Raw genomic sequence first — 129,300 nt, forward strand, 5'->3', positions numbered from 1 at the left:
TGCTTCCACAACTCTGATGAAGCTCACAACAGCTCTCTGAAGCTCCCAAACTTCCTTTGTGGGGTTGTCCCTACCACCTAGCTACACCCTGGCCCCCTCCTCTCTGGCCCCCGAGTGGGGCCTGAAGGGCTTTTGTCACATTACACACAGCCATGGCTGTGTCTCCTCCTGACACCTGCTTTAGAACCCCCTCAGGGTTTCTGGGGAGGAGTCCTCTCCAGCTTGGTGACAGGCCCTGGACACAGATCTGGGTCAGATTCCCAGTTCAGCCACATGCTGGGGAGCACTTCATCTCCCTAGGCCTTCATTTCCTCATCTGCAAAATATGATTAATGAAACACCTTCCTCGTAAAGAGGCTGTCACAATTAATGAAGATCATGCTGTACAGAAGCTAGCAGAGAGCCTGGTACACAGTAAGTGCACATTGAATGATTTATCATCATCATTACATCAGGAGTGCAGCTCTGGGGACACACTCTCTTAGTCCATGTCCCAGCTCTGCCTTAGCCAAGTTAGGTAACCTCCCTGTACCTCAGTTTCCATATCTGCAAAATGGGCGTAATAATAATACCTGCCTCATGGGAATTAAATGAGTTAAGATATAGGAAGTGTTTAGAAGAGAGCCTGGAACAAAGGAGGAGCACAATCAATGCCAGCTGCTATGACTCTATTATTCTGACGTTAAGAAGCAATTGGTGTGAAGGAAGCTCAACTCCCCTCCCCTGTCCTCATTCCACCATTCCTAGGTCTGGGACGCAGGTCTCCCAGTGCCACCTTTATCTGGGACTTGGGGCTGCAGCCTGGTGAGCTCACTCCCTGCTCTGGGTTTATCTTTCAGCCTGGCTGCAGGGCTCTGAGAGAGTCCAGGGGTTTCTCCCCGCAGGCAGCTCTGCCCTTTGGTTAATCATTAAACTGCCCTTTTCCCTCAGCCCAGTCCCAGCCATTGTTTCCTTTCCTGAAAGAAAGTCAATGTCCCTGAGTTGAGGTGGCCCAGAGATCCCCTGGTCCAGCCTCCTCATGTTACAGATGGGAAACTGAGGCTCAAGAGGGAAAGCCACACACCAAGTGGATGTTCAGGCTGGAACTTGAACCCAGGTCTCTGGCTCCCAGTCCAGTGCCCTTTCCCTGCATCAAGTTGTCTCTGAGAGCCTGGCCATAACTTGTGCCCAATGCTACTGATGGGCACATGGAGGCCCAGAGATATGAGGGGACTGGCCTGAAGTCCCACAGCCCATGGCCTGGGTGAGGTAGGGGGCCAAGATTGAAATCCAGGCCTAGGGAGCATCAGAATCTCAGTAGCTCTATGTTCTGTCCACCAGGGCCAGCAAGGACATGGGCAGGCCAGGCTTCAGCCTCATCACAGTGCTCCAGAAGGAAGAGCCTGGACAGACCAGGGATCAGCCCCCCTTTTTATAGTCCCAGAGAGTAGAGTCACTTACCCAAGGTCACAGTGAGTCAATGACTCTGGAACCAGTGCACCTGCATCTTACTCTGCTCTCATTATCTTTTTTTTTTTTTTTTTTTTGCGGTACGCCGGCCTCTCACTGTTGTGGCCTCTCCCGTTGCGGAGCACAGGCTCCGGACGCGCAGGCTCAGCGGCCATGACTCACGGGCCCAGCCGCTCTGTGGCATGTGGGATCTTCCCGGACCGGGGCACGAACTCGTGTCCCCTGCATCGGCAGACGGACTCTCAACCACTGCGCCACCAGGGAAGCCCCCATTATCTATTTTTAATGTCCTTTCACTAAGGATCTCAAAGTCCCTACCAGCTTGGATCCAGCTAAAGGGACATTCTCTGAGCATCTCTGTAGACAAACGGTGCAGCTCAATTTCCCAGTGTCCACGTCTCTACTTTCCTGGTTGCCATGAACACCTGCTCTGTGCAAGGCACTATCCTGGGTACCTTACAAATGTTATCCTTTATCTTCTTAACAGCCCATGGCACATAGTTTATTGTTCTTATTTTATAGATGAGGAAGAAGGCTCAAAGGGCATAGGTGACTCCAGGTCACACAATTGTGTTTGGGCCTGGTTGGGGGCAGACTGTCCCGCTCGCCACCCCTCGCATGCCCCGTACAGGTTTCCAGCACTGAGAAACAGGAGGAATGAAGACATGTTTTTCAGGTCTCCTTCCCTGGAAACCAGCTGGGGTGGGTCCCCGCAAGGCTGACATTTATGTCCTGTCTTTAATCACATTAGCTGACATGTTCTAAACAAGGTCTGCAGATGACTTTTTAACAAGGGCCCAGCTGTCTCTCCCGAGGAAACCTGTGCCTGTGGGGAGAGCTGCCCCGAGGGGTGCAAACTCAGGAACCGGAGCCTGCAGACAGCCCACACTGCGGTGCCGCCCACATGCCCGCTGCAAACCCAGGCTGGGGGGAGAAAGGGAAGTTTGTCCCAAGGTGGGCACTGGACTTTTTCGTGTGCAAATCTTGTTCGCCTCTCCGAACCCTACAACAAGCAATAGTCTAATTTTTCAGATGAAGATGCCAACGTTTGTTGAGGATCTACTGTGTGTCAGGTGTGGAATGTGGTTCTTTATAAAAACCACTCTTGATTGTGTGCCTACTACAGACCAGTTAGGTGCTTTACACGCACTAGCTCACTTAGCGTTCATGCCAATATTAGCCAATACAGCTCCATCTTACAGCCGAGGAAACAAAAGCTCAGGGTTGAGCTGACTTCCTTTCCCAAGGTCACCCAGCTAGAATGTGGCAAAGCTGGATTTGAACCAGGTGGGGCTCTTATGAGAAGCTAATGAGAGAATGTGCACAAAGCATCGGGCAAGGTGCCTGATGCACAGTAGGTGCTCCGTGTACTGTATTTTGCTTCTTCTGCTCTCTTTCTGCCGACGGCTTGTTTACATTCTCCCTGCTCCCCTGGATGCTGTAAGGGCTTATAGGGACAAATACGTGACAAGAGGCACAGATGAGAAGAATCTGCAAAAGACAACATGAAAATGAGGTAGGGGAGGCAGGAAGATCTGGAACAGAAGTGAGGAAGGAGGCTTCCAAGAAAATATGTTCCATCAGATGTGCCCACTCGCTGCTGGTGCGTCTCTTTGGAGACGCTAGGGGCTCAGTGTTCTTTGCAGCATTGGGGAATAAGCCCCGGTCTCCTTGCCTGCAAATGGGGGTGACAATGCCCACATCAGGGAGGGGGCAGGGGGGATTGTCATGAGGATTAAATGGGTTAACGTCTGTATGACATTCATGATCTCAGTTAAGTTTCTCCTGCTTGCCTGTCTTTGTTTCCCCTGGAAATGTCAAGTCTTCCCAAGGAAATTGTCCCAAGGGCCTACGAAACACTACTGCATTCCCTCTCATTCTGGGCAGGACATGATTTTGGCATTCCTTCCATCTTGCCTTTCTTCCTTCCATTCAACAACTATTTATTGGGCCTATATTATGTATATCTGTCTCCAGACCTTGTACTCTCTGGAGTAAGAAATATTCATCAATCAATTAGTTAACTAACACACATATGCTTTCATTCATTCATTTGATAAACACGAATCTTCTGGGCTCTCTGAGCTGTGACATGTCTGTTTCTGGCCTCTTTTGTTTCCTTCTGGGTCCTGGCTATGGTCTGTATAGGTGAGGATGCTGGAAAATCGAGGTGTGTTGGGGGACTTGGCCACTGTGTCCTCCCTGGTCAGTGACCCGGTAACAACTCTTCTCCCTTTTCCTATGGGTGTCACAAGCCCTCCTAAGGTTCCTAATCCATAGGCTTGGGGCGGGCCTGAGAATCTCTGTCACAAATGGGTCTAATGCAGCTGATCTAGTTCAAGCCCCTCCTTCTGTGGGGAAGTCTGAGGCTCAGAGAGGGATAGCAACTTGTCTGACGTCACATACTAAGTCAGATTCCGAGGCCAGCCTGGAACTGGGAGCTCTTGGCTTCCCATCCAGGGCGCTTCCTGCTCTGCCAGGTCCCCTCACTGTGGGTGTCCCTCCCTGGGTGGGCCCTGCTGGATTTCTCCAACAACACCCTTTTCTCTTACATCTGGCCAACAGGGTTGTCTATGAGAATGCCTCCTGGCTACGTGCAAAAATAAACGCAGCTCGCAGCCTGCTCTGAAAGGAGGGTGTGTGTTTGTGTGCGTGTTGGGTAGTGGGGGGAAAGGCAGGGCACCTGGTGCCCGTTGTCAGCAGGAGACCAGAAAGGCAAGGGTGTGGGGGAGAAACAGGAGCCAGACCCGCAGTGCTCGGAGCAAGGGGTGCTCAGCATCGGGGAGATGGACCCTGCGCTCTCCATCCTTTCCTGTGTCTGCCTGCGTACTGGCTCACCGTCCCCATCAGAATATAATCACATGACCACAATGGCAGCAGTAACAGTAAGAGGTTCATCACTGAGTGCTTGCCAGATACCACCAGCTCCTGTGCTAACCGCTGCCTGTGGTTGAGAGAAATCCAGTTCATGGCAGATCAACAGACTGAACCAGGGCCCCTAACCCTGCCACTTAAAGTGTGGTCCCTGGTCCAGCAGCATCAACTTCCCCGGGGAGCTTGTTAGAAAAGCAAATTCTCAGGCCCCACCCCAGGCCTGCTGCATTAGAAAATGCATTTTACCAAGACCCTGGGTGGGTTTTGTGCACATTAGAGTTTGAGGAGCCCTGCACCATCACAGCACCCCAGTTCCAATGACAACTCACTATTGATAACTATAACTAATACTTGTGGAGAACTTTCTGCATGCCAGGGGCTCTGTCCATAGAATCCCACTTAACCCTCATCAGATTTCTGGCGTGTATATGATTACCACCCTCATATTACAGATGAGGAAACTGTAACTCAGAGAGGTTAAGTAATTAGCCTGAGAACACACAGCCTATAAGTGGCAGAGGTGGAAATTGAATACAGCCTCTCTGTCCTTCCGGTTCCTGAGCTCCCAGGCTTTCCTCCCTCACTGCGTTTCTCATTTTGTGTAGCTCCCAACAGACAAGAAATTTGTTTTCCCTTCTTCCCTCAACCCTGTGTAGCCCACTGACTCCTGTGAGCAGAGGCTGGGCTACTACTGGTCACCGCTTTCATGTCTGACAGCTTAGCCTTCTCACTGGGAGCAAAGGTCCACCTGTACTAGAATCACCAGGGGTGTTTGAGAAAAGTGCAGATTCCTGGGGCTTCCAGGTCCTACGGAATCAGAACCTCTGGGATGGGGCCTAGACACCAGCAAGTTTCCAGGGGATTTCGTTGCCCACCAGAATTGGAGACCCAGTGCCTCTGGTCACTCAGGGTAGGAATTGCAATGCCTAATTTACAGTCAAAGACAATGAAGCCCAGAGAGTTTTTCTGTCAATGTCCCAAGGTTGGAATCTGGCAGACTAGCCTAATGGAAGGAGAACTGGCTTGGGAATCAGGCAGTTCTGGGTTCAAGTTCCTGCTCTTTCCTTTCCAAGCCTGGAGCCATACCTGGGTCTAGAGCAGAATGGTAAATCCAGCCCACAGACTGTCTGCAGCTTGCTAGCTAAGAATGGTTTTTACATTTCTAAATGGTTGAAAAAAAATCAAAAGAAAAATATTTTGTGACTTGAAAATTATGTAAAATTCGAATTCCAGTGTGCTTAAAGATTGATTGGAACAGAGCCATGCTCATTTATTTATATATTGTCTGTGGCTGTCTTCATGCTACAGAGCAGTGTTGAGTGGTTGCAACAGAGCCTGTATGGCCACCAAACCTAAAATAATTCCTATCGGGCTCTTTACAGAAAAAGTTTGGCAGCCCCTGGTGTACAGCAGTGATTCTCAAACTTTAGCTGCATCAAAATCACCTGGAGGGCTTGTTTTAAAACACAGAATGTGGGGCCCCATCACCAGATTTTCTGATTCACCCAATCTGGGGTGGGGACAGAGAACCTGTATTTCTAACACGCTCCCAGGTGATGCTGATGCTGGAGCCACACTTTGAAGACCCTGATTTAGAGGAACTTGGGTCTTCAAAGCGGATGCTCAGCCCCACCCCAGAAGCTTGTAGCCCACCCAGGGAGTGGGATGGGCTTGGGGAGAAGGGAGGGAGGAGGCAGGAGCTCCAGGTCCCATCTCAGCTGCCCGTCCACCAGCTCCTCTTCCAGGCTGTCCTTCTCCTGGTGTCTGCTCCCCCCTGGTGGCAGCAAGCCTGGAGCTGGCCTGGCGTGTTCAGCCTTGACAGACAATCCTTTCACATTTCAAAGCCTTCAAAGTTTACACATCCTTTCCCCTAGGGAATCCACTTCGAGGAACTTAATCCAAGAGAAGAATCACCGATACATACCAGCGTGCGCACTGCATCGTTTGTTTGTAAGCAGGTAACATAGAAGACCAGGGCAGTCACTTGACGTGGTCGCACAGCTGGTAAAAAGTTCAGGCAGGATTTGATCTTAACTCTGTCTGACTCAAGAGGCAGTGCCCTCACCTGCCACACCACACAGCCCCTCAGGGGGCTCCTGCCTGCCGTGGGGAGCAGTGACTCCGAAGCCAAACTGCCTTGTGTTGAATGCTCATTGTATTACTTACTAGTTGTGTAACATCAGGCAAGCCACTTAACTGCTCTGTGCCTTGGTGTTCCCCTCTGTGAAAGGGGGACATGATTGTAAAGGTCACCAAGCATCAGGTACTCTGTGAGCTGTTACTATTATTACTTATCAAGCCCCCACCTTCCTTCTTTGCTTTCACCCTCCTTTCCTCTTCTTCTGTTTTTTGGGTTTTTGTTGGTTTGTTTGTTTTTTGGCTGCATGGCATGTGGGATCTTAGTTCCCTGACCAGGGATTGAACTGCTACCCCCAGCTTTGGAAGCGCGGAGTCTTAACAACTGGACGGCCAGGAAAGTCCCTCCTTTTCTCTTCTTAATTGACTCAAAGCTTGTGGGTCATTGGGAGGGGCACGCCCATCTGGATGGACTAGGGTGGAGGTGGAGAATCAAGGATAGGGCACTGGAGCCAGGAGGTGGCAGACAAGGTGGAGCCGCCCATGCTGCTCTGGGAACTGCCCAGCCAACCCTGCAGTCTGGGCAGAAGGGCACAGAGCTTAACACATGGATCCCTGGGTTACATAGGCCTGGATCTACATTCTTTTTTTTTTTTTTTCTTAAGATTTATTTATTTATTTTTGGCTGCATCGGGTCTTAGTTGCAGCACGCAGGATCTTCGTTGAGGCAGGCGGGATCTTTCCTTGCAGTGCGTGGGCTCATCATTGCGGCTCACGGGCTTCTCTCTATTTGGGGCGTGTGGGTTTTCTCTCTCTAGTTGTGGCGCACTGGCTCCAGGGCGTGTAGGCTCTGTAGTTGTGGCAGGTGGACTCCAGAGCGCGTGGGCCCTGTAGTTTTGCCACACACAGTCTCTCTAGTTGAGGCGCGTGAGCTCAGTAGTGTGGCATGCAGGCTTATTTTCCCCATGGCATGTGGGATCTTAGTTTCCTGACCAGGGATTGAACCCATGTCCCCTGCATTGGAAGGCGCCTGCATTGGAAGGCGGATTCTTTACCATTGGACCACTAGGGAAGTCCCTGGATCTAAATTCTGAATCTTCTGTGTGACATGGGCAAGTAACATCTCCTGCTTGAGCCTCAACATTCTTATCTATAGAATGGGAGCAATAAAATTAGAGCAGTGGTTCCTAAAGCGTGGTCCCTCAGGCAGCAGCACCAGCAGCATGTGGGGACTCTTAGGAAATGCAAATTCTTTTTTTTTTTTTGGCCACACCTTGTGGCATGTGGGATCTTAGTTCCCCGACCAGGGATCGAACCTGCGCCCTCGGCAGTGAAAGCACAGAGTCTTAACCACTGGACCACCAGGGAATTCCCAGGAAATGCAAATTCTAACAAGCCCTCGTGGTGATTGTGATGCCTGCTGAAGTTTGACAACCACAGGATGAGAAGATTTGCTCCTTAGGCTTGTTGTGACTACTACAGGAGAGAATACTCACTGGGCATTTAGGTCAATAATCATGAGCTGCTATTATTATAGGCCTGCTCCTTCTTGGCCTCAGCTGATTGGGCCAGGAGTATGCTTGCTCCAAGCTGGGCCAATCAGATCCCCTCTCCTGGGAACTGGGAATTGGAGACGTTAGTCTCTGTGTTATTTCCTTGAGGGGTAAGGGATGACTTGGTGGTCCAGGCTGTTGTTGGGGGCATCCATTTTTCTCCACTTGCCTTTAACAGTTAAGAGGGCCAATCTGCAGAGAGAGGCTCAGAGCCGGGAGGTCCCAGTGGGAGATGCAGCAGCCCTGGTCTGGCACCCATGTCCACTGAGACTGAGCTGTCCCGCCTGATCCTGGGTCCTATAGGTCCTCTGGCCTCTCCTGAAAAGTCCCTCCTTTTCTGGTAAATTATTTCTAGGAGGTTTCTTGGAAGTCTGGAAACTAAAAGGACTCTGGCATGTTGAGGGTTATGAGTCCGAGTCAAGGTGGGTGCATGAAGGTCAAGGGTCACAGGCCTGAGAAGACCAATTCCCTTCCTTCTCCTGCTCAACTGCTAGCCCAGCCAGGAGATCTGAGTTTCAACCCCATCCACTCTGAGAAGGGGCAAAGGGGAAAAGGCAGGTCCGGACAGTGATGGAATAGGCAAAATCCTGAGACCCACCTATGGTCACCTCCAGGCTCCCCCCATCATTCTTGGTCCTGGTTCCTGTGATGAAACCTCAACTGTCTCTCCAGAGAGCTGACAAGGTGAACCCTCCTCACAGGGTGGGAAAGAGCAATAACAAAGGTAAAGTGTTTAGATATGTTAATGTTTGTGTAAAGCAAGGTATGTTTGATTGCAGTGGGCGTGGCTAAACACGCAGTGAGTGCCCTGGATTTCTGGCAGATCTGGAAGCTGGGAGGGGAGGCACAAAAGGGGCACTGCTCAGAGTGCTGTCAGGGTAGGGGTCTGATGGAGGAAAGGCGGCAGGGTCAGGGTCTACGGGTCAGGAGTCAGAGGAGGGCAGGTCCTGCAGGAAAGCCAGCCGGCCTGAGGCAGCACTAGAGACGAGCTCTGATGTCTTGGCCATGGCCGGCTTTGCCTGGGTCCTTGCAGCGACTTGGGGTGCCCTGCACGTGCTCACCACCAGCAAGCAGATCTGCCCTTGGGGTGAAGTGTAGCCCTGTACGGACAGACCCAACGGTAGAGGCTCGGGAACGTGGACTCCTGAGGTCGGATGGGTTCAGGTGAGAGGCTGGGGGACTGCAGAGGGAATTCCAACAGGAGAGGGTGGCAAGGAGAGCTATGTCTATAGATTTAGCAAGAGCTTTGAGACAAACAGAAGCAGGCTCCAATCCTGGCTGTATACTTGCATCTGTGTGACCCTGGGCAAATCCCTTGCCCTCTCTGAGCCTCAGATTCTTATTTTTTAAATGAGGATAATAGTATGTGCCTCCCAGGGTTTGTGGTGGGGATTGAATGAGCTAATGCACACAAAACACTAAGTACACAGTAACTCAGTCATGGTGCAGTTGTTATTATTATAACAATTCTTACTAGACACAAAGACCAGGCAGACAGTTTGTACTGAAAGGGTTGAGTAGCAGAAAGAAGGCCCAGCCCCTGGTGAAAAGGCTCAGTCCAGGTCCCCTTTGAAGAGTCTGAGGTTGGGGGCAGGCCCGAAGCCCAGGAGATAGGGCAGAAGCTGCACCCAATGAACGGAATCCTGAGAAACAGGCTAGCCAAGCAGGAGGCTGGACTGGTGCTATAGCCCTATGTGATAGGCTGAAGTGCTTTAACTCCCTTCTACCTCTGGTCAGGATTGGTTGAGAGTCTTGGTGGGTGGGACTAGTAGGAGGGGCTGCAGAGAGCAGGTGCAGGGCTGGGAGGGGTTCAGAGATGAGCAGGGTAAGGGGCTCACAGCTTAGCTGGGGAGTCGGGGTGAGCATGAGTGAAACGCTAGATGCAGGCAGTGTGTGCTCAGACTTGAACTATTGAGAAATGGGGTTAGAGGAGGTTGGAGGGGTAAGAGCTATGAGGGCTGGCATAGTCTGCTTTTAGAGGGTGTGGCTTGAATGAGGTTTTCAAGGATGGTTAGATAAGCAGAGTGGAAGGGGAACAGTGAGAGTAAGGGCATCGGGTCAGGAAAGCATGTGTCTTGCCTAGAAGACAGAAAGCGCCCAGCTGGTCTGGAGTGGAGATATTCTTTGTCCAGGAGAGGACGGATTGAGACTGGAAGGTCAATCCATAGAGAGCCTTGAATGCCAGCTCGTGGGCAGGGACTATGTCCAGTTGGCAGTGGGGAGCCACTGAAGATTATTGAGCAGGGGAGTGACGTGTGTTCTAACTGGATGGCTGAGCTTGAGCCAGGCTGGGAAGTCATTGGGAGGGAGAGCATGTGGTGAGACTCAAAAGAGGAAGGGTCTTGATTCCAAGGTCACTTAAGACTGAAGAAGGGCTCCTTGATCCCTTGGGTGGAGGTTTGTGACGTTACACAGAGAATACCCCTTTAGGGGCCTAGATGCCTTGCCCTGAAAGAGGTCTCAGTTATCAGTGGGCACACCTGCCCTCCCAGCTCTTCTGTGGGGTCGAGAGCAATCCCTTCATCCCTCGGATCCTCAGTTTTCTCCTCTGTGAATTGGGCATGATTTAACCTATCTCCAAGGATGAGTGCGAGGATTAATGAGAGAAGGGGGAAAGGGTCTAGTCCAGTGTTTTGAGCATATAGGTGCTCAACAGATGGTGTTCCCTCCCCATCTCCCATTGTGTGTCTGGCACAGAACTGGACACAAAGTCTGGCCCTCCAGTCACCACCAATTAGATAGAGCTTCTGCTTTCAGAGCTCATTCATTCATTCATTGTTCAGTCATTCAAGCAGCATTCAAGCAACATTTCTGAGCACCTACCATGTGCCAGTCGCTGGGACACAGATTTGAATTAGACCACTGTCCCTTGGCCTTGAAAAGTTTATTTACTCATTCATTCAGCAACATCCATGGAGCCCTACTGCATGTTTTGGCCAGGTGGGGGCTGGTGTTGGGGGTAAAGAGAGCGTGGCTGGCAGGGGAGGGGGTGAATTGGACCCACAGGTCACATCTCTGCATCTGGGAAGAGCAGGAACCCGGTGAAAATGCTGTTGGCCCCCTCGATGCCTACCAGGGCGTTCTTGTCAGTGGCCTGCAGGAAGACGGTCTCCCCCAGCCCCAGCTTGAGCACGACGCTGCCCGTGGTGACCTGGAAGGTGTTGTAGGCATAGTCGCAGAAGGTGAGCACCTTCTGTGTCTGCTCCTGGCCCCGCATGAGGTTTACGCACAGGTTCCCTCGAGAGCTGGCGTGGTAGGTGAAGTAGTAGAGGCCGGGCACCCTGCACGTGAACTTGCCGTTTCGATATTCGTAGTTGATGTTGGTGATCATGTGGTCGAAGCGGATGACCTGGTTCTGCCTCAGGGGGCTGTTGATGGTGCGTGTGGCCGAGAAGGCGATTTTCTGCGTGGCTTTGTAGTCTCCTGATTCACCCTTGGGGCCACGGGCTCCGGGAGGCCCTGGGGCACCTTTGGGGCCAACGGGGCCCTTGGGGCCGACTTTTCCCGGAATCCCAGGAAACCCTGGGTCCCCCTTCTCTCCAAGCTCACCGTGGTCTCCAGCTAGCCCCGGCAGCCCTGGAAGGCAGAGACAAGAGATATGAGGGGGCCAGAGATCGTTGAGAACCCAGAAGGAGCTGGGCTGGGAGGCAGGGAGCCTGGCTGCGTAACCTCAGACAGGTCCCTGCTTTTCTCTGGGCCTCAGCTCCCCATCTGGGAACAAGAGGACGGGATGTCGGGGAGGGCCTCTGAGTCTCCTTCCAGCCCAGCTTTCCGAGTCTGAGATGTGCTTGACAGTAATGGGGACCGATGCCCGTGGGGTGGGGAGCGGCGTCTCCCTCAGGAAGGTGCTGGACCTACCCTCCTCACCAGCTCATACAGGTTTAAGCCTGGAGCAGGGATCAGGAATTCTGGGCACATGTGCTATCCCTCTCCACCCCCTCCCTGATGGCACATATCCCTCATCAATCACGCATTCTTTCTTGCTGAACCTGGAAGTGAGTATTAGACTCCTTCTCACTCCACCACTCCAAACAGCTACTCCTCCTTGGTTTGGCAGAACACAAGATAAAACCTTTTCCAGTAGAGTGGCAGAGTATAGTGGCTGTGAACATGGGCTCAGGGGACAGGCAGATGTGTTTCTCATGTCACATCTGCCATTATTAGTTGGGTCACCTTGACTGAGTCACATTCTCCAAGGCTCAGCTTCCTCATCTGTAAAATGGGCATGATGATATTTTGTGGGATTGTAAGATTATATGAAGAAAGCGGAAGGCTATGGTTAAATGAATGCATGAACTACATCTTACAGGAGGGTTTTATGGCAGGAAGTCTCATTTGAACCCTGTAACAACTCTGAAAAAGAATCATTATCCACATTTTACAGGTGAGGAAATAGCAATTCAGAGAGGCGAAACCACCTACCCTGGAAGTAAGAACCCAGGACTGTGTGACTGCAGTGGATTTAGTGGTAAGAGAGCCATGGTTTGGCCTCAGCCTCAACATTTACTGGGTTCCCTTGAGCAAGTCAGTAGCCTTTCGGACATCAGTTTTCCCATCTGTAAAATGGGAATCAGAATTCCTTCCTTGCAAATTTATTGTGGAGGGCTCAGGAAGCTGATGGATTTGCAAGTGTTCTGCAATCCCTAAGGTGGGCAACTGGGACTCGGGAGGTAGGAGATGGGGCCTTGGTCAGTGACACTAGTCTGTTCCCAAAGTCCACAGTACCTTTCTCTCCCTTTATCCCTGGAGTTCCTGGTTTGCCGTCGGAGCCCGGTGCCCCGGGGATGCCCGGGATGCCAGGGATGGCCGGGTGCCCAGTGCAGACACTCTGGGCCTGGGAGACGTGGAGCAGACTCAGGAGTATCAGCGACAGCAGCCCTGGGACGCTGCCCCATGGGGTCTTCATCATGGCCCTGTCTCAGCTGCTTCCTGGGGAGGGTTGGGGACAAGAAGATGCGGTAGGTTATGGCCATGGTTTGTTCATTCATTCCTTCACTTGTTCCTGTGTTCACTGAGTGCCTTATCCCCCGGACCCTGTTCTGGGTGCTGGAGATTCGCTGGTGAACAAGACAGATGTGGGCCCTGCCCTCATGGAGCTGACAGTCTGGGAGACGATAAACAGGTCAACATACAAGTCAATAGAACTAGTTATAGACTGTGGTGAGTGCCCTGGCTGAAATGAAAGGGTGCCTGGAGGGCTGGTTTTGTGAGGGAAGTCCTCCCACCAGGAAAGTCTATAGACTTTCCCACCAGGAACTTTTTTTTTTTTTTTTTTTTTGCGGTACGCAGTCCTCTCACTGCTGTGGCCTCTCCCGTTGCGGAGCACAGGCTCCAGGTGCGCAGGCTCAGCGGCCATGGCTCACGGGCCCAGCCTCTCCGTGGCACGTGGGATCTTCCCGGACCAGGGCACGAACCTGTGTCCCCTGCATTGGCAGGTGGACTCTCAACCACTGCGCCACCAGGGAAGCCCGAACCAGGAAAGTTTTTTTATACAAGGGAGGCATCTCTGAGAAGTGATGTTTAGGCCGAGACCTGAAGGTTCAGACAGAGCTGGGACAAGAATGTTCCAGGAGGAAAGGACAGGGAGGGCAAAGGGCCAGAGGCAGCACAGAGTCGGAAATGTTGAGGACCAGCAGGGAGGCCAGTGTAGCCAGAGGGGAGTCAGGGGTCGGAGGACCGGAGGTCAGGGTCTTGATAGCTGTGGTTTGGGATTTTATTCCAAGTGTTCTCAGTCATTAGAACTTCTGAATTCGGGCTGCCTATGCTGCTTCCACAGCGGGCCACGTTACATCCTCAGAGCAGCCCTTCATGGAAGAACCGATTTTTCTACACTGAAGAGGAGACTGAGGTTCAGGGAGGCCAGGTCACTTGCTCAGGGTAACACGGGAAGGACGGCAGCCAGGACTCAAACCCAGGCCTGTGTGGCGTGGAAGCCCGTGTCCCTGCCAGTGCACCAGGCCACCTCTTCTGGCAGAATATTCTCAGGGCCCTCCAAAGTCTGTGGGCCCCGGTGAGAGGACGGTGCTTGCCCCTTCCTAATCCGGGGAACGAGGAAGAATCCCTGGGCTGTCTTGAGCTGGTCAGCATGGCCAGTGCCCATGGCATCGATTCTCAGGACAGAAGGGACCTTAAAATTCATCTAGTCCAACCCTTAGGTTCTTCTTTTTTTCTTTTTTAAATCGAGGTGACATTCACATAACATAAGCGTAACCATTTTAAAGTGAACATTTCAGTGACATTTAGCACATTCACAATGTTGTACAACCGCCTCTTCTATCTAGTTCCAAACTATTTCCATCACTTCAATAACACCCAAATAACATTCTGTACTCATTAAGTAGTTACCCCCAAATCCTACTTCCCCCCTCTGTCCCTGACAACCACCAATCTGCTTTCTGACTCTATGGATTTACCTATTCTGAATATTTCATATAAGTGGAATTATATACACTGTGTGAACTTTTGTGTCTGGCTTATTTCATTTAGCATAATGTTTCTGAGGTTCATCTACATTGTAGCATGGATCAGTACTTCATTCCTTCTTATGGCTTAATAATATTCCATTGTATGGACATAATACAATTTGTTTATCCATTCATTATTGATGGGCATTTGGGAAGTTTCCACCTTTTGCCGACTGTGACTAGTGCTAATGTGAGCATTCACGTACAAGGATTTGTTTGAAACTTGTTTTCAATTCTTGAGTATATACTCAGGAGTGGAATTACTGGGTCTTATGGTAATTCTGTGTTTAACTTCTTGAGGGACCCTCAGCCTACTGCTAAGTCTCCTCAATAACATCTCTGCCGGGCTTCCCTGGTGGCGCAGTGGTTGAGAGTCCACCTGCCAATGCAGGGGACACGGGTTCGTGCCCTGGTCCGGGAAGATCCCACATGCCACGGAGCGGCTGGGCCTGTGAGCCATGGCCGGTGAGCCTGCACAGCTGGAGCCTGTGCTCCGCAACGGGAGAGGCCACAACAGTGAGAGGCCCGCGTACCACAAAAAAATAAAATAAAAAAAAAATAACATCTCTGCCAAGGCCCCTTCCATCCATGACTTGTACCATCTCAGTGATGGGAAGCTCATTACCTTCTGAGGCAGCCCATTCCACCTCTGCCCAGATCCAAATTCTCTCCATTTTTCCAGGCCCGGGTCACAGCATCTTTCCTCCAGGAAGCCTTCCCTCATAACCCCTCAGCCCACAAAGGCTGAGCAGTTTCCTGCTCTTAAAATAGGAGAGCATAGGGATCCTTGCTCATCTCCCAAGATAACCGTGGGGGTCCAGGTGAGGCCACGGCTGGGGAAGAATCATAGGGTTTTGGGCTCTAGTTCAGACCCATAGCTGGGGTTGTCTGATCCTCACAGCACTCCAGGGAAGTGGGTTGTGATTATTTTCCCACCTTGCTGATGAGAAACTGAGATGCGAACATTAGAAAACAACCCTCCCCAAATCACCCAGTGAGCTGGCTGATGGTGGGGCTGTGGCCAGACCCCTGCCCCCTCTGCCTCGTGAGGCCTGTGCTAGCCCAGAAAAACCTGCTGATGTGGGGCTCATGTGCTCAGAAAGTCAGCCTCAGCCCCCTTGGTCTGCTCCTAATCAGTTCATGGCTCAGACCAGGAGCTGAATTAGACCAGGGGCTGTACTGGGTACCAAGGAAAGGGGGGCTGCAAATATGGGTGTGACCAGGGCCACGAGTGACCGGCTTAGGCTCTGTCACGCTCCCAAGAGAGGGTGGCTCTGGGGATGATCCTGCTTATCTGGCTGGAGGTTTTACACAACGACAATTTGACACCCTGAATAATCAATGCATTGGGCACTTAGCAGGTGCCAGGCTCTGTGCCAAACACTTCACGGGCCACGTTCTCTCATTTAATTTGGTCCTTACAGCAGGCCCCTGGGAAAGCACCCCTGCTTTCTCATTTCACAGACGAAGAAACTGGGCAGTGGAGAGGGCGGGAACCTCGGTCAAGGTCACGCAGCCCCGATGTGGCTGAGATTCAAACCCGCTCCCCATTCAAACCCATCCAAATGCCACGGGGTATTACATTAAGTGGCCTCCCTACCTGGTGGTTAAAACATGGGCTTTGGGGCTTCCCTGGTGGCGCAGTGGTTGAGAGTCCGCCTGCCGATGCAGGGGACACGGGTTTGTGCCCCGGTCCAGGAAGATCCCACATGCCGTGGAGCGGTTAGGCCCGTGAGCCATGGCCGCTGAGCCTGTGCATCCAGAGCCTGTGCTCCGCAACGGGAGAGGCCACAACAGTGAGAGGCCAGCGTACCGCAAAAAAAACCCCCAAAAAACCAAAAAAACACGGGCTTTGGAGCCAGACAGCCTGACAGAAGGAGCTACAGCCTGGGTTGTACTTAGAGCAGTGCTGGTTGTGGGGCCGGTGCTTGGTGATGGCTTTTATCATTACTATTATTGCTGCTGTTGTTTGGCAGCAAACATTCACCAAGGGTGAGAGGCCTGGAGTGTCATAAGGAAAGGGACACTGCCAGGGTCCAACCAGGCCTGTGCTCCTTCTTAGCTATGGGCCTTAGGCAAGTTGCTTCTCTCTGACCACAGCTTCCCCTTCTGTAAAAGGGAGATAATACTAATCTCTACCTCACAGCGTTGGCGGGAGGACAGATGCGTTAGGGCTCACGGCAGCCCGATATGTTGGAAGTGCTTAGTGAATGAATATTAGCTAGTGTTTGATTATCAGTGTCATCCGAGAGTCCCCAGGCTTCAGGACACAACGGAGGATGCTTGGAAAAGTAAAAAAGAATCTGGTCCCTTTGGGAGATTGGGCTCAGGGAGAGGAGGTCTCTCAGGTGCAGGCAGCGCAGGGGTGGGGAGCCCTGGCACCCTGCCGGTGGGGAGCGGGGGGTTGAGGGGAGCAGGGTCCTGACCCACGATGAGACTTGGGCTTTTTCGGGGGAGCCGGAGGTGGGGGTGGGGAGTGGGGAGATCTGGGTTCTGGCCCACTTCAGGGGCCACGGAGTCTCAGACTTGGGCGAAGACGTAAAACTCATCCGGTGACCACCCCCTGCCTTTACCGCCTGTCACCGCCGTCAGCCTGGCTCCTCACACGTTCCCCATATCAGCCTCCCTTCCATCTCCTTCCAGCCCCAAGAGCCCCTTTCCCCCGGACTTGGAGTCAGGCCAACTTGACCTTGAACTCCGGCTCTGCTGCTGCCTCGATGCATGACTTCAGGCAAGCGCCTTAACCTCTCTCTGAGCCTCTGGCAAAGTTAATTTCAACCTGATGGGGCTGCCAGAGGATTACACGCGAGGGAACCTAGAAGGAGCCAGGTCCCTAGTGCAGTGCCCGACCCCACACCCTCCTTCACAAGCATTATTGAGTGGTGTCAGTACTAACAACTCATCACAACTCCGCCTGCAAGTCAAGTCATTTCCTTGAAAGAGTCAAGCTGAGCTTTCTCATCTGACTGCGAGGAAATAAGAGAAGGCGGGTGCTGGAGAAATGCTGGGCTGAGCAGAGGGGAACCTGAGTTCTAATTTCATCCCTGCCTCTGACATGTCTCGCACCAGGTAGTGTGCTAAGCTCTGGCTGAGCTGATATCCTTTAGGGCTCACAGCAGCCCTGAAAGTTTCTGATATCCCCAGAGAGGGTCCAGGCTGAGAGGGGTCATGTGACTTGGCCCAGATCACCAGCACCTGAGAGGCAGAAGCAGGGCTCAGCTCCAGTCTTGGTGACCCCAAAGCCTTTATCCTGGTGCCTCCCCATTACCTGGGGCCCCAGGTAGCAGCAGACTCCCAAGCTGACCCCCAGAGAGTTTGACTCCTGAGGTCTGAGATTGGGCCCAGGAATCCTCACTGTCAGACACTCCAGGTGGCTCTGAGGCAGGGGATGAAGGGCCTATACTTTGGGAATCACCACCCTCTGCCATATTGGTCATGCCCGCCAGTCCCCCCAGGCACCAAGCCCCATCCTCACCTGGGAACCTAGCGTCCTCTGATGCCGCTGGGCTGGGCAGCAGTGGGACAGGCAGCTGGGAGCCTCCTGTTCTCAGTCCAAAGCGGAAGTTCCATTCTCCAGCGAAAACAAGGGCCTTCCCCTGACGGTCCCCTCCCAGGGGCCCAGCAGGCCAGCCCCCTTCCCTGTCACCCCACTCTCACCCTGTTCTGCTGTCCTCAGGCAGTTTCAGGTCCCATTTCTGCAATCTGGAGGGGTTTACTGTAAATAGGATGGGTGGGTAGCCAGTTTGGTTTTGCCAGCTCAGCAGCTGTGGGGGAATCGGGCTGTTCCGGGAGAATGTCCACAACTGGGGGCTTGCCTGCCAAGGCCCCTGACCTCATGAATTTCTTCAGGAACAGGGGTGTTCCTCAATGAAATGGAAACATGGCCGCCCTGGTGCCCGAGGGCTGGATTTGGAGTCAGGAACCTTGATTCATATGCTGGCTCTGCCACTTACCAACTAAACATTCTCAGCCAAGGGAACCCAAGGGAGCCCCGATTTCCTCTGCCATATGGTGGGACCATAATTGCACTTGCTCTACAGATTGCACTGGGGGGCTCAGATGGGATAGTGGAGGAGAAAGAGGAAGGTAAACTGTAAAGTGCAGTGCACATGTTAACTGTTAATATCATACCATGTCCCAGGCCTCCCCTTTCTGGGCTCATCTCTTCTGCTTTCTTTCCCTTCTACACCCCGGCTCTTTTCCTGTTCTCAGAAAATAATCTAATAATGAAAAATGAATTTTAAATGTGGTCATTATTTACTTATATCCCTTCCTCTGCTTCCAGCAGACCTGTAGCTGATGACTGTGATAGACACAGGCAGGAGCCTGTTGCTTGTCGATCCTGGAATCACAGCAAGTTAGGGCAGGAGAGGGGCTTGCAGGTCACCCAGCCCATGCCGCTCATTTTATATATGGGGAAACCAAGGCCCAGAGGGGAGAGAGCATTGTTCAGCAAACATTTATCGTGAGCCTCTATGTACGCTGGCGATAGAGCCACAAGCAAATCAGCCCTGGGTCCTGCCCCATGGGGTGTCTCTTCTCCTGGGGGAGACTGGTATTAAACATCAAGTGACACAATGGTTTCATTGCTCCTGTGATGAATGTCACAAGAAGTAGCTGCTGGAGCCCACACCTCTCGCTAGTGGCAGATGCAGGACTTGGAGCCAGGCATCCCTGGCACCGGGATAGCAGCCCTCTTGCTGAGGCTGCGTCTAAAACAGCGTGATGCCCCTCTCAAGGATGGTTGCCCAGCAAGTCCCAGGAGCTGCCATAGGTCAGGAGGGCTCTCTTGACATCTGTGCTTAGAGAAAGAAAATCGTTGGGCTTGTGGATACTTCTTGGCAGAAATTAAGTGTTTACTGCCGAGGGTGATAAGGAAAGAAGAGACTCGTGATAAAACCCAAGGGTCTCTGGGTTCAGCCAACTATAGACCCTCCAATGATTTGGTGGCTGGTAAAAATGGGAAATGATGGGCTTGAATTCGGGGTAGAAACAAGATGAGCCTAAGAACAGGAAGCAACAGGGTGGGGGGGTCAGGACACGGGCTTTGGAATCAGCCCCTCCTAAGTTTGAATCCCAGGCCTACCTCTTTCTAGCTATGTGGCCTCAGGTGCGTTTATTGACCTCAGTTTCCCCGTATATGAGTCAGGGACATGGGCACCCCCTCCTGGGGTGATTTTGGGGCCAGTGTGGTAACCCCGCATGTCCAGGGCCCAGCTGAGTGCCCAGCCCTCAGTAGGCACCCAAGGTAAACCTGGGAGTAGTATGATTTCTCTGAAGAGAAGATAGAAATCTTGGAGCCTGGAGGCACAGGAGCCATGCCTGGATCAGGGGTCAGGAGCTAGGGAGACCCTTGGCCCCTGAGTGAGAGCCAGCTGGTCTCTGTACCCTTAAAACACTGGCTTGCATCCCTGATAGAGAGGGGACAATCCCTACAGAGGTTGGAAGAGAAGCCTAAGACCCTTCCACATCCTGTGGTCCGAAAGAGGCCCCCTGGTCCTTGGGGTGCCTCGTACTAGCTCCTGTCCCACCCTTGTTACCCCCCTTAAAAGCCCTCCCCCAGCTCCCCTCAGCCCAGCAGACAAGCTGGCATTTTCAGAGGCCTGTCTCTCCTGGCAAAGAGAGAACAACAAGGAAACAATTATGGAAAATAAAAATGGCACAAAAATGGTCGTTTCCGAAATACAGGTTTCTGATCTGACACCGTGGCCTATGTAAACGGTGCACTGATTTTTTTAAACAAAAGAGAAATGAGAAGAAAGATGTATCACTTGCAGCATTGCCGGGTGGACTGCTAAGTGGTTACTGGAGGTGAGCTGTGAGTGGAGCGGCCCCGTGATCCCCGCCTTGTCCCTGCCAGAGGCTCTCAGACTCTGTGGACCAGGCCGAGTTCCTAGGCCCTGGCCTCTGTTATTGCTGTGTGTGTGTGTGTGTGTGTGTGTGTCTTCATCCCTCCTTCCTTCTCATCTGACACTACTGACACCTACTATGTGCCTGGCCTGTATCAAAGCGGCCCCGCCCTCAAGGATGCTCACAGTCCAGTGAGGGATGCAGACCTGTAAGGAAATAAGTGCAGAAAAGCCAGGTGGTGGACCTCGTGCATTGACTTCACCTGGCAGACCGTCCACCCACCCATGTCTCTGTCCTCCCCAAGCCCTTCTTTTTTTGTATGATCATAGTTATTTGTGAAATCCCGAAAAAAATGACTAAACTCACAGAAAAAAAATCATGCATCATGCTTGTGGCTCCCAGCAGCAGAAAATTGGTGGGAGGAAATACAGGATAAAGGTTGTTCAAAGATACAAACTTCCAGTTATAAGGTAAATAAACACAAAACAGGTAATGTACAACAAAAACTCATATGCCACAATAGCAAATAATCAAACTATAATATGGACTAAGGAACTGAATCGACATTTATCCAAAGAAGATATACAAATGACCAATAGATACATGACTCACCATTACAAAAGATGGAATGTACAAGACACCAAAATGAGCACAGCTGTGGGATACTATCAAAGTTGTTAAGGCAGGAAATCCTATTCATCACAAGAAGAAAAAGGTTTTTTTGGTAACCATTTCATAATATAGGTAAGTCATATCATTACACTTCAAAATTTGATATCATAAAACAAGCAAAACATTTAAAAGGTAAAAACTAAAAGTGCAAAATTATCAAAGAGGACAAACTACTACCCTTTTACCTTTAGAATTATTTTATTAAATCTTAAATGTACAACAGCTTCTTAATTCTACACACGAAATAGATTTTTTTAAGAAGAATGATGTTATGTCTTATTACACCATGATTCTGGCTAATAGTCTTTCAAAACTTTGAGAAAAATCGTGAAAAAGGTTTCACATGTCACCCAAAACTTTGAAATTTGACATTATCAAAGAAGGGATGCTTCCACACTTTTATAGAGACCACTGGAAAGACACAACAATTCAAAAACTAAGAAACTCTTTCAAAAGCATTTTTTTATAGTCTTTCCTCCACAGGAAGGTAATGTTCTTACATAATTGAGTCCACTCACAAAATGGCTCTGTGTACCTGCTCTGGTGTCTTCTGCCATATCACTGCATATTTATGCATGACTGAGATAAGAGTTTCCTGAACATTGTTATTTCGATAACCTAAAGCTCTTCTGTTACCTCTGGGCTCTAATTCTCTATTTATAGAGTCAAGCCCATGGCAAATAAGAAGCTCAATATCATCTTGTCTGTCCATAACCCCCACTTCCTCCATTGCCTCTTGGACCAGAGTTTCCTCCACTATATGATCCTCCCATGTTCCTGCAGTCACTAAGTTTTCCACTCTTCAGTAATTCGTACTTAGAAGGTTTCTGCTTATAATTCTCCAAATCACTGTAATTTTGACTTCCATAATTTCTTCTTCCATATTTGTCATAACCAGCTCTGGAGCTCCCATCCTGGTTGCCATATCCACCACCATATCCTCCTCGTCCTCCTCCATGACCAGGGCTAACCCCCAAATTGCCACCTCGAGGTCCTCGTCCAGACCCATGATAGCCATCCCCAAATGTATGTCCTCTTCCATATCCATCAGATCCTCCTCTAAAGTTTCTTTCTCCAAAGTTTCCTGCTCCAAACTTTCCACCACCACCATGAAAATATACAAAACCAGCGTTTCTTCCTCTTCCACTTCTAGAACACTGGCCTTCTTGCATTTCTTGTCTAGACAAGGCCTTTCTTACTTCTGCATGATGACCATTGATGGTATGATTTTTCTGCAACACAATCTTATCCACGGGATCATGGTCATCAAAAGCAACAAACCCAAAGCCTCTTTTCTTGCCTGACTGCCCATCAGTAATTATTTCGATGGCATTGATTTTTCCATATTTCTCAAAGTAATCTCTAAGATGATGTTCCTCAGTATCCTCTGCAATTCCACCAACAAGCAGCTTCTTCACAGTGACAAGAGCCCCCGGCTTTCCATAGTCCTCTCTTGGGACAGCACGTTTGGGCGTAACGGTTTTCCCATCAATGGAATGAGGTCTGGCAGCCATGACAGCATCAACCTCAGCCATGGATGAAAAAGTGACAAAACCATATCTTCTTGATTTTTGGGTTACAGGGTCCCGTATTAACACACAGTCTGTAAGATATCCCCATTGCTGGTAGTAGTTCCACAGACTTTCTTCTGTGGTTTCAGAGCTCAAGCCACCAATAAAGAGTTTACGGAATTGTTCCTTTTCTCTCTTATTCCTCCCCAAAGGAACAGATTTTGAAGTTTTCTTCAGCATGGGCTTACTAGCTTCAGCCATTTTCCCGAAACTCAGGGGGATGAGGGAGATCTCAGGGCACCAACAGGACCAGAACTGGCCTCTGCGCTATGGTGAGAACACAAACCTGATCGGACCTGATCGATCCTGACCCTGCGGTCAGAACTTCCACGGCTCCAGGAACACAACTCTAGGAGCACCTCCACGGGGACCCGGCGTTGCTGCCTCTGGAGCCGCTACAGCCCGTGAATCAACCTTGAGCAACTTTCAATTTTTCAGAATAGGCTGATTGGTGAAACAGGTCAATGCAGGTTCCCCCAGTCCCAAGAGCTGTCCTGTGACCCACTCCCGAGATGTAGACAGCCTGTAGCTTGCTGGAAATAGCAGTCCTCCCCAAAGCTTTGTGTAACAGGCTTGGGTCCAGAAATCTGCTTTTTTATTTTATAAATAAGTCTGTAGGTAATTTTGTTGCACCCCCAGATTTGGGAACCTGGGCTCTAACAAGTCATGAGTCTGTGGTCCAAGTCGGTGGAGGACGCTGTGGGGACACGAAGGGGAGAATCAGAGAAGGCTTCATGGAGGAGGTGATCTTTGTGTTGATGCCTGACAGCTGAGCGTGTATTATCTAAGTGGACGGAGGATTTGTATGAGCGGGGTGGGGGCTCTACAGAATGAAGGAACATCATGGGCAAAGCTATGGGGGTGTGAAACAGCTTCCTTCAGGAACAAAGGAGCCAAAGTGGATGGCAGTGGCTGGAGAGCTGAGCTCCAGCCTCTGCGGTTACAGCCCATCTCATGCCTCTGTGAGTTCTGTGGGGTCTTGTGGAACCAAGCTGAGAGCCCAGTCAGGCAGCGGTGGTTTTCCCTGGCCTGAGTGAGCCTTGGGTTTCACTGGGCTCTGAGGCCAAACCCTCAATCTGCACAGGAAAGTTACACTTTTTATCTTTTTGAACCTGAACTGGCAACCCCTTCTCATGGTGAGCGCAGCGAAAGGGCAGCAGCTTACGGCCGGCTTCCTGGTCCTCCAACAAGGATCGGGGCAGCTGGGCCCAACTGTCAGGAGTCTCACAGTGAAACCCTGATGGCTTGTGGGCAGTAGTGGTTTTGGATGGTCTCCTGGGGGCCCCCAGAGTCTCAGTTATTCGGGGAAAATCAGACATCCGGGAGTCAGATTCTCCCTCTCTCCCTCACCCATCCATGCCCACCTAGAGCATAATTACGAATATTAAATCATTTAATAGATGTGTCAGCATAATGCCTGGTGTATAGTGAGCGCTCAGTAAATGTTAGCTATTATGATTTTTTTACTCATTCATTCACTCTGCTTTTAGCCAGTCATTTACCCACTATTCATTCATTCATTCATTCACCCCAATTCACTCATCAATTCGGCACAAATTCATTGCACATCTTGCCTTCCTCTGTGCTGGGCCTGCCTGAGCCGAAACCCTCCTGTGATGGGTGCTCCCAAAACTCAACATCGGTCAACATAGGTCTGGGAATTCAAACACACTCCCGTTTACCTGTGAGCACGAATACCTCTAATGAGAGCAGTGCCTCTCACCCAAACAAGTGACAGCAGATGGCCCCTTGGGGACCCCTTGCAGCCTTCAGCCACATTTGACCATCTCTCTCCCAAATGACCAAATGGTGCTGAGTGTCTCTACCTTGGCACCAAGCTTTACTGAACACCAGCTAGATGCCTGAATCTGGAGCCCACAGATGGCTTAGGGAATTGGCAGTGAGGATTCGGAGCCGTGCATAGCCTTTGATTTAATTATTTATTCATGTATCTCTCTGCCTCTTCCAAGACGTGGAAAACACTAATGACAGTATCAGAAGGTGTTGGTTAAGTGTCAAAGCAGTGACTCCTGAAGGAGCTTGGAGGAGGGAGAGAACTCAGGGCAGGAGGGCAGGGTGGGCTTCCTGGAGGAGGAGTCCATCCAGTGGCGAGAATGACCTGAGCAAGGATGTGTGGCCCAGTGGGTTCTTGCAGGGAAGCTGAGGGAGATGGGGTGGTCCCGGGGAGCGGAGCGGGCCTGCCTGCCCTACTCAGGGAAGAGCAGGAAGCCGGAGAAGACACTGTCGGAGCCCTCGGTGCCCACCATGCCGTTGTAGTCGTTGACCGCCAGCCACACCTGCTCTCCCACCTGCATCTGCAGCAGCACACTGCCTGAGCTGACCTGTTGGCTGTTGGACATGTGGTCACAGAAGGTGGTCACCTTGACACCGCTGCGGTACAGCTGCACACACAGGTTGGCCGTGTGTGACGTGTGGTAGACAAAGTAGTAGAGGCCGGGAACTTTGCAGGTGAACTTGCCCGTGTTCGTGTCGTAATCCCCCTGCGGGTTTGTGATGACTGAGTTGAACTTGACCAGGCTGTTGGGCGCCGGGAACTGGACTGTCTGCCGTGTGACAGTGAATACTGACTGGTGGTTCTGCTTGTACCTGCCCTCATCGCCCGGGTCCCCAGGGGGTCCCATGTTGCCGGGAGCCCCTGGAATCCCAGGAGTTCCCATGGGACCATTTTTCCCAGGATAGCCAGGTGTGCCAGGATCTCCCTTCTGACCCTTGGGTCCTCGTGTCCCAGGGATAGCTGGGATTCCTGGGGAGAGAGCAGGTGGGAAGGAAGTGATGGGGCAGGGGACAGGGAAGAGGGACAGGGCTATCCTCCAGGGGACATGCCACCAGGGTTTGGTCTCTGGACTCTCTTTCCCCCAGAGGGTAGCCTATTCACCTGGGAGCAGTGGACAGGGAGAAGAGGGGAGAGAGACCCTGGTTCAAATCCTGTCTCCCCATGGTCTTGCCCTCTGACCTTGGCTACAGCACGGCCCCGTCTCTTGGCCTCAGTTTCCATGTTTGTGATGGAGAGGAGGGTAGGACCAGCCAGCTCAGGAGGTGGCAGAGCTGGGCTTCATCTCAGAGAGCATTCCAGAGGCCATGACTGTCAGCCCACGGACAGCATGCAGCCTCAGATAACTCCTCACCTAAAAGTCTAGGTTCTTAGTTTTTCTTGACAAAAATCAGAAGATCAGTCAGAGGCAGATTTCCTGGAAAGGTCCTAAAACTTAAGCTTTGGGCCCCATTTACTTGCACTGGCCCTTTCAAGACCCTTTGCATAATTTTACATTTATAATTTTTTCAACTTTTTATGTTGAAATAATTAGATTCATAGGATGTTGCAAAAAAAAAAAAAAAAAAAAAAGGACAAGGGGGCTTCCCTGGTGGCGCAGTGGTTGAGAGTCCGCCTGCCGATGCAGGGGACACGGGTTCGTGCCCTGGTCTGGGAAGATCCCACATGCCGCGGAGCGGCTGGGCCCGTGAGCCGTGGCCGCTGAGCCTGCGCATCCGGAGCCTGTGCTCCGCAGTGGGGGAGGCCACAACAGTGAGAGGCCCGCGTACCGCAAAAAAAAAAAAGGACAAGGAAGTCTCATGTACCCTTTACCTAGTTGTCCCCGATCTTACATAACTAAAGTACGAAATCAAAACCAAGAAATTAACCTTTGTACGATCCACAGAGCTCCACTTTTACATGCATTATTTGTGTGGTTATAGTTCTGAAACAATTTTGTAGCACGTGTAGATTTGTGAAACCTCCCCCCGCCCCCGCATCAAATTCTGTATTACTTTTCTTAAAGAGGATCCTCAACATTTTATAAGATTCAGGGCCCCACAAAACCTGTTTCCATTTCTGAGCTGGAACCACCCAGGCCCAGGCCAGCTTAGCACGTGGGATCCACCGGATGGAGCCACAGAGGCTGCCTTTCCCCAGCTCCCCCAGCCCGACTCAGCCCAATTCAGCCCCTCTGACAACTGGCCTGTTTCAACTTACTTCATGTTACATATGAGGAAACTGAGGTCAGAAACTTGCCCAAGGCCATGCAGCTGGTAGGAGGTGGAGTCAGGACTCACAGTCAAGTCTGGCTAGTCCCAGTGAGTGTCTGACTCTGGTTACCGCCTTAGTTATCTGAGCCCCTATGAGCTTCTTCTCCCCTTGTCCAAACCATACTCATCTTTTAGGGCCTGGCTCCAGTCTCCCCTTCCAGGAAGCCCTCTCTGACCACCCCTGCTGGCCCTCGTGGCTGCTTCCTCCTCCGACTACCTTTGGGGTGGGTGTCTGTGCAGACCTACTGTGACAGATCTTCTGCGGCTTGTGAGCCTTTTAGATCCCAGGGTTAGGAGTGGGGAATCAGAACCCAACAGACCTAAGCGTCAGACCACGTGATCCCGGGCAGGTGATCTCCCCTCCCAGAGCCTCTGTTTGCCCAGTTGAGATAAGGGCATGATAGAACGGATCCCACAGAGCTGCTGGCAGAGTGGGGTGGGAGAATGCCCGTGCCGGGCACCTCATAGGCAGTGCTCAGTAATGTCAGGTCTCGGTGATGGCTGTCAGCTATGTTAAGCAGGGCTGTGTCTCATGTTTCAGGTTGACTTCCAGCAACCAACTGGGAGGGGGGGACACGGCAGTGGGGAGGGGGCCTGAGAGGCAATGCAGGGTAGCGGTTAAGGGCGTGGCCTTGGAAGTTGGACGGGATTCCAGTGTGTGACTTGGGGCAAGTTGCTCAATCTCTCTGAACCTCAGCTTTGACATTTGTAAAATTGGAGTAAATCGTTTCTTCAAAGGATTTTGTCCTCAGTTTTCTCATTTGTAAAATAGAGTTAATTTTATCTACCTCATGAGATGAATATACATAGAGCACTTGGAACCGTGCCTGGCACAAATTAGGAGCTAAAAATTGGTGTCCAGGACTTCCCTGGTGGCGCAGTGGTGGGGAATCCACCTGCCAGTGCAGGGGACACAGGTTGGATCCCTGGTCCGGGAAGACCCCACATGCTGCAGAGCAACTAAGCCCGTGTGCCACAACTACTGAAGCCCGCGTGCCACAACTACTGAAGCCCACGCGCCTAGAGCCTGTGCTCTGCAACAAGAGAAGCCACTGCAATGAGAAGCCCGTGCACCTCAACAAAGAGTAGCCCCTGCTCTCTGCAACTAGAGAAAGACCGCGCACAGCAACGAAGACCCAAAGCAGCCAAAAATAAATAAATAAAAAATAAATAAATTTATATTAAAAAAAATTGGTGTCCATCAGCCATCCCACACAGTGAGATGACCAGAGGCAGCTGTGAAGTACAGGGTCCTGGAAAAATGGCAGACCTGGGGGCTTCATTTGACTCACCCTGAACTGGAGAATTCCTTCTGGAATGTTGGTACAATTACACTCTATTGCCAGGAGGGAAGATGACAGTGGGAAATTCCTAAGGACATTCCCCTCCACTGGCCTCCCTCGCCCAGAGCCTCTGCCACCCTTGTCACCTCTGCCCAGCTGCACCCCAGCCTCCCTCATGCCCACTCTGGACACATTCCACCCCCAGATGTGCACCTACTCTCAGACAAGTCACCAGCAGACTCCAGTTCTCACCCAACGCCAGTGCCCGTTCATGTCCTCAGCCCTTTTCAGTCATGCTAGGGCTTGCCTGTGAATCTCCACCAGAAGATTCTGTGACTGTGATCCTGACTCCTTACTCCTTACCTCTCCAACTACCCAGAATCCTAGGGAGTGAAGGGAGCACACATCTCTGATAAAAACAAAGATGACAACAGCAGTAACAACCATAGCCCACACTTACTGATACCTACCACGTGTTAGTACTGTTTTATATTTAATTTTATTAATCATCACAGCACCCCTGTGCAGTAGGTACTACCATCTCCCCATTTTACAGATGAGGAAACTGAGGCACTGGGAGGTTATGTAACCTGTGCAAGTTCACACAGTGGGAAGTGGTGGGGCTGGGACTTGAACCCTGGCCACCTGGGCATTGTATACAGTCACTGGGGTCCATGTTGCAGGGCAAGTCGTGGAGGGGTTGGAATAAAATAGTAACAGAGCGCTTTAGAGTTTGCCAAAGGCTTTCACCTGGATCATCTTCCGTGATCCTCCCTGCCACCTTCTAGGGCAGGTGCTCTTGTTCTCTCCCTGTTATCAGATGGGGAAACTGAGGAGCAAAGAGGTGAGGGGTGGCCGGAGGCCGGGCTCTGAGGAGGAGAGGGGCTAGACCTGCCACAAAGTTAAGACTCTGCCCTGGGAGCAGGCGTGGCTGGAGGGACCACACTCCTCTCCATCAAGCAGCTGTCCACCTACCCCAGAGTCAGCCCCAGATGGACACTTCCGACTCCTGCCCCCAGGCCCTAGGTGACCCCTCCCCAGCAGGCCAGCAGACTCACCTGGTTCACCCTTGGGCCCTGGCAATCCGTCATGCCCATCCTTCCCTGGGGCCCCGGGCAGGCCCGGCATCCCGGCGATCCCATAGCAGTCTGTGCCAGCTTGGCCCCCAGGCAGCAGTGCCAGCAAGAGCAGCAGCAGGTTTGGTACAAGGGGGGGCCAGGAGCTGGACCCCATGTCCATTTGGGGAAGGAGCTGGATGGGGAGAGAGCTGAGTTGTCCCCCAGCCCCTGGCCTGCCCTCCTCATTCTCTCTCTCCCCAGGGGCCGTCCTTCTCAGCCCTCAGGAGCTGACCTCCCTTCCCCGGCCCCTCGCCCCTTGGGACCGCACAATGGATGGGGAATGGGGCCTCTTCTTCAAGCTCAGGCCCCGGCTTAGCGGAGATGGGGACCCTCCTTCCTCTCACAAATCAGGCTGTCCCTGGGGCCACATTTCAGGAAGTGGCAGCGTGGAGAAGCTGCCATTTGTCCTCACCTGGACAGGTGGGAGGTTTCTGGTCTGGTCACAGAGATGTCCTCAGATCTGCTTCCCTCTCCAAGGCAGGAGGACACCGTATCAGTGTGGACACAACAAGAAGGGCCTGGGCAGTCTGCGCTGTCCCCTCCCCTCCTCTCCCCAGTACCACATCCCCTTTCCCATAATTTTTCCTGACTCAATACTTTCTCTTGGGTGCTGAGCCAGGCTGACCGCACTGTTGTCCCTGTGTCCCTCCACCTCCAGGTCATGAGTGTCTGAAATGAGGAAATGTCCGCTGCCCCGGGTCTGCTGAAGGGTGCCTATATGTGTGTGTGCGTGTAAACATCAGCCGCCTGGGCAGACTTCCCTTAGAGTCAAGTTCAGCCCAGCTAATGCCCTTCCCTGTTTGTTGCCATCTACTGTGCCTGAGACCCCATTGTTTCGCAAGATCCCTAGGGGGAAGTTATAATTCCCCCTGTACAGATGAGGAAACTGAGGCTGAGGAAAGTGAAAACCCTTGCCCAAAGTCACTTAGTGAATGGTTTCTTGGGTCCAAAGCCTCGTTCTGACCCCTCTGCTTAGCTGCCCTCAGAAACAAGCCTCATATGCACCTCTGAAGTGACAGGTCTTATTCTAGAGGCTCCCATATGCCCCCTCCCATTTGCCTTACTTGGGGGTGGACATCCAGGGCAAACTTTGACAGCAGGCAGCCTGCTGTGGCCGACAGATTCTTCTGGCTACAAAGTCAGCGGCCTTGGGTTCTCCTTCCAGCCCTGCCACTCCCTGGCCCCGAGACCTTCAGCAAACCACTGGCCCCTAGGTCTCAGTCATCCCATCTGTATACTGGGTGGTAGGGGAGGACCAGGCTTTGCCTCTGTAAATGAGGGTTTCCAGTAGCTTCCGTGCAGGGCAGTGCCAATGCATACACAGTACTTAGCCCTGTGCCAGCCATGAGCAGAGTTCCGAGCCCTACCCCTGCTTTGCTGGGTGACCCTCAGGGCCTCAGTGTCCCCAGCTGGCTCTCCACCCTCTGGCACAGGGCTACAGGGTGTGCAACAAGAGCGAGGACGTGAATGTACTTGTCCCTGGAATTCCCAGGTGCGTGGAAGGCTGGAGAGAGCAGAAATGATGGACACAGCATTATGAAGGGTGGGGGACCCGGCCGAGGGCGCCCAGGCCTCTCTCCCATCTTCAGTCCTCACCTCCTTCGCGCCTGGGTCCGGCTTCTCCAGCAGGTGGCAGCCTCAGCCCGTGCTCAGCCCGCCCCTGCCCCGCCCGCCTGGGTTGCGGCTGGGTCCCCTCCTTCCAGAGGGGCAAGTGATTTTCCTCTGCAAAGAGGGGTAGGTATGGGTGGAATTTATGGTAAGAAGCAGTGGGGTGCTCCCCGCACCCCCGCCATTTCTATAGCCTGGCCTCTCCAGCTTCTTACGGGCCCTCTACCCCTGACGTTGTCTTTGAGCCCCGTTGCAATGAAAGAAGCCCTTCACTTTGGGGTCAGGCAGACCTGGTTCAAATTCAGGCCCTGCCACTTTCTGGCAGTGTGACCTTGGGTAGATGTCTCCTTTCTGTGAGCCTCAGGGTCCTCATGGATTTTGCTGGAATTAAATGCATCCATGGTTATAAAATGTCCAGCACATAGTAGGTGCTCACAGATCTGTTTCTCTTCCCAGTCCGTGGGTGTGTGTGTTCTGGGTGGGCAGGGGGCTGAGGAGTCCAGAACTGCTCTGGGGCTGCAGAGCTTTACTCTCTTCTTCCTGAGCCCCGAAGGCTGTTGATGGGCCTGGATCCCCCCCACCAAGTGGGTCTTGAGTGTGTGGGGAAGGCAGGCGTGGAGGTTGTGGGTACATGAGGACTCGGAGATCACAGGCGTTTCTAAGGCACATGCACGTCAGAGGGAGAGGAGGGTGTGTGCACCTTCGTGTCAGGGGTGTGTCTGGAACACGTGTGTGAGAGCACTACTGATGGTTGATGGGGGCACGTGGGTGTACGAGGTGGGTGTGCACGGGTATGACGCATGTGTATCCTTGAGTGCGCCTGTGGGTCTGGAGGCGTAGGTAGTGCGTCCAGGGGTGCAGCCGGTGGGTCGCAGGGCGTGGGTGTGTGGGTGAGGAGTAGACGAGTCTTGGTCCAGGAATGTGGGTCCACGTGCATCTCGGGAGGTGTGTGCGCAAATGTGATGTGTATTCTTGTGCGTGTGTGTGCATACGTGAATGTCTGCAGCACAAAGGTAAAATCGGCTTCCTTTGGGAAAAAGCACAGGACACTGGACATTTTCAGGACTGAACTTCTGGTCGCCTTACTTTTCTCACATACGAAGGGCATAGTGGGGCTTTTTGCTTCTGAGCAGCACCCAGACAGGCTAAGTGGGACCCTGCGAAAGCACCACAAACATTCCAGACCCTCCCAGTCCCCACCCAGGTGGGATACCCAGCAGGCAGCAGCCCCAGCCTCTGTGCCTGCCGGGGTAGAAGTCCAGCTCTGGCCTCGGGAAACCTGGCTTCAGGAAGACTTCTGGATGCCCTTGGATCTGCCTTTCTGGTTGAGCGCTGGAAATGACACGTGTCAATTGTCAGGCGTGCGTCTGTGGAGGCTGGCTAGGGTAGTAGGTAGACACACAGGCTTGGGCGTCAGTAGGACTTGGAGTCAAACCCCAGCTTCTCCCCTTACACACTAACCTTGGGCTTTAAGTTTGTCCCAGCCCCCTAGCCTCAGTTTCATTATCTGTAAAATAAGGTCATAATACCCACCTCAGAGCTCAACTGTAAAGATCAAACAAAATATAGTTAAGGCTAAAACGTATGTAACCCTTACTATGCACGACTATGCATATATTAAGTCATTTAATCCTCCCAACAACCCTTTGAGGAAGGTGCCATCAGAATTCCCACTTTACAGATAAGGAAACAGATTCACTGAAGTAACATAAAATGCAAATAATTGAACAACTAGTAAGTAAATGGTGGCCCAGGATTTGAGGCCAGGCCGATGAGGCTCCCAGGACCTGCTAACTATTTATTGTAAAATATTAAATGCAGGCCTGGCCTGTAAGCACTCAGTAATTGTTGTCATTCTTAAGCCTCCGTCCCAACGGCCAGGGTAGCGACTGAACTTCAAGCTCAGCAGACATGGACTCAGGTCTTTATTCCAGGAAGGGTTCCAAGAAATGATCTTCCTTCAGGCAGCTAAAGCAACAGCACCCCGACTTTACAGAGCAGGGCATAGACACCATAAGGGTGGAGTGAGTGGGCCAGGGTCACAGAGCAGGAAGCGGAGGCCATGGTGGGGAGGGGCTCAGGTGGATGGGAAGATGAGGAAGCCGCTAAAGACGCTGTCGGCCTCTGAACCCTGGTAAATGCGGCCCTTATTGGGGTCTTTTTCAATCCAGACCTGGTCTCCCTGCTGGAGCTGGAACACCGTACCCCCGGACACCACCTGGAAGACTCCTTTGCTGTTGCTGTCACAGAAGCCCAAGGAACGCTGGACTTGGCCCCTCCCAAAGGACACGATGGACAGGCAGATGTCCCACTTGGACACCACCTGGAAGGTGAAGTAGTAGTAACCCGGCACAGAGCAGATGAACCGGCCCGAGTGGCTCTGGTATGGGCTCTCCTGGTTGGTGATGACCGTGTCGAAGATGACCACGTTGCCGCCCGTCGGAGGGTTCCGTCTCACGGCCGAGAAGGCCGGCTGTGGCTGGTCCTGGATGTTTCCGGGGTTGCCCTTGATGCCCTTCAACCCTGGGAGGCCAGGGGGCCCCAGGGGGCCGCTGGGTCCTGGGTAGCCCATTCTGCCAGGTTTTCCATGGGGCCCAGGCTCTCCCTGGTCTCCTTTAAGGCCACGGACGCCTGTCCGGATACCAGGGGCCCCTGTGGGGAGAAAGGCCAGATTGGGAGTGAGAGTCCCAATTGGTCTAGTGTCCTCCAGACCTCAGGGAAGTGGCTGGGACCCCGGACGGCTGTGGGATAGAGGATAGGGGGAGTGTCTGGGCCTTCAAGACATTGATTCTGACTGGCTGTGCATGACCTTGGGCACGTGTCTCAACCTCTCTGAGACTCAGCTTCTTTGTCTGTAAAATGGAGAGAAATGTGAACAGGCACTTGGGAGTGTCTGGTTCTGGAAAAAGCAGTCCACTGGCTTCACTGTACTCCTGCCCACAGCCGTGCACTCCACACTCCCCCCAGGGCACTGACCTTGACTTCTTCAGATTCAGGGACTACATGTAGGATGCCTGTGTGCAGATTGTTTGCAAATGCCTATGCCGATCTTTCTGGTCTGCTGTGGACTGGGAGGCTCAGGGCGATTACATGAGACTCTCCTTTCCTGCTCTGGTCGTGCCCTCCTCCCTTTCCCTTCACCCTTAGCCTTTTTTCTAGAACATGAGAGTTTCTGAAGCCTGAAGGGGGAGGGAAGGGGGACGCAGGGACAGAGTTGTGGGGAAGCTGGAAGCAAAAAAGATAGTTGCCATGAATTGATCCCTCTCAATGTGCTAGGTGGGGTTATTTCTCCATTTTACAGATGAGGAAACTGAGTCTCAGAGAAGATCAGTAAGTCGCTCAAGGTCACACAGCAAGACAAGGGCTCCTGAGTCTAAAGCCAAGGGCATTAATCTTTCTGGTAACTGAACAAAGACCAAAGACTGAGCACAGCTTTGGGACCTTTCATATTCATTGCTTGCAGTGACCCACTGTCCAGAGGAGGAAGGTGAGGCCAAAGAAAGAGGACCCGGGCAGTAAAGGGGATACAGAGAGGCTAATGGGGCCTGTGGACATGGCCTTGGAAGAAGGCTAGGCCCCCCTCAGCCCCTGGGACCAAGTGCAGACTGGAGAGGCTTCATGTGTTGGCCCAGGTGGACTCCTGTTTCTCAGTGGCATCCCGAGCCCCACCCTGGTGGCCAGGCGAAGCCCAGGGATGAGGGGCTGGGGTCCAGAGGGAGGGCTTACCCTGCTCCCCTCGCTCCCCCTTGAGGCCTGTCCGTCCGGGTCGGCCGGGTATTCCTGCGGCCCCGTCCCTCCCATCCTGTGCTCGGCAAACGTCCTGGGTCACCGAAGAGGCCAGGGATATGGCCAGCACACCGATCACCAGCCAGCCCCAGGGGGCTTCCATGGTGCCACTGTGGAGACATGGGCAGGGCCTGGGCAGGCTGGACATCACACACTCATGCACACCCAACACCCACACTTGAACCCCCCAACCCTGCCCAATTCTATCTGTCTATATATATATATATCATCTCCCCGACCATTGCACACACACCCCCTCGAGGGCCTTCAATATCCACCCTCCATCCTGCTCCAGGGACCCCAAACATACACGCAGAACCACAAACTCACACAGATACACGCATGCAACTGAACATACCCATATAGTTACACACTCAGACACACGAACACAGCTTTTCCCTCACGCACCTACACGACACAATAAGCAAACTCAAAAGTCCACCACACACTCCTGGACACACAAGCTGACACCCAAAATGACATGCCCCCCCTCACTCACCTGGACACACACAGTCATACACTCCTACAGATGACTGAACAAATATTTATTGAGTGCCTTCTCCCTGTTTAATTTACACCCTCTCACCCAGATGGCAGAGCTGTGCATACACACCAGAATTCACAAACACCTGACACACACATCTGTTCCTTCCTCCACACACTCGGCCCCTTTCAGCACCCACCGGAGGACAGAGGGCTGACTGCCACCGCTATCCCTTCGTGGGACCCCTCTGCTGGGCTCTGACACCCCCAACCTTTTCCCAGCTTCTTGTGTTTTGTGGGGGGGGGAGCAGGACCCAGGAACTTTGGTTACAGCTCATGGGTCTGTCACTACCTCCCCCCTCCCCCCAAGCCCCTGGAGTTAAGGTCCCCCCACTCACTCATTCTGGGTCCTAGATCATTGTCCCCCCACCCCCACCCCACAACACTGTCCTGGCACAGAACCAGCCAGCAGAGGTCTCCCTCCCTCCCTGCCCGGTCCAGCCTCCTGGGCCACCCCTCCTGGTTCCCTGAACTTTACAGCTCCCTCCCTGTCAAGCGCTGGCCTCACCTGCCTCTGGTCGTCAACGCACTGGATACTCCCGTCCTTCACCCAGGGACCCCTGTGGGACACCCAGCAGGGCGGTGCTGGCCTGTGGCCAACTTTCACATCCCTTCCCACTTCCCCTTCTCCTTCCCTGAAACTGCCCCCAGTGTTGCCCTAGGGCCACAGGCCTGCAAGGGACATTTTGAGCAGACCTCAGCAAGACTGGGACATGGGACATCCTACCCCAGCCACAGATGGTGTGGGGACAGGGACAGCAAGGCGGAGTCTGCCGGGGGAGCCGTGGTGGGGATACTGGGCAGGGCTGAGAGACCCACAGAGGCCTAGAACATCAGGGCAGAAGGAACCTTTACAAAATCAGTAACTTGTAAGACTTTCATGATTATGAAAGCAGCATGTATTCATTGCCAAAGCTTGGAAATACAGAAGAAAGAAGAACAGTGCAATAGTAATGGGAAGCTCAGTAATCAGCTTCCTAGACCTGCCACTTCCTAGCTGCATGTCCTTGGAAAGATACTTAACCTCCTGGGGTCTCAGTTTGTTTGTTCGTAAATTGGAAACAACAGATTCTACCTTGTCGAATATTATAAAGTTTTAATGACATAATACATATACAAAACAGTGGACACATGGTGACCACTTAATAATTAGCTTTTATCAACATTTAAAAATTAGTGACAAAAGCCCATCTAGAAAATTGCTGTTAACATTTGGATGGATCATCTAGCCTTACTCACTCTCACTGATGGGGTGCTCACTACCTGTCAGCACAGCTCACTTTGTCATTGACAGCTTGGACCCGGAGAATGTTTTCCTTTAGATTGAGTGATTCTGTCTCCTCCAGACTGGAGACCAATGTGTTCAGGCCTGGGCTGACCATGTCGTTCTGTTTCTTCCCATGACCATGTTTTTCGTCATTGTTGTTGTTTTGTTTTGCTTTCCAGAGGGAGGAGGAGAGGAAGAGGGGGAGGAGGAGAGGAGGAGGTGGAGGAGAAGAGGGAGGGCTATTGTACCTGGGCAGGTGAAGACAGTCTAGGGTCAGGGTTTTCAAGCCTTTGGGACTCCTTTTTCATTTGCAATCTTGTGTGACATACAATATATATATATATAACAAATCTAGACAGGGATGCTCTGGTTTAAGGGTGGGAACACAGAGCTCCTCCTGCCAGCCCCTCTACTGCTCTCCAGGATTCAGGGGCTTAGGGGAACTAGAATTTCTCTATGACCTTGGACAAGCCACATCACTTTTCCAGACCTCAGTTTCTTTATCTGTAAAATGGGGATGATACAGTCTCCTCAGTGAGCTGCCGAGGGATTATATGAATTTATGAGGAAGTTTATACTGTCAAACACCACATTAAAATAAGTCATCATTGGGCTTCCCTGGTGGTGCAGTGGTTGAGAGTCTGCCTGCCAATGCAGGGGACACGGGTTCGTGCTCTGGTCCAGGAAGATCCCACATGCCACGGAGTGGCTGGGCCCCTGAGCCATGGCCGCTGAGCCTGCGCGTCCGGAGCCTGTGCTCCGCAACGGGAGAGACCACAACAGTGAGAGGCCCGCGTACCGCAAAAAAAAAAAAAAAAAAAAGTCATCATTATGAATAATATCTGTGTGACCTTGGGCAAGTTACCTAACCTCTCTGAGCCTCACTTTCTCAAGATGAGAGAGTGGTGGGAAGCAGAGGACGGCAGAGGTGGCATGAGGGAAAAACAAATACTGTGAAAGGCTTCTCAAAATATAGTTTTCAAAATATTAAATACACAATTCATATAGAAATACATAGTGAGCTCATGTGAATTTTCTTTGTAGCTTATAAATGAAGGAACAAAGCTAGTGCAATGAAGGATATGAGAAAAAAATTTATATATACCTATATATGGTAAAAAAGATTCAGTAAAAACAAAAACAACAATAACCAAAAAACCAAGAATTCTGGAATATTCATAAGGTTGCTAAGTTACATACAAAACTGGTTAATGTTCTATAGGGCAATAAAATCCTAAAGTTGGGGCTATCTTCTGTAATGGAAAGAAATCATTTGCATCTCTATCAGACAAAAATAATTGGCAACTTATCAGTTTTGTACCAGCTAACAGCTATCTTTATAGAGCCTGGGCCCTAATCAATAGTAAATAATAAGTCAAGCAAAGTGACATTCCCCTGGAGTGTCAGATGATCCTTAGGAAGGCTTGTTAGACACTACTCGAATTTGACTTTGAAAGGACACCAGTTATCTATTTGCCTTATTTCCAAGTGTTGGATGATTTCACTTATCAGGCTGTTACAAGAGTATAAACACTTCCCAAGAAATAAAAGACATCGATAGTAATAAACATATCATTAGTGTGAAAAGTAATGGGTTGGCAATAGTCCTGTGAATGTCACAGCTGGGACACCTTCAATCAGAGGGGATGGCGTTCTCTTCCTTTTCTCCAGAGCTCAGGCTCTTGGAGGGGAGGTAGGAGATATAGGGATGAGAGGAAACCCCTTGTCATGCTTGTGAGGTCAGGATCCAGGAGCTCCATCCCACAGTATAGCCAAGGGTCTAAGGAATAACCAGAAAAATAATTTCTAAATTACTCAAATTCCTTATGGTGGAGTCACATCTCACTCAAGGGCTGGGTTCCAAAATCAGCATATAAGGCAGTAATTGTAAATGGTCAGTATTACCCTTGGAAGAAATTCTTAGGAAAGCGCCATGTTTGGAGACTGTATTACCATTTCGGGATACTTCTATGCTGTCACTTTTAGCTTTTTTTTTTTTTCGGTATGCGGGCCTCTTACCCCTGGGGCCTCTCCCGTTGCGGAGCACAGGCTCCGGACACACAGGCTCAGCAGCCATGGCTCATGGGCCCAGCCGCTCCGCGGCACGTGGGATCCTCCCAGACCGGGGCACGAACCCGCGTCCCCTGCATCGGCAGGCGGACTCTCAACCACTGCACCACCAGGGAAGCCCTGTCACTTTTAGCTTTGACATCAGAACAGATTTCCTGTTCTTCAGTTGCATATCAGTTGGCTAATATATACCCCCTTTTCAAAAAAAAAAAAAGAAAGAAATTCAATCTTTAAAGTTTAGAGTTGTACTCAGTGGTGAGGCATTTAGACCACGAGAGGCTCTGGATTTGAGGCAGGAAAACGCTCCAGAATAGGCTCCTTGAGGGTCTGGAGTGATGGGCAGCATCCCTTACCTTATTTTCATTGGTATCATTAGCTCTTTCTCACTCTGAAGTTTACTAGGCAAAATACAGATAGTCAAATGTGCATATAATGTAACCCTGAAGTTCTTGTATTCCTTTTTTTAAATTAAAAAACATTGAGGTATAATTGACATACGGTAAAATGCACAAATCTTAAGTGCCCTGTTCAATGGCTTCTCATGTAAATGAAGATATCCTTTACCACCACCCAGATCAAAATACAGAACATTTCCATCACCCCAGCAAGTTTTCTCCTGCCCCTTGTAGTACAGTCAGCACTCAGCGTCCGAGGGTTCTGCATCCACAGATTCCACCAACCGCGGATGAAAAATATTTGAAAAAAATTCCAGAGTTCCCAAAAAGCAAAACATGAATTTGCCTTGCGCTGGCAACTATTTACATAGCATTTACATTGTATTAGGTATTATAAGTAATCTAGAAAGGATTTATAGTATAGGGGAGGATGTGGGTAGGTTATATGCAAATACTTCTCCATTTTATAGAAGGGACTTGAACATCCTCGGATTTGGGTCTCCGAGGGGATACAGGGGTGTCCTGGAACCAATCCCCTGCAGATACTGAGGGACAACTGTACTCCCCCCTCCCCGCAACGTGACCAGCGTTTCGACTTCTCTCACCATGGGTTATTTCTGCCTGTTCTTGAACTTCACGTAAATAGAATTGTTCAGTGTGTGTCTTTTGTGTCTGGCTTCTTTCATTTTACATGCTTGTGAGATTCAGCTGTGTTATTGCTCGTGTCGGTTCGGTTTTATTGCTGAGTAGTACTCCATTGCCTGCGTGCAGCGCACTTCACGTAGCCCTTCTCCCGTTCATGGATATTTTCGGTTATGATGAAGAGAGCTGCGGAGAACATTCTCGTACAATTCTCCTCCTTGCGCCACCCTGTGAACGGATGTGCTCAAATCCCTGTTGTACTGTCTGAACACCAAGAAGGGGACGTGGAGCTGACGTGGATACTCCTTCCTGTCCCATCCACTGCCCCACACCTCCCTCTTCCACTCCCTCTCCCTCAAAAACACAAACCTCCTGGACCCTCTACCCGATCCGCTGGTTCTCCTTTTCCCGGCTCTTTATTATGGAGATTGTCTTAATCTTGGCTTTCTTGTGAAATCCTTCCCCTCTTCTGGGGCCTTCTGAATCTCTCCTTCCATTCTCCTTCCCTCCACCCAAAAGATCAGGCTTTTTTTTTGAGGGGGTGTTTGGGAATTCTTCCATTCTCCTTCCCTCCACCCAAAAGATCAGGGTTTTTTTTTTTTGCGGTGGGGGGGTGTTTGGGAATTGGGGAGGGAGCTGTCAGAAACTGCTACACGTTTTCAGTGCATGTTCTTTATTCTTTGCCTCTCTCGGCAGATAAAAGAGCTTTGGGGGATTGTTTTATGAAAAACGGAGGGCATTGTAGAACAAGAAATGATTTATTGTGGAGACGGAGGCAGTGTGGGTTCAAATCCAGCATCTGCCTCCCTTTTGCTCTAGCACGAGAGAACTCCTGTGTCTGGGGAATGGCAGTGACCCCTCAGACTGGGACAAGGTTTCTGATCAGTGTGGCTTGAACCTGGCATGTGGCAGGCACTTAGCAAAATTCCCACCTGCTGCTCAGGGGGCCATGCACGGAGACCAGTGGAGAAGTTTTCGGGAAAAATGTAAAAAGAAGACCAAACACAGCACAAATGATTTTGTGGGGAGAGTAAGAAAAATACGAAGAAGACAAACTCCCCTAACAGCTGGCCACAGCTGGAGACCAGCATCCTGGCTGCCCAGGAGGAAGCAGCCAAGCCTGCAAGGGGCCAGGTGGAGCCGCTCTGGGAGAAGTTCCCAACATGTAGATCACAGAGCGCAGGTCGAGCTCGAAAGGCGCTAATGGAAGCCACCAGGCATGCTGGCAGATGAGATGTAAAAAGATTAAGAGGATTAGGAGAGAGTTTGGAAAACAAACAGTGCGGCCTGTGAGAGCCAGCAAGGAGGACAGGCCTCTGCCTGGTGGGGGAAGGGCCCCGGGTCCCGAGGGCTGCCTGGACTCCACAGCGCGGAAATGCGGCACCAGGAGGGCCTGGATAATGCGAGCTTCAAAGGAGCTCACATAGATGCATGGGGAGTAGCCAGGGGAAAGCCCCACCCTACCCCCACCTTTAAATCCCCCGCCACCCTTCTTCCCCCTGTCCTCCTCCACCACCGCCCCCAACTCGCTGCGCAGAAATGACGTCCCCCATTTGCCCATCGCTTGGCCTGCGATTCCACTTTTACTCATTCTTTCCGTGGGGTACGCCTTGCCCTCTCTGGGATGTTTTACAATTAAAGTTGTGTCTTAGTGCATTTGCAAGACGTTAATGGGCTCTATCTACTTAGTGAGCCCTACTGCTAGGCTTAGTACTAGTGTTTAATACACTATCTAGAAATTTCATCATCACAACCCCAGGGAGGTAGTACTATGACAAGCCATTTTTACAGATGAGGATCAGAGAGGGTAAACAATCCCCACAGGTCACACAGCCAGTAAGTGGTAGTGTTATGTCCACCACAGCAGGTACCTTTCTGAAGATGTTCACTGGCATCCTGCAGATCGGGGGTCTAAAACAGGAACTCTGAAAGGGAGAGAGGAATGGAGGAGATAGAAGTATTGGGTATGGGGACTCTGACGGCAAGATTTGCAGGCTTCACAAATTTACCTCCCCTGTGCCAAGCATTTTACATATATCATCTCACTTAATTTGCACAGTATCCTTACAGAGTTGTATTTTGGTTCATTTTTAAAGAGGAAGAAACTAAGGCTCAGAGAGGTAAAGTGACTTGCTCATGGGTCTAGAGCCGCCAGATTTAACAAATAAAAATACAGGATGGGGCTTCCCTGGTGGCGCAGTGGTTGAGAGTCCGCCTGCCGATGCAGGGGACACAGGTTCGTGCTCCGGTCCGGAAAGATCTCACATGCCGTGGAGCGGCTGGGCCCGTGAGCCATGGCCGCTGAGCCTGTGCGTCCGGAGCCTGTGCTCCGCAACGGGAGAGGCCACAACAGTGAGAGGCCCGCGTACCGCAAAAAAACAAAAAACAAAAACAGGATGCCCAGTTCAATTTGAATTTTAGATAAACAACACTATGCATAGGATACACTTATACTAAAAACATTATTCATCCTGTATTTTATCTGGCAGCCTACAGAGGTCATACAGCCTGTGGGTGACTATTCTCCCCACTCTTCCTGGCTCACTGGGAAGCCTGTCTTTGTAGGAAGATGTGGGCTGAAGGGGATGCTTGTCCCTGCCTCCCAGGGGGAAGGGGAATAGGTGCCTTCACCTCAGTCTGGGGGCCAAGATCACTACTCTTGTGGGTGAGCCAAGAACCCCAGCCAGGTTCTCCCACTGTGACCCCCCCATATCATTGCCAGCTCTGTCCCTGCCCCAGACTTTCATCAGGAGAGGCCACTATGGGCGGAGGTAGGGGACTTGGGTTCTACCCCCAGCTCTGCAGGGTGTCCATGGGCAGATCACCCTTCCGGGCCTCAGTCTCCCTATTTGTAAAAAAGAGGGAGGAGTTGAACCAAAGCAGTAGTTCCCTGGGTCAGAGTCACCTGGGGGTGCTGGTCAAGGATACTGTTGCCTGAGCTGCATCCCTACGTACTGCATTAGAATCTGTGAGGTGGGGCTTCTGCCGTTTTCATAGGTGCCCTGAGCAAGCTGAGGCAGGCAGCCCAGCATCTTTCTGGAACTCTGACAGCACCTGAGGGTCTCTCCAATCTTGACAGGTGGGCTTGGCCTGCCTTTTTTATCAGACAAGTGGGGAGCAGGTGCTGAAGTGTCTAGAAATGCCTTGATGAAGTAGGAGAAGTGGGGGAAAGCCCAGGTTTGTTGGGTTGGGTGGGGGTGGGAGGGAGGCAAGGTCACTAAATCTCCCTGGGGCTGAGACCATTTTCATCCTGGGAATTCAGAAATATTTCTTACATCTGAGTAGAGATTTATGCTTTACACAGCCCCTGCCTGCCTCACGTGATTCCCTGCCAGGGGACTGGTGAGACTACTGTTGTCAGCCCCGGTGAACTGATGGGAAGACCGAGCCTCAGAGAGGGCAATCCGTTTCCCGTGTTACACAGCAGAGCTGGTCCAGTCTCCTGTCTCTGGGGCTGGGACTCCGCCGCCAACCCCACCCTAAGGTGGTCCTGGAAGATGTCCGGGATAGACAATGCCCTGCTCCTGAGGCGCTGCTTCCTTCAGTGTGACCTTCTGAGCCTCCGCCTCTGTCCTGCCGGCCACTCACAGCGGGCAACTGTCCTACACTTCCCTACCTCAGGTCCAGTCTCCTTTCCCCTTTCCCTGAATGGGGGCAAGCCCAGGGGCAGAGCCGGGATTTGGGCACAGGTCTGCGGCGATCAGCTCCTACTCATTTTTCCACCCACAGGGCGGCTTCGGAATTTGGGCTAATGACAGCTGCTTCAGCCTGTTTCCTCCCCCTCTTCCCAGCCCTCTGCTGATTACAAATAAACACCAGTCTACACGGGAGAGTAATTAACTCTCCAACGTGGGGAGAACTAATCAGCCTGGAGTTTGCTGCAGGTGGGAAAAATGAAGGCTTTTCCTAAGTATATGCAAATGACACCCCTAGTATGCAAACCACCCTCTCAGGCTCCCAGGAAAGGCTGTCAGAGCTGCTGGCGCCGGCTGCTGAGAAGGGAGAGGCTCTGGGAAACGGTGGCCCCAGCTGCAGGGGTCCTGGGCTGTCCAGTTTAGGGAGGTTGGAGGGGTCAGCGTAGGAGTAGGGGGCTCACCTTTGGGGCTCCCCAGCACACCTGCCGTCCTTGTGTCTGGAGCTCTGCGGGAAGGCAGAGGGAGAAATAGGCTCAGGGCTCAGAGAGGGCTGGCTTTGAATCACACCACTGGTCCTTGCTTATGTGACCCTGGCCAAGTCACTCCCACCTTCCTGAGACTCGGTTTTCTCATTGAAAGATGGGGATACAAAGACACACTTTTCAGGCTTGTACTGAGAGTTGGACAACACACAAAGTGTCTAACATGGCCTGGCATTTCAGTGTTCAGTAAATGGGAACTCTTAACAGAAAGCATCAAAATATGCCCGGGGCATCCCTGTGGGTCACGAACTTCTGAGTCAAGGCTCCGCCCCCTTGGGGGGCTCATCCTCTCCCAGTCTGCCTTTCAGGGCTGCAGTCAGTCTTGTGACATGTGACTTGAAAGGCTTCAGGAATGGCCCTTCTATTCCCAGGTACGTTATCTCTCCTACCTTGCCTGTAATTCTGGACCAGGACTAGGGTAAGGAGCCTAAGGCTCCCAGGGAAGAAAATTTAAGGAGGCGTTCACTCAGGACGCTGTGAGTGCAGAACTGATAACAAGAGTGAATGCCTCCTTAAAATGTGTGCCCTGGGCACCTCACTCACCTCATCCTGTTCCAGGCTCTGCTGAAAGCCCACATTTGTCAAATCATCTCTCAGAGTTAAACATTGTCCTTTAAAGTGCAGGGATGGGAGAGGGGAGCAGGGAGAGGGGCACGAGGAAATGTTTTGGGTGATGGAAATATTTTATATCTACGCTGGGGTATCAGGTACACGGGTGTACACATTTGTCAAAACTTACCAAATGGTACATTTATGTGTATTTCACTGTATATATATTTTACTTCTGTAAAACATAATTTTAAAATAAATAAAATGTAGGTGTCTTCTGGGATACATCACGCATTAATGTACAAGGATGATGATGACCAAAGTGGTCATCCATCCTCTGCTTGTATACCTCCGGTGACAGGGAGCTCACTACCAATGGAGCCAGGACATCACTTGTTTGGCAGTGGAACTAGGATTTGAAGCCAGATCTGACTCCAGAGCCCAAAGCCTTGGCCTCTACTCTACTGACTGTCCCAGGATTGTCTGTGCTCAGGAATCATCATGAGGGTTAAGTGAGGTGCGATATGTGAAATGTTTGTCATATATTGTGAGATATTAAGAGTTTCTGCACATCTGGAGACACAGGGGGATTGCACTTCCCCCACCTCATCCTAGCAGGTAGGCGGGGTCTGGGACCAGTTCTGTGCAATGACATGTGAGCATAAGTGACATTGCTGGTGCAAATCCTCTAACACACTCTTGTTCTTCTGCTGCTGTTGTGGAGTCCTCATGTTGCGATGGTTAGAGCCACAGAATCCAAGTGGCCTGGCTCACTGAGTGTCTGCATGGAGGACAACCGCCCTGCAGAGTCATCTGGACCACAACAGGCTTTTCAGGAGCGATGGTGTCAAACCACTGAGGTATGGGTTGTTTCTACAGCATAACTTCCTTTCTCCTGACCCGTACAGCACAGGATGGGCCTGACACAGAATGATAATGACGTTGACATTGTTGCTGGCCTCATAGTCTGAACCATCCTCCTCCTCCTCTTCATTTTCAGGCTGTCGTTGTCATTGACAACAAACACCCTCAAAGAACCCTTCAGGCTGCACCCTCCCCAGCTGATCCCCGTTGAGCTCCAGGGTCCTGTCCTCAGCCTGAGCTCTCCAGCACTGCCCAGACTTTCATCAGTTCTGGGTTGGCTAGGCTGGGCTCCCAGGATTCTAATATGAAAAATATCCAGATTCACCTTTGGAGAGCTTACATTCTGCAGCAGGGAGGCAGATCCAGAAATAACTCCCAAAGTGCAAGGCTTATCGGGTGCCAGACAGTGTAGAAACGTGAGGTGGGAGCTCCCAGTGGGTAAGACAAGAGTTACTCCAGTGCAGGAATCTTGGGAGACTTCTTGGAGGAGGAGGAAGAAGGTGGCCACAGCAACTCCCCTCTGGGTACTCATAGGCTCTCATCATGACTCAGGTCTGAGTCCCAGTTCCTTTACTTCCCACTGTGTAATGCAGAGCAGGCATCTTCCCTCCTAAAGTCTTGCTTGTCTCATCTGTAAAATGGGGACTATAAAAATACATCTTTATAGAGCTGTTCTGAGAATTGAACAAGTTAATATGTGCAAAGCGCTTTACTCAGTGCCTGGCATGTGGTAATTGCTCAATGAAGAGCTGTTTTTTTTTTTTTGTTTGTTTGTTTTGCAGTACGCGGGCCTCTCACTGTTGTGGCCTCTCCCGTTTCGGAGCACAGGCTCCAGACACACAGGCTCAGCGGCCATGGCTCACGGGCCCAGCCACTCCGTGGCATGTGGGATCTTCCCAGACCGGGGCACGAACCCGTGTCCCCTGCATTGGCAGGTGGACTCTCAACCACTGAGCCACCAGGGAAGTCCGAAGAGCTGTTTTTAGGACCACATTTGACCTTTGCAACAACCCTGCAAGAGACTAGAAATAACTAGTATTGTCTCTGTTTCGCAGATGAGAAAAAGGAAGCTCAGAAAGGACAAGTGACTTGCCTAAAAGCACACAGCTAAGAAGCGGCTGAGCGTGGACTGGAAGCTGTGCCTGCCTTTCACCAGAGCCTGTTTGGTGTTAGGATCTGTGACCTCACTGCTTCCTCTGCCTTGACCACATCTCCCACTCTTTCCATGCCTGACCTTTGAGATTCCACTCTTTTTTTTTTAATTGGGGCAAAACATACATAACAAAAATTTTTACCATTGTAACCATTTTAAAGTGTGCAGTTCAGTGGCATTAAATACATTTACATTGTTGTGCAGCCGTCACCACCATCCATCTCCAGAAGTCTTTTCATCTTCCCAAACTGAAACTCTGTACACATTAAACAGCAACTCTCCATTCCTCCTCCCTCCAGCCCTTGGCAATCATATTCTTTTTTCTGTCTCTGTGAATCTGACTACTCTGTGTACCTCATATAAGTGACATCATACAGTATTTACTCTTTCATGACTGGCTTATTTCACTTAGCATAATGTCCTCAAAGTTCCTCTGTGTCGTAGCATGTGTCAAAATTTCCTTCCTTTTTAAAGCTGAATAATATTTCATTGTATGTATTGTCCACATTTTATTTGTTAATATCTATTCCTCTATTGATGGAACTTGGGTTCCTTCCATCTTCTGGTTATAGTGTGATTAGTGCTGCCTTGAACATGGATGTACAAATATCTATTAGAGTCCCTGCTTTCATGAGACCCTACTATTGCCACCATCTTGGGGGGGCCACTCCAAGGTCTTTGCCAGAAGCCCCAGTTCTCAATGATCCAGGAACCAGACCCCTACCCAGCTCACAGCCCACTGGCCATTCTGCTACCTGTTCAGCTCTATGCCTTTGCCATCACAGTTCCCCTCCACCTGGCATGCCCTGCTGCACCATCTCCATAGTCCAAATCCACACATTCCCCAAGGCTCATCTTGAACGCACCCCGACTCCAGGAAGCCATCTCTACCCTCCAGTGTTCTCTCCTGTCCCTATAGCACCCAACCCTCCATCTATCCCTTGCTTAAGTCTCTGATTACTTTAAACCTTAGATTACTATGATCTGTGCCTGGTCTCACCGACACCCTCCCTTTCATAATAGGGAATTTCCTTCAGAATATTGTTGAGATAATCTCCCTTTGAAGAAAAGCAAAAATGAGAGTCCTCCTCCCGCGCCCCCCCGAATGTGTCCAGCTTGGGTGACCAAAGACTCTTTGGTTCAAAGCACTAGAGGGATGAACTAGAGGTGACGTGGCTTCCTGAGTCTTGTCACACTCTGACTTTTCAAGCTAGAAGAGGCAGCAGAGTCAGTAGCTAAATACTCCTTTTCTGAGTGGGTCTTAGAACCGAACAAGCCCTGGGTGGGGGCAAAGATAGGAGGCCCCCTGGGGAACCAGACCCAGCTTGAAGGCTATAGTGAAGGGAGGTGGGTGGGGAGGGACCATGGCAAGAGGGCTGAGCTTCGTGGCCTCTTCTTGCTCTATTGGGTGGGGATTTGAGACCTGGCCTGGCGCAGAAGCTTCTCCATGAGAACACACAATTGAAGATGGGAGCCCAGGCACAACCAAGTTCCACCCACAAGAGACTATGGACCATGTCCTCCCCAAGAGAGAAAATGTGGGGAAGGCAGGGGTGGGGGACAGGGGCCATGGACTCCCCCATTTTCCCTGGCGTGGGCCCTGAATTCCAGGTAAGAGGACTTTCGTCCGTTTTGAGATGCCTGGAGTGGAGGGTCCTTGTGTGTGGACCCTGTGGTGGGTCAAGAAGGGTCACGATGGACTTTGAATTGTTTGAGCCACATAGAAGCCCCAGCAGACTGTTAGTCCTGGGGGACCGGGGCAGGGGCAGGTGAGAGTTACCTGTTACCAGCTTGACACAGTGCCTGGCCCATGAACGGAACCTCCGCCACCATTTCCTCCGTCTCATCCACCCCCCCCTCACCCACCATGCTTGCTCACTTGCTAGAGAAGCAGCCTAGAGAGCCTGGGTTCACATCCTGACCCTGCCTCTCCCCAGCTGTGTGATATTAGGCAAGTCACTTTATTCCTCACTTCTCTGCACCTCCGTGTGCCCAGCTGTAAAATGTGGATAGTAACAGAAGCCACCTCATGTGACTGGGCTGAGGCTGAATGGGGTCAAGACAGTAATGTCTTCAGAATAGTGCCAAGCACACAGCAAGTGCTTACAAAATACTAGATGTTATTTATTCCAGAAATACATAGTGCTTGCTCAGGGAAATGTGGCCAAGTTAATGGGAAGGATCATGGAGAAGGAACTTGGGTTCAAAGTCAGCAGGCGCCTGGTTGCCTCGAGGCAACTTAAGCAAGGAGAGCTGCTTAGCCTCTGGCTTCTCCTCGTCTCCACGAAGTAAAGAAGTAAAGAATGTGCCTGCTGCCTACACTGCCAGGCTGTTGTAGGTGTTAGTGGGGGGCTTGGGGTGAAGGCACGGGGTTGGGAGGGAGAGCAGTGCAAACGGCCTTGGCTCAGCTATTTTCTCCCCTGGGAAATGGACTTCCAAGCAGCCCTCTCTGGGCAGCCCCCACCCCACTCGATTTCTCCAGCCTCTTGGCTCCCAGCAGACAGCAGCTGCTGGGACCCCTGGTGGGAGTTGGCACACACTGGGGTAGAGGCTGGTGGAATCAGCACCCTTCCCTTTGTTCCCACCATCTCCCCCAGGAACCGAGGCTGCTGGGGGGTTTTTCCGGAGGCCGGCTTGACCTGGCAGGGAAGAGAGGAAGCAAAAGCTCCTGGGTTGGCCTCTGGGGCCGGCCTGGGTGTGGGCTCCAGGATGCTGTTAGAGTCAGGCTGGGGCACTCGTTCTGCTCAGGCACCTAGAGGGGGCCCTGGCTTGGGGGCTGGAGACTGGGTGCTCGGCCAGGCTCTGTGTATGCTACCTCAGTCCCTCCCTTCTTTCTTGGGGGGTATCTTCACCTCTAACAAGCACCATCCTGCCTGCCTCGTGGGGCCGGGGGCAGAATCCATGGGGTGATGCTCAAGAAAAAACATCCCCAAAGCCAGGCAGATCTAAGGGCATCAAAGTTCTGCTTGCGGGTGACCTGTTGAGGGTCCCCCACAGACATCCCACAATAGGCAGAACTGGGTCTGAACTTAGAGACGTTTATGGAACAGAAAGAGGGCTGGCTGGCTAGCCTCTGCTCCCTCTGCAGCCTGTGTGCTGGCCTTGAGTCCCTGACACCATCTCGGGGCCTCAGCTTCCCTGTTGCCAAAGGCGATGGCAGTTAGCCACACTGTAGGGCAGGCAGGGATTAAAAAAAAAAAAAAAAAATCTCAATGTTCACAACTTCCCTGCCTGGGAAATATATCATTCCCAGTTTACAGATAAGAAAATGGGGGCTCTGAGAGGTGATGTCATTTGCCCCAGGCCAAACACTAAGAGAATAAGAGAGCAGAGGTGTAAACTGGGTTTTACCGTATACAGCTCTGTGGCCTTGAGCGAGCACCTTTGCCTCTCTGAGCCTCAGTTTCCACATCTGTAAAATGGGAGCGGCAGTCTCTTCTGTGCAGGCACTAAATAATGGCAGGCAGTGTAAGTCCTAGGAGACCTGGCTGAGGTTTGAACCAGGGCTGTGTAACCTCTTGGAACTGCTCACATGCCAGGCTGCCTCTGTCACCTGAGGGGTGGGGCTGGGTGACTGCCAAGAGCCTTTGCAGCATGGCTTGAATGTTCCCTGCCTTCAGCTAAGCCTCTGGTTTCCTGGAAGGCCTCTGCCTGATTTCATTTGCTCCGCTGCCTGATTTTACTCAGAACTCAGGCTTCAGGCCCCCGGGGCTGGTTCTGGCCACCCCCTCCCAGCTCTGTTTCCCAGAACCCAGGTGTGTGCAGGGTTTTCTGTGGCAGTGAGGTGTCGTGACTTCCTAGGGCCTTCAGCCTCTGTGAAGGGCTAACTGGGGGTGCCACTCCAGAGCACTCCCCCTTGGCTTCTCAGCAGGAGGGGGTGGCCAGGTTATTTTTGTGATAAAAGTTTAATAAATTGAAAGGCACGGTTTTCATTCTGCGGGTAATTAGCTACCGCCGCTGCGCTCCTTCTTAATTGTCTCTCTCACTCCAGACGGGCGTAGATCAATAGGAAGCGGCCGCTGCATGGTGAAAATCACAATTAATTAATTGTCGGGCACGTGTGTGTCTCCATCTCTGTCACATCAGAGACCCGGGGGCGGCAGCTGCCCACATTTCTGGCTCTGTTGGCCCAGCCCAGGCCAGAGCCCCCAGATGCATGTGACCACAAGCCACACCGTGCACACTTCCTGCCTCTCCCTCAGGCAGCAAGGCTTCTGGAGAAGGGGTCCCCTGAGACCTCAGGCTCGAGGGCTTTCTCTGACAGCCAGCATTTTCCTGGTACCTCATGCCAAATGCAATCACCACTAGATCTCTGCCCAGATGCCTGTGCCCTGGTCCCCTGCCTCGTCCTCCAATCCATTCTCCTCCCTGCGGTCTAAACCCGCAGCTTTTCTAGGTTAAAACTTTGGCTGTATCCTAAATAGTGGTTGGTTACCTCCGGTGGTGGGCGGGGTGGGGGGGGTGGTGGGGAGGTACTGACTGGAAGAGAGAACGTTCTGGGCTGCTGGGAATGGTCTCCAGTTTTATTTGGGTGGTGGTTTCCTGGGTGTATACCTATGTGATGTCAGGCCAACTGGCCTGAGGCAGGGGAACGCAATCAGATTCACAGGTTGCATAAGACCGAAACTCTCCGGACCACCCAGTTCCAGAAACTGACCTGAAGACATTCCGGACCACCCAGTTCCAGGAACTGACCTGGGGGCTTTCCACCTGGCCCAGCCTTCCCGCCTTTCGAGGGGCGGGACTAGCGGTCCCAAGACTGATGTAACCGGCAACAGATATTGCCACGATACCTGAAGAGACCACCAAATAAGGAATACCCTGCGCCCTCCCAGATTCACCACACCCCTTTCCCTTCTTCCCCTATAAAATCTTGCCCAACCCTCGCCTGGGTGCGACTTCTCTGGCCCCTTTCTCTCGGACCAGTGAACCTCACCCGGGAGCGCCCCCTAATAAAGCTCACTTGAAGCTTTCCTCTGGTTCGCGGTGCCATTTGTTAAGATCCGACCTTACATGTACTAAGCCATTTTTCTGTACACTTAAGATCAGTGCAAACCGTTAAACACGCGAGACCAATGTCCCTCCCTCATTCAGTACTAACAACTTACATTTATGCTCCACGCATTGAGACAGGATGACGAGAACACGGCCAGAGAGTGGTGGAACCACAGGCCCTGCTTAAAAGTATCTTTTCTAATCTTCACCACCAGCCTTGGAGATAGGCAGCATAATCCCTGTTTTACAGATGGAGAAACAGAGGCACAGAGAGAGGAGAGGGGAGAAGAGGATGGGGGGTTGGAGAAGAAAGACCTGTGTACACTGGGGGCTTGTGTGCACCAGACACAAGCTCGGTGTTTCCCACACATCCACCGCTCCAAGAAGGCAGAGCGATACGTCCCATTTTACAGACAGGGAAGCTGAGGCTCGGAGAGGAGGGGCCCCTAGTCTGAGGTCCCACAGCCTGGGGTTGCTGAACTGGGTCTGGAACCTGGGTTGCCTCACTCTAATGTCTCGCTGAGCAGCAGATGTGGAGGAGGGGGAGGGAGAGGACGGAGAGAAGTGAGAGGGTCAGTGGGGGCCTGAGGTGGGATGAGCCCGTCGGGAATACGCCCAGCAGGTGTGAGTGTGAAAGAGGTGGTGCTGAGGACACACACATGGGTGCACCCACAACCTATGCACACGTATGCACACATATACACACTCTCCACTATTTCTGCTTCACTCTAACCTTTCTAGTGGGGCTTCCTGCTGCTTCTCTGCGGCCAGTGGGTCCAGCCCTCCCTCCTCTGTAAAGGCGGACAGGAACTGCGTGGCCTGAGGTTTGCGGTGGCCGCACACTGCCCGGCACCCCGAGGGGCCTGGCTGAGGGAGCTGGGCCCTTCCTCTTCCTCCATCTCAGCCCGGCTCCCAGCCCCATGGCCACCCTCCCCTGCTCCTTCCCCAGCGGCTCGAGGCCCCAGCTCTGCAGGTGATGCTTGTCTTTGGGAGGGGTTAGGCCCCGGACCCCAGGGCCAGTGCTCCGTTCTGCTCCCACCCCTTTCCGCTTCCTCACGCAGGATCATCCACCCACCCTGGAGCTCCGGGTTTGACAAATATTGTAAGAACTTCCTCGCTGGTGGGGCAAGGTGGTGCCCGTCCTTCTGTCGGCTGTTTCATGGTGAGAGCACAGCAGTGAGTCCAGCCTCCCTTCACGGCTGATCGTCAGGGGAGGCCACCTCTGTGCGCCCAACACCGGTGCCGACTGTCATTGAGCCTTTGAAGTGATGCCTGATTTTCCAGTCTGTCTGAAGTCACTGGCTGTTTATGCAGCAGCTGGTCCAGCAAGTTCCCCCCACCCCCTGCCGGGCCTTTCCATGATGGTGCCAGCCGCCAGGGACTCGGAGAGACAGCCACTGGGTCTCCAGGGGGGTAGCGAGAGGAAGCCAAGATGCCATTTCTGTCCTCAGGGTCTTCTAGACTGAGTTTGCTTATTTTTTGTTTAAAAGGACAAAAAAAAAAAAAGTTTCCAAGAACCCTAATGCGCTGTTCTCTTCAAAGGAAAAGAATAAAGATTAAAAAAAAAAATAAGGGCCAAAGGTAAAGCTTTAAATTTCTTTGAACATTTTAACTGCTGTGGCAGCTGCACAGGGGAAGATGCTGGACTGGGAATCCTTTCATGGATGCTAATGTGCCGTGGGACCTTGGGCAAGTCACTTCTCTCTGCTCATCAGATCCCTGATGAGGGTTGGACCGATTCTGCCCCACTCCACATTTTGGGAGCCTTCTTACAGGCTGTGCTTTTTGTTTTCTCCAAGACTGACTGCCCCAGGCCACCTCCTCCTTCTCAATATGAAAGTCTTCTTCAGCCCAAGAAATCAGAGAGTGAGAGGGTGGAGGGGATTTTACAGATCAGACAGGCAGGATGATCCTCTCAGATGTGGGTGCATAAAAGTCTCCGTTTTGAGGATGTCACAGCTGGGGATCAGAGGAGTTAAGTAACTTGCCCAAGGTCACACAGAGAGGGAATCTGTAGTAGCAGGATTGGATCTGTGTCTTCTAGCTCCCCAGCCAAGGGCTTTTTCTCCTACCTCATTAAATAGTAGGAGGAAGTTCCCAGAGAACAGGGGCCACATTTATATGACTTACTTTTTTCAGCTGAGGCCCCTGAGAGGGGAGTTTAAGGGTGAGGACTCTGAGGTTGAACAGAATTTGGCCCTGCATCCACTGCTCCGTTTGTGTGACCTTAGGCAATCAATTTCACGTCTCCGAGACTCAGTTTCCCTAACTGTAAAATGGGGCTATTCCGTGTGCCTCCTTTGTGCACAGCTGTAAGAATAAAGGATAAGATGTGGTTCCTGGCACACAGGAGCCCTCCCTAAACGCCGGCTGCTCCTCTTGCAAGTCCTTAGCTTGGGTCTGGAGCTGCATCTGTTTCTTCATCAAGCACTTGGAAAAGGAGGGCACCTGGGGCCAGTCTCCAGGGCCTGGCTGTCACATCTGCCTTTCACACCACACCCTTCCCACCAGAGCCCCTTCCTGGGAGAGACAGGCAGCCCACGGCAGGCTGTGCGGGAAATGTCAACCTCATCTCGTTAAGAGGTCTCTGCTGACACTGATGAGACCCCTCCGGCAGGCAGAGTGGGCAGGTAGCGGCCCGGGGCCCAGCCTTGCTCCCCCTGGACCTAGACTTTCTTGGTCTCCCTGTCACTGCACTGGCTCCAGCCCCTGGGAGATGGCCCTGAATGTTGCCTGGGGCCCGGGGGGCCGTCAGTCCGGGGGCTGGCCTTAAATGTAGCCGGTGGGTGGGCAGCTGGGTGGGCTCAGCCTCAAGCAAGGGGTGCACAGGGCAGGTGCCCAGTGGGTGTGGGCTCAGGACTGGGAGACAGAATAAACTGGGTTGGAATCCTGACCCTGACTCAGCCACTCACTAGCTATGCGACCTTGGGCAGGTCTCTAAACTCAGGTTCTTCAACTGAAAGTGGGGACAGGGTTAATGCGCGCCCCACAGGGCTGTTGGGAAGACTGCAGCAATCTTCTAGTGCCAACACCCGACACGTGCCCTAGGAACAGAATAGGTGGAAGATGCTATGAATATTGTCATGCTCTTGCCCTCACGGCTGGGCATGGGATTCATCCATCCATTCATTCATTTACTATTCAATAAGGCCTTATTGTGCACTTAATATAGTTTGCCAGCCCAGTTCCAGGTACTGGGGAGACATCAGTGAACATAGAAAAGGTCCCTGACCTCATGGAGTTGACATTCTAGTGGGAGTGGTCCAGAGGGGACAAAGGATGGAGCTGCGCAGCAGCAAGAAGTAGAAGAAAGGACACAGAAGACTTGTGTTCAAATCCTGGCTCAGCCGCTAACTTGCTGTGTGACTTTGGAAAAAGAGCTTCCCCTCTCTGGGTTTCAGTTTCCACATATGCAAAACGGAAGTAATTGCCCAGCCTTGCATCACCAAGAGATGAGTCTCCAGTGAGGCACTAGGAGAATCCTCTTCCTGATCAGCTTCCTTAGCCCGAAAAAGAGGGCTGAGAAACTAGCAGAGGACAGGTTGGTGCTGCCTGCCGCACTTCTACTCAACCTGGATGCCCTGCCCAGAATACCCCAAAGCTACAGACCTGGAAATGGCTGCCCCTCCTGTTAAAGTCTGGCCCTAAGGAGCTCTGTATGTCTCCTCTGGCCCTAGAACCTCCAGGCTAGGACCTTGAAATCTTGTTTCTTCTAGTCACCCTCAGGGTGGGGATCTAGGCAGCCTTGCTGCTGGAGAAGACCAGTGATATTCACTCATTCATTAATTTGTTTGTTAGCAGTCACCCAACAAACACTCATCCAGCATTTACCACGTGGCAACCCCATGTTAGGTCCAGGAGATCAAGGGTGTGTCAATTTCTTTAGCCTCTGTGCCTGGCACTGGGGACAAAGTGATTAGTTGGTTTATTCAATGTTTAGAGACACCTGCCATGTTCCCTGTGCAGAGTGTCAAACAAATATTGAGGTCCTACTCTGTGCCAAGCACTATGACTGGTGCAAGAAACATAGACCCACAGGCTCTCTGAGCACCAGCTCTGAGTCAGGCTCCACACGCGTGGGGGAACGGCAGCCTGCATTTTGTATGCGGACATGAAACTTAGAGTCTCCCTGTAGCTAATGAATCAATGGGCTTCACAAGAGAAGTGCGAGCAGGTCCCCTTGTCCATGAATTTGCTAATTGAGCTCCTCCAACTCAGACATTAACCTGCATTACCATAAATACTGCAGAGAACAGCCATCCACGATTGATGCTCAGTGCTAATGGAGAAAATCAGTCGAGGAATAAAACTGAAATGGAATCATAAAACCTTATTTTCACCATTAATTTGAACCTAGTCTCCCTTAAATACCTTTTGCTAAATCTTTCTATAACACTCCAGGGCTGGATGCCGACAGAAAGGAGAGGCTGTGCAGTGGAGGCGGGGTGGGGGGCGGGAACTGGAGCTGGGGGGCTGGAGGGGCTCCTGGGCGGGCTGGCCAGTCTGCTCTGCTTTGCTGGGGGCAGCCAGCCCTGGTCCATGGCAGACAGAGGCGGGTTTTGGTGATGAGTGAACCCAGCTCCACACACGGAGAAAAATGAGGCGTGGGAAGAGCAAGGTGGACGGACAAGCAGACAGATAGAAAGGCAGGACTGATCGACCCCCAGGTAGACAGAGGAAAGCACACAGATGCTGAAAGATAGATGGGCAGCCGGCCTGACTGATAAGGGAGTTAATGAACAGACAGACTGACAGACGACTGTGATGACAGACTACAGGTGGACTGAGAGGTGGGAGGTCAGCCTGACCATTGGGAGGACAGGTAGATAGACCTAGTGGGAAAACAGAGGGGAAGACCAGTGGATAGACAGACTGACCTACAAGAAGCCTGACAACCAACAGGCAGACTGACAGAATTACAGGCCGACAGACGGGCACAGTGACAGTCCAAGAAGCAGATCAGGGAGAGGCAGGTGGCCAGTCTGCCCACTGAGAGGACAGATGGACAGAAGGACTTACGGGCCACAGGGAGTGGAGGCTGGAGGTGGGGCAGAGGCTGGGGCTGCTAACCCTCCCTAGATGTGCTTGGGGGGAGGGGAGGAGCAGGCCTGGGGGATGCCTTCCTCTCGCGTGTCAAGGCCTTGCGTAAGGGAGACAGGTGTGCCGGGTGCTCCCCTGGGCCCCAGGCTTCCCGGCCTCTTCCCCTCCTTCTCTTCACAGCCACATGCAGCGTCTGTCACGCAGGGCAGGAGGCTCGGAGCTACCGCTGAGGTCTGCTCCATGGTTGGGGGCTGCGGACCGTGCCTGGACCCCTCCCTGGGTCACCTGGGCCCAGGTGTCTGTAGGGGGCTCAGATCCAGTGAAAGGTCCTAGCCCTGGGGACATGGGGCGTTTTAAAGCCCTGGAGGGAGCCTTCTGGTCCGCTGCCCCTCCGCCTCATTTATACCCTCTAACCCTGGCCACAACTCTGTGTGGAAGGTTCTGTTGTTACCCCCATTTAACAGAGCAGCAAACTGGGGCTCAGAGAGGGAAAGCACGCAGGCCAAGGACTCAGCCTGAGGTGATGGGAGCCAGGCTGCCCACAGGAAGCCCACGTGCACTCTGCTCCTTGGCAGTTGAAGCTGCTGCTGGGTCCAGTGCCCTTGTGGCTGGGCAGTGTGTCTGTCAGCCCCTGGGGTCGCCATAGGAAACCTCCCAGCCCTCAGATAGAGGCCACTTCCTCCAGTGTCAGCTTTTCCAGTGATCAAGATGCTTTTGGGCTCCATCTGCGGGCCTTCCATCTGCCTCTCAGTTGGTTGCAAAGTTAGGTGGGGCAAATCCCCAATAATCAGGGCCCTGGTCAGTCTGACTCTGTTGCTTGTTCCCTGCTCTGTAAACATGGCTGGTGGGGAGAAATCTGGGGCTTCCCTAAGGAGTGCCCTGCTCCTCCATGAATGGAGCCTCAGCTCCCACTTCCTTGATTTTCATCCATTTCTCTTTTTGGTCATCAAGCACTCAGGACAAGAAATGCTTCCATTCATCAATATAATGATAGTAGCAGCAGCAGCAGTAGTAGCAGTAACAGCCTTCGATGGAGCATTCACTAAGGGAAGATAAACTACGTTCCAAGCTCTAGATAGGGTAACTCACACCTCACAGTGAGTCTGTGAGGCAGGCATCCTCCCCAGTTTACTGGAGAGAAAGCCAAACTTACGTGGCTTCTCTAAAGTCTCATAGTAAGAGGCAAAGTCAGGAATTAGCTTCTGGTCTAATCCAAAGCCTGGGCTCATTCTGCTGCTCCAGGCAGGATTGCAGATGCAGCCAGAGCTTGGTGGGGCTTCTGAGAGCCATGGTTGGACCACGGGGAGCACGGGAGGAGGGGAAGGGGGTGGCAGATGGTAGGGCAGGGCGGGTCCCAGAACCTGCAGAGCTGGGAGGCAGGTGGCCTTGGTGACTTACAGACACCCTGGGCTGTTGCAGGTGAGAATCGCTGTCCCATCCCTCATGAAAGAAACATCAGTGTTAATCGGATCAGGCCCCACACCCTGTGCTGGGCACCTCATCCATTTTTAATTTAGTTCTTCCTTAAAAGTTAACCCATGAGGCGGAGGTGGGGACGGAGCTGAGAGAAGGCTGTGGAGGGATGTCGAGGAGAAGGTAGTAATTCCACACCTTCCGGATTGGCTCAGGGAGACTTTGTAGCACAGAGGTTATTAGCACAGTTTGGAATCACATATGTTGCCATGATTTCAGCTCAATTACCTACTAGTCATGTGACCTTGAGCAAGTCACTTCCCCTCTCTGAGCCTCAGTTTCCTCTTCTGTAACATGAGGCTAATGAATACGTGCCCATAGGTCATGGCAGTCACATAATAGGTGTTCAATAAATTGCAGCCATTGTGCCTAAGGGCTGGTCTGCTCTCACGAGGACCCTAGAAAAATGGGGTGTTTTACCTTTCTCACTGTCTGGAAGCTCATTTCTTCCTGAGGCAAAATTATCCTTCACTGGGGGAACTCTGACCGTAAGAAGGGTTTCTTTGTTTGTTTGTTTGTTTGTTTTTGCGGTACGCAGGCCTCTCACTGTTGTGGCCTCTCCCATTGCGGAGCACAGGCTTCGGACGCACAGGGTCAGCAGCCATGGCTCACGGGCCCAGCCGCTCCGCGGCATGTAGGATCTTCCCAGACCAGGGCACGAACCCGTGTCTCCTGCATCGGCAGGTGGACTCCCAACCACTGCTCCACCGGGGAAGCCCCAAGAAGGGTTTCTTAAGTAGAGTCGAAATCTGCCTTTCTGAAGCCTCAAGCTTCTGATTGTGGGAGGAAATATCCCAAGTCCCTTTCCCAGGACAGCCTCTCCAGGATCTGAAGACAATGATAGGCGATGCTCCCCTGTCCTTACTAGGGTCTTGACACAATCTCCTGTTGCCATGGCTCCCAGACCCCACTTTCAGCATGGTATCCTCCCCTTGACACACCCAAGGTTCTGTTTACCTCCTTCAGCAGAGTCTAGCAAATATTACTGAACCAGGACCTAGGCTGCATGAGCCTCACCCAGTCCCTGAGAAACTCCAAAAGAAGTATTTAGGCAAGAAGAGAGGCAAGGCTCTAGACGTGCCAAGCCAGCATGGAGCATGGCAGGAAAATCACTTCCCCTGATTATGACTCAATACTTCCAATAATCCAGCCTCAGCTCTTCTCAAAGTCCAGAGGTGGCCCCAGCCCAGGCCCTGGAGTCAGGTGCCCACAGATGCAGAATCAGCACCAAGGACAGCTCCACAGTGTTTGGCTGCAAGAGTGTCCTGCTGGGTTTGAGGCTCAGTGCAGTCCAGGGAAGGTGACGGCTCCAGTCCTCAGACAACTGGCTAAAGACTGGCAGGCCAAGTTATCTGGTCACAGGGTGGAAGTGCTGAATAAATGTTGAATAAATAATTGACTAAGCGTTGGTTTCAGGCAGGACAAGAGTTAGGAGAAATTATGGAGCATAAGTTCAGAAATTGGGGACCTTGGGGGAAAGCAATTTGGACCTGAAGTTGGAGGCAAGAGTCTCAACTTGTCTGAGCCTCAGTTTCCCCAGCTGTGAAAGGATGGGAAGAAGGATCGAGATATATATAAAGGGCCTGGTACATAATCCCTCTGAGACTTGGCCTTTCTTGAGGATAGTGTCAGGAGTGTCTGCCTGGCCTGTGAGTGATGCTGGGAGGATCTCAGAGGAGGGGCCAAATGCATGTGTTAAATTGGATTCTAGGGCTCTGCTGTGCATCTGAAATTGGACATTCCGTGTCCACGATGTTCCTGTGAGGGTCCATACACTGAGGCAGAGTGATTCCTATTCTGAGCATCTTGACAAACATGCAGTTCTGTCACTGGAGCAGAGACTAGGGGAGGGAGGGAATCAGAGGTGACCATCTGAGCTTGGCATCCCTGCATGCACACACACACACACACACACACACGCTCCTACTACCCTCCACATAGTGACACACCACTCATATACTCAGTCATGCACTGATTCATGTCACAGTCATGAAAATGCATCTATATCACACACACACATGCAATTGCATATACAATAGTACACCAACACCAATCACACACATTTGTGTGTTTTATGTATTTTAGTCACTGGGTTCTACATACAAAGACACATCCATTAACCACAGCTGCCTTTACCTTCATGGCATATACTTACTCATGAGAGCCATACTCGCAGAGACACATGCACATACAATCCTACACCAAGAGTCATACATACCTTTGGAGATAATGTCCTACATACCCTTTTGCACAGTTACGTGCTACCGCATGCACAAAAATATTTGCACGATCTCTCAGAGTCATCGAAACACAAATCCATAACAGTGCCCCCCCCAACCCCACTCTGCCCCATCACTCGTCCTCTTGGTCCAGTGAGCCTGGGAGGGTTTCCCAGGTGTGATCTGCTGACTGACTGGGTGATTCCTGAGCTGAGGACAGGGCCCACAGCCTTAACCCCTCCCTCCAGCACACCTCACCAGTGCCCCTTCCCCAAGGAGTCAGGTTGACCTGGTTTGAATCCTGGTTCACCACTCACCAGCTCTGAGCAAGTTACATAATTTCCCGGTGCCTTGGTTTCCTTACTGGTAAAAATGGAATAGTAATAGTAATGTCCTCATCAGGCTGCTGTGAGGACTGGGAAGCATGCGCGGAAAGCACCTGACATTGTGTCTGGCACGTGATAAAATTGTGGTAAATAGTGACCCGTTAGTATTAATAACAATAAGCCACCCATATAGGTTCCCATTAGATACCATACAGACAGCCTTCCCTTCACGGCCTCTTTCACACAAGTGTGTGGCTGGGGAGGCGGGGAGGAATAATTACTTTTTAGCATCCAAAGATGATGTCAGCATTGGGAGGGTGGGGACTGCCCCTGGGCTCCCCTTCCCTCACCGCCTTGGCTCCAGCCCTTGTGTCACCTTGGCCATGCCTCCACTTGAACCTTCCCTTGACGGTTCCTGGCTTCCTTCACCTGAGTCTGCATCACCTCTACCCCTGCCCTCGGCCCAGCCAAGACCCTGGGCTCCATTCTTCTTCCCTTGGGCTCCTGCCACCTCAAAGCAGGAAGGTGGCTTTCTGGTTTATTTTGGTTTATTTTATTTGATGCTGGACCTCTCATCTTTGGTATTCAGAGAGAAGCTCTTGTGATAATCTCTCCACTCTAAATGCTCATCACATTTCTCTTAAAGCCACAGGCGCTCCCCCCCCGTTCCCATCTTTTATTCATCACCTTCCACCAGCCCCAACAGAGGAGACATGGAAATGCAAACCCTCCAAGGACTGCGAATTTCACGCCAGTAGCTGACCCTTCCCCAGTCACCTAGGGTGGGAGAGATGGAGGTGTCCTAATGAGGACATTGCCCAGGCATTGGGAATGGAGTTTGAGAGGTGGTGGTCCACAGCCCTAGGTCATCGTCCCCTAGGTGAAATGAGAGATAGAGGAACAATGGTGAGGGGCCTTCCCTGGGGCTAGGATGCTAGCCTACCCCTTCCTGCTTCCAAGACCTCCCCCATGCTCACTGACAGCCTCACCCTTGCACCATCCCAGAGATACCCAGCCACCTTCCTTCGGCTATAGTGACAAACACCAGACACGATCTCTTGTATCTTACCCTCATATCATCTTCTAATCCTCATGACAAGCCTGTGTGGGGTGTATAGTATTGACCCCATGTAATGGGCTCAAGGTCACATGGAAGGGAAGGATGAAGAAACTGACCCCAAGGTAGGGCACATACCCAGGGCCCCAGTAAGTGTTATTTACCTGTGTCTCTCATTCACTGAATTCTGACCATGATCCAGCCCTGGGCTGAGCACTGGGGTTCTCTGGCTAAATAGGAACAGCTCTGGCCTTAATCAGTCCACAGGGAGTGGGGAGGGATCTATCACAGTGCAATATAAGTGTTTTAATGGGAAGTCTGGGGCTCTGTGGGAGCTCAGAGAAGGGAGGCATCCAGCCCCAAATTAGGGAGAGGGGTACCAGAGGTTGGGACCTTCAGTAGGGGAGGAATTAACCAGAGGGGGAAGGAGAGGAAGAACATTTCTCTAGTGGAAAACATACATGTTCCACAGCCATGGGAGAGGGCCGAGAATGTTTATGGACCTGCAGGTGTTTTCTTGTGGCTGTAGGGTCCTCTGTGGGTTTTCTGGGGAGTGGGCACAAGGGATGAGACAAGGTACATGGGTAGGGCCAGATAAGAAACGTTTGCTTGGTGCCTTGGATCACCTCTTCCTACACCTCTTCTAACCCCCAGTCGTACCATCTGTTTTCCTCTCCCCATAAGCTCCCTCAGAGGGCTGGGAGGGTTTGGCCAGCTTTGTCCACACTCAGGGCCCAGAGGGTTATTCTTCCAGGGGGCTTCTGTGTTTCCTGAGGGGAGTCCAAGTAGAGCAAGGCTTGCTCCAAAGAGATGAGATACTAATGGTGAAAATTCAGGCATTGTATCTGATTAAAGTGTAAGGTGTTCATATGTCTGAGGATTTCCTTTTGATCATCAAACTGCTCCTTTGGGGAATTTTTTTCCCTTCTGCAGGTGGTCCTAGAATGGCGATACCAAGATCCAGGTGGTAGAAGACAGTCCAAAGCTGCTTTGGGAAGCCTTCCTTTAATGCACGTTATGAAAAGTTAGGTGGCCTGGGTTCAGACCCAGACTGTGCCTCTGATGCTGTGGGAACTTGGGTGAATCCTTTTCTCTCTCTGGGCAGGGCTGGGTTTCTTTATTTAAGAAAGCTAGAGGGTGTGGAGAATGAACAGTCTGGTTCCTCAAAGCCCTCTAATTCTATAATAAAACAAAGGAACTTATTCCAACATTCTATGATCCTATGATTTGGCTTCTATGTTTTCTCTAGCCTGTGAGCATCTTGAGGGCAAAAATTATCTTATTTATTCCAGAATTCACAGATTCAAGGCAGGACCTGTCACAGAAGAAGTGCTCAGTAAATATACATTCACTCATTCATTCATTCATTCATTTATTCATTCAACAAACACCTGTTACACACAAATGCGGGCCACAAGTGTGCTGTGTGCTAGGGTTAAAGCACTGAGTAAATTAGATGCCATACTTGCTTTTTAGAATGTATTGAATGATGGGGGAAGAAAATAAGTAAATAGACCATGTATAACCTCAACAGGTTTTAAGGGCTATAAAAAAAATAACATTGGGTAACATGGTAGAAAGTGACTCAGGAAGAAGCAGTCACTGTTGGGCTGAACATTTTGAAGACATGGAAGAGCATCCCATGAAGGAGGATGAGCTAATGCCAAGGCCTGGCACGTTCAAGAAGTAAAAAGAAGGGCGTGAGTGAGGGGGAGGATGAATGGAGGAAGGTTGGAGAGGCCACAGCTGCAGCAGGTTATGTTGGGTGTTTTAGGCCAGGTGAGGATTTTAGATGTCATTATCAACTTGATAGAAAGCTTTTGGAGGGTTTTATAACTAGGGAAGTGGCATGATCTCTTTAAAATTTTTAAGATCCCTCTAGCCATCCGTGGAGAATGGATTATGGGGGCGAGAGAGGAAGCAGGTGGACCCATGAGGAGGCTCCCGCAGACCTCCAGGGGAGGGGAGTAGTGGTGGCTCAGACTTGGGGGCAAGTGGAGATACATGGTTAGATTTAGAACGCAGTTCGCAGTTCGGAGAGAGCTGACAGGACCTGCTGATCTGTTGCTGCACAACCAGCTCCCAGACATTGGAGTCCAGCACCCTGGACAGCGCACTCCACTTCTCCGAAGGGCTGGTTCGGGTTTCTCCCGAGACGCTGAGATTCCTGAAAGCAGCCCTCATTACTTTCTAATTATAAAACATTTCACTTTCTAATTATAAAACATTTCAACATTCAGAAAAATCAGAAAATAATGTGACAGACGGGTATGTGTCCACCAAGATTAAATGGGTGTTTAACATTTTGCCGTATTTGTTTCAGAGCCCTCTCTTTTTAAAAAGGAAAATAACTGAAACCTATCAATACAGTTCAATACCCCTCTCTTCCTTACCTTTATTCCCCAGATGTAACTGAGCTGAAGCTTGTGTTTATCTGTTCCAGACGTGTACTGTCTTCATCTAGTTATGCATGCAAAACCTGTAATTCTATTGTTACATAAATTTTAAAAGTTTATATAAATGGTATAGTACCGTACACATTCCTTCGTCATTTAATTTTTCACTCCATATTTATGTTCTGGAGATTTACCTATACTGGGACATGTTGATCTAGTTTGTTCATTTTAACTGTGATAGATGATTTCATTATATTTATAAAGCAGCTTATTTTCCTGTTCTCCTGCTGAGAGGCAGTTAGGCTGCTCCTCATTTTTCTATCGCATACTAAGGTGCAATGAATATCCTTGTCCATGTATCCTTTTTCATATGAGTTTCTCTAGGATGCATAGAAAACACTCTGGGTTCTCCACCCAGATTCTTTGAACTGCAGGTGCACTCATCCTCCAGCTGCTGTGAGTGTTGGCTGCTAAGGGCTCACAGCTGCTCACAGCTTCTTGGGAATGTCCTCATCCAGGAAGTTATAAGTTGCCCCCCTGCATTGGGCAGCCCATAGCCAATGACTGATGGATATAGGGGGTGCAAAAGTCTGGCCCCCTTGCCTCAAGGCAGATCTGCTCTGCAATGTTATTAATGCTCCAGACCTCCCCACAGGATCAGATTGAAGCTAATCTCCAACTGAGAACCCACCGTTACTTAACATTTCCTCCTACCCTATCTGCCTGCCTCTCTCTCTTCACATGAGAGCCCTCCCTCAATAAATCACCTGCACAAGAATCTCAAGCACTGTTTAGGGGACCTAACCTAGGACAGGCACACGCTAAGGCAGAGCTGCTGGGTCTCATCTTAAAATTTACTGTTTCCAAATTTCTCTCCAAAGTAGTTGTACCAATTTACATTCCCACCAGCAGTTTATAAACATTGCTATTCCCCCCCGCCACGTTCATCAATACTAGTGTTATAGATTAATTTTGCCAATCAGATTGGTGTAATATGCTATCTAATTTTTGTTTTGATTTTCATTTCCATGCTTACTAGTGATGTTGAGTATCTTTTTAATATCTTTACTGGCCATTCAAATGTCTTCCTCTGTTATTTGTCTGTTCATAGCTTTTGTCCATTTTCCTATTCCTTTGGAATGTTTTGGTAAATTGATTCTTTGAAGTTTGAAAAAAAATTTTTTTTTTAATTTTGGAAACTAATTCTCTCTTGGTTGGTTGCACAGTTTACCAATATCTTCTCCCAGCCATGGCTTTAACAAATTTATTTTTTGTCATGTAGAAGTTTTTGATTTTAATGAAATAAGATTTATCATCATTTCCCTTTATCATTTGTGCTTGTTGTGTCTTATTTTCTACTCTAAGATCGTAAAGTTATTCTCCTGTTTTCTTGTAAAAGCTTTATAGTCTGCTTTTTTACATTTAGGACTTTGATCAACCTGGAACATATTTTGTGATTGGTGTGAGCAGGAATCTACTTTTATCTTTTCCCATGGGGGTATTTAATTGTCCTAACACCACTCATTGACTACTCCTTGCCATATTTCAAACACTCATATATATTTGGATCTGTTCCTAGACATTATTCTGTTCTTTTTATCCGTTTCTCTATTCCTGGGACTAAATCAAATGATTTTAATTATTAAAGCTTTATAATAATTATTGAGATCTGGCAGGGTGAAGTTCCCTTCCTCTTCCTCTTCTTTCTTCTTCAAAACTGTCTTAGCTATTCTGGGCTCTTTATTATTCCATATACATTTTGGGATGACCTTGTCAAGTTGCAGACAAAACCTCATTGCAAATGTTATTGGGACTAAAACGTATAGATTAAATTGGAAGCTACTAGTCAACTTTATAACAGGGAGGCTTCCCATCCACGAGCATGATTTGTTTCTCCTGTGGCTGTTATTCTTTATCTCCTCTGCATTCCATCCTTGCACAGGGCGCTGCCTAGGAAATGAATCTCCAAACCCTTCTCATCCTCCAGTGCCCAGCTGAATTCTCTCTCCTCCAGGAGGTCCTTGGTGACAGCCCTGGCCCTCCAGGCTCCATCTCCCCCCCACTCCTCCTCTAGCCTCCTTTAACCCCTCTGCATGCACCATTTTCTGGACACTTAGCCCCCGGGATCCAATTGAGGGAACCATTTTTGTGCACTCTGTACCTCCGCCTTTAGTTCAGCTTTGTATCCCCAGTGGCACCCACTACATAGTAGGTGCTCAGTAGGTCCTACCGAGATGGTTGGTCCTTAGGGAAGAGAAATTATGTAATAACAGGTTCTTCCTCACAGGAGACAGCTGGTTCGGTGGGGTGGCGCCTAGATCGGAGTTTAGAGTTTCAGGGGGAAACACATCTGGCTTGAGCTCAGGCAGATCTAGCTTACATGATGGTTCTGCCACGTGGGACATTGGCCTCTCTGAGCATGATTATTAGTGAGATTGTCGGAAACACATTAAATGTGTTTTCTCCGTGGTCCCCCTTTCCTAAATTGAGGGAGAGGCAGGAACGAAGACACTTCCCTCAGCTGGAGGGGCTACTGGAGATCATTTACTTGTTCATCAGCAAGACCCCAGGGGTATCTTCCCCAAATGTCTGAGCCATTGACTCAAATGGACACAGTTGGGCTCTGCTGTCACCACCCTCTCTCTTGCTGCTGTCCCCTTTCTCTGGGAGCAGAGTTGGGTCCTCTGCCTCTTGATGTAACTATGGAAGCTGCTTGCATACTGTCTTCCCTTCCCTGCCCCATAGGACCCAGGTCTCTCGATGGGCCCCTTGTTCCCAGGGAAGCTGTCCCATGAGACGCTCTTTTCTCATGCATTCCTCCTCCAGAGCTGTCCTTCTCCCCCAGGAGAACGCAAGGCAAGGGTGCTGCCCAGCTACAAGGGATTGCGCTCCAGTGTTAAGCACCATCTGTACCTCACAGAAGAAAGAACTGGGGTCCCATGGGGGTGCTGCCTAGCAGAGCATGAGCTTTGGAGTTGGACAAAACCTGGGTTCCGATTCAGACCCCCCAAAACTGACTTTAGGCAAGTTATAAGACTCAGCCTCGGGCTTCCCTCGTGGTGCAGTGGTTGAGATGCAGGGGACACAGGTTTGTGCCCCGGTCCGGGAAGATACCACATGCCGCAGAGCAGCTGGGCCCGTGAGCCATGGCCGCTGAGCCTGTGCGTCCGGAGCCTGTGCTCCGCAACGGGAGAGGCCACAACAGTGAGAGGCCCGCGTACCACACACACACACAAAAAAAGACAGCCTCCTCTTACACAAAATGGGCACATGAATCCTACCTTCTAGGATAGATGAGAAGACCAGAGAGGGAAAAAAAATGTATGGGATGCATACAGTAGGTGCACAGCATAAGGTTGGTCCTTCCTTACCAGGAGAGGTCAAGATTGTAGGAATGGGAAAAAATGGGGGACACAGGCAAAGATGAGGCAGAATTTATTCTCAATGTAAGTACAAGATTCAGGATGGAGACCACAGAGAGGCAGATCCCTGGGACTTCGAGGGGCACCTCATACTGGGGGCAGGGGCCACACTTTCCCCAGTGCCAGGCCCACTCTGTTCCCCCTGGCTGTGAGGATCCAGAGTCCAGGAACTGGGTGAGAGTGGGGTGGGGGTGGGAGGAAGACAGGGTCCTCCCCGGATCGTGTCCTGACCATGTTTCCGACTTCCATAGGAAGGAAGAACAGCTCGGCTATATAGTAATATAATATATAGAGGTGTAGAGAGCTGGCCGCGGCACCTGGGCGGGGCTGAGACTCCCCGAATTATTGCAGGAGGGAGAGGGGGCTCAGTGCTGGTGTCTCCGTGGAACAGCTGTGCTGGCTACTGGGAGGGCTGGGCAGGGGGTGGGGCTGAGCTTGCCCCTCCCTCGGGGCCGGCAGGGGTCAGCCGGCATCCTGCCCAGTGGGGTTCCTTGGGCTCTGCCAGCTTCCCCTGGGATGGGGCTTTCTCACCCTGGGTGCTTTTTATGTGCTTTGAAGACCATTTTTGCATTGTCAGGAGTGAGGAAAAAATATTCTGACATGGTAGAAAAAGATATTTACATACCCTGGTGGGCCGTTAGAGGGAGGGTCAACTCTGAGTGGGGGGTGACTTCCTCCTCTGTGCAGGAGGACGTGGGGGAAAAGCCCCGGGAGGAGGCTCAGCTCTGAAACTTCCCTGCCATGTGACCTTGGACAAGGCACACTCTCTGGGTCTGCCCGGAAGGTGCAGGAGGGGTGGACTTGGGATTGAAAAACTAGGATGTTATGGTCCTTGTTCCTAGGTGTGGGTCTGGGGGGCAGGCCAGGGCTGAGCAGTGAGATTGGCAGAGGGACTTCCAAGTGAGGAGCCCTAGGCTGTGCAGGGGCATCAGAGACTAGAAGGAAGTTGGTGGCCCCTGGCCCCTGGCCAGGTAGCCAAGTTCAGCTGAGGGCATCTCATGTACCCTGTGTTGACGCCTACACAGAAGGTGGCCAGAGGGGCTGGCCGGGAACCCTGTTTTCCTGTTGAAGCAGTTGTGGGAGCCAGGTGGAGGATGCAGGTGGGCCCCCATCAGCTAGAAGGAGGGCTCAGACCTGAGATAGAGCCGGGGGTGGGCTCACCCGGGCGGAGACAAGGGTGGGCCTGGTGCTGGTGTGGTTTGGAAGTAGCCCCTGGCTCCAGCCTCCAGGCTTGGGGGAGGGGGGTGAGCTTCTCCCCAGTCCCTGTGGGTGCTGGGACCTGGGCCCACATCTGATGGGCAGTATCACACTGAGCTCCCTGCTCACGCACCCTCACGCTGTGACACGCATCCTCATTCATGACATGCCATCCACAGTCACACACATGTGCCCCCAGCCTTAACGAATAAGCACACTCACCATAACTGGCACACAGCCACGGGGGACCTGATGGGTGGACACATACACACATGATCACACGTGTTCACAAGGGCTCCTGTGACCTCATGAGAACACACCCCTACAGCATGTGAGTGCGTGCACACAGGCACCCTCACGCACACACACACACATACACAGAGGCAGGTAAGCGACATCGCTGTTGGGCTCAGTGGCATTGAGGCCCCAGCCTCTGGGAAAGAGAAGCCCCTCTGCCCTGGGGGCAGGTGTCCCCTCCCTGCTGGGCACCAAAGGTCCCTTCCCAGGTGGCCTGACCCCAGATAACTCCAGGTCTTGTGGTGGAGTCCTCGGCCTCCCTGGCACCTGAGGGGAAGGCAGCCAAGGGGGAGGGACAGAGGCCTGGGGTGGCCAACCCTGCAAGTCCTCTGATGGCTGGCATGACGCAGGGCTGGCTCGGTTTGGTCAGAGGTGCCGGTGGGGCCCCTGGGTGCTGGTCAGCTGGGCCCTCATGGTCTGGATGCTGCCCAGGATCTTCTTCTGGTGGCCCATGAGGGTGATGCCCAGGGCACGCACATCCCTGTAAAGGAAGGCGGTGCTGACCTGGGAGTCTGGGAGCTGTGGAGACGGGGCCATACCCATCCCTGGAGCTGCCATCCTCAGCGGCTCCACCTCTGGCCTCTGCCCTCTCCCCCTGCTCCCGTCCCCAGGGGCCCACCACTTACTGAGCATTCATACGTAGCACCATGCCCAGAGAGGAGTAACCCCCAGCAGCGAAGTGGTCCCGGTAGCGGCCCATGCGGATGGAGTCCAGCCAGTCCCCCACGGTGAAGCCCCCGCCGCCACCCCCGCCCCCGCGGAGGTCAAAGCAGCTCCGGGCAAAGGCGGGGGCCGGGCACCTGAGGCACAGGGGTCCTTGGTAAGTGGTCTGCCAGGAGACACTGGGGCCAGCCACTCAGCCTCTATCTAGGCTTGGCAGTTGCAAGGAGGGTCTGAAGGGTTAGACAGCAGGCTTGGAAGTAGAGCTCTGAACAGGGGTCAGAGGCCCAGGCTGGGTCTGGTCCAGGGGTCAGGGCAGAGCCATCCCAAGGCCTGGACTAAGTCTGGGCCTTGTCTAGGGCAAGCAGGGAGGGTAGCCGGGCTTGGGCGGAGCTGGGGTGGGCACCAGGCACCTGTTGACAGTGGCCGTGGCCCTGAGACTCTCAGGGCTGCGGATCAGCGTGTCCAGGACGCTGACGATCTGGGAGAAGCGAGGCCGCTGGGCCCGGTCCTTGTGCCAGCAGTCAAGCATGAGCTGGTGCAGGGCGCGGGGGCAGCCCATGGGCGCGGGCAGGCGGTACCCCTCCTCCACGGAGCTGATGACCTGTGGGGGGGAACACGGCGATGGGCTGGAGCGGCCCCTCCCTCCGAGACCCCGGCCGCCTCTGCCCAGCCAGGCTCTGGCACTCACGTCCCGGTTGGTCATGTTCCAGTAGGGCCGCTCCCCATAGGCAAGCACCTCCCACATGACCACCCCAAAACTCCACACGTCGCTGGCCGAGGAGAAGGTCCGGAAGGCGATGGCCTCGGGGGCCGTCCAGCGGATCGGGATCTTCCCTCCCTGCGACGGACACACGAGTGTTGAGAGCTTCTCCCCAGCTCATCAGGGAGCTGAAGGCAGGGGTCTGGGCTGGGAAACTCGAAGGCTGGTTGGAGAGACACGGCCTCCACCTTCCAAGAGCACCTGTTCTGATGGGGGAGACCTGCACATGGAGCTGGTGTGGAGACTGAACAAAAGACAGCGGGTGGAGGGCCTGGCACCCAGTAGATGCTCAGTAAGTATCGGTCAACAGGTTGATGCCCGAACAAATGACGAAGCTCAGAGAACGTGGTCTAGTAATTTTCCAGCTCCCCTGGAGGGTTTTTTTTTGGTCACAAAATCCTTTCTCTAAGTGAAACCTTATTTGGAGGCACAGTGGGCGAGATCCTAAGGGAAGGTCCGGACTGAGGCAGGGGTTGAGGCCCTCCGCCCTTAAGGCAGCCCCTAAAGCACTGCTAGAGAAGCCCAAATCCCCCCAGAACACATTTTGAAAATGCTGGTTTTTAGTGAAACGTTAGAGACAGACGTGGAGTGGAGGTGATTCAGAGAGACGCCAATTCTCCCCAATCTCCCAGTGAGTGAGTGATGGGGGGACCGGCCCTGGTATCTCCGCAAGCCAGTTAGTGATGGAGCAGAGGTGGGAAAGCTTTGGTGCAAACTGAGGTGCAGAGAAGAGGTAGGACTCGCCCCAGGTTGAAGGCAACCCTGAAACGTCCAACTTCCCTAACGACATGTGGGGGGGCTCCATCCCAGGGCCTGTTGGAAAGGGGGTGCGGGCTACGCACCGTGGTGGTGTAGGCGGCGTCAGGGTCGTCCTCCAGCACCCGTGAGAGCCCGAAGTCAGACACCTTGCAGACCAGGTTGTCATCGACCAGGACGTTGCGGGCAGCCAGGTCGCGGTGGACATAGCCCAGGTCCGAGAGGTAGCGCATGCCGGCGCCCACTCCTCTGAGCATGCCCACCAGCTGCATGATGGTGAACTGCCCATCGTGAGTCTGCAGGGGGACGCGGCTTGGGCTTCAGGAAGGCTCTTTGCAGTTTACAAAGTGCCTCACTGCTTAGGAAGCATATGGCTGTTTAAGGTTTGTTCTCACGTCTCATTTACACTCCTGGCAACCCTGAGAGGTAGGTAGGGTGGCAGTGACTGGTCATCCATTTTGCAGAAGGAGAAATGGAGGCCCAGAGAGGTTTCACCCTGTGCCTAAGAGCACCCAGCAGATAAACGGCACGGCAAGGGCTGGGAATCTAGGGATTTCCACCGCCACCCGCCATGCCTCCCAGCTGACTGGGGCCCTGGGTCCCCACAGAGGCACCCCTCTTAGCCTGTGTGTAGGACAGGGCAGCAGGACCCGTGCAGCAGAGGGACTTCCACATGATGGGGGGCTGAAAGGCAGTTTGATGGGCTGACCCTTAAGACCCCTCCCCACACCTGGCTCACCCTTCCCCAGGTCTGTTGGGTCCAAGCTCTGGGGAGGAGGGGGTATCTGGAGGTCTCACATTATCTCCCACTACCCAGACTGAACTTCCCTCCCCCGGCCCGGGTGAAAGGAGGGGCGGGGCACGCACCCTCAGGAAGGTGTCCAGAGAGCCGTTCTCCATGTACTCGGTCACGATCATTGCCAGCTGGCCTGGGGAGGGCGCCGGGGAGGAGGTGGCTCTTGGTGGGGGAATCAGGAACATGTCCCACCCGCCCCCGCTATGAGCTGCCAGGAGCTGGGCCAGCACCCAGGGCCCCAGGGAACGTAGGGCTTCCACTGGGGTTCCAGGCTCTGGGCCCCCTTCCCTGCCAAGTCATCTGGGGACCTGAGCCAGGGGGATGGGGCAGGGTAGGGTGGTCTGGGGATGGACCTAGAGCCCTGACCCCAGCAGGAGGGGCCCTGCAGGGTGAGGCTGCCGTCGCCTGGCACCTACCACGGGTGACGACACCTTCAAGGCGGATGATATTGGGGTGGTCAAACTGACCCATGATGGATGCCTCACTCAGAAAGTCCCGCCGCTGTCTCTCCGTGAAGCCGGCTTTGAGGGCCTTGATGGCCACGGGCATGTCCCGCTGCCCCGGCACCTGTAGACGCCCGTAGCAGACTTCCCCGGACTCTCCTGTGAACCCAAGTGGGGCGGGCAGGGGGTGGGCGGTGGGACCTTCCTCCCCTCACCCCAGACTCCGCACTCTCCCAGCCCTGCACACCCGAGTGTCTGGCCATGCCGGGCATCTTGGCTCACCTGTCCCTCTGCACTGGGTGTCCCTCCCCTGGGCACCCCCTCACAATCTCACAATTGTGAGCGTGTGACCCCACGCTCACGATCCCTGAAGCTCACCGGAGCCGATGATCTTCTCGATGTGGATTCTAGAGGCCTCGATCTCGCGGGTGAAACCGCGGCCCGCCCGGCCCGGCTCCTCGTAGGTGTGGGGTTCTGCATAGAACTGGGGCTCTGGGATCTTCCCCGGAGGGTGGTGCAGGGGCAGGAAGACGGGTGGAGGCGCTGAGGGGCCAGGAGAGAAGGGCCATCGGTGGGCTCCATGAGGACATTCTCTCCCAGCATTCCCTGGGCCTGGGACGGGACTGGGGGCGGAGTGAGAAGTGTCTCCGGGAATCCCAGGATGTGGTGGCAAACAGTAGGTGCCCAATAAGTGCTTGCCAAATGTAAGCAGGGTCTCTGTGGAGTAGCTCTGAGGTCTCTTAAGACCTTTCTCAATTGTCCTAGGGTAGGAATGTGACCAAAAAAGGTCACATCACAGTGCCAACTCAGATTGATGGAAAGCGGGTCTCTAGAAGACTGTGTTAAGAAGGATTCTAAGACTGCATTCAGGCTCCATGGGAATCAGTACCATGATTGATTCTGCCATGGGCAAAGAAATGGGGCATTGAGGTAGGCATCCCCATATTTGCCCTGTTTTCTGAGGTTTCTGCAGGGTCCTGAAAAAGTTCTTTGTAGCAGGGGTTCTTGTCCAAGAGTAGATGACCCCCCAAAGTTGTATGTGAAATTGTGTGTGAATGCCCATATCTGTGCATTGCCCTGGGGAGAGGGTCTTTAGCATCCCCTTCAAACCCAGCAAAGTTGCACAGCACGGCACCTCTGGGGTCTCAGGTCTCTGGGACAGCCTGCTGTCTCTCTCTGGGGCTCTCGTCTTCTCTGTGGGCACCTTTCTCCTTCCCACCTGTGCCACCCCCAGACCAGCACTGGTTCCTACTGTGATCTCCTCTTTTGCATCCAGGTCCCTGGGCCCTGCACTCACCCTGCCCGTTCTGATAGTGCATCTTCTCCTCGTCCGAGTGCTGGAAGGCCTTGCTGTAGCCGCAGTGCCTGTGGAGGGTGGACTGTCCCTGATTTCAGCCCTGACCCCGTTCAGGGACACGTCCAAACTCCTCCCTTCTACCCCCCTTCCCCTTTCAGGTCAGCTTTTGCCACCCCAGCCCCTGCCCCTGGAAGGGGGGGAGTCCCAACCTCAGGCTCTCAACCCAGCTGAACTGTGACATCCTTGACATTTATAAACACCATATAATTTACAAAGTCAAGTCCACTTGGGCCCTCACAGCAAAGTCTATGGCATTATTAGCTCAATTTTACACGAAAGCACCCCTGGTAGAGGGGCTGGGAGATGAGGCTTCTGATGCCAACTCCGCCGTGTGACCTTGGCAAGCTCCTTCCCTTCCCTGGACCTCAGTTTCTCCATCTATGGATGATCTTTCCAATTCTCGCTGAGTGGGACCCTAAGCCCACACCACCTCCCTCTGGAACAGAGTGGGAGGGGGAGAGTAACTAAAAGCACGGTCTTTAGTTTTAACAGACCTGGGCCCTGTCCCAGTTCTGACACCTACTTAGTCGGTGGGCTGGTTTAGGGGTTCTGTGTGTCTGAGACACATCCGAGTGGAGATGGGAGTGGGCAGCTGGACCTCAGGAGGAAGGCCTGTGCTGGTGACACACTTGGGGAATGTCAGCGTGAAGGTAGAATTCAAAGTCGTGGGCCCTGAGAAGGTTACTCAGGAAAGATGGAGCTGGGTAAGTAGGAAAGAGAAAAGGGTCCCAGACCAGCCTGGGGTCCTCCAGCTTTCAGGAAGTTGTGCAGAGAGAAGGGGCTGGAGGAGATGGAGGACAGGCCAGACAGGTGGATGGAAAGTGGGGAGTGAGCCGGACATGGAAGGCAAGAGAAAAGCGTTCCAAGAAGGGGGAAGGAAGAACAGGTATATCTGTAAGTGAGCCCAGGCACAGGGGATCACTGGCTCAGCGGGGCTGGGGACAGGCAGGAGACACAGTGCTCCAGGGGAGGGGTCTGGGGTGGCTGGGGGCCAGGACCACCCACCTCTTCTTACAGATGAGCAGGAGCAGAAGCACGACCAGGCCAGTGATGAGTGTCAGGCAGATCCAGACGATGGTCCGGGTGTCGTAGCGGGGACCTGTGGGGGGAAACCAGGTTGGGGGGCCAGCCACTCAGCCCTGGCCTCAGGGCCAGAGGTCTGGCAGCCTTTCTGGGGCCTGGCGGCAGCCTCCTTGGCTGTGAGCCAGCCCAGAGTTGGGGCGCAGGCCGCACCCTCCTCTGCCCCACCCGCCCCTCTACAAGTTTCCCCTTCAGTATCCTGCTTTCCAACCTGGTGCCACCACTTCCTGGGACTGTGTAACCTGGGCAGAGTCACTAGACTTCTCTGAGCCTTAGCTTTCTCACCTGTAGTATGAGTCCAAAAATGCCTGTCCTGCCCGTTACTCTAACAGTGACAAAGCTGAATATACTGAGAGCTGCACATTCCAGTCAGTAACCCACATCCCTTCCAGGGATAACCCAGTATTGTCATTAGTTGTCAGATGAGAAAACCGAGGCCCAGAGAACTCAAGGAACTTACTCAAGGACACACAGTAAATGGGATGGAGCCGGGCAGGATTCCTACCTGGGCGGTCTCAACATGGTATCGGACCTAAGAGCACTTGAGACACACAAGTGCCAAGGGGGTGCCAGGTTGAGGAAGGTCATCAACTCAGCCTTGAACCATCTGTCTTAGCACTGCCCCCCTGGAGGGTGCTGAGTATAGGAGAAGACCCCAACGGGCTGGAGATGGGGGCAGGGGTTCCCAAGCTTGAATGTGCCTCAGAATCACCCTGAAGGTATGATCAAACCAAAATTTCTGGGCCCCCAGCGCCAGGGTTTCTGCTTCTGAAGGTCTGGGGTGGGGCCTGAGAATCAGCATTTCTGATAGCTCCCAGGGGCTGCAGCTGCTCCTGGTCCTGGACTACACTGTGGGAACCGCTGTTCTGGAGGTGGGGGGCACAGGGCAAGATGATACTGGGGACGGGCACAGAGTCTGTCCCCGAGCTGACCAGGTTCAAGTCTTGCTCTGTTGGGTAACCTTGGGCAATTCGCTTTACTTCTCTGACCCTCATTTTCCTCACCTGTAAGATGGGGATGTGGATATTGCCAACTCACTAGAGGGTCTCTGGGACGATTATAAGGTTATCCTGCTAGCAAAGGGCACCAAGATGCCTGCAAGTCACACTAATGCTCAGGGAAAGCCTGCAGTTAATGGGCTGTTATGAGCTCTGTCACCTCGGGCGTGTACCTTTCCTTCTCTGAGCCTCAGTCTTTTCACCTGTAAAAATGCTGACCTGGCCCATGCACCAGCTCAGCATGCACTAGTTCCCCTCTTCTGACCACCACGACCCTGGCCCTGGCGCCTGGCCCAGCTCCCTCGCCCTCCCCCTCCCTGCACTCACGGGGTTTCCCGGTCTCCACCTCCATGGCCTGGCTGAAGCGGCCGCAGCCAGCCGAGGTGCGGGCTCGGACCTGGAACACGTAGCGGGTGCCCGGCTTGAGGCCCGAGACGGTGGCCCTGGTGGTGACAGCCTTGAGGGTGGAGTAGCTCTGCATCTCCTTGTCCTGCCCGTGGGAGGGGTGGTCAGCCAAGGGTCCCCGGCCTGGTGGCCTCCCTCTTTCTCCCTCCCCTGTGGGTACCTTCTCGTAGTACTTGATCTCGTACTCCAGGATGATGCCATTGGGCTGCTCTGGCTCCTGCCACAGCAGCGAGACGCTGGTCTGCCCCGCCCGCTCCTGGCGGATCACCACCACCTGGGACGGGGCTGGGGCATGGGGAGGGAAGGGAGCTCGGTCAGGTCAGATGGGTGGACGGGTGATGATGGGGACTGGCCTCTGTCTGACCCTTCCTCAGGCCCCGCTCAGGCATGCTGGCTTGGGCCACACTCACCTTGCTAACTGTCCTGCCGCCGCCCCAGGAGAGCCAGTACCCTCTGCTCCTCCTGGCAAATCATTGGCTGGCACTCTGGTCAGTTATCTGGGGTTGGCACAGCCTGACTCCCAGCTGGGACACTGGGGTTGGCTTGACCCAGATGAGGCCTGACCCCACAACTTCCACTGTCTCCTCCTCCTCTCTGGCCAAGCCCATCCACTGGAAGCATGCTGGACCCCCGCCAGTCCCGTCAAGCAGCCGCACTTGTCAACCCTGAGGCCCCATCACCTGATGTCTCTGTCTCCATGTCACCCACCCCCGCCCAGGGCCTGGTGTGGAGCATGCTCTCAGGAGCACTGAGGAGGGAGGAAGAAAAGGAGAAGGGAGGGGAAGAATCAAAGGAACCAACGCCCTCACGGCCTGGGCTTGGAGGGACATGAGCTGAGCCTGAGGCCCCTGTGAACTCAAGTATTCTCGAAGTCACACTAGGTCACCCTTTCGCCCCCTTGCTCATTCCCTCACCCACCCGTTCCCTCCCCCACGCCTGTGCTCAGTGCAATTACCCCTGAGGTGAGTCTGTTGGGAAGGGCCGGATGTCGACCCAGCCACAGCCAAACCGAAGGGACTGCCCTCAGAGCTGCAGCCCAGTCCTCCCTGACCCCTCCAGCCGCAGGCCTCCTCTTCCCCCTCTGCTCACCCGAGTTCCGACTCTGCCCTACTCCTCCCGTGTCTCCCACCTGCCCCATGTGGCCAGCTCTGGCCTCGTAACTGGGCATCCCATCTCTCTGGCACAGGTGGGAGCTCCCCGAGGCAGGGACGGCACATAGTAGGTGCCCAATAAATGTTGCTGGATGACGCTGACATGAAAAATTAAGAAGCAACTTCACAGTTAAGTTGGAGGGTGTGGTACAGGGGAGACCCCACCAGCCTGGGACTCAGGTCTGGCTTCACAACCCAGCCCCTCTCTTGCTGGCTGGGCCCATGACTACCTCTGGGCAGTTTCTCCAACCAGAAAGTGAAGCTGGTGGGCACCAGCTGCCAGGCAGAGGTGAGGATCAGAGAAGACCACTGTATGTGTGGGACAGACACCAGTGCCAGAACACATGGGTGCCTCTTAAAAACCAAAAAATTTGCAAGGCAAGAGGTGCTGTGTGAGTGGGGCAGACACAGAGGGAGACTGGGGCTCAGAGGTGGGAGGGAAACAGGGCGGAGCACCAGAGAGGGCTCCAGGGAGGAGGGGGTTGTAGAGAAGAGGCTACGGGGAGGCACGGGGAGGGGGAGGGGCAAGTGGTCTCTGAGGACAGACCTCCCCCATTTGCTCAGGGCTGCTGTCTGCCCCAGGCCCCCAGCCCAGAGCTGTGGGTGTCTGCTGGATCACCCCCCTAGAATTTCCTGAATGACTCCCACGTGCCGGGCAGTGGGCTAGGACCTGGAGATACTGCAGTGCCCAAGACAGCCCTCAAGGAGCTTATGGTCTAGTTAAGAGAGACAGAGTTAATAAGAAAACAAATCAATGCATAATTGCAGGTATGCTAGGTGCCATGAAAGACATGAAGAGGGTGCCGTGATGGAGAGGACCTTACGTCTGCAGGGGCCCAGGAGGGAACTGGGCCATTTCAGCTGAGGTGGTCCAGGTGGGCCTCCCAGAGGCGGGGGGACGGCTAACCGAGGACTGAAGGAGGCAGCGAGGGGAACGTCACGGGGAGGAGCACGTCGTTCCAACCGAGAGGCAAGGCCAAGGCCCAGGGCCAGGAAGGGCTTGGTGTGTCCAAGGATGAGGACCAGAGGCCAGCGTGGCTGGAAGGGAGAGAGCCCGGCAACAGTGGATGGGGTGAGGCTGGGGAGGTGGGCAAGGGAGGGTCTGATGGGTCCCCTGAATCATGGTGCAGGGTTGTCCAGGCAACATGAGATGGATTGAATTGTGTCCCCCTCCCAAAATTCGTCTACTGAAGCCCTAACCCCCAACACGATAGTATTGGGAGATAGAGCCTTAAGGAGATAATGAGGTTTAGATGGGGGCCCTCATGATGGCATGGATGCCTTTCTAAGAAGAGACACCAGAGAGTTCTTTCTCTCTTTCCTTCTCTCTCTCTGCCATGTGAGGACACAGCGAGAAGGTGGCCATCTGCAAGCCAGGAAGAGGGTTCTCACCAGGAGCCAAACTGGCCAGCACCTTGATCTTGGACTTCTGGCCTCCAGAACCGTGAGCAGTAAACGTCTGTGCTTTAAGCCCCAGTCTATGGTATGTGTTATGGCGGCCTGAGCTGACTAGGACCGAGGGCACGTGTATGTACGGGGTGGAGGGGTCGGAGCGTGGAGGGGGTCACGCTGAAGGGAGACCCAGTGGGACTGGCTGGTGGGTGGACGAGGCACGAGGGAGGGAGAGCCAAGGATGACGGCTGGGTTTGGGGCTCAAGTAACCCCACGAACAGTGGTGCCACGTCCTGAGATGGGGGCCTGGGGAAGGGGCTGGTTTGGGGATGCTGTGTGTCTGAAACACATCGAGTGGAGATGGGAGTGGGCAGCTGGACCTCAGGGGAGAGGCCTGTGCTGGTGACACACTTGGGGGACATCAGCACGAAGGTGGAATTCAAAGCCGTGGGCCCTGATAAGGTCACTCTGGCAAGATGGAGCTGGGTAAGTAGGAAAGAGACGAGGGTCCGGACGTGCCTGGGGTCCTCCAGCTTTCGGGAAGTTGTGCAGAGAGAAGGGGCTGGTGGAGATGGAGAAGGACAGGCCAGAGAGCTGGATGGAAAGTGGGGGGTGGGCTGGGCATGGAAGGCAAGAGAAAAGTACTCCAAGAAGGAGTAAAGAAGAGCAGGGGGTGGGAGGGTGGAGTGCCCACTGCAAACTGAATTTCTGGGGACAGGTGGGCAAAGGCGCCCAACTGGAGGTGCCCGAAGAGGCCCACAGAGGAGAGGACGCAGATGTGTGAGCAAGACAGCTCTTTAAGGAAGCTTCCATGTGAAGAGGAGTCTCGTGGCTGGAAGGGCGTGCGGGCTCACGGGAGGCTGTTCTTTTTTTTTTTTTTTTTTTTTTTGCGGTACACCGGCCTCTCACTGTTGTGGCCTCTCCCGTTGCGGAGCACAGGCTCCGGACGTGCAGGCTCAGCGGCCATGGCTCACGGGCCCAGTCGCTCCGCGGCATGTGGAATCTTCCCAGACCGGGGCACGAACCCGTGTCCGCGGACTCTCAACCACTGCGCCAACAGGGAAGCCCGAGGCTGTTCTTTTTAATGACGGAGCACATGGAGCAATGTGAGTGCCGTAGGTTCTCTGCTCCGCCCTCCACCCCTGACCAGCCGGACACCTGCCTCGGCCACCCCAGAGACCCACGGGCAGGGCTGGGGCCTGGCACCACGCACAAGGGCCTACTCCTCATTGCGTCACTAGCACTGAGCAGAGAGCTTGGCATCTCACAGGTGCTCCACAGGTGCCAGAGGAATGAGGGCCTCTTGGGAGGATGAAGCCCTGGCATCAGGGAGGGGGTGCCCTGGGTTCAGGGTTGGGAAGCCTATTTCACTTGGGAGTGAGGCAGACCTGGATTCGAATCCTGCCTCTGCCGCTTCTATGTGGTGACCCTGGCTGGCTCCGGGCCTCAGCTCCTCCTCTGTGACGTGGTGGGAACGGAGTCACTGAGCCAGGCCTGCGTGGTGTTGGGAGGAGATGGGGGTGGGTAGCCACAGGGCACGTGCCAGGGGCGCTGTTAACAGGGAAGCTGCCGCAGGCGGCCCTCGGGTCAGGCTGCCACTCGGCAGGCAGGACCCACCAGAATTTGGAAAGAAAGGGGCTAACTTCAGTCCAACAACTGGCTAGAAACAGAGAGATAAGTGGTTGTCGTCCAAACCAGTATGACCAAATCCATCCCAGGGGCAGCAGTGGCAGCTGTTCTGGAAAATGATAATCAGAGTGATTTGATATTTTAATGACATTTATTGAGCACGTACCGTGGGCCAGGTACCAGGCTAAGCATTTTCATTTCCTTCATTTAAGCCTCAGTAACAGAGCAGGTACTATTACTCCTATTACAACAGGGAGGAGACAGAGGCAGAGAGGGAAAATTCTAGAATCCAGGCCTGGGATGGTCATGCTAGCCTGCCTCTGTGCTTTTTGGTTTCCTTCCACTTATAGAACATGTTTTACTTTTCTAAGGGCGCAAAGCCTGTAGCTCAGAGTCCCGGTGAGGAAGGCGGAGCCCAGAGAGGCAGGCACTTGCCCAAACGCCCCAGCAAGTCCGCGCAGTGCTCGGATGCCAGGGAGGACGAAGGGCCCGGGAGCTGGGGACGGGCGTCTCCGCCTACCTGCCTGGTTCGTGGTGATGTTGACGACGGCAGCCCGGCGGGGCTCTGGGCTCAGGTCAGACACGCCGTTGACGGCCTCGATCCAGAAGGAGTAGTTCATGTGGGCCAGCAGGTTGGCCACCAGCAGGCTGGCCTGCACCAGGCTGGTCTGCTGGGGCACGAAGCGGGTGCTGCCCCCGCACGTCTCGCAGCGGCCCAAGGCCCAGGGGCAGCGGCGGCACACGGCATTGTAGGTGATGTCACTGCGGCCGCCCCGGTCCAGTGGAGGGGCCCACTCCAGGGTCACAGAAGTCCCATTCACGCTGGAGATCAGATTCACTGGTGCCGAGGGGGGGCCTGGAAAGCAGAGAATGACAGGTGGGCCTGGAGGGCATGTATTTGGGCTGGTCTAGTCTCCCCCATCAGGTCAGGGAAGGGCTGTGGTTCCCCCATGATACTTGGGGCTCCCTAAGGATAAGGGCACACCTACTCCATCCTCTGGAAGCTCCCCGAGGGCAGAGGCAGTGTCTCTGCCATCAGATTGGGAGCACAGTCAGGGTCTGGGCACAGAAGCCACCCTTCCCCCACCCCCTGCAGCACCACCTGGATCCTGGGGTTTGTGCTTCACAAGATTTTCACCCAGAGCTGGGGAGAGACTGCACATAGCAGCTACCCTGGGTGTGAGATGCCCCAGTCATCTGCATCCCCCACTCCACTCCTTAACCCCATGGCTGGATTTAATGTAAATGACACTGAACACTGTGGTGGAGAAAAGCAGAGCCCCGTGTGCCAAGTGACCCCTCCCCACTGCCCAGGATGGGAGCCCCAGTCTGGGCAACACAAGGACACTGGAGAGAGGGGTGGGGCTGGGGGCTGGGAGTTGGGGTAGGATCCTGGGGGTGGGGATTTGAACCAGGAGGGCCTGAGGGGAGATGGAATTCCAACTCTCAGAATCTCAAGCTGGGAATCTTAGATCTTAATAGAATTGTAGAATCTCAGAATCATAAAGAACCTTAGAATCTGCAGGGTATGGAATACTAAAAGCCTAGTCTTTTACAATCTTAAGGTTCCTAGAACTGAAGGGCACTGGATTGTGGATTTGGAGAGAAACTAGAGTCCAGCCAGCTGAGTGCAAATGTTCATGACCTAGAGCTGGGCTCACCTGGCCTGAGGAGCCCAGAGCAGTTGCCATGCCCCTCAGCAATCCTTTCTGCCCCAGCAGGTCCCACATGGGGCAAAGGCACTGGTCTGGGCAGAACAGGGGAGGGGGGGAGGGAGGGAAGAAAGATTTATTCATGCGCATGTGTGTGTGGTGTGTTGTGTGCGTGTGTGGTGTGTGTGCAGCAATGTGAATACACCTGGGCCCTTACCTGCCCTGTGCAGGGGGTCTGGGGCTGGGTGGTGATGGAAGTTGGGGGAGGGGGAGATGGAGATCAGGTTGGGGTAAATTCTGGGGCAAAACCCATCAGCACCGAGTAAAGTACCCCTCACCCCGTCACAAGAGCCCGAGGCTGGTGAACAGGGTGGGCTGAACTAGCTGCAGCTCCTCCCCAGCGGGAGTGGGAGTGAGAGGCCCCTTTGGGCCAGGGGAGGGGAGGCCATGGAGGAGCTGCATCAGCAGAAATGCCAAGACAGTCCTGCAGCCCTGCAGGCACGGCGCCAGAGTCCCTGCGTCCCCTCAGGGACGGGGCATGCGCGCTGCCGCCTCACCCTCTCCAGGCGCACAGCTCCCCTGCAGGGCCAGGCGTGCTCATGCTGAGCTCACAAAGCAGGCTCGTTCAAGCTCCACGGGGACTCATGAGTCCGTTCCAGGTACCCAGATGCACACACACGTGTGCACACACCCCTCTAAGAACACTTTACACACGTGGGCACAGCACTTGGACACTCACACTCTATGCAGTCATCTTCTGCATGAACTGCTACCGACAAGGACACACACAGTCATCATCGCTGTAGGCCTCCCAAGGCACACACAGAATCCGACACACAGCAGCCACACCCACTCCATATACACAACCATGCACCCCCCCACACACTAAAGCAGCTCCCAGAATTCAGCAGCTCCCCCCAGTCTCTCAAGGATGGCAGTGATGCGGGGCAGGGGTGGGGGCGGCTCCTCTGATGCCCGCCTTGCCTCACAGGCAGTCCGCCAGCTTGCCCACCCCAGCCCCCAGGATACTGGCATGACCCTTGGGTCAGAAGATGACCAAAGCCACCTGGTGCTGGGAAGGGCATGAGTCCAGTTCCGTCCTGCCCTTTGGAGCAGAGAGGAGAGACCGAGGAAGGAATGGAAAGATTTCCCTGGAGAGATGGCAGGTGACCTATGACAAGAAGCTGGGAGCCCAGAGAGGTCAAGGCCATTGTTGAGGGGTCAGAGTCACCCCCCATCCCCAGACTGGCCCCTGGCCTATGAGAGCCACCTGTCCCTGCCTCACCCGCTGAGACCTGGCTCCCTGGGAGCTTGAGGGGCCGAGCATGGGGTCCTAGCCTAGTCTCGAGGGTTCTGGGGCCACGGGGTGGTACTCACGGGTGCAGGCTGCAGACGGTGGGTCCAGGGTTGCACGGAAGTAGCTGAGGTCGCAGCGGCAGGCCTGGGCGGCAGGGGCTGCAGAGTGGCTGTGGGGAGGGCAGCGGGCGCAGAGCTGGTCCCCGGGGGCCGACTTGTAGAAGCCCAGCTCACAGGCTGTGCAAGAGAAGGAGGCTTCAGGTGAGCCTGCCGGGCCACCCTGCTGGGCCTCAGGGGCAGCTCTCCGGCCCCGGGGTTCCTGGGGGATCCCCTGAGGGACAGAGGTACAGACTTTCAGCATCACCCGTTCCTACTCTCATCTGCAGATGGAGGGACTGAAGCTCAGAGAGGGCCTCTGACTTACACAGGGTTGCACAGTGAGTCGGAGGCCGAGCTGAGGCTGGGACCCTGACACCTGAGTCCCAGCCCCATAGTCAGCACAGGGCGGAGCCTCTCTGAATCCCCCTCGACGGGCCTCCAACAGCCCCTCCCACCCAGGCTCTGTCGTTCACAGGGCACTTGTCCTTGAAGGAGACACCAGCCTCAGGGGCAGGGGTCAATGCTAAGAATCCGAGGGGGGCCGAAACCCCAGGGGTGTGACCTGAAAGCTGGAGAGGGAATGGGGGTGGGGGAGGAACGTGACTGGAAGAGACTTGTGTGATGAGACCAGAGGTTCCCAAACACGGACAGGCGTGGAACCATCCCTATAAAAACACAGACTCCGGCCCCATCACAGCCGCTGAGTTAGAAGAGCCAGGGGTGGGGCCTGGGAATCTGTGTTTTACAAGCGCCCCGAACAATGCTGATCGTCCAGGAATTGCAGGCTCCTGACCCTCCCAGTCTCACCCTGGCCGACCTGATATGTTTCTCGTATCTGACATTCTCTCCGGCCTCTGAGAGGCACACACATCTTGCCCCTGATGACCACAGCAGCCCCCAAACCTGGCCCCCAGCCCCACCTCCCCAGCCCCACTGCCCGCGAGATGACTATTCCTTTAGCCAGTATCTATGAGCACCTATTCTGTGCCAGAGACACAGCCATGAACAAGGTCCACATGGTGTCTGCCCTCAAGAAGCTGGCATTTTTCAAGGCGGCGGGGGGAGACACAGTAAATGAGGCTGTGATCATTTCCAGAGGAAATAAAGCAGAGGATGTGGCAAAGGGTAAATGGTGGGAGGAGGACCTTCCCTGAGAAGGTCTTTGAGTTGTGGCCTAAAGGCTGAGAACGAGTCAGCCATGCAGGGAGTGCAGATGTTGTGGGTTGAGGGACATGCTAAAATGACACTGCTGCTGGGCCAAACCCTCACAGGCTCCCCACGGCCTAAACAATAAAGCCTGGTGTTCAAAGCCTCCCTGCAGCCTCCTTCAGTGCCACTCCCTCTCCCTCAGGCCGAACTAAAGGACTGGCCATTCCCCACACTCAGGAGTTGTTTCCTGTCTCGGGGCCTTTGCACATGCTGTGCCTTTTCTCTTTTTGTCACCGTGTCGAATTCTTTCAAGATTCATTTTAACTGTGCCTTTGATGAAACCTTTCTGGACTGCTCCACATCTCCACATGTACACACACACACACACACACACACACACAGAAGCAACCACTCCCCTCCCCATCTTTGCATCCTGTTCGGCCTCACCACCTGCAACATTATGGCTGTACTTTTTCATCTGTGTGTCTGACTCTCTCTCCTCGTGGGTAGATCCTTGTGAATAGGGCAGGGCCGCCTTATTCATCTCAAAGTTCCTAGGGTCTGGCTCAGGGTAGAAGTTGTCAACACCGGTGGGAGTTTTCAAAGTGAGCTAATCCGGCCATTATCTGCTCTGGGCAGAAAGACAACCCAGGGGTTCAGGAGGACCAAATGCTGCCCAGCCAGGCAGCTCCCAGCTCCACCTGTGGAACTAAACTCCTCTGCAACGGGGGCCACCAGGAAACACACTGGGATCTCTCTCCGCTAAGTCCCGTTCTAGAAAACTCAGTGCTTGAGAGAAGCTTCATTTGCAAAGCTATGTCATTTATTTGATTGTACCTCTTTATCATAATAGCTAAAATTAGGTTGATTTGTAAAATTCTACAAACTTGAGAGAAAACCTGAAGTCAGGAGAAATGATGATGCCCTTAAGTTGCTTCCCAGACTCAGAGGCCGTGGAGCCAGAAGGGGCTTATAGGTTGGGAAGTCAGCGAGAATGTGCCTCAGTTTTGAGACCTCTTTCCTGCCCCCTGGGGAGCCCCCAAGAGGGCTCAGGCCTGACTGGGGGCTGGGTGCTTGGAGTTGTGGGGAGGGTCCTAGTTGACACCCTGTGATCTCCCCTCCTCTTCCCAGAAGCCCGGGCGCAGCCTAAGAGCTTCCTTCTGAGCCCAAGAAGCAGACAGAGGAAACAGGCTTTGCACTTGACCAGCAAACGTTTACTGAACCTGTGGCTGAACTGAATGACACTCCTCCTCACTGTGCACATCGGGTCCACCTTGACCAACATCTCGGGAACGGTTTGCTTATTCTGTCCCTTATTTATTCCTTCACCCGAATTTACTGAGCCACGGACCGGAAGTAAACAAGAGCTAGAGCTGCTTTCAAGGAGCTGTTAGAGCAGTGAGGGGCAGATCAGGACACGTGCGGTGACACCTTGGTGTGACGCATGGCACAGCATGACAGCCTTTGTTTTTTGAGTCCCTGACCATTCGGAGTTCTGCTAGTCCTCAGGTGTTAAAGGGCAGAAACTCGGGAGCAGGCTGCCTGGGTTCCTTTTCTTTTCCAGACCCTTCCCCTAGGCTAAGTGACATTAGGCAAATGGCTGGGCCTCTGTTGTCTTCATCTGGAAAATGGGGACAATAATAGTTCCCACCTCCGAGAGCTGTTGTGAGGATGACAAGAGTGAATACACGTGAATTCACACCAGCACAGCGCTTGGCACTCGTTATTACCACTTTCCGCAGTCAGCATGAATACATCTGTTTGGCAGAGAGGAAACAGAGGCTGGGGAGCTTGAGTGCCTCGCCCCAGAGTCCCCGCTGAGCCAGGATGCAAACCCCAGCCTTTCCCCCACCAGCCTCTCAACACCCGGCCTCTGCTTAGAGACGGCCCTGCCATCCTGCCACTTCACCGGTGGGTGGTTCTCACACGCTAAGCTAATACCCATATGGCTATAAAGTGTCAAGGCTAGATTAATCCGCTCAATGAAAATAAAATAATCTTGAATAAGAATACTAATCACCAGGCCTCGGGGAGCCCAGAGACCTGGAGGCAGAGCCGGGAATTAATGGCCGAGACAGATGGAGCGGCTCTGGGCTGGGGCCCGGGCCTGCCCGTAGACCCAGGGCGCTTCCGGAGTCTGCAGTGCCCGGTGTCGGCCGTGCGCCAGGAGGGGCTCCCGCCCCTGCCGAGGGCACCTTGCCCCGGCCGCCTGTCAGGCCGGCAAGCTGATGGAGACCCCGGCCACCTCTCTCCTCTCCCCCACGAAGAGCTTGAGATTTGACAAATAAGGTGTCTGCCGGTGGCCGACCAAAGGAAATTAATTCTAAATCAGATTTTGAACACAGTCAGGAAGGCAAAAGAGCTCGTTGTTCATGCTGCCCCTCCGAAATGAGATGCTCTGATATTTATAGAAAGATGATTAGGGCCGCAGAGGGTGGTTTATATTCTGTGTCCAGGTGACAGAAAGGATGGTAGCCAGGAGACTCTGGGGGCTGCTCTGTTGGGTGATGTTCTGAGAGGTCCTTCTTCTCTCTGGAGGGGGTCGGGGGGATGCAGCCAGGTGTGGGGGGAGGTCACTGGGTCAGGAACTGGGTAGTGTGGGGAGCTGTCTGGTCAGGGGGTTGGGAGATTTGGGATTCAATCAACCACTCCTAGCTGTGTGCCCTTGGGTCAGTCACTTCGCCTCTCTGGGCCTCCATTTCCCCACTGGTAAACTGGACTAGGTCCGTGTGGCTCTGACGTTCTTCCGTGGGTCCCTGAGGCCCGAGTGCAGTCTCCATAAGGATTCTAAAAAGCCATGTGATTGGGCTGGTCCCCTCTCCTGGGCTTTATTGTCTTCTCCGTAAAAGCAACTGCTGCCCAGCCACTTCTGAGGGGAGCCTTGAGGGTGAGACCAGCGAGATGGGAACCTGGCAGCTGGGAGGGTGGCTCTCTCCATGGGCCTGGCCGCTGCTGCAGCCCTCAAGCTCTGGGTCCCTTCTCCTATCACCAGAAGGAAGGCGGAGGGGCACTCGGGTGGGGGAAGCCGGGACCCCCTCTCCCAGCCCTGTTTGCTCAGACAGAACTGCCCGATGGAGAAGGCCAGGGCCCCTCGGGTCTCAGGAGGCCCCGCTCAGGCCGGGCAGGGGGCTCCAGCTTTGAGAGGCCATCTCAAGCAGCCCAGCAAAGGCACCCCCAGATTGTGTCCAGCTCCTGCTTGTGTTCCACCCTCTCCCACTCTCGGGCTACCCACTAGGGAGGGGTGGGGATGGGCGACACTGCAGGGCCGCTGGCCCAGGCCTCCTGTTGGGGGAGGGCCTCGGTTTTGCACCTGTGCTGTTTCTTTGAAGGAGGTTAACAATCACAGAAGCCCACCGACAGGGTTAAGAAAAGTCTCTCCTCGTGCGATTTAAAACCGGCATCCCGCCCCCAAACGTCACTGCCTGCAGTGCACTATGAATTAATATTTTTTATAAAACCTGTAATTATCTTGCAACTGGCATAATTACGCTGCATTGTGATTTAAATGTAAAATTCAAAATATGCTGCAATTCCCTAACCCTGCTGTGGCATTTCTTCATTATTTTTTATTAACGTGCCAGCAGCGTCAGGAAATGGGAGTGGCCTTGGCTTCTCCCAGCTCTGAGGAAGTCCCCCTGCTCAGGCCGTGGGGTTTCCACCAACAGTCCTGCCCTTGACATGTTGTGGGTCCTGGGGCAAGACGCATTCCCTCTTTGGGCTCCACTTCCCATCTCTCTCAAAAAAGGAGGCTGGAGCAGTACCTCTGAGTGAAGCCCCAACCCCGAAGTCAGGAGGACCAGTCTCCCTCCTAAGGGCAAGGATGCACGCTGTACAAACAAGTGGCCTGCTGTGCTCACTGGCTCAATCCAGGGCTGGGGGCAGTTGACCTTGAGCAGGTATCTACTGGCTAGCCCGCCCGGTTGTTACAGCTTATACTGTCCTGATTACTAACCTTTTTTTTGCAGTACGCGGGACCCTCGCTGCTGTGGCCTCTCCTGTTGCAGAGCACAGGCTCCGGACGCGCAGGCTCAGCGGCCATGGCTCACGGGCCCAGCCGCTCTGCGGCATGTGGGATCCTCCCAGACCGGGGCACGAACCCGTGTCCCCTGCATCAGCAGGCGGACTCTCAACCACTGCGCCACCAGGGAAGCCCAAAAGAAATGTTTCTTTTTTTTTTTTTTTTTAACCTTTTTAACGTTACCCCAGGGGGCTTTGAAGAGAGCTTTGTGGGCAGAGGAAGCAGTTCAGGGCTCTGGAGTGAGACAACATGGGATCAGATCCCTACTCTGCCACTTAAGTTGAAGGGACTCCGTTTTTCATGTCTGTAAGATGGGGATATAATACCTAGCTTAGAGGACTATTGTAAGGATGAGAAGCTGTGAACTCCCCGAAGGCAGGGATGCCCTGTGGCTCTATCCCTGATGCCTGCGACACAGTAGATGCTCAACAGAATGAGTAACTGACATAATGTGTACTAAGTGCTCATTAAAGTGCCTGGCACGTGGCAAACACTCTAAAAATTGTCACGAAGGGACTTTATATCCCCATCCGAATAAGGGGATGTTGGGAGCTGGCTCTAGTGGGGAATGCAGTCAGGATAGGCCAGGGATAGGTGAAAAGCCTACACACATGGCTCAGAGTAAGGCAGACCTGACTCAGAGCCCAGCTCCACCTCTCACCAGCTCTGAACCTAAGCAGGACACTACCTCTTGAGCCTCAGTTTCCCCATCTGTAAAATGGAATTGTAATACCTGCCTTGCTACAACAAGCCAATGAATGGATGTGCTAGGAATCCCCTTGCAAGCTGTATAGGCAACAGGGATGTTTGTTGTTATTGTTACTACCCAGAGGGAAGTTGAGAAGTACAGGGATGTCTGTGAAGGAACCAGGAGAGGCTGGAGGCCTGGAGAGCCTGGAAAACTAGGCCACAGAGGGTAGAACAATCCAGAAACAGGCAAATGTCACAGAAGGTGCTTTGAGGTTTAGGGCCCAGGAGAGTGAAGACTCGTGGCAGTTGGCAGTATGAAAAAAGATTTCTTAAGGAAATCAGAGAGCCCCAGAGAGGGGCCAGAAAGGGCCTGGTGGCTGGACAGAAGAATCTAGTCCTGGAGATCTCGGGGCAAGATAACGCCTAAGCTGGACCAGGCTGGGCTCTGAAGCTACTTTGCACATGACCTGAAACTGTCAGCCTGTGTCCTGCTCAGTCCTGCGAGCACCAAGGGGCCTTCCTGCTGGCTAGGGCAGAGGGATGGTGCTGGGAGGCCTGAAGGTCCCTCTAACTGTGGTCTCAGGGCCTGTGTAGTACCAGCAAAGGGCTCAGAGGATATTTCTAGTGTCTTTCAGGGCCCCGTCCCAGTTTTCACTGAGGCTGTCTGGGGACAGGCCCTGGTCTCTCTGATCTCTGCCCAGGAACATCTCCTCCCTCAGGAGAACCAATGGTCCCAGAAGCAGGCTTCACTGAGCTCTGAGTGGCTGAGCTGCCATGTGTCTAGTCCCTGGGGAGATCAAGGAAGGGCAACCAGGTGGAGACCACTAATAGCTGGGGCACCAGCTGTCTGTGCACACCAGCCCCCCCAGTGTTCCTGGGCTGTCAGGATGCCTGGCTGCACTGCCCCCACATAGGGGTCTGCTGGCCACACACACATGCACACAGCCTGGGCTCTGGATCCAGCTCCTGGTCTGTTACACGGGAACCCCAGCAGTACACCGTAGGAACAGGTGCTATTTCATGACCCAAGTGCTCCTGGCCGTCTCTTCCCCCACATCCCTAGATAAGTTTCCCCTGAACACAGGCAGGCTGTGACATGCCCACCCCAGACAGTCCTCCCGGGGTGCCCCTGCCCGCATAAGCTCACAATGGCCCTGTATGCCACACATCCGCCCTGAGCCCTGATTCCAACCCATACCTCCTCCCGCCCAACAGGTTAGAAGTTTAGTGGTTCTGAGCCCAGACCCTGGAGCCAGACTTCTGGGTTCAAATCATAGCTCTGCCACTTCCTAGCTGTGTTACCTTGGGCAAGTTGCTTTGCCTCTCTGTGCTTCAGTGTCCTCATGTTTAAAGCCAGGATAACAGTAGTTTCTGTTTCGCTGGATGGTTGTGGGGATTAAATGAGTTAATACGTGAAAAGTGCTTAGAATAATGCTGGACACGTTAGGTCACATCACTGTTCCCTAGCACAGGCATGTACCCAGTAGTATTCCCAATCACTCTGGTGCCCAGAGATGTACCTCTCTGGGTACATCACAATGCCCACAGAGGGTCCACCTGGTTGTGGTGTGTCTCCCTCCCCACAGCACACACACAACACACATGTGGATGGCCTGGTGACACAGGAATGCTGGAGGTTCACGCGTCTTCCCAGGTGCTGTGTGCACCGCCCAGGAGCTTGCTGACTGTGCCCAGCCTGCTCCCCGGCCCCCAGCATCCCTGCCCAGACTGAGCCCAGCTGCCGGCCCACCCGCACAGAGGCGCGCTCACCCACGCAGGCGTCCCGCCGCTCCTCGTAGCCCGCGCTGCACACACACTTGCCAATGGGCACCAGCCACTCGCCCTCGGCGCTGCAGTACATTTTGGGTGTGTCCCGCTCCTCGGAGTGTCGCACGCACTGGCCCCGCACCTCCACCAGCGAGGACGAGTCGGCCCCCGTCACTGCCTCTGAGAAGGCGGCCAGGTTGCGCACCATGGTGGGGCACTTCTTGTAGTAGATGCGGAGAGACAGGATGGCGAGGCAGGCACCGATGTCTTGGAAGGCCAGGTAGAAGCCACGCTTGCTGAGGGGGCCCACACCTCGCACCTCCGTGTTGAGCTTGAGGCGCCGCACACCCAGGTCGGCCCCAGTGAAGCTCTCGTCGGCTGCGATGGTATCGATTTTGAGGAACTGGCTCTCCTGTGTGCTGGCGCCCAGGTCACGGTCCGACTCCAGGTAGTAGAGGTTGAAGGTCTCCTTGCAGGTGCCCAGCACGCCGGGCATGCTGTTGCAGTCCCGCAGAGTGAACTTGATCTCGGCGTAGACGCGCCGGGCGCCATCGCGGGGCACCCAGCTGGTGCGCAGCCAGTTGTTCTGGTTGGGGCTCATGACGTTGCACACCTGGTACGTGTGGATGGGCCGGAAGGACTCGTCCACCTCGTTGATGGAGTCCCACTGCGGGCAGAGAGAGCACAGCCAGCTGAAACGAGAGGCAGCACCTGGCCCTCTCTCACCACAAGCCACATGCACTGTGCTGGTGGCTTCCTGGGGAAGAAGACGGAATGTTCTCCAGCCTCGAGGAGCTGACCTTCCAGCAGACTGTCAACCAGATGCCATGCCCCCTACAGAAGTGATCTCATAGAGTGTCACGTCCTTCTGGGGAAGTGTTATTTGCTGCCTTTTCGCAGATGAGGAACAGAGGGGCTCAGACATAGAGCCATGCGTCTGGGGTCACATAGCTAGTGAATGATGGAGCTGGGACTGGAATTGATGCCAAAGCTACAAAGCTCTGACCTCATTTCTACATGGCTACTCCGTCACTCCCAGAGTGGGGTGACTTGCCTGGGGAAATCAGTGAGCCCACTGGTCCAGTTTCCGTATCAGCTGCCAGAAGGGCCTTTCTAATGCATGAACCTGACTGTGTTGCACCCCCCGCCTCAAATCCTTCAGATGCAACCCTTGCATTGGTGCTTGTTGAGTGACTGTCTGATGGATGGACTCCCTCTGCCTTGCTGTGTGTGATGTTCCCTCTGCCCCCAACCTAAGGCTGGGGGCTCACGGGCTGGCCTGGATCCCACGCAAGGGGGGTACCAGGATGTGGGAAAGTTGAGTATGATTGTTCCTGTGCCAGGTGCTTGCCAGGAATCACTGATTGAGAAATAAACCAGCGACCATCACTGACACTATCAACGGAGTGAAAAAGCAACCCACAGGATGGGAGAAAATATCTGCAAATCACATATCTTAGATGGGATTAATATCCAGAATATATAAGGAACTCCTAACAACAAAGAACCAAACAGACCTGTTAAAAAATGGGCAAAGGACTTGAATAGACATTTATCTAAAGAAGATACACAGATGGCTAAATAGCACATGGAAAGATACTCGACATCACTAAGCATTAGGGAAATTCAAATCAAAACCACGATGAGATACCACTTCACACCCATTAGCTATTATCAAAACAACAGAAAATAACAAATGTTGGTGAGGAACCCTGTGCATTGCTGGTGGGAACGTAAACTGGTGCGGTCACTGTGGAAAACACTACGGCAGTTCCTCAAAAAATTAAACACAGAATTACCATAAATTCCTCTTCTGGGTGTACACCCAAAAGAAACAAAAGCAGGGGTGACTTCCTTGGTGGTCCAGTGGTAAAAGAATCTGCTTTCCAATGCAGTGGACGTGGGTTCGATCCCTGGTCAGGGAACTAAGATCCCACATGCCGCGGGGCAACTAAGCCCGTGGGCCACAACTACTGAGCTTGCATGCCTCAGCGACAGCCTGTGCACCACAACTACAGGGCCCACGCACTCTGGAACCCATGCGCCACAACTAGAGAGAGAAAACCTGCATGCCACAACTAGAGAGAAGCCTGCGCACTGCAACGAAGAGCCCTCATGCCGCAACTAAGACCCCAAAAATAAATAAACAAAAATAAAAAAATAAACATTTATTTATTTATTTATAGGGACACAGAGATTTGCACACCCACGTTCATAGCAGCCCGAAGGTGGAAACACGAATGTCCATCAGTGGATGAACTGATAAACAAAATGTGTATATCCATACAATGGGATATTATTCAGTCTTAAAAATGAATGAAATTCTGACACTTGCAACGACACAGAGGAACGCTGAGGACATTATGAAAAGTGAAATAAACCAGACAAAAAAGGACAAATCCTGTATGCTTCCACTTATTTGAGGTACTTAAGTCAGATTCCTAGAGACAGAAAGTAGAGTGGTACTTGCCAGGGGCCGTGGGGAAGGGAGGCATGGGAGTTACAGTTTAATGGATACAGAGTTTCAGTCTGGGAAGATGAAAGAGTTCTAGAGATGGATGGTGGTGATGGTCATGTAACAACGTGAATGTACTTAATGCCACTGAACTGTAGGCTTAAAAATGGTTAAGATGGTAAATTTTATGTTAAGTGTATTTTATCACAATTTTTTTTTTAAAAAAAGAAAGAAATACACCAGAAATACTCCCTGCCCCCAAGCACCTCACATCCTCACAGAAAAGGCATGGAGGGTGACACACCAAAGGGAGTGGGCATGTAGGGTATGGCGAAACTTCCTGTAGGCTGAAGCGGGACCCTCTTTCAGGGATGGGAGGGACGAGCCCCGGCAGAAGCTGGGAAGTGTAAGCAGTGTTCAACAAGCCCAGTTTGGACACAGAAGAGTCATACTGAAGACACAGTGCTGTGAAATGATCCAAAAGTCGAGACGCCTGGGTTCTGGGCCTGGGTCAGTCTCTAAATGGCTGTGTGACCTTGGGCAAATTGCTGCTCCTCTCTGGGCCCCAGCTTCCTCAGCTGCAGAATGCTGATCAGCCAGGAGCAGTCACTGTTGGGCTGAGTTCAGTGGACTCCAGAGGGTTCTGAGGAGGGGCTGGTGGCCAAGGGCAGAGGGAGGGGCCGGGCTCTGGGTACCTGTCCTGGCTCCACCAGAGATGTAGTGCCTTGATCTTCTCTCTTGGGCCTCTATGTGTATTGTCCTTGAACTAGAGATCCTACTGCTTAAGCAGGGGGTGGGGGAGGGGAGGAAGGAGGTAAAGACCACGCCTCACGGGGCTCTGAGAATCTGCGGGGTCCTGAGCTGCCCCACAAGCTCTAGAGTGGGGACTGTGGGCATCTCAAGTCTTTCCTGCCTGACGAAAGACCCTCGGTCTGACTTCGTCTTGGCCAGTTATATGTGTCAGCCCTCAGTGCCCTTATCTGTAAGAGGGGCTCAGAAAGGCCCCACTTCAGTGAGGCTTGAGAGGATGGAAGGAGATGCCTACAAAGTGCTTAGCTTGGGTCTGGCACAGAAGGCACCCGAGGAACAGGACTGGTATGATGCTGAACTGGCAGCCTTTTCCCAGCCCACCTGTGCCTGCCTCTAGGGACCACCGGGGAAGCAGTCCAGGGTGTGCCAGCCTCACCCGAAAGGCTGCGTGCCTCCTGCACCCCCCACCCCAAGTAGGACCTCCACGCTGTGCCCCGCTCTGCAGCTGGGGCTCTGGGCAGCACTGAGTCACATCTGGGGTTAAAGTCATTGTCACAATTAATGGAGCACCAAAGAGCCAGCCAGCTGCTCGCTGTCTGTTTCCTGCCAGGGACCTGGATAAATTAATCAGCTCAATCTGAGTCTGCTCCAGCCGCTCCACCAGTGCCAATGGCCTGGCTTAGCCCAGGGGCTGCTGCAGACACCCAGAGGGGCATAAATTCCTGGAGGGTGGGAAAGGGCGGAATCAGCCCTGTTCTCCACCTGGGGCGCTCCCACCCCAGCCACCTCTCTACCCCCTGGCACACTCCTCCTCCAACCCCCACCACCGCTCTGGAACTCTGTCCCCTTCCCGGAACAGAAGGCAGCAAACCAGCTGTGCATCCCTGGGTATATCACATTCCCTCTCTGAGCTTTGGGCTTCTCATGGGTCAAAGGGGGTAGCTAATGCCTGCCCCTTTCATCTACTTCATCAAGCGAGACAATAAACAGGAAAGTTCACGAATGGCTGTTAATTCACCAGGTAAGGTGGAGCACCACCCAGTATGTGGAAGGAGGGGTCCAAAGAGAGGGGCGCAGCCTGGTTAAAAGCATGAGTTCTGGGGCCAGACTCTCCTGACCTTAGCAGAGATGTTTAACCTCTCAGAGCGTCTGGTTTCTCGCCAGTACGGTTGTCCTTTTCCTGCATCATCTCACGGATGAAAACTGTGTGGAACAGGTTCTGTGATCATCCCTGTGTTATAAACGGGGAGGTGGAGGCGAGGTAAACCGACTGGCCTGAGTCACACTGATGAGAGGTGGCGGAGCACCAGCTCGTTCAGACCCAGCACCGCTGGCTTTAGGCCGTGTGGCATGGCGGACAATCCGATAACTGTGTGATGCTGAAGACGGCCCTGGATGACCCTGGTACCCAGGGTGCTTAACAGACTCCAGAATCAGAAGGGTGGATGGAACCTCAAGGACCATCACTCTCCACCCAGCTGACACTTATTAAACAAAGGATTCCCAGGCCCCTCCCCAGACCCACTGGATGTGGGCATCTGTGTGTTTCACCTGCCAGCCTGGCACAGGTTCAAGATCTAGAGTTTGGAAACCTTCTTTCCTCTCTGGGCAAGCCCAATCTCCAGGCCCCATAATGATGGGAGGTGGTCCCTGGCTCAGTGGATAATGCAGCATTGGTTCCCACCCCTTCACAAGGTGGCACAAGACACTCAACATGGGCTCCAGGCCCAGAGAGATCTGACTCTGCGTCCATCACTTGGAACTTGTCTGACGGTGGCAAGGTTTTTCTCATTGCTCTGAGCCTCAGCTTCCTCATCTGTGAAATGGGGTGGTTACACCCACTTGCAGGATTGGTAGTGGGGATGAAATGAGATAATGTCCATGAATTGTTAAGAGCTATGTGAATATAAGTTATTTGTTCTAACTCCTAAACGAAATGAGGTAACTCTGAGCCACTCTTTTTTTTTTTGGCTGTGCCACACAGCTTGCGGGATCTTAGTTCCCCGACCAGGTATTGAACCTGTGCCCTCAGCAGTGAAAGTGCGGAGTCCTAACCACTGGACCGCCAGGGGATTCCCTGAGCCACTCTTTACAGCACCCAGTAAACAAAAGAACCTTAGGTGACCAACGTGATCGACCAAAACCCAAGTCTGGCCATATTCCTCACCCCCCGCTTAAAACCCTTCCAACTTCTTGTTACCCTAAAAACCAAGTCCTAAGCCCTGAGTGGGACAGAGGGACAGAGACACCCAGAGCCAAGCCGGGGAGCCAGGCCCATTCCTTCCTAGCTGCTGGGTCTCAGGGGAGATGCTGACCCGGCCAACAGCCAGGCAGTCACCTGCTCAGGGTCAGCCCCTGCCACTGGCACAGCCGGTTCACCGTGCCAAAGCCCTTTCACACCCACGCTCACCCCTTGAGACAGCCACGTGGGACACACAAAAGAGTGCTTCACAGGGAGAGACGGAGGCCCTGGGGGTAAAGGGACATCCCAGGACCCAGCCTTTGTCCTCAGGCAGAGAAGGGGGTCCTCCAGGCTCTCGGGGCCCCTGGCCTGCCCCTCCAGCTCCCTGAAGCCTGGTGCACCGGGGCTGATGACAGCAGACTCAGCTTACTGATACCTGGGGACGAGACCCCCAGAGAGAGAGGAGTTGGGCTCGTCCTGACCCCAGTCACAGGCCACAGAGAGCCCAGATGACAATCTTACCCCAAAGTAAAGAAATATTCAAATACCAGCTCAGTATCGTCATCAATACATTATTATCCCTCTGTCTCCAGAGGCATGGGGGCTGCCAAAGTGTTCATGAAAGAAGTCTTGGGTGTATGATGCGTTTGTGTCTATGGTGGGGATGTGCGTGCGTTTCTAAGCACGTTTGCAGGAGGAAATTTATTGAGATGTAACCATACTACACACTAATAACAATGATAATGATAATACATTTAATGAGGGCGCACCGTGTGCCAGGCACAGTGCCAAGACCATGGAGGCCAGATGGGCCTGGGACACAGACAAAAGCATCCCACATCCAAGCCTCAGACTTGGAGAATCGGGAGGCGGCACTAGGGTTGGTTCTGGAATCCCAAAGGTCTGCATGCGCTAAATTTAAGAAATCAGCAGCTCTGTCTCTGACTGCTGTGTGTCCCTGGGTAAGTCCCTTCACCTCTCTGGGGCTCTGCTTCCTTTTGATCTGTCTGATGATAAGACTGTGAGTCACAGCCTCTCCCTGCTCACAGAGGGACAACACTGGCCCCGCTGCCCATCACTTACCCCGTGAGCGGGATACGTGAGCCAGCCCCAGTCCCCATGGATGGTCGACGTGTCCAGCAAATTCACTGTAGAACAGGAAACAAGAGTACATCAGTCCCCTGGGCCCCCCTTCCCCGATCCCATAGGACCAGCCCAGCCTGGCTACACTGGTCTGCTCTTAGCCCAAACATGCCAGCTCCAGTCTTTGGTTCCTTTCTCACTTCTCCATCCTTCAAGGCTCAGTTCAAGTTCTTTCCCTTCCTTGAAGCCTTCTTCCACCATCACAGACAAAACATAATCTTCTCACCTCCCAGAATACAAGCTGCCCCGAGTGCCAGGCTACCCTGGTTGGTGGTGCAGTGGGGTGGCTAAGAGCTGGGCTCAGCAGTCCAGGGGTCCTGGGTCAGAATCCCAGCTCTGTCAGTTAGACGCTGTGTGTCCCTGAGCAAGTTTCCTCCCTTCACCGAGCCCCCATTTCCTCCCCTAAAATGGGGTGACAGTGATGCCTGCCTTACAGGGGCTTGTGAAGATGACCTGACCCTGGGCCACTCATGGGACATGATGGCATTCAAAAGCACCCACCGACGTTCGCGCTGTTAGGTCAAACCTCCCCCCAGAGGACTGGCCCCAGCTTTCCCATCACCAGTGTCCCCCAGTGGGTGCCTCGCACCAACAGGTCCTCTGTGCACACGGGACATGGAGGGCTTTGGAGGAGGAAGAGCTGCCTCGCAGGGAGCACGTGCTATGTGTTGGGCTCTGTTAGGGGAGCCTGAGATGCCTCATCTGCGGCCCGCACAACAAGGCTGAAAGGTGTTCATTCTTATCTCCATTTTCCAGATGAAAACACTGAGCCTCAGTGAAGATCAGGAACGTGCCTGGAGCCCCACAGGTGTAGCTGCAGGGCTGGCATCCAGAGCACCACAGACAAGGCCACCAGCCCTGGTAGCTTGAGCCCAAGGAGCAGAACCTCTGGGCTGTCACTGTGGTGGGAAAGAGCGCTGGCCTGAAAGGCAAGTATACTCTAAGCCAGACCCTCAAAGGGGACCCTGCAAAGTACCAACAACAGGGTGGAGAAAAGAGCCTGCCTTCGGAATCAGACATCACTGGGCTCATATCTCAATACAGCTACTTGGTAGCAGGTGACCTGCACTTCACCGAACCTCAATTTCCTCATCTGTAAAATGGGGATAATAATACGTAAGGGTGGGCGAGGGTAAACTGTAAAGCCTGGAGTCAATGCCTTACCAAAGCTGGTTCCTATTCCCTAAGTCCTGGCCCTCCTGCCTCTCTCTTGGGACCTAGGAGCCACCCACTCACTTTAAGGTGATAAAGATGCACTAAACTGTGAAGAGCAGGGCTTGAATCTCAGCACTGTCTCTAACTGCTGTGTGTCCTTGGGTAAGTCCCTTCCCCTCTCTGGGCCCCTGCTTCCTTTGATCTAGCCGATGAAAGCGCTTTGGGCTCCAAGGTCCACAGCTTTCATTTCATTTTCTCTTCTATGTACCCACTCTCCCAGCCAGCAACCAGGGGCTTCCAAACAACCCAATCTGCAGACTCCGGCAGGTCACAGAGGGTTCAAACGGGGCCCTCCTGGAACTTTCCCGAAGACAGGCTGGGTGTCCTTCTGCCTGACATTTGCATAGCTCTGCGCCTGCCCCTCAAAGATGGAGACAAGTGTCCTCAGGAAATGTTGGAGTGAGGATGCTCTTATTCGCTGATTTTCTTCCTCTTCCTCCTCTCACCCTCCCCACCCATTGTCAGGGGCCCCAGAGGCTGGCTGGAGAGAGGACTTGCCGAACCAGGAAGGGGCCTCTGAGGTCCTCCCCCGGGTCCCCAGGGGCCAGGTGGGATCAGGGGATGGAGCCAATGTCCGCAGAGGGATCTCCCTTCCCTGAGCCCAGCCGGCCCCATGCCAGGGGCACAGGCAGAGAAGCCTTCCCGCCTCCCTCCCTCCTCCCTCACTCCCTCTCAGGCAATGGAGAGAAAACTGGGTCAGGCAAGCTCTCTCCTCCTGCTGGCTGGGGGGAGGGGGAGGGGGCCGCACTGCAGTTTCCCCAGACCAGCAGGGCCCAGTTTGGGGAGAGGGTGGGGAAAGGGGACGTGTGGGCTCCCCCGCCCCACCCACACCCCAGATGGGGTCTCAGCCCTTCGCCAGCATCACCCGGATACAGCTCAGACCTGCCCCTACCCAGGGGCAATGAATGTCCCCCACTGGGACTTCTCCCCATGAACACCCTGACTCTAGAGGCAACTGCCTGCAGACCCCACTTTCTAGACCCTTCCCTCCCCCCTGGAAATCCCCAACCACACCTGCAGCTGCTTCTTGATCATTCAGCCAGGGGGCTCAGATAATCCAAAAATAAGTCAGAAGTCAATTCTATTGGATTCAGGAAGAGTTATAGGATTCCAGGGCTGCTTGCTCCAATTCCCTCCAGACCCTTCTCTGTCCATCCCCTCCCCTCCTCCCCCTCTGTCCCCTTCTTCCCTACCTCATGTCCCCTTCTGTGGTGGGAACACAGAGTGTCTCTCATGGGAAGCTCCAGGCCCACAGGAGGGCTCATCAGGGCTGGAGAGAATTCCAGCGTTAAGCCCATCCAGCTTGGGCCTGAATCCCCTTGGAGATTCCAACCCTTCTGCTCACCTGGGCTGGGCTCTCTCCTGCCTCTTGCACTGCTGGACTGCAGGTCTGTGTGACATCTGTGAAGTCAATGACCCTCTCTGGGCCTGTCTCCCCACTTGTAAGTGGGAGGATTGGACCCATGGTCTCTTAGGGCCTTCAGTGAAGCAACCACTTAACCCCTCTGTGCCTCGGTTTCCTCATCAGCAAGATGTCTGTAGGCATCCTTCCTGGGCCTACTTGCCAGGCTGTTCTGGGTCCCTCTGCTGCTCTGAGAAGCACAGATAATTCCTAAGCCTCTCCTGTTTGACTGTGGCAGGCATTATGCGATTTCTTTTTTTCTCCAGCACTGTCACCTTCCCCCATTCCATTTCGCTGAGACTAATACCTAAATTGATTTACATTCCCTGAGGACTCAGCTCATGATGGTGAGGCTGGAGAGTTCGGGGTGGCCAGGGGATGTCAGTCAAGATGTGAATGCCTCAGAGATCACCCCAAAGTAGTGGATAATCCACACCACAGAGTGATAAGGCTTTGAGCCTGGTGGGGCTCAGGGGCATCTCTGCAGGTGTAGGGCCGTCCCCAGCACTGTGAGGGACCTGGCATATGGGCACTTGGGCAGCCTGGGGCACTGTCACCTTGCAGGACGCCAGCTGGGAAAAGAGCCCCCTCCCTGAGTTCCAACAGTCTCCCTGGCCAATCCTGGCTCTGCACCAGCCCAGGGACTCCTGGCTGTTCTACGTGGAACCCATGCCCCAGGTCTCCACCCAGGACTGTCAGACCTGCGTGGGTAACCCATGTCCAGCCATGGGTATCCTGCTGTGTTGACCAGATAGGTATGGCCTGGCCCTTGGACAACATCTCCCTCCTTCTCACCCTTGACAGACGCCCCCCACTTCCTCTCTTTGAGACCTAGCCTCTTCCCCAACTGTCGCCCCTCCCTGGACACATCCTCTCTCCGAGGCTAATGGTCCATCCTCTGCTCGGGAGCCTGGTCAAAGTCCCCTCCCCAGGGGCTCTGGGGTTGGCCAGCCTGGGATTCTGGAAGGTGCTGGCTCCTCGCTGGAGAAGAGAGTTGAAGCAAGGAGCTGGGGATGCACCACCCAATGCCCAGAGCCTTGATGTGGGCCTTTCAGAATCCTGCTGGGTGAAGACACTGTCCCCTTCTCCCCACCCAACCCTGGGAAAACTGTGTCCTCAGGCCACAGCTCCAAGGGCTCCCAGGCCCCTTGTGCACTCTTCCCCTCAGCTCCCTTGCTATGGTCCCTGCTCCCTGCGTGGCCCCTGTTTCATTGGAGATTATGAGTTTATCTATGTCTGTGTGCGTTTATTCTGTGCACATGCATTTCTGTGGACGTGAATGCAAGTTTGAGGGTCTTTTTGTATGTGTGGTGCCTGCCCATGGATGTGCATATTTTCATGTGCATGAATCTTTACATGTATATGTGTGCACATGTGTACTGGCCGCACTTCTGTGCATCTGACTATGGCGTGGGGTGGGGGCTGTCCATGCACATGAGTCTCTACAGGCCTGGGTCTAGGTGTGTGAATCCTAACATGTGTTTGTTTGTGCATGTTTGGTTGTGGGTACGACTGAATCTCTGTGAGCCGTTCGTGTGTGGGGGTGGATCTGTGGTATATCTGAGCGTGGATGAGGAACACTGGTTCTGGAGCTTCCTGGAATCTGGAAGTTCATCTTGCCAGGGTGAGAACACAGCTCTGGACCCAGGATGTCAGTCCCAGGATGCTGCACAGAGCACCAGGTCTAGCCTCCCCCTGGCAGAGTTGCAAAAGCAGAGGAGGCCCAGGGCAGGGGCTGGGGTGAGGAGTAGAACCTAGGGTGGCATCCTGAGCTGGACCTGGAGTGTCCAGTGGGGCTAAGATGGACGTGTGTGTGTGCACGCACGCGTGCATGCTTGCACGTAGATGTGTGGAGACCCAGACCCTTTTGGTTCCGACTGCTCAGCCCTCACGCCCATCCTGTGTCCCCTGAGTGACCGGACTGCCCCAGCCTTGACTCCGGACAAGACCCAGCTCTCCAGGGCCTTTCCTGCCTCAGTCCGTCTGCAGCCCTCTCAGCCCCCTCCTCACTGGTTCCTTCTCCCCAGTGCCCACCAAAGCTGCCTCCCCTCCGGCTGTCACCCCCTGGCTGCTGTCCCTCCTTCTCCCCCAGTCCTCCAACCCTCCAGCCCGGCCCACTTCCAAGACCCTCACTCACTGCCCCTCATTCCCATCTTCCCCCAAACCCAGTCCTGTTCTCTGATCCTCGTTTCTCAGTTCCTGGTCCCCATCTCCCAACGCCATCCCCAGCCCCTTTTCCTTCCGCTCTCTGAACCTCATCCTGCGTCCTTGTGTCCCTCTGTCACTCTGCTCTCTGTCCTCTGTCCCCACCCCTGTCCCCTGCCCTGTCTCCTCTCTGCCCTATACCTCTTCTCCTGTCTTCTGTCCCCCCGTCCTGTCTCCTCATCCCCAGTGTCCGAGCCTCAGTTCCCTGTACCCGGCACCGAATCCTTAAGTCCTTGTCCTCCTGTCCCTGTCCCCGTGTCTCTGTCCCTCATCCTCAAGCCCTCCGGTCCCTCTCCCTCAGTCCTGTCCCCATCGCCATTGCTCTATGCCTTGACCCCAGGTCTCTCCCGCCGTGCCACGCCTGCCCCCCCCAAACCCAGAGATCCCAGCTCCTTTGGCATTCGGGGTCGAGGGAAAGGAAGTTGAGCCTCGCTCTGGCTGCGCGCGCCGCGCCCCCAGGCCCCTCGGCGCCCCCGCCGCCCCGCCCCGCCGCCGCCGCTGCTCACCTTCGCCGCGCGCCGCGGACACGCAGGTGGCAGCCGCCGCCGCGGCCGTGACGACCCACAGCGCCGGGGGCAGGCGGCCCCGAGCGGGGGCCATGGCCGGGCCGGGCTGGCGGGGACGCCACGCACCCTGGGCTCGGCCGTAGCGGCCCGCGCGTCGGCGCGCTCCCTGCTCACCCGCACACCCGGCTGCCGGGCGCACACACCGGCGCACAAGCCGACTCGCAGCTCACACGCGGGCACCCGCGCCCGCCGCCGCCGCCGCCGCCGCCGCCGCGGGCGGGGGCCGGCCAGTCACGGCGCCGAGCCAATCAGCACCGAGGCGGGTGGGGGGGACACGGAGCCCGCACCGCGGACACCGACCCGCGGACACTACCGCCCGCCGCCCGTGCGCACGCTCGCCCTCGCCCGCCCTTCGGGGGCGGCGCGCGCCCCACGTCTGCACGTGGACTCAGCCACCGCGCAACCAGCCACGGTTCGGACGCCACGCGACACCGGGACCCACGGACCCACCCGGGGAGGCCCCGCGTGGGCACACGCGGGCACACTCTCTCTTACACACGTGACCCTCAGGTACACGCGCCCCCAGAAAGTGCCTCGTGGGGTGATGCATACGCACTAGTTCACGGACAGAGGCTCAGAGGCAAACTCAGAAGCACTTTTAGTTAAACATTCTCTCCCCTCCCCCACCCCAATGACTGGGCACCCCGGGAGGCCTTAGAGTGCAGTGATCATGAGCTCAGACTCAGGGACCAGATGTTTCAATGCTGGCCTTGGGCAAGTTTCTTATAACTCCCTGAGTCTCAACTTTCATGTCTGTAAAACAGGGACAAGAGTATCTATGTCCTAGGGTGGTTTTGAGAATTATATTCAAGGACCCAGGTAAAGTGCCCGGCATACTGCCAGGCACACAGCCAGGTGGCCAGCTTGGATGATGGTGGTTACTATTCCCTGCTTTCCCCTCCCCTGACTTCATTCACTCCAATTCTGTTCCCAGGATTAGAGACCTCATCCTGGGGAGGCTGCAGTCTGTAGGCGGAGGATGGTGTCGTGGGGCTCCCTCCTGAAGCCTGACCTACCAGCCTCCAGCCCGGTGAGCACCTGGTGGGCCAAGGTGTCCAGGAAGCAGATAAGAGATCTGCAGCTCCTGGGGACTGGCTGGCAAGTGTGTGCCCACTGGGGCAAGTCTCACCACTGCTCTGCCTTTCAGCTGATGCAGACCACTGCTCAGCCCCGTCTGAATACACTTCCACTCCTGTGTTCACTGGGGAAGAGTTGGACCAACGGCTGGAGGTTACATGGGATGATAAAGGCCATTTGGGGAGTGTGTGCTGTGTACCAGCCCCTGTTTTAGGCGCTTTATAAACTTGCGCTACTTTAAGCCTCACACAGCCCTGCAGGGGAGGTGCAGCTAAGGAAACTGAAGTGCAGAAAGGCCATCATTTGCCTTAGATCACACAGCTGGTTAAATGCCAGAGAGGTGCTCAGATCCAGATCCGCTGGACTCCAAAACCCACTTCTTTCCTGTGCGTTTTTCTTTGTTACAGAAAGGGGAAGTCAGCTCGTAATAGGAGCCCTTTTCTAACAGCTCAGACCAACTGCCTCAAAGATGTAGTAAGCCCCCTGTTAGCCGAAGCGTTCAGACCGACACTAGCTAGAGACTGTTCAGGGATGCTGTGAAGGGGAGCAGATTGGATTAGACCCGGAGAGGCAAACTCAAATGCCCATGTGAGACAGGCAGGCAGGCTAATGAAACCTGCCAAGGGAAGTGTTCCCAGCTCCAGTCAACGTTGCCCTGGGGGTATGAGCCCAATTTTCTGCGTTTTCAAGAGAAGCTGTATATCTGGAATTTTTATGTGGTGTCTCCTGATGTTTAAAGTTGGCAGCTAATGGAAACATTTTAATAACAAGTGTGTGCAAACCTGGGGAGAGGTGGCCACAGCCCGCAGGACTCTAGACCTTCCTTCTGGGCTTCTTGTAGACAGAAGAGTCCCTGGCTGGCACCTCACTCCTGGGCCACTGGGGCAGTGGGCAAGGTAGGGCAGAAAGATGCAGACCGTGCAGGATGCAGTCACGGCACTCATGGGCATCCTGTACCCCGGCCAGGGCTCCCAGAAATATTTGCTGGTGGAGGAAGCTTTGTTGGGGGCTGGGGTTCTGCATCCCCAGGTTGAGGTGGAGCCAACCAAACCTGCATTTTGTCCATTTTGCAGGTGAGGAATCTGGGGAATCCTTGAAGGACTTGGTGAGCATGAGGGTCTCTGTCAGGGGCCTGCTCCATATTCTGAATCGTCTTTGACAAAATAAATTCATTTCACCAAACGTTCTGCGGGCTAAGAGCGGTTTGCTTTCAGTTGTATCTCTGCCCCTCTGATACTCCCAGGACACCCCAGCCCAGGTGCACCCTCTCCTGGGCTCTCTCCTCCCACACCTTCCCCTCTGCTTGTCCGGGGTTTCCAAGTAGCAAGTTGCCAGCTTGCCAACGGGGAGGAAGAAGCCATCAGCCCCCCCTGCCAGCTTCACTTCACTTCACTCACTGTGCACCTCCCAGGCTGGACTCTGCATCCCTCTCTCATGGAATCCCTGCAACTTGGGGCTTTCACCCCATTTTAAAGGCAAAGAGAGTGAGGTTTGTGAGGGCCTGACTGACGGAGTGGGAAGCTCTGTGAGGCGCACGAGCGGGACCCGTGATGGTTGTGGAATGTGTCTCCTCTCCGGACTGGGTTCTGAAAGCCCACGGCAGGGTCCCGGCTGGGTCCTGTTGCATCCTCCTGGTGCACAGTAGGTGCTCTGGGGACGTTTGCTGAATGATCCAGCAAATCATGAGCAAACGGGCAGAAGCCCACACCCCGCTGACCCAGTGCTTGAGGCCGTCATTGCTGGAAGGCCGTTTCTGGGTTACAGAACACCTTGCTTTCTGGATTGCTGCACAGCTGTGCTAGCCGGATCTGCTACGTGAGCTTGACCTCAACTCTCCAGGGGGTGAATCTGAGCAGCGCTCACCCCCTCCCATCGGCACACTGGCGCCTTGGGACCTTACTCTATGGAGCAAGGTGGAGGTGGGGCAGAAAGGGCTGGACTTGACCAAGCAGGGAGGCCTCTGAGCCAGTCCTTTCCCACCTGAGGGCCCCTCCCTGACCCTTGTCTTTTCCTTCTGGGAGTTGGAAAGGGAGTTGGAAAGGGAGTTGCAGGAACGTCTGACAAGCCCATTACACTCTCCATTTCCTGGGATAAATACTCTCCCAAGAGTATTTCTGCTCATTGTACCTTTCTGAGCCTCAAGTTTCTCCAACTATGTGAGAATAACGAGAATAATGCATAATGACGATATGCCACCAATTCAGAGGGTTGCTGTGAGGCTCATATGAGTTCACAGGTGCAAAGGTGCTTGGATACCTAGAAAGACAGCTAGGATTGGAAGGCATTCTGTACTTTAAAGGAGGGGGCTGGAGCCGGGCTGTCCTGCACCCCGAGGGATGAGCTATGCAGGGCGCCACTTCGGGCACAGGTAGAGGAGGTGTCTGGCGGGAGGTGGGTGTGCGTGAGTGTGTGGGGTTGGGTTCAGTGGCCAGCGGTTAAACCCCGCTCATCCTTGAGCCACCCTAGCCCCTGCCCTGGATGTCTTATTGCCTCAAACTATCCACTCAGGGCCTAGACTCCTGCAGAGAAACACCACTCCACTGCCCCTCCTCACCCTCCTCCTGGCTCACTCTGTGAGGGGCCTGGAGGGGATGGGCATTCCTCACATTTGCATAGAAACTTCTTCCTCTCCCCCAGGCCTGGACGAGTCATTGGAGATCTTAGCCGGCTTCCTAACATGAAACCCATGTTGCTTCGCTTAGGGCCTCAGTTTTCCCATCTGTGACGTGCCTGCTATACCCGTTTTCCCGAGTTGCAACGGGCCTGAAGGGAGCGTGGAGCTGGCCCTCCACTGGGCTGGTGCTGGGGTTCCAAGGTCATAAGATAGTACCCTGCCTGTGATGTGCTCCCAGGCTGGAGGGGAGGCAGCCCCCCAGGAACTAGTGAGGAAGTAGCTTACATTACATAGGAGAGATTCACCGGGACCACGGGGAAGGTGTTTAAACCTTGTACTTCTAGAGCCAGGGCAGGAGTGCCTAAGACAGCCCTGTCAGATAGAAATATAGCATGCGCCACATATGTAACTTAATTTTTTTTCTAGTAGCTATATTAAAAAGTAAAAATAGGGCTTCCCTGATGGCGCAGTGGTTGAGAGTCCGCCTGCCGATGCAGGGGACACGGGTTCATGCCCCGGTCTGGGAAGATCCCACATGCCGCGGAGCGGCTGGGCCCGTGAGCCATGGCCGCTGAGCCTGTGCGTCCGAAGCCCGTGCTCCACAATGGGAGAGGCCACAACAGTGAGAGGCCCGCGTACCGCAAAAAAAAAAAAAAAAAAAAAAGTAAAAATAGGTGGAATTAAGTGTAATAATATATTTGTTGAGTGCAATTGCCCAGTATGTAATATTCATTTTGTTAATCAATTCAGTAATTCAACAGCTATGTATAGAGCCCCTCCTGCAGGGCTGTGCCCGATGCTGGGAATAAGATGGGAGTGCCCCCCTGCTCAGAGTTTCCGTCTAATGGGGAAGCAGATCATTAAATAGGCAATTACAAAATCCCCCTCCACATAAGGGAATATTTCAGGAACTGTAGGCACCAAAACTTAAAATAAAATTTACAATTTAAAATATTTCAAAAAAAAAGTCCTCTTGAAGCAGAAAATACCGAATGTAATTCAGCCCTTTCTCAGGGGCTCAGAGTCATTGCTGTGAACACAGAATCATTGAATCTCCATGTGGAAAAAGACCTAGAGATGAGTTAGTCAAGCCACTGCTTGCGGGACAGTAGGAGACAGAGGTGCCTTCAGGGCCACAGAGATGGGGGGACCTATTTTCCCTTGTCCACCAAATGAGCCCGGGCTTCTCTGCTTAATAGCATTTCTGTCTCTTCCCTCACTCTCAGGCTGTCAGCTGCCTCTGCTCTCTCTGCTGTGGCGCTCCCATCTCTGACAGTTGCCAATTGCCCCCTAAATTGCTGCTTCGAATCTATTGTGGACTTAAAAAAAAGAATGTTTATTAGCATTGCATGTAAGGTAAGAGTCAACGGGTTCTAAGTGAGGGACTTTCCCATGAGTAAAGAACATATGAGGGCTTCCCTGGTGGCGCAGTGGTTGAGAGTCCGCCTGCCGATGCAGGGGACATGGGTTTGTGCCCCGGTCCGGGAAGATCCCACATGCCGCGGAGCGGCTGGGCCCATGAGCCATGGCCGCTGAGCCTGCGCGTCTGGAGCCTGTGCTCCGCAATGGGAGAGGCCACAGCAGTGAGAGGCCCGCGTACCGCAAAAAAAAAAAAAGAATATATGAGATGGGTATCAATGGTTGTGGCTGTTCAGAGGTCTCTTCCGCTTATTCCTGGCTGGTCTCTGGATGTTTGTTCTCAGGTTGGAGGGTAAATGAGGTGTTGTTATAAATACATAAGAGGCTTATTAATGACCAGGCATGCACAGACTAATTGCTTCCTCCTGTTTGCATATAATCAATCACTTCCACAGTTGGGAACCACTGGCCAGCAGCAGAACGAAGCAGAAAGATGACAAGATTGGGATGGGCCTCAAAGGTCTGGGCTGCTCCATCCTTCATGCTCAAGTCTTTCCTGTCCTGAAAAAACAGAACCAACCCTTCCTTTATCCCTCATCCCCCTTGGCCATCCCTCTCTCCTCCCCTTCCCAGCAAACTTCTTGAAGGAATCATCTGTCCTCACGGACTCTATTTTTTCCCTCTCTGTTTCTCTTTGTCCATTGTCACCTCCACGGTCCCTGAAACACCCCCTGCCCAGATCCACACTCCGTGATTCTCTGTCCCACGCCTGGTCCTTGTCCGACACCACCGTCCACCCAGTTGTATGTGTCAGGAACCTGAGCTTTGTCCGCCTTCCTCCTTCTCCATCAGCTGTGTACCCAGGACATCCTCAAGTCCTTTGATTTTACCACTCAAATGTATCTCGACTCCATCTGCCCCTCACTATGGCCAGCAGCCAGGCCTGAACCCCATCAGCTCCAACCGCGACACCTGCGGGGGCCACATCACTGGCCCCCGTGCACACTCTCTAAGCCCCTTCCTTAGTGCACCACACTGCATGCAGCCAGAGAGACTGGTCAGTGCAAAACATTATGGCCGGGCCCTGCCCCATGCCCTCCCCTCGCCTGATTAGAACCTTTCCAGAGCCTTCCAGTACTCTGCTAGATAAAGACCCCAGTCCTCACCATGCCTGCAAGGCCCTGTCCAGGTGGTCTGGATTCTGTCACCTCTCCAGGCACCACCGCCTCCCTGTCTGCCCTTCCTCGAATGCGCGGTGCTGGTGCCCCCTCCCACGCACAGCCTTTGCCTCTGCAACTCTGTCTTTGGGACGCCCCCCCCCCACCTCCAGTACCCCCTGCTCGTCCTCAGGGAAGCCATTCTTGAGCCCTGGCCCAAGTCAGCTTTCTTGCAGGACCTCCACGCCCTGGCTCAGTTAGGAAACTCACCTGCACCTTCCTGTGGGAGCAGGGACCACCTCTGCTCTTGCTGGACTCCACATCCTCAATATCCAGCTTGTGACCTCTTCCATAAGGATTTTTGCCTTGGTCCTGGCACCTTCTGGGGGCCTGGCCCAGACCTGGAATGGGGGCTGGATTCTCTTTGCCACTACCTGCCTGTGTGACTCCAGGCAAATGACGTTACCTCTCTGGGGCGCTGCTCAACGTGGGGGAGGCCTCCAGGGGCTCTCGACACCTGGGATGATGTGGCAGAGTATTCGCTATTCTTATTAATCTTAATAACAGCCCTTGAAATAAGTTCTATTATTATCTACACTTTATAAATGAGGAGAATCAGGTGGGGGTGGCGGGGACATGATTTGTCCACGATGCCCCAGCTACAAAGCGGCAGACCCGGGATTCAAACCCAGGTCTGTGGTTCCAGAGCCCACGGGCTTCGTCTTGAGGCAGCTGGGACACGGGAGAGAGGGGGTACTCAGATGAGTGGGAGGTCCAGACTCGGGGTTGGTTGGCAGCGAGGGAGAGCAGATGCCATACTGGGCAACAATTTGTGGGTTCTCCCTGGGGGCGTGCTGGCCCTTCCTTGAGCCGTGTGTCTTTGGGAGGTCACTTCACCCCTCTGAGCCTCAGGTCCCAGTCTGAAAAATGGGACACCACCGCCTGCTCTTTAAGGGGTATGGTGATTTAAAGGGTGCCTGGCACACAGGAGGCCCTCATGCATCACAGCCCTTTACCCACTCCTCTCCACCCGGCCCCAGGACCTTCCTCAGGGAGGAGGAGGGATCGGGCTGTGGCTCATTATCAGAAAGAGGAGCATTAATATCCCTGATATTAAAAAATAACCTTATCATCATTCTGCCTGTCGGGAGGAGATGAGCCCCCGTCAGCGCTCTGACAGATGGGAGCAGCTCTCTGTGTTTGCGGGTGTTTGCGGGAGGGAGTCAGACAGAGAAGGAGGGAGGGAGAGAGACGCAGAGAGACACAGAGAGACACACACACACAGAGACCCTGTGTGTGTGTGTGTGTGTGTGCGTGTGTGTGTAGGAGAATGAGAGTGCCTGGGTGACATGACTTGCCGGGGGTGGGTGTGAGTGTGGGGCTAGGGGTGGGTGGGTAGTGATGGCACCTCTCCAGAGCAGGGAATAGCTTTAGGAGGGTGACTGGGTAATACCCAATATTGAATGTATTGAAATGCTAAGCAGCTCTAAAGATCTGTGTCTGATTTTCATTAAGGCTGCTGAGGCAGAGGGTGTGACGGGAGGGGCAGGGGGCTCCCTCACTGTCTGGGAAGGTCTGATTACAGGAGGCCGAGCCAGGGTCGTGACCAGCACCGAGGTCACTCTCACCCGCACCACGGCTGCCACCTTCCCAGCTGCCACGACCACTGCCTTCACCACGGTCACTGCAGCACAGGGGAAGCCCTGGCCCTACGTTGCTTGGTCACTGAGCAGCCTCAGTCACTGCTCCTCCAAGCCGAAGGGTGCCCCCCAGTGCCGCACCAGGCCTCCTTCCTGGGCCCACGTGCTCCTCTGTCATACGGGCAAGGAACCTGTTGCACTTTCTTTTTATTTATTTACTTTTTTTTTTTTTTTTTGCGGTACGCGGGCCTCTCACTGTTGTGGCCTCTCCCGTTGCGGAGCACAGGCTCCGGACGCGCAGGCTCAGCGGCCATGGCTCACGGGCCCAGCCGCTCCGCGGCATTTGGGATCTTCCCGGACCGGGACACAAACCCACGTCCCCTGCATCGGCAGGTGGACTCTCAACCACTGTGCCACCAGGGAAGCCCCCTGTTGCACTTTCATCCCATTCTCTCCACCCAATTTTCTGAGGCCCAGAAGTGTTAGGATGGGGAGTGGGTGCTGTGCTGCATGCTGGAGGGGGGGTGCACACCAACAGCGCTGCGGGAACTGCTTGTCTGCCCGTACAGAGAGACCTAGAATAGATCCTTTCATGGCCATGGTGGCAACACCGACAAGCTACTGAAGAGCCCAAAGGAGGGAGAACTAAACAGGGCGGTAATGGTGTGCATGTGGGGAGGAGGAGGGGAGGTGTCACAGGCCCAGAGAAGGCAAATGATTTCCCCAAGGTCACACAGCCAGCAGCCAATCTGGGACCAGAACCCAATCTCCTGGCTCTTTGTCCAGTGCTATGGCCCTCACAGGAGGCCATCTCACCACAGAGCAGCCAGGACATGGAAAGGGGACCAGGCCGTGGGTTTGCTCCCATGCCAGCCTCAGGGACAGGTGGGGTGGATCTACGTGCTGCTTCCCAGTGGCAGGGGAAATGAACAGCCAGAAGGGGTCGTCATCTATGAGGTGGCAGCTGGGGGCTGGATGCTTTGCAGGTACCCTCTCCAGTCACCCCACACCAAGCTTACAGGGGTATCATACCATTTACTTTAGGCTCCCTGGAGGCTCGGAGAGGGAGAGCAAGCTGTCCAAGGTCACCCAGCCAGGAAGTAGCCGAAATGAGATGTGAACCCAAGGATATCTGACGCTCAAACCAGTGTATGTCACTCTCAGCCAGATGAGATGACTCCCTGGGGCGGGGTTCTTGGGAAGGAGACAGAGTGTACCTTGGAAGCTGGAGACCCATCTGTGGCTGGGGTCACTTAGAAGGAGCTCCCAAGAGTCCAGTTTAGTTTGTAATTGTCCCAGATGCAGATTTACTCCCTGGGATGTGACTGGAAGAGGGGGTAAGAGCCCAGGGCTGCCGGAGGCCCAGGATGTTTGAATTCCGGCCAAGCTGTTCCCGACCCTGGCCCAAGGTCATTTGTTCGGGGAAGAAAGACAGCTTCTCAGCCCTGTGCGCCCTGCCCTCCCTGCTCTGAGCTGGGAGCTGGGGGAGGCTGAAGGGCAATGTTCCTGGTGAAAGCAGAGTACCCAGTGAGGGGCCGGCTGGGCAGGATGGCACTGTGGTGACAGGTCCATCAGGGCCTCTCCAGGGGGATATTTCCTGGGGCTGCTGGTGACAGGCCTGGGCTGCGGAGGGAGTGCTGATGAGGGGGAGACAGCCTGGCCCCTCTCCTGGAGACAGCGATGGGCAGGGGCTCAGCCTCTCTCTGAGCCTCCTCCCCAGACGCCCAAGGAATCGCCCAGCCACCATCCCTGTTCTGGTTTGGGACCACCCAGTGAATCCATCCCCCTCTTTAACTCCATCACCTCCCTCTCTCCTTGCCACTCCTCCAGTCCCACAGGCAGGGTAATCTTTCTAAAGTGCGACACTCCCCTGCTTACCAGCTGCAGCCATCCCACTGTCCCAGGGGAAAGCCCTGGCTCCTTGGCCTGAGAAGCGAAGCCCTTCATGGCCTGGTTTCTCCTCTTTGTGGTCACACCCTGCACTCTTCTCCTATCTGCATGGGGCCTTTGCACACGCCTCTGTCTCCTAACACCCACCCCTCGCCCTGCCACTTCCCCAGGGGGCCTAATTCTTCTTCTCCAGTAGGTCTCAGCTTGGACATAGCCTCCTCCTTGAAGCCTTCTCTGCACTGAAGCCCAGAAGTCTGCATTGGGTGCCCCCCTCCCAGTGTCCCTGGCACTTACCCCTTCATCATCCTCATCATCCTAACAGCTCACTGGGGTAAATTCTCAAGGTGTGCAGGGTGTGCGCTAAGTGTTGTGTCCATGTTGCCTCATTCCATCCTAGCAGCCACCAGAGTGTGGTAAATGCCTGTTTGTCTGTCTCATCCACCTTATGATTACCTTGAGTGCCTTATGATCACCCACTTTATAAAGGAGGAAATGGGGGCTTCAGGTGGGAATGATGTGCTCAAAGGTACCAGCAGGTGAGTGGCTGCTGAGAGCCAAGAATTCAAGGATCCTGATTACCTACATTCTAGCTCACATCCTACCCTTGGTATCTCGGCTTCTGGGGGCTGGTCCCGAGCTCTAGCTGGAAGTAGCCCTGGTAAGTCAGACTGTAGCCAGGGCCACCCCTCCCAGCAGCCCTGCGCCTCTGGGCCCTGACAGGTCTGAGCAGCTTCTAGCTGGTGGCAGGAAGGGGCCGCTCTTCCCAGTGCGGCCGAGAATTCACAGCCCACTCCTCGGACTCTCTCAGCTCCATTTCTGCAACCCCTCAGCTGACTCTGGAGTTCCTGACCTCACCCAGCTGTGACCTCCTGGCTTCCAGATCGGATCTCGTCTCCCGCTTGGCCCGGATCCCCATCTCCACACTCAGATCTGCCTCTGGCCCAGCCCACCTCCAGCCTGCTGACTCTGCGCCAGCAGCTGGGGATCCCACCCAAGGCCCTGCCCTGCCGTCCCGTCTGGCTTTGAACCCCAACGTGGGAGCTCAGCGCTCTGACCCCACCTCCTCTTCCTACCACTGCCGAGGGGCTGGGGTGCTGGGGATGATGAAGTCGTCTCCGAAGGAGGAAGCTAAAGATGTAAACGAGCCCGTGAAATCCCGGATGACAGCCGTGACCACTGTGGCCATTAAACACAGAGCTTTAACGGCCCCCGAAATACACCTGGGGCGCTTGTCAGCAGCTCCTGCTGACAAGTCACACGTGCACATGCGAGCCGTGCACAAGTGTGCAAACGCATGCACGCACACAGGCTCAGCGAGCATCCCACAAGGGTAGGATAGGGAACCCCGGCAGATGGTTTCAGCAGTCCCCTTGGCCTCAGGATGGGGAGAAAGGGGTGCAGGATGGGTCCCAGGCATCTTTCCATAGTCTGCACCCCTCGTAGTCTCTTCCTCTTTCAAATAGCACTTTATATTTGCATAGCACTCACTCATCCCCTGCATCCTTCTGAAACAGCTTTGAAGTGGGTCAGATGTGATCTAATATCCCCCCTCCCCCCGCTTGTCCCCACAGCACAGCCTCCGAATGCGCAGCACAGTGCCTGGCACACAGCAGGCATGGGGAGATGTGTGTTGGCTGAATGCATTCAGTTGCTGTAGCCATCAGAGATTCCGAACCGAGACCCTTACGCTTTGTCTGAGGCTCATTTGGTTGACTTGAAAGCCCTGGATGGGGAGTCTGGACTCTGAGTTCTGGCCTTGACACTAACTCCTGTGTGACCTTGGCTTCTTGTATGACCAAGGCGTCCCCCTTTTTGGTGTCAGTTTCCTTATCTGAAAAGTTCTTGTCCTGCCCTGGTCATCGGAGCATCCGTGATGGCTGTCTGAATCACGTGGTGAATACTGGCTGGCCTGTGGGCCCTGCAGCCTGGCCTCAGGGCCGAGAAGGCTCTGTGAGGGGTGTTTCCTCTGTTGACAATCATCTTTGTTCATGTAGTGCTAAGTGCACTGCACGTAGTAGATAATCAGGGAAGTCTGGCTAGTCTGAACTCAGCCACCAAATCCTGTAAGAGTGAATTTTCAAGAAGCGTTCAGAAATCCCTTCTTCTGTGTCAATTCCCCACAGAGAGAGTTCTGTGGCCTGGCTCTTGCTTACCTCTTCAGACGCAGGTCTCACCACTCCTCCATCCCCACACTAAGCAATAACCACACTGAACTTCAGTTTCCGCAGTCTGCCGTGGTTCCCCAGCGCCCCTCCGCCATTCCCTCGGCTGGCCCCCTCCTCTTCCCCTTGCCCTATCCCTTTGCCTGGTGAACTCAGCTTCAAACTACTCAAACTTCAGGTGTCCAAAACGCCTTCCCTGCTTCCCCGCCCTGGGTGGGTGCGTCCTCAGGCTGCTCAGCCTCCCGAACTTCTGCCATCCCAGAACTCATCTCTGTGACATGTCCATGCTGGGCGCCTTTTCCAGCCACCTTGAACTTGGGAGAGCTGGGGTGGTGTCCTCTCCAAGAGAAACTCAGGGTTGGGGGGGTTCTGGCATACACTCATGTCCCCCCACTGGTTCCCACTGCATGATTTGAGTGCCCTCCTGGCTCTTCAGGCAGTCGAGGGCCTGCCACATGTGGCTATTTCTGGGGCCAAGACCCCTCCACGGGACTGCTTGCCCAGTGGGCTCCACGCCTATGCCAGAGCCACACTCAGCTGGGGACTGTCCTTCTACAGTGCCAGGCACAGGGCCGGTGCCCAAATGTCAGCCATGCCCTTCTGGGTGCCTTTTCCAAACACAGCGGGTCCCTCGCACATTCCCAAGGGCCTCGGGGCTCAATCGTCCCATCTCAGTCTCATGACTTTTGCCGTTTTCAGGGATCATCTTTCAGCCATAATGGGAAGAAGAGTCCAAGGACTTTTCAAGTTCCTGAGCAGAAAACATCCTGTCCTTGCCGGTGGTAGCTTGTGACGAGACCAAACTCAAAGGATTATCTGCAGTGGGAAAGGTCAGACCAGTGGGGGGACAGCAATGGTGGAAAAGCAGGCAGGCCCGGCGGGCAGGGAGGGTGCTCCAGGCAGGCGGCGGGAATAGCGAGGGGCCCTCAGACACCTCGTCACAAGGGCGGGCGGAAGGCTGCCGGGGATACTGAAGTGCAGGCCACCGGCGAAGGGCAGGCTTGGGACAGAGCTCCAGACCCTGGGACTGGGGACGCAGGAGGGCCAGCAGAGGAGGGTGTGGGAGAGCCGCTGGGGAGGAGCCTGAGCTGCTTAACAACTCTGTAAAATGGGGATAATCCCAGCAGCTTCCTCCCAGGGTTGTTCTGAGGATGGAATGAGTGGACATAGACACAGCTCTGAGAGGCAGGCCTGGGGCGTAAGTTGGTGAAGATGCTGGTTGACTACCCACGCTTTTGCTCTGACTGTTGAAGTGATGGTGGTTATTTACTGAGCAGTGTGCTGGCCCTAGTCATGTGATGGCTCATTTCATCCCTGCCATACCGTGTGGGTAAATACTCTCACCCCGGCCCGTGGAGGAAGCCCCGAGGGGTGGAGTCAGCTGCCAGGGAGCAGCAGAGGGACGGGGCCCTGGAAGAAGAATCTGTGCAGAGTCCGCATCACACCTCCTCCCAGGGCCTCAGACTCTCCGTCCAGGACTCCTTCCTCTGTTTCTTGCTGCCTCTCCACAAGTCCATGGCAGGCTGATCCCCTGGGGAGAGGTGGGGAGCCTATGGGGCAGTGGGATCTCAGCCTGGTGAGGCTGGCGGCTGACCCAGGGAGCCCCCAGGGGGGACCATGTAACAGGGCATGTCTGGGGGTGGCCTGGCAGGGAGGGGCCCCCACTCCAGGCCCGGGGATGGTGACCCTGCCCAAACCCTCTGCCCAGCCCTCATTTCCAACAGAGACTCGTTTAAGAGCAATGACCAGCTTGCTAGGGGACTTCAAAGATAGTATTTGATGTGTTTTAGCAGCTTCAGCAAAACTCTGATTTGAATTTCAGGCGCTGGTGTGTGATTTCCTTGTTGACAGCTCCGAGGGAGGCTTGGGCTCGGCTGTCATCCAGCAGGGCCTCTCGCTGGCTGCCGCTGCCGCCACCCACATTCCCGGGGAGGAGAAACAGGAGGCTGAGAGGAGCCGGGGCTCCACTGAAGCTCAGGGAGGAGAAGAATAAACAAGTGACAGGGAGAGAGGGGAAGGGGGCGGCGAGAGCGGACGCAGAGGAGCAGAGGGAGGGGGGGAGAAGGAGGAAGAGGAAGAGGAGGAGGAGGCTGGAGAGGATGAGGGTGAGGCCAGAGACCTCGGGAGAGACAGAGCCCCAGAGATCAACCCTGAAAGGAGGGCAAAGAGAAGAAGACCCAGAGGGAACAAGGTGAGAGAAGGAGAGAGGGAGAGAGTCAGAAAGGGGCAGAGAGACAGGCTGGGGGAGCCCAAGGACGGAGGTGGAGACGGACATGCAAGGACAGGGGAGGGCAGGAAAGAGACAGGGAGGGGAGGATGGACAGACAGATCAGAGCGCTGGGGCGATGCTCGTTCACGAAGCGCCCAGGGCCAGGCCAGGGGCCCTGGGGTCCCAGTGAACACGTGGGGTGCTGGATCCTGGGTGTGGGGAGGGGCATAGCTCAGGGCACTGGGTGGGGCAGGAGAAGAAAGTTCTGCTCCCAGACTCCCTCCCCCTCACACCTTAGCTGAGGTGAGGGAGCTGAGTCCTGTGTCTCCCGATCCCAGAGAACTGCTGTGAACCCATCCTCCCTCCACTGGCCCAACCCCCAGCAAAGGGGCAGCTTGCAAGCAGGAATGATAATGCCTAATCCCAAGGCAGTGTGTGTCCCAGGGAGATTGTAGTCCCCCCTACCCCAACAAACACAAACTGGCACTTACGCATGATAGCCGGGAAGGAGAGGGAAAGGGAGAAGCAGAATGAGAGAGGGTTCAAGGAGCAAGGAAAAGAGTCACTTCATCTCTCTGAGCCTTAGTTTCCTCCTCTGGGAAAAATCAGGATCAGAATATCACACATCCCCCTGGGCTCTTGGGAGGGTAAATGCGATGATTCACGTAAAGGGTTTAGCCCAGCACCTGGCTCAACTGAAGGGACACACACTCAGAAATGGAACCTGGGTCCTGAGAGCTATTTTCCCCATGACATCACCCCCTCCTGGGGACGAGGAAGGCAGTGCCCTTCTCCCCTCCGTCCTCTCTTCCCATGCTGGGCAGAGAGAAGCCTTACAGGGCTGCGTGTACCTTCAAGCCCTCGTAGGACTCCCCCAGCCTCAGAGGGAGCTCTTGGTGTCACAGGCCCTATAGCTGCTGTCCAGACCGGCTCTCCGCAGGTGGGGAGGGATGGGGAGAGAGAAGGCAGCCCACAGGCCCAGGCAGGGGCCACAGCTCTCCTGGATACGTGAGAGCAGAGGCTGGGGGTCAGGACAAGGTGAGAACTCCAGCCCAGCACCATCCAATATGGCAGCCACTAGTCCCACGTGGCTACTGAGCACTTGAAAAGTAGATAGTCTGAACTGAGATGATTTAGTATAAAAAAATGTCAAATATCTCATTAGCATTTTTATATTGATTACACATTAAGATGAAAATAATTTGGATGTATTGGGTTAAGTAAAAGATATTGTTAAATTAATTTCACCTGTTTTTTTCTTACCCTTTTCACATGGCTGATAGAAAATTTAAAATGACACTTGTGGCTTGTATCGTATTTCTATTGGTTTCAGACCATCTGAGCTGGAAGGACCATTAAACATCCTAGAAAGGAAGGGACTTGCTCCAGGTCACACAGCCAGAAAGGAGTGTCCAGAAGACGGAACTTAGTTCTCAGGGACAGAATTGGGAAAACAAACACTAGTCTCCTCTGGTGTTACCTGGGCCACTGGACGGGATGAGAAGGCAAAATTTCCCAGTTCTAACAACTGCGAGGTGGATTAGCAGCTTGAAAATGCTCCTACTACGGCCATCAGAAGATCTTGACCTGAGGCTCTCACCAAGGATGGGGACCAGAGAATTAATGATGCCACAGCCACTGAAGGGTGTGCTCATTTAAAGAGGGGGGAAAAAAAGGCAAAGCTGAACTCTGGGCAACTGTGAAGGCTGCAGTCCTTACGTGCTTAATAAAAGGCAGAGTGGAAGTACTGCAAATAGGACCTGCTCTGGGCCTCAGGCCCCTAGGGACCCCGCAGAGGGCTGTGCAGAGAACAAAGCCAGTGTCTTCAGGCAGGAGACCGGGGCCAGTCCGTTAGCCTCTCTGGTGCCAGCTTGCTCGTTTCTGGCCTAGTGTCTGAGAGTGCAGTCTTTGGAATCCGATGGACCTGGACACTGGCTACCCTATCAGAGGCCCTGAGCAAATTACTACTTAACGACTCTGAGGCCCCACTTCCTCTCTGAAAAAATGTGCCCAGCTCCTAACTTCAAGGACTGCTGGGAGGATGGGTGGGTGACAGACGTGAAGGGCTCAGGCCCTCTGGGCAGATGGGCCTGGGAAGTATTCATTAGCTCAGCAAGTGCTTTCTGGGCTCCTGCCCTGTCATAGGCGCTGGGAATCCAACAGTGAGCTACACAGGCCAGGTCCCTTGACCCTACGCTGCCTACAGTGTAGGTGAGGAGACAGACCGATGAGTAGAGACATTTGTAAAAATGTAGATGGAGACAAGTGCGATGAAAACGACTAAAGGAGGGTGAAAGGATGGAGAGTGATATGGGACCTTTTTAGGCAGGGTGGACAGGGGAGGCTCTCTGGGAAGGTGACACTGAGCTACAATTAATATTATTAGAATCCGAGAACCCTGGTGTTGGGAAGGTCCACCAAGGCTACGGGGCTCCCCCTGCCCCCACCAGGAAGGGGTGCTCTTCCTGCACAGCTGAGATGGCAGCTCTGGCATTGGACTTCTGGGTCACAACCCCAGTTCCACCTCCTAGTAGCTGTGCGACCTTGGCTAAGTGCCTCCATTTCTTCCCCTGTGCAGTGGGGATGATAACACAGAACGAGGCTGCGCTGGCCTCCTGTGAGAGCCAGTGAGGCAGCTGGTCCACCCGCAGATCTGGACTCTGGCCCGGCCCTGTCCGGCAAGGCAGACCCAGAGACAGCGGCCCCTGGGGTCAGGGAAAGGCTAGGTTGCAGCAGAGGCATGAAGGAGGGCTTCCTGAAAAAGCTGACATCTGAGTCACAGCTCGGAATGCCTTCCAGCGGAAGCAGGAGTCGGCCAGGGAAAGGGGAAGGACAGGCACTCTGGCCTTCGGGACAGCACGAGCAGAGGCTCAGGGAGTGGGGGGCCGCTCTTCCTTCTCGCCCCAGCAGCGGGGTCAGGCACAGTGCGTGTGGGGCTGCTGGCAGTTTGATAACCTGGAGAGTAAGGTTTGAGGCCGGGAATCGTGAGTGATGAGGCTGGAGAGGCTGGCCAAGGTCACGTTGCAGAGAGCCCTGTCTGTCCAGCTGAGTCGCCGGGACTTCATCTTGGGCTCTCTGGGGGGTTGGAGCCAGGGCACGATGTGACCCCATCCATGTCCTAAGCAGATCCCTCTGACAGTTGCAGGTCTGTGAAGACAGCTGTATGGCCCCATGGGCCTTCCTTTTTCCAGCCTGGGATCTCCAGGGCCTCCGGCTGCCCCAAGCCCACCTCTTCAGCGTGTGCTCTGCTTGTAAACGGCGCCCAGAGAGTGAGGGATCGTGGCTCTCAGACGGACATCCCAGGGCTGCCCTGGCTGAGCATCCGGTGCATCTGCCTCCCTAAACCCACCCCTGTCTGTGTCTTCTCACACCCCACGCATGCCTGTTTTCAGCCAGTGGGTTCAAATCTTGGCTCTCCCACTTACTACCTGTGTGGTCTTGGAAAGTGACCAACTTCTCTGTGCCTCAGTCTCCTCACCTATAAAATGGGGAGGAATCTCCTCATCACGGTGGGGTGTGTGAGTAGATGAGCTCATGTGTCCGTGGGCTGAGACTGGCGGCTCCTATGTGTCTTCCCATATCCATCGCCCTTGTGAAGTAGGCGGGGTCGGGAAGAGATTGTACTTATCTCCCGTTTTAGAGATAGAGGATGCTGACTCAGTACATCATGGGCACTGCTGGGACCAAGAGTCGGGTATTTTGGCACCTGGTCTGGAATTCTTTCCACCATATCTGCTTGCCATCAAGAGCAATATTTCAAGTTGAGGGATGGAGCTCTCATGGGAGGATTCCAGGCATCTTCCAGTGGTGATGTTATTTTTGAGCTGAGGGTCTGAAAGAAGGAAATTCTCAGCCTCCCCTCAACCCATGCTTCACCCTGTTTACCCAAAGGAATCACTCTACATAGGCATCTGCTCACTCGGCCCCTGGAGGGGGAGCTGGGATCCAGCAGGCTGCCCTTGCCCAGAGCTACCTAGTCACCTGTCCAGCCCTGCTTGGCCCTGTCTGTGGAGCCTTCCTGATGCTAGAGCCCCATCCCCACTCCTACCCCTGGCCCCAGCACGGCGCTTGTCATTGGGTATAATGATTGCCTAGTTTCTTGCCTGTCCCACACTAGATTGTAGCTTAAGGGCAGTGTCTCTGAGCTTGGTCACCTCTGTCCCCAGCACCAGGACTGAGCCCTGTTATCGTGTGGCCAAATGAGTGTGTGCTCCAAGCCCTGACCCTCCCTCCCTCCCTCTCTTAACCGGTGTTTCTCTTTTGGCTGTGCCATGTGGCTTGTGGGACCTTAGTTCCCTGACTGGGGATCGAACCCAGGCCACGGCAGTGAAAGCGCCGTGTCCTAACCACTGAGCTGCCAGGGACCTCCCCTCACTCTTTTTTTCATTATTGCTCCCCAAGGAGCCTTTTAAGACATCCTTTCCCCTAATCTCCATGCTCATGAAATTTTAATACCATAGATACACTGTATATTTGTGTATGTACTTTTCACATATCTACACTTTATACATGAAAAGAGTCAGATTTTTTTTCACTCTCCAGTTGCCAATTATCTTCCCCCTTAACCTTAACCCACGTCACTCGTAAGTTCTGTGGACTGCAAACCACACTGGCTAGGTTGACTTAATTGCTTCACCACAGTTAATCACTTCTTGGTGGAAGATGAACACAGCAAAATTTAGGTTAGGGCCCATTTTCTGGTCAGATGGGTGTTATGGGAACAGGAAGCCAGTGTGGACCCCAACCCGAGCTCCATCCACCCCAGCTGTGGAGCCCAGCTCAGGGGAGGCCGAGGGAAAGTTGGCCTCATGAGTTTATGGGGGGTCTGAGTTGGTTGAGCTCTTCAAGATTGTCTGGTCTGAACTCATTTTACCAAAGGAGAGATTGAGGCCAAGGGAGGCATGGGGGAGTGGGAGGCCTGGAGAATTTATAACCAGACTGTGAGCCTGATGAGGGGGGGACATGTCTTACTAATTCCTGTATCCCCAGCACCTGACACCATGTCTGACACAGGTTAGATGTGCAGGGCACGGTGGATAAACAGATGAACGGGTGGATGGATGGGTGGATGGATGAACGGGTGGATGGATAGATGCATGGATGGACAGACAGGTGGAAAGATGCACAAAGGAAGGGCAGATTGTGACACCTGGGTCTCTGGAAGGCTCTGGTGATGCCAGGTGCCACCTGGGCCTCAGAAAACAAAATAGGAATGCTAGACAAGGTGATCACTAACGTCCCTGACTCCAGACCCACGTTCCAACTGCCTACTCTACATCTCTCCTTGGGTGTTTAACTGAAATCTCAAACTTAACATGTCCCCAAGTGAATTCCTTATTTTTCCTCCAGAACCTGCCCCTCACTCTTCTCCCCTCCACAGCATATGGCAACTTCATGCTCCCACTTTCAGACTGAAAATCTTGGGAATCATCCTTAAGTCCTCTTTTTTTTCTCAGATCCCACATCTAATCCATCAGCAAACCCTGTCTGCTCTACTTTCAGCATCTGACCACTCCTCACCAGCACCCTGGTCCAAGCCAACGTCATTTTCCTTGCTTGGCTAACAAATGAGCCACTCAGAAACTTACTGAGGTTGCAGCCTCGTTTTAATTTTTTATCTTTATGAAATTCTTCTGTGATGCAATATTGCAATAACCCCTAAGTAATCTCCCAGCACCCACCCTTTCTCCCTATATTTATTCTCTACACGGCAGCCGCAGCATTCGATCAAACCCTCCACTGACCAAACCCTCACGATGCCCTAGAAGGTCCTATGTAATCTGGGCCTGACTACGTTTCTAATTTGATCTCCTACTACTCTCTCCCTGGCCCACTCTGCTCCAGCGCACTGGCCTCCTGTGTACCCCTCACACTGGCCGCGTGCACTCGCCTCAGAGCCCTTGCATGGGCTGTTCCCACTGCTGGGGATGCTCTCCCCTAGACATTCACACGGCCAGGCTCTCAAAGCCATCAGGTCTTTGCTGTGGACTGCCTTTCCCAGCCCCCCTATCAAAACCTCCGCCATGCCTCCAGCCCCCCTGCCAATTTAATTTTTCTCATTGACGCTCAGCAATACCCAGCAGACTACATATATACTCATTTATTGTCTGTCTCTTCTACTAAAACATGAGCTCCATGAGAGCAGGGATTTTATTCTGTTCTGTTCACTGTGGTGTCTCCAGCACCTAGAACCCTGTCTCAGCCACAGTGAGTGCTTAATAGATGCCTGTCGTCAAATGAATGAATTCTAGGAGGTTAGCGATGTGAGGGGTGTGGAAGGGCACCAGGCCTGTCTTGGGAAGCCTTAGGCATCACCTTTGTTCTTTGGCTCCTTCATTTGCTGCTTTTACTCAGTCGCTCAGTAGAGGCACAGGGCTCTATGGAGGGTAAAGACATGAACACAGACAGATACTGCATAATTCCACTTCTATGAGAAACTCAGACTAGCCAAAGTCAGAGACAGGAAGCAGAATAGAATGGTGGCTTCCAGGAGGAGTGGGGAATGGGGGGTGATGCTAACAGGAATGGGGCTTCCTTCAGGGGTGATGAAAATGTTCCATGGGGACACAGTTTCAGTATGAAATGATGAGAAAGTTCTGGAGATGGACAGTGGTGATGGTTGCACAACAATGTCAATGTAGTTCACACTGAACTTTACACTTAAAAATGGCTAAAATGGGGCTTCCCTGGTGGCGCAGTGGTTGAGAGTCCGCCTGCCGATGCAGGGGACACGGGTTCGTGCCCCAGTCTGGGAAGATCCTACATGCCGCAGAGCGGCTGGGCCCGTGAGCCTGGCCACTGAGCCTGCGCGTCCGGAGCCTGTGCTCTGCAATGGGAGAGGCCACAACAGTGAGAGGCCCGCATACCACAAAAAAAAAAAAAAAAAAAAAAGGCTAAAATGGTAAGTGTTATGTATATTTTGCCACAAAAAAAAGTTATGAACACAAATTACCATATGATCAATATTGTGGGTCATACAGGGTATCAGAAAAGTCCAGGGGAAGACAATTTTGGCTGAGGTAACTGAAGGAAACTTTCTAGAGTGAGAGACATTTGGGCTGGGCCTTGAAGGATAGGGAAAATCTGGGTGGAAAAGGCTGGCAGGGGGCATGGGTGGGTGATGGGGACAGCTTGGGCCAAGGCCTGGAGGTAAGCTTGCCCCTGAGTGTGTATGCTTGGCTGGGGTACACAGGGCTCCGTGCTGGGAATCTTGAATCCCTGTCACTTCTCCCTTCCACCTGGCAGCCTGCGCATGAGCCCCCAGGAAGGCTCGTGGGGAAGCTTCTGACCAGAAGATGGGGGCAACCTGTGGAATCCAGGGGATCCTATCTCCTCAGGCCTCCTTAGTGGTGGGTTGAGGAACCGCCCCCCCCCCGCCATAAACCTGGGGTTCTGGTCTCGATTGCCCAGCCAGCCAGCCAGGCCTCTCTCTGTTAGTGCTAAGGCCACGGCCTAACTAAGGTCAGGGGTGGAACTCCGAGCAGGACTCCCTCCTCCTGTTACCCTGTGGGCATCAGAGTCCAGACTATGAGGCACAGTCTCCTCCTGCAACAGCTGGCCTTTCTGGGGTCAGGTCCAGGGAAGCTAAGAATAACCACTTATGGAGTCCCTTCTCTGCCTGGCACATAAGGGCCTTCACGGGTGTAATTTGATAACCTAAGATGCAGGCGAGGACTATTATCCTTCCCATTTCATAGATAAGGACAGTAAGGGCTCAGAGAGGTTAAGTGCTTTGCCCGGAGCCAGAGAGCTGGGCAGTGGCAGGGCTGACGTTAGACCACATGACTCCACGGGCCGGGACTCTCAGCCCTTGGGCTACCCTAGGCCCTAGGCTTGCTTCAGACCAGGGCTCGCAGGGCCACTGTGCTGATGGCCTTCTAATCCTGGGGCAGCTCCTCCCCACAAGCTCCAGGAAACTTCCCTCTCCCAGGCCTAGATGCTTTTGTCGCCCGCTGTGCCGGCGGTGGGCGCGGCCCCTCCTATGGTGAGGAGAGGCAGGGCTGTACCAGCTGGATGGCACCACAGGAGGCTCTCTCTGGTATAGCTCTTGGCACCTGCGCCAGTGTCTTGGCCCAAAGAGGACACGTTCCCCTTCTTCCAACTTCTCTTCCTTGAGAGCAGGGCGACAAGGTACTGCTGGGGGTTGTGCGTGCAGCCCCGAAGCCCATCAGGGCCTTCCCTGTGCACTCGCCACATGGCAGCCCCTTGCCCAGCTCAGGCCTCACAGCTCTGTGCGGGCAGCACCAGGACAGGTGAGGAACCAGAGGTTCAGAGGTAAGTCACACAATGTGAAAGCAGCAGGGTCAGGCCCAGATCCTGATTTCTCTACTACTTGTGCAATATAAGGAATCATAGAACACCGGAGAAGGGCCCTTAGAGGTCATCTAATCCACTCGCTGGGGTGGGGCTGAAGAGACCTGTCCAAGGTCACGCAGCTCATGAGTGACAAGGAATTTAGTTTTCCCATGACTCTCATTATAAACGTGCTGGCATGTTGCCACATATCTTATTAGCTCCAAGATAAACAAAACTTGCATTTAAGATTGTGGTAGGCTTTTTAAAAAAATGTGTTTGAGGCCAGTGCCTTCTACTACAATAGTTGTCAGAAAGCCAGACACACAAAGGTGAGCCTGTCCCCCCAAAGCATGCTTGGCCCCTGCCGCCCCCCTCCTGGACAGTGGACAGTGGCTGGTGCCCAGGCAGTGTGCTCAGTGCAATGTCTTCTCAAGGACAGGACAGGGAGAGGGCTTCCTGGGTGCCTCCATGGCACCTTCTAACTTCAGTTTAGCTCTGGTCTAGAGCTGGAGAGAAACAGGAGCAAGAACTGGGCATTTTGTATTTATACCAGCGTGACTCTTCCAGCAAGAGGTTACCCAGCTTGGACAAGTTTCTCTACCCTTTTGAGCATCAACGTGCTCGTCTGAAATGGGGTAACAGTGACGTCACTGTGGAGGAATTAGCAGGATCAGTCACGATGGAGGTAGAGCCCCTGGTACGATAAGCGGTGTAGACAACGACGAGGATGAAGATGGGGGGGGCACAGAGCAGCGATGGCACTAACTGTACGAGTGTAAAGCGAGGGACAGCCTCACTGAACGAAACTAAGTGTTCTGAGCCCCGCAGCCAATGTCTACCGCTCACTCACGTGCACCTCCCTCCTGACACGGCACCAGGGGAAAGGTCGTGGCTGTCGGAGTCTGACAGACCTGGGTTTGAATTTAGGCTCAGCCACTTCCCATATGACGCTCATCCCTGGGCCTCCAGCTAGTTGCCATCCAGACGGTAACCACTAGCCACACACGACTATTTAAATTAAAATGTAAAATTCGGCTTCTCAGTCACACTGGCCATGTCTCAAGTGCTCAAAGCCACATCTGACCAGTGGCTCCCGCATGGCACAGTGCAGAGTAGACCGCTTCCCTCATCACAGGGAGTCCTCTTGGACAGTGCTCACCTGTGCCCTGAATGTGGACGTGGCGCCTGCACGGGGGATGCTGCACACAGGGCCTGGCAGGGCAGAGGGCCACAAGGGGCGCTCAGCCCGTCCCTGCTGCGAGCACTCTGGCTGAGCCCTGAGTCTCCTCACTCCCCTGGCCCCCGTTGTGCTCTTTCTTGCAGCGTGGATGTAATGCTGGGCCCAGCTGCTCTGACTGCATTTCTGCTACTGACTCTCCATGTGACGAAGTGACGGCACCTCCTGGAACTTCAATTTCTTCATTTGCAAACCAGTAATTCATACCCCTCCAGTCTCAGAGCAATGCTGCCAGTCAAGCAAGTAAATGATGGCAAGTGCTCTGAAATGTGGGGACTATAGCGTCGCAGGGACAGCACAGTGAGATGGGGAAAGCCTCCATCTGGTGTCAAAACCGGATTGCAATCCCACCTATCACTAGCTGAGGACACTTAAGTCCTCAGAGGAGGCCGCGTCTAAATGCCTTCACTGTAAAAGGGTAACAATGAAGATACTGTAGACTTTCATGTTACTGAGAGGATCAATGATGTATCTGAAAGCAGCAGAGTGCTACTCAAGAGCAAGGCATCATGGGACCACTGCTCCTGTACAAAACGAGGGAGGCCCAGCTGAGCCAAGCATCTGCCACCTCCACTCCTTTCTGTGCTCCACTTGCCTGAGAGCCCTGCTCCCACCAGGTGAAACCTGTCCTGCTCCAGGCCAAGAGACCAGGTTGGGACAGAAATGGGGGCACCAAATGGGTCAAGACAGCCTGTTCTGCTGATGCCAGAACAAGACACCAAGCCTGCTTGGGCCACATGGCCAGGTCACATCTAGGAAGCCTGCTTCCATCTGTGACGTGTCCCTTGGGCTGCAGGATCTCGCTCCAGGTGGCTCCGAGGTCCCAGGCATCCAGAGCGCAGCGCTGCTCCTGGGTTTGCTGCTCACCAGTCACAGAGCAGGTGTTCCCTGGACACCAGACAGGTGCCAGACACCAAGGAAATGGAGATGGAGAGATGGCTAATACCGGGCCCTGCCCTCCAGGGACTCTGTCCGGCTGGCCCTCTTTTTCATCTTCCACTCCCTCACAGAAGTCCACCCTACCTGAGCTTCAGCAGCACCCAGTGGGGTCTCTACACTGGGATAGGGACCACCCGAGGCTTTGGGTCCCTTGATAACATGAGTGGTATTTTTATTGAGCACTTCCTACATGCTATGATCTACACCAGAGTCTTACACGTGTTCCTTTTTTTTTTTTTTTTTTTTTGCGGTACGCGGGCCTCTCACTGTTGTGGCCTCTCCCGTTGTGGAGCACAGGCTCCGGACGCGCAGGCTCAGCGGCCATGGCTCACGGGCCCAGCCGCTCCGCGGCACGTGGGATCTTCCCGGACCCGGGCACGAACCCGTGTCCCCTGCATCGGCAGGCGGACTCTCAACCACTGCGCCACCAGGGAAGCCCCACGTGTTCCTTTTAATCTCCACAATTCTTAGAGTTTTTACTACCTCCAATTTACAGATAAGAAAAAAAAAAAATCAAGGTAAAGAAAAGTTAACGTGCCCAAGCACACATCTAACAAGGGACAGAGCAGGGATTTGAACTCAGGTCTGAATACTCTAAAACAGGACCCTGAACCACTGCATTTTATATTGTCTTCTGATCCTGTATTCTCCAATGAAATGATTGCTGTTCTAGAAAACATTTTTTCCTTCAGGAGCCCAGGATAAGAGGAGAGATGGGGAAGGCAGAGAGGCCAAGATGCTTCCCTGAGCTGCCTGGTGGGAAACCACCCTCACCCACTTGGGCCAGGCCCAGTGCTGGGCTCAATGGGAGCCGAGGCAGGACCTGTAGCTGTCCTCTGACTCTAAGGAAGAGCCCCACCCGAGCCGTCAAGGGTCGACTGAGGATGGGTGACACTGTGAGGGGCAGTGGGGCACCCAAAAGTGACAGTTCCTAGGCCACAAACAATCTAGTCCCCAAACAAGGCAAAGAACACGACTCTTGCTGCTACTGGACACATTTCCAGCTGAGAAAAGCAGAGTTTCAGGCCTGGCGGGCTGTTTCAGGCAGGATGGATAGAGGGGAAGAGGAAGGAGAGAGGAGCCTGGGAGACATGGTAGGTCCATGACAACAGTCCAGGTGGCACAGACCCGTGGCTGAAGGACTGGGAAGTACGGCTGCCTAGGTATTTTCCGGCTACCTGGGTATTAAGCAAGAAATGCTTGAATGTAGCTTGGTGTTTAAGAGCAAGCTCTGGAGTCAGGCAGCCTGGATCACATCCCAGCTGTGCAGCTCACTGGCCACTTAACTGTCAAGTGGCTTTTCTGGTGTAGGTTTCCTTGCCTGTAACGTGGGGTAACAACAGTACCTACATCATGGTGCTGGTGAAATAAAAATTACATAAAGCTCTTTGCCCAGTATCCAACACGTAGTAAGCACCTAATAACAGTAATTATTAATTATGAGAATATTTTTCCTGGCTAATATACACAAACACATCTACTAGACTGTTTTGAGTCATTTGGTTTGCTTCTCGCATAAACCTTAGTTCATTAGATGATCAGACACAGGAGGAAGGCAGATCTGACTCCAACCTTACACGCAGACAGTGCTGGAGGGGGTCTATCTTACCATGCAGAGCCCAAAATAAAAAAATAAAAATAAAATACTAATCTCTCTCCAAAGAAAAAGACAAAAATAAAAAAGAAACACAGCATTTATAGATATTTAGGTCGTGTGTTTGGACTGGCATGGTGTTTTTTTTTTTTAAATATTTATTTATTTGGTTGTGCCGGGTCTTAGTTGCGTTAGGCGGGCTCCTTAGTTGCGGCTCACCAACTCCTTAGTTGTGGCACACGGGCTCCTTAGTTGTGGCATGTGAACTCTTAGTCATGGCTTGCATGTGGGATCTAGTTCCCTGACTAGGATTGAACCTGGGCTCCCTGCATTGGGAGCATGGAGTCTTATCCATTGCGCCACCAGGGAAGTCCCTGGAATGGTGTTTTTGGTACTTGTTTCTCATATACAACCCTTGCCTGGCCAACCAGGTTAACAGTCCCCTAGAAGCAGACATCACACACTATTTTAGCTCAATATGCCCCCAACCTCTACAGCATTGGGCATGGGTCCATGCACATAATAGGACCTCAGAGACTCCAGAACTTCAGGACTAAGACACCTGCTGTGCCAGGCTAACTGTGTGTGTGTGTGTGTGTGTGTGTGTGTGTAACTAAAAGGATAACGCACAGCTCTTGCCCTTGAAAGGGTCACAGTTTAGCGAGGGAGGATCTTAAA

The 129,300-nt window shown here is 53.6% G+C and overlaps 5 protein-coding genes across 5 annotated transcripts; all 5 read right to left on the minus strand.

Annotated features, from left to right (window-relative positions):
* Positions 1 to 10,817: 10,817 nt before the first annotated feature.
* Positions 10,818 to 17,994, minus strand: C1QB (complement C1q B chain). Its single transcript, XM_081214574.1, has 3 exons — positions 17,892 to 17,994; positions 12,678 to 12,881; positions 10,818 to 11,528 (listed from the first exon to the last, which is right to left on the minus strand). The coding sequence occupies exons 2-3, from the start codon at positions 12,859 to 12,861 to the stop codon at positions 10,960 to 10,962; spliced, it is 753 nt and encodes a 250-aa protein (XP_081070700.1). The 5' UTR covers positions 12,862 to 12,881; positions 17,892 to 17,994; the 3' UTR covers positions 10,818 to 10,959.
* A 3,639-nt stretch (positions 17,995 to 21,633) lies between these two features.
* On the minus strand, positions 21,634 to 22,710 carry LOC308605517 (heterogeneous nuclear ribonucleoproteins A2/B1-like; the record flags this gene model as incomplete). Its single annotated transcript, XM_081215625.1, has 1 exon — positions 21,634 to 22,710. One exon carries the CDS (start codon positions 22,708 to 22,710, stop codon positions 21,634 to 21,636), a length of 1,077 nt encoding a protein of 358 aa, XP_081071751.1.
* Positions 22,711 to 24,437: 1,727 nt separating this feature from the next.
* On the minus strand, positions 24,438 to 29,485 carry C1QC (complement C1q C chain). Its single transcript, XM_081214586.1, has 3 exons — positions 29,367 to 29,485; positions 28,895 to 29,087; positions 24,438 to 25,273 (listed from the first exon to the last, which is right to left on the minus strand). Exons 2-3 carry the CDS (start codon positions 29,073 to 29,075, stop codon positions 24,717 to 24,719), a joined length of 738 nt encoding a protein of 245 aa, XP_081070712.1. The 5' UTR covers positions 29,076 to 29,087; positions 29,367 to 29,485; the 3' UTR covers positions 24,438 to 24,716.
* A 2,979-nt stretch (positions 29,486 to 32,464) lies between these two features.
* C1QA (complement C1q A chain) lies at positions 32,465 to 35,415 on the minus strand. The gene is made up of 3 exons (XM_081214594.1): positions 35,400 to 35,415; positions 34,289 to 34,458; positions 32,465 to 33,214 (listed from the first exon to the last, which is right to left on the minus strand). Exons 2-3 carry the CDS (start codon positions 34,449 to 34,451, stop codon positions 32,640 to 32,642), a joined length of 738 nt encoding a protein of 245 aa, XP_081070720.1. The 5' UTR covers positions 34,452 to 34,458; positions 35,400 to 35,415; the 3' UTR covers positions 32,465 to 32,639.
* Positions 35,416 to 68,796: 33,381 nt separating this feature from the next.
* EPHA8 (EPH receptor A8) lies at positions 68,797 to 102,483 on the minus strand (the record flags this gene model as incomplete). The annotated part of the gene is made up of 17 exons (XM_081214559.1): positions 68,797 to 68,911; positions 69,057 to 69,230; positions 69,504 to 69,694; positions 69,782 to 69,931; positions 70,696 to 70,905; positions 71,477 to 71,538; positions 71,822 to 72,007; positions 72,227 to 72,391; positions 73,146 to 73,213; positions 74,211 to 74,304; positions 75,611 to 75,773; positions 75,849 to 75,973; positions 80,381 to 80,716; positions 82,890 to 83,045; positions 90,535 to 91,198; positions 97,002 to 97,066; positions 102,390 to 102,483. 17 exons carry the CDS (start codon positions 102,481 to 102,483, stop codon positions 68,797 to 68,799), a joined length of 3,018 nt encoding a protein of 1,005 aa, XP_081070685.1.
* Positions 102,484 to 129,300: the final 26,817 nt, after the last annotated feature.

Source organism: Mesoplodon bidens, assembly GCF_964165515.1.
Source record: "Mesoplodon bidens genome assembly, chromosome: 2".
Taxonomy (NCBI): Eukaryota; Metazoa; Chordata; class Mammalia; order Artiodactyla; family Ziphiidae; genus Mesoplodon; species Mesoplodon bidens.

Coding starts and splice junctions, on each gene's coding strand:
- C1QA (XM_081214594.1), bottom strand. CDS start 34,451: ATGGAAGCCCCCTGGGGCTGGCTGGTGATCGGTGTGCTGGCCATATCC. Junction 33,215..34,288: donor GGGGGAGCGAGGGGAGCAGG/GTAAGCCCTCCC, acceptor TTCTCCCCACAG/GGGCCCCTGGTATCCGGACA.
- C1QB (XM_081214574.1), bottom strand. CDS start 12,861: ATGATGAAGACCCCATGGGGCAGCGTCCCAGGGCTGCTGTCGCTGATA. Junction 11,529..12,677: donor AGGGATAAAGGGAGAGAAAG/GTACTGTGGACT, acceptor TCTGCCTTCCAG/GGCTGCCGGGGCTAGCTGGA.
- C1QC (XM_081214586.1), bottom strand. CDS start 29,075: ATGGACATGGGGTCCAGCTCCTGGCCCCCCCTTGTACCAAACCTGCTG. Junction 25,274..28,894: donor AGGGCCCAAGGGTGAACCAG/GTGAGTCTGCTG, acceptor CTCTCTCCCCAG/GAATCCCAGCTATCCCTGGG.